Consider the following 138,547-nt stretch of genomic DNA (forward strand, 5'->3'; position numbering starts at 1 on the left):
AGTTCGATACTCTGACATCATTCGAAAGATATTGACAAAATAAGAGGTTCGTGTCAATCTCATTGAACTCTTTCGTTATTTTTTGCTATATATGTTGCGTTACAATCAATTAAATTTGATTTTACGTGATGCTTACTATGTATAGATTATGCGTACGGTGTATATTACGATGTCTTGTGAAAAATTGATGAGGGAAAACTGATGAACCAAACCAACTTCCAATATGCACAGTTAAAATTTCTTATTATCCGAAAAAATTAGAACTGGATTCTGTAATACGAAAATGACTTAAACATTCTGAAGTCTTTATGTACGCATAAAGCATAAATAATTATAAAAAAAAATTATTATACACGACGATAAAGCTGAATGGCTTCAATAACGACCGTTGGTTGCTGAATGACGTCACAAACGGATCTAGATTCATTCTATAAGAGACTAGCAATTTTTTTCCATTTTTTTATTCTTTCTTTTGAGCATACCTACAAAAATCTACCTATAAAATTGTTTGTCTTTCTATATTCGCTGGAGCTATTATGGTTGTTATTCTGTTTTTTTAATATTATGATGACAATAAATTATGTGTGTGTCTAAAGCATGTATATATAGCTCTGTTATTCTTGCTACACAAGTTGAAATTCAAAAGATCAGTTCATGGTTATTCATAAAAAAAGGTGCGTAGCGCATGAGTAGATTTAGTTGTTCATGTAGAAATATGCAAGAAATTGTGATTTGAGAATATTTTTTTTCGTTCATTTAATTCGTAGAATAGACGAATGACCTTCATTATAGTGGAATAAAATTGAAATGGATTTGATCAATACATTTCCTTGATGAAACGCTTTGAACTCATAGTACTGAACTTGTGGAACAATAGAGTTTAAATTCCGAGACGTATGTATTAGACGGCCCCTGCTTCTGTGGAATGTTCAAAGCAACATTAAACAAAAAATGAAAATCATCTCGGTCGGCGCCCTTGTTATCGTCTAAGGCACGCTGAATTGTAAACTTTTTTAGCCAATGCCCAAATGTCTAAACTATTCTTTTGTGAAAACCTTATCTGTACACATACTCGCGAATTTTCCAACGTTTCGTTTCCGATAAACTCGGGACATATTTCTGATTTAGGAGTTTTTGTGGTCTGACATTGTTTCCACATAAATTTGGTTTATCAAATGAAAATCTAGATTCACTCTTTTAGTATTTCCTTCGTTATATACCAGCTCGTACATAAAAAAAGTTTAGTCTGCAGATATAAATCTAAAATTAATCAATAATTTTAGATTTATATCTGCAGACTAAACTTTTGTGGAAACAGCTTCTGAATCAGAGATATGCTGTGAGTGTACCAAAAAATTGCCTCAACAGCTTCTACAGTGATTTAACTTTTATAAACGGCTAATCATCTTCTATTGCCAACGACGTCAATGATGAATGATGATCTGAAGCTAGGCTTCACATATAAAACAAAAATTTATCGTGAAACTAAAGAAGTAGTAGATTTAGATTCAAACAATGATTCATCGTTATTCCTGAAATAGTAGAAGTTCAAAAGTAACAGATTTAATCATTATGCTTCTGCAGTTTATGTAAGATTAAGCACAGATATTCCTTTGACGCAAAACAAACTTGTGCTCAATCACCGTTTTGTGATACAACGAAAATAACTATAATGAGAAATGTGGACGACAACAAAGGCCAAAAACTTTCAAGTTTAGCTGTAGTGCGACTTGTTAAGTGACCATCAAAAGATCTCATTTGTGTCATAGATATCTTTGTAAATCTGTTACTTCTGTTGTTTCAAGTATCACACTAAATGATTGGTACGAAATCTTTTACTTCCTTATTTTTAACCTACGTTTTGCCATATAAGAGTTCGCTGGGCAGACGCAATCGCTTATTTTAGTCTTAGTTCTCGATAACAGATGACTATCCGTTTCTATATAATTCATTGACTAGAATTTGCATATTAAACATAAAATTAAAATCAAAATTTTCAATCAATTAGCGATCACAAATAAATTTAAAGAAAGTTTCAATGTCTACGCTTACAACTAAAAATAAAATTTATTACAAAAAATTAAATTGAAATCACTGATGTACAATAAATAAATAAGGTAATACACACATAGTACCACCACACCACACGTATGTTTTTTTCTTCTTCTCCAAAGCTTTAAAACCTGGCGGCAATTAATTTTCAGAACAAAAAATCGATTCAATCATTGGTACATTAACAACAACAACAAAAAATGAGAAGTAAGAAAATCGTGATTTTGGAGGTCAATACTCTTTTAATAACAAATTATTCATAATTTCAGGGTTAAGTTTGATTTTAACAATAATTCTTTGAATAGCGAATAACACATTGGTTTAACATTGTGTAGAAACGCGCGATGAGTATCGTTTGTAGTCTTTCACTTGATGAACAAAAGTTTAACAAAAAGTTTTTCTCAGTAGGACAGAAAAAAATGCAACTTATCAATGTCAAAAGTTAGTTTAGCATGATGAGCAATGAAGTCACATTTAATTCCAAGTAGTGGGTCTTTTCACCCCATCTATATACTTTTGCAGGAAGCGATTTCTAGAGGAAATATGGGCTAAGACGTTCCAAGGATAATATACACAAATGCGACCTTTTAAAGTTTTGCGGGGGTTTCACGTAAATCTACAGCATCTACAGTAAACGGTCAATAAGCTGAAAAGAATCAAAGATACCTTCTACATAGTAACGACCCAATCTTCTCTATTTGCTGAAAGTCTTCGAATATCAAAATCAACCATATAAGTGCAATCATATCGAGTGGTGCAGCACTGTTTCGGCGGTAGCAAGGTATATTATTGGTAAATTAAAAACCGATCTTGCAAAACTAACGAAAAGTAAATTCGGTAAATTTGTTAGGAAGTCGGTAATTTAATCGGTATATTAGGTAAATTTGGTAATTAAAATTACCAATAATATCCCCGGGTGGAAGTGAACACTGTGATTCTATTCATCAAAGTTCAACAGGTATAGTCTGGACCATTAGTTACTTAAAAATTAAACTGTACGGGAGCTTTTTCAAGAATTTTTAAGGATCAAACATTGAAGAATTTTTACGAATTTTTAAGAAATTTTTTCGAATTCCTGTTGGGTGTATCAGATTCCTTGACAATCTGAAATTCTCAATAGTTTACGTATTAGCAATGATTTATTGATTAATTTCAATATAATCTATAATATTGATGGTCACAAAAACATTTGAAGGAACTTCAAGAGCGGTCTTAATCTCTCATTATTAACCTGTTACAGAGAGCAAGCATATGACCAGTCTTCCCAGTAATATTATCGGATCTATTACTTCCGCTGATGAAAGTATTTTTAATCTGTTGATTTCAAATCTTTTACTTCATTTTTTTAACATGTATTTTACTATATGAACGACCATATTATCCAGAGCTTGCCATTATATTTGTCGTCGTTATCTATAACAGATTAATGGACGTATATGTGCCAGGTTATATCAATTTTGTCTAGTTTGAAACGTTCTGAAAAGGAGGATTTCAATACTTCGTAGAATAAAAAAAAGTTTTTGGAAATCGGTTGAGTTTTACTCAAGTTATCGTGTTAACAAAGATCAGAAAAGTTTTACATTTAACGTTTTAATCACATTTCCATATATTTTCAATCATAGTGATCGTGTTACGTATGGTGTATTTTCGGTTGTAGAACCCATGATTTACAGTCAAGTGAATAAATATTCTGAATAGTGAGCCCTGTCGTTATAATAAGTCTGTAGATCAAAAAAGCATCCGGCACGCGTATTTTGAACAGATCTCTGAAATGCAGCATAAGCTCCGTCCAATCAAATATATAAAAGAAGAGGTTACGTCTGAAATGCTCACTTAGAGTTCACTTTTCATATTGAGAAAATTAGCGTCCAATTTTTAAGTAGTCCCATCCTCGTCGATAATCAGAGCTGTGGCGACAGTATAGTTTTTGGAAAAACAGCATCGAAATGTAAAATTGTTTTCAAGTTTTTCAACAGAGTTTTTTTTAGAAAATTGATTTAGTTTTAGGCCTTTACCAGTACGATTTGTAGTTATAATGATACATGATACACATCTATCATATGGGACCCCTGCTGCCTGTCGGCTTTAGTTGGAGACGAGGTACACGATTATTAATCTGCCATTTTCACAAATTCTTAAAATATCATGAAATGTTTGGTTTGAATTGGTATGAATTGGAGATTTTCATCGAAATTTTCATAGACATTCGCTGTTATGCGTCGGCTAGCATTGTATTGATTGGGGATTTTTACATTGGAGATCAAATTGATTGTTTCAACATCATTGTTTGAACACAAATCTCGGCAATGATGTTAAGATTTCCATTCGTACACTACACACTGCATATACACATAATACAATAATTGCCTTCGAAAAGATTACAATAACCCCCTTATACAACAATCAATGTTAAACAATATATATGTGGAACAGTCTCTCCATTCGCAAATTACCATTTATTTTTTTCGTTTATAAAATATTTCATTGAGATAACCTTTACCTCCCATAAGCATTAAAAGTGCAATATTAAATCATTGTTCAATTCAATTCCAGCGCATGTATGGAAATAAATTATGCATGCCTCTTATACACCACATATTATAAACCAACCATTAACCATGTAAAAATGTAAAAGTTTTCGTTTATATTTTATATGTAGAAATATTTACAACAATATATTTATATGTACGGTGATGTACACTGTACAAGTACACCATATAAAGGTATATCTATCTATATATCTCTTTACATATATCTATATGTTCTTAAGTCACCAATGATCTTGCCATGTAATCCTTACCGCCCTTAATACCATTAACATTATTCAACTTTTCTTTTATAATTTTTTTTTTCTTCTCTTCTCTGTGTCTTGTGATTCACCGGCGATAAAATAACTCGTTTGAATGAACAATATAACGATTTTATATATCGTGATGTGTTGTTGCTTCATTACATTATTCAATATATATATGAATGCATGAAACGCACAAGGAAAATGTATATATAAAACTGAGCAGAGTTACGAACAACAACAACAACAAAAATCTTCCAATCTTCATCCCATGTACCATGTACCTCACTACATTATTATAACGAAATATTTTATTATTTTTAACCAGAGAGGAAGAAACTACAAATTTTGAAGAAAAAAATGGTTTTCAACAAGAACAGAAATGTGTCGGTGCTTATTATTTTTCATCTTTCCTCTAGTTTCCAAATATTTCAAGAAGAGAGAGAGACAAACAAAAATGTTTAGTTTATACACCTCTGGACAGACGAATCACAGTAGGGTCAAACACGAATAAAAGAAACCCTAATGGAAGGTAATATGTCTACCTGTATTTTAATTCTGTTAGACAGGTAGAAAAGAATTGATTTTTTTATGAAGAATTCTCAGTGTGTATTCAGAATTGTTTTCTTTAGGTTTCCATAGGGTAAAGCTGATGGTAAAGCTGAACACCAACTTATATCCGTTTAGAAACGTCTAGTCATCTGTTATCGATAAAGATGACAAAAATGAGTGATGACTTCTGGCATCGGTTTTTATATAGCAGAATGTATGTTAAAACAGGTGAAGTAAAAGATTTTGCACAGCAGAGCCCGAGTCAGAAGAAGTAACAGATTCATTGCTTTTTACTGTGATGACTGTCAGAATCAAAAGTCGGTCTATTCCCAAATTGATGTTGTAGAGCGTTGTCTCTTTCTATTACGTTAGGTGGATTGACAAAAATGAAAAAAAAAATCAAGATGGATCAGACCGACTTTTGTTTCTGATAGTCGTCTTCGAAACTATCAAGACGCATTACAATTGCATGTACACATTGGCCTTTATCTCAATCCACATCATCATTAATCACTTTATTATTTGAAATGAAAGAAAACGTCGAGAAGAAAAATGATTTCATAAAAAAAACCTTAACCAGAATGGGCTTCTCGTTACTTTTTGTTACCCTACACTGATTTGATCCTAGCAAGAACGTCGAATATGCATTGTTGTTCGTGCGTATACGTTTTGCTGGTATTAATTGTAGACGTTTTCCATTTAAATGAGAAATATTAAATGGCTTTCGGTAATTCATCTTTTGAAATAAATAACTTACGCTAATGATGTTTGTGAAAGAAAATTTAGACATTCGCTTGCTAGTATCTCTTTTTTGATTCCAAATTTTCTTTAATATGAATGAATTTGTAGTCTTTAAAGCCTTTTTGCGCACTCGCTTCGCTCGTATTGGCCAACTCGCATCTAGTGCGCAAAAGAACCCCATTTACTAATTACTTAGCAAAATGGCTATAATTCCCACTTCATTGCAAGATACTAATTTTTTTGGTCAAAACGAAGACCGAAATACAACCAAAGATACCGTGACCAGAGTGATCTTCTATCTAGTACAAGAAGTTCTATCTAGAAATTACGAAATCTTGTTATTCTGTTATAGGAGGTTGGTTTTTAGGTCGATGCTCCGAGTGTCAAACGATTCTTATGTCAAAATCAAAACCTACCACGTTGACACAAACTAGCAAACTCTTCTGTTTTACAGCCGTATGCAGTATCTGTTACCAACAACGACTAAAAAAATAAACGGCAAGCTCTGAGTAACGTGGTCTTATATAGCAATACGCATGTTATAACAAATGAAGTAAAAGATTTCGAAACAATGTCTTCGAAGTTGTTTGATCGATGGGAGTTGTAGACCCGATGATTGTATTGTCGATGTGTTCGTCGTCTGTGAACGGTTAATGTTGGTGTGAGCGTCTGGCTGTCGTTTTTTTTTTTGAAGTTAATTTGAAATTATAAGCAAAAATATCAAAATGGAAATTGCAAAATCGTTTTACCATTCTGAAAGGAACGTTATTGATGGTATCAAAATTCTATGGATACATCTCACGTACGTTTTGTTGTATACGATCACGTAAAAATACGAAATGGACAAGATGAAATTACAACATTTGAGAATATAAACTTTACTTTTTGTATCGAACACATGTAAAATGATATTTATGATGGTTAGTTCGTTCGCTTTTTTTTGTTCTTCTCCTTTCGTGTGTATACTCTATGGACGTATGTTAAAATTTGTGTTTAGCAAATTCATTTTTAATTTCATGATGTAATTAATGGCTCGGTATGAAGAGAAAATTTGTATATTTGTGTAGCGAAATACATTATACGACTTTAATGGTTAACAATAAATTTATGACATCAGAGATTGAAGATAATGTTGAACGTGTTATGTGGGGGATTGTATCAAGGATTGATGATGGACTTTTGAACCTTTGAACACTTAGAATTGACATGAAATCAAATGAATTTTGTGCTGATCTTGACTTTGAGAATGAGGAAAGGTGATAGTGATAAGCATTCATGAGAACTGTTTAGTAAATGCAACCTTTCTACTTACTCTAACAAAGATAGTAATATGGACCCTTGAATTAAGTTCTTTAATAGTAAGCGGCCGAACCTTTTTTAAATCAAAATCTATTACTTCATGAACTACATTTCAAATTTCCAAAATTATTTTTTTTAGATTTATTGACATCCACTACGTGTTTGAATGTTAATTAGAAACTGTTTCATGCACTTGGCAAGATTTCAACCCTTGACCTGCGGCACACCAGCAGAGAATCTTCACACTGATACTTTGAGTTTTTAAAATTTATTCCCTAAAAGTCACTCAATCGAAAGTAATTCAATTCCACACGGACCTAAAACTTTAATCTCAAATTTTTATCTGTGAAATTTCCCAGAATTTCTCTAACTTTGCCCTTATTTCAACCTTCAGTTACATTAGCAAAATTTACAGAGACCCAGTTAGATGCAGTGAAGTTTCAGCATGAATTTGCTTCAGATGATTTTCAGCTGATCCACAGCTGATTGTATGAGGAATTCAAATCAATTTATTGAATTATCATTTGATAACTAAAGCGAGAACCAATGTAAATCTAAATAATTTCTTCTGATCCTTCTCAGCGGTAAAAATAAACATTTTCCCCTTCGAAGTTAAAATTGTGGTGTTTTTACATCGAAACAATGCACCCCAAACGAAAGGTATGAAAGGAAACTCAGCGCCCCCTTAAAGCCTAATATTTTTACTGTTTTTTTTATCCACAAAATTAATTCGAAGAAGAAATATGGTGAGTCTGAAGTAGGGTAAGACTTGGAAATGAACGGGGTCCATGACTGTTGTGCTGTACCTCTGGCTGGTCGGCTTTATTACAAAAGCAATGATAAAACATCGAAATCCTTTGAATTCAAACAGAAACAACCAGCAGTCAATCAGTGTCAAGTACACGAAGACACTACGAAGATTTTCAGAACTGGTTTTTAATGACGTTAATGGCTGTTGGTCTTGAAACATTATTTATATTTCAATTGAATCCACCCACGCCAATATTATACGTTTATAAGCATAGCTAAGATGATTAAAATACCTTTCCGTTCACATACTAACTTCAGCCCTGTAAAATTGACTTTACACACAACGTCGAGCATTTTATATACATTCTACTACCTACCTACCTCCTTATACTGTACAAAAAAAGAACAACCAAAACCGAACCATAAAAAATGTTCATCACGATGATCGCAAACTAACAACATATAACATTAAATCGTTGGAGGAGATACACAAAAACCATGAGATGAAAAATTTAAGAAAAAAAAGAAGAAAAAAAAAACGAAAAGAACGTTACAGCGAAGAGTTAAAAATTCTTTTTTTTTATTTTTCATTTTATATATTTGACTTTTTATGCCCAGCAGAGAGTCTGAATACCTTAAACAAAAAACCAGTTTATCGAATTCATTTTAAATCTTCACGAAATAATAAAAAAAAAATTCATAACATCATCCACTCGAAAATATATTTTTAAATAATTCTGGTTGAAGTTCAAATATCAAATAATGAATATATTTCTCTCCATCTCCATCTCGAACGGAAAAAAAAATCTCCGGTCGTTTTTTTCCTTCTTCTTCTTCTCTAGCAATTTACTATTTTATTGAGAATCATTTCCAGCGCGCAATTTTTCTTCTTTCTACCCGTAATGATTGTGATAGGAAATCTCTTATGTTTTACGAGGTTCTAAGTCAAGCGCACATTAAAAACTAAACGATTTTAAACCGGCCGAACAATAGATCAATGTTTTATAGAGTGTTCCTTCGTTGCTATACAGAAAATAAATTAATAAATTTCTTTCTTCATGAGCCCGAACAAGCGTTCATATAAATTTTTGAAACACAACACAGAGATGTATTATATAGGCATAGACACACAACATACATCACATGATTGAAGTGTTCTACCCACTCTTGTTCATAATATATTAAAATGAATCGAGATTATGATTCTTAATGATCTAAAATAGATATGACAAGCTCTTAAGTCATTGAATCTTGTATGTTCATTCGGTTTAACCGTGAAAAGTCCATCGTTCATCGACTAGGATGACATATTACAACAGACGAGATTGAAGAATGATTTTTTTTTCCTCTTCATAATTAATGGTCTGGAACAATTGTTGCTAATGGATTTTTTTTTTCGTTTGAAAGAGAACTTTCAAATGGGAGTTTAGTTAATTTTTCTGATGTTTCAGGTATTAGATGGATTATGTAGGTATCAGTCAAATTATGAACTAACAGGTTCCGTAGCCGAATTTTAATGTTGTATTGTACGTTAAGCATAATTATGTTTCCATTTGAAATTATTTATGCAACAACGACTCAAAAGCGCTTCAACGGTTATTACTTCAAAAATAAAAAATCTCGGCCAAAACATAAATTTAGCCGAATGTCGAATAAAAAGATGAAAAAAGATTGTAAAAGGTAAAGGGAAATGCAACAAATTGACATAAATGAATTGAGTTTCGCAGAAATAAAAACAGCACTCGACCCTATTTCGTAGAATTCAGCTTTTTTATGAACTCTGTTAGTTTTGGTTTCTAGGTACACAAAACACACATCGATCGATGTTTGTAAATTTGGTTTTTTTTTAGGCTACGTTAAGTATTGATTGATAAAATTGATTGTGATCCGTTGAATCTGTTACTTCTTTTGTTTAAAAGCATCGTTTAGCGTAGAAATCTTGTACGGCGTTAGTTTTGCTAGACATTTCACTAAATAAGAAGACACTTAAACTGAGCTCATCGTTTGTTTTTGTCGTTATTGTCAATAACAAATGAGTCGTTTTCGAAGTGACAATTTTTACGAACAAGTGCGTTCATATTGCTAGAACGGTTAGTAGGTGACAGACGAAATTCCATAAAAAAATTAAAGAAAGTTATGCAATTCAGAGATGATGTTTGCCACATGAAATGTTATGTGTGCGTATTTTATCGCACTAGTGTGAAAAAAGCTATATGTTGCTGACGTCTCACTACGAATATCTCCGATATTTGATCGATTTTCTTCATTGCACAAAACGTTGTATGCAACAAGAATCGTAAGCTGGTATATTATTGCACTAGATGTCAGATTGCCAATCCGATGCGATGCCGAGGTTGGCAAGACATTGTGGTAATCTGACTGCCCTGATAAAGGGTCGTCGGCTTAGAATTTGTTAACCGGCGATTCGGGAGACGAGCAAAAGTTTACTCAATTTCAATTTTTTTGTTAAAGACAAAGTTCTTCGACCTCAAGGTGTGTCGAGTACCTCTAAAGCTTTGTTTACATTGGAATCTCCAATAAAAAGGAAACAGCCAGACCTCATTTAATGAATTTATTTCCAAAATTTTTGCATTCTAATGTAATGTCGTCGATTACTTTTTCGATGTGTTTACCATTTGTCTTAACTATGCTATAAATACATACTGTCCTCCATCGATCGTTCATTTCATGTAATAAAAGTTCCTCTTATTTGTAGAAATAATCTTACAGACGACCAAGAATCTCGTACACAAAGTCTTCCTATTAATTCTAAGAAATCTATATAAAATGGAGCAAACGATCATGAAAAAAGGCAACCTTACTGTGGAACAACAACATCATTATAGACTATAGTTCCAATTGAGCGGCATAATTAAAACAAATAACTAAATCGTACAGTGTCAAGAAAAAATTCTATTCAATTGATTGAGAGGATGACTGGAAAGAATCAATAGAATGCGCTTCAATTTTACTGAAAAACTTCTTTTGTGTTTTGTGTTTTTTTAATATACCCGATGGTAATGTGTCTGCATTTAATCCGGTTCATTTGATCGTCCTTTACGAATGGGGCACTCATCAATGCATTCACAATCATTCTGGTATCCTTACAGCTTTTCGAAAATAGTTCAGAATTTCATGAAAAATGTGTGCCTTATGTTTGGCTGAGACATTCTTTACATAGACTTTTCACAGTGAAGTCTCAATGGCTCCTTTTTCGGCCAAATGAAGAAAAAATGTAGTTCATCTTGTCCACCGCATTTTTCTTCGTTTGGTCAAAAACATGCCATCATGGATTCATGGTGAAAACTCGATTTAAAGATGTCTTGGCCAAAATTTAGTCAACAAGTTTTATTGACCCGACTAACAAACTCTGCTACAGTCAATGAAGTCTTACAACATGTTAAGACTAGTGAAGTAAAAGATTTTGTATCAGTCTGTTGAAAGATGTTCAATCCGCAGAAGTAATAGATTCAGTAATTTATACGGTGTACTGGCATATCAGTTATGAATAAGGCCTTCATCCTTTTTCTTCATATTTTGTTACGCTTCAATTTCAATAGGCGATAGTGCACATGACTACATACTACATAGGCAAGGTAGATGCAGATTTCTTTTTCATTTTTTTTATTAAGAATTTAGTCTTCATCTTAATAGAATCAAGTTTGAATGTTTTTCTTTGATTCCATCTCAACTGATGTGTATATAAATACACTGTATAACTCGTATGGACGGCAATTTTATAGCCGGGTTCGTTCTTAATCAAGAATTGACTGAATGATGAATAAAAAATTCCATGGAATGACTATTACAACTTGTTATTGATGATGTGAGATGTATGTAAAAGGAACGATAAATATATTTACTGATTGTACGCGTACGTTACATGTATGATGAGAAATATTTTACAATCACAATTACGTCATGACGTTGTACATTTTTGGTTGTTATTTCGTAGAGTACAGTTGCTGAAAAAAATACCTCCACCATAAAAGAGTGGAATGCTTTTGGTGTTTCAATTGAAATTAACCGAACAAAGCATGGCGAAGATTTGTGCGGTTATGTCTTTTCAATAGAGCAGTCTTACTAAGTGTCGGCTGTTAATAATCTTAGCTTTTTAATGATAAACATTTCAGTGGATTTTCAATGTAAACGTTCCACAGAACTACCCATCATTGTCACTCTACAATAGTTGTGACTCTACAAGAGCTGAAACTCTACAAGAGCTGAAACTTTGCAAGAGCTGTAACTCTACAAGAGCTGTAACTCTACAAGAGCTGTAACTCTACAAGAGCTGAAACTCTACAAGAACTGAAACTCTACAAGAACTGAACCTCTACAAGAACTGAACCTCTACAAGAGCTGGAACTCTACAAGAGCTGAAACTCTACAAGAGCTGAAACTCTACAAGAGCTGAAACTCTACAAGAGCTGAAACTCTACAAGAGCTGAAACTCTACAAGAGCTGAAACTCTACAAGAGCTGAAACTCTACAAGAGCTGAAACTCTACAAGAGCTGAAACTCTGCAGAGCTGAAACTCTCCAAGAGCTGAAACTCTACAAGAGCTGAAACTCTACAAGAGCTGAAACTCTCCAAGAGCTGAAACTCTACAAGAGCTGAAACTCTACAAGAGCTGAAACTCTCCAAGAGCTGAAACTCTACAAGAGCTGAAACTCTACAAGAGCTGAAACTCTACAAGAGCTGAAACTTTGCAAGAGCTGTAACTCTACAAGAGATGTAACTCTACAAGAGCTGTAACTCTACAAGAGCTGTAACTCTACAAGAGCTGTAACTCTACAAGAGCTGTAACTCTACAAGAGCTGAAACTCTACAAGAGCTGAAACTCTACAAGAGCAGAAACTCTACAAGAGCAGAAACTCTACAATAGCTGAAACTCTACAATAGCTGAAACTCTACAAGAGCTGAAACTATACATGAGAATCCATTGTACGATTTTCTGACACGAGCTTCAATTCATTTAAATTGAGACGCTTAAACTACCATTTCAAACGAATCAGAAGTCAGCGCGTAGTACTAACCTTACATTAAAATTTATGTCGTAGTCTTGATTCTTTCTAATGTGAATCAGGCCGGTGCTAGTTGCTCAAAGAAACGACATTTTTTAAGGAAAACATTTCTAAAGTTGGCTTGTCAAGTGTAAAATGCAGATCAGTTCTTATTTATATAATATGTTAAAACTTAGTCAATGCTTGCAACCGTTCAATTTATCGACACATCGACAACATATCTTCACATTTTCTACATCTCTGTGATTCTATTTGCATTAAAGTGATAGCGATTGCCGGTTTTATTTTAAAATATTCAATTAAAATTTTAATTGCCATATTTTTCTGGTTTATTGAATCGTACAATAAAAAAAGAAGCGAAAAGACGAAAACGTTGGCGTCGCTTCCATGTTCCTTCTCAACACAATCAAGCGATTCGCATTTTCGTTATATATAACGCTGAAATTACACACAGAGCGCTGAAAAGTGATTTCGGTTTTTAAAATAAGACTAAAAACGTTCACCAAAGAAAGATACTATAAAAATCTGTAAAATATATTCTCTAAAAACCAGTTCTTCAATTCTGATTGTATACCTAATCTTACAGACAACATATTTCGTGCCGCGAATAAATTGTTGTTGCCTCAAAGAATTATCCAGACTCCAGGCCGTACCGGTAATAAAAATAAAGACTAAAATAAAATACGAAAAAAAAGAGCTAAATGCAAAAAATCAACAACAAGAACATAAAAATGTGGCCATCCGCGCCAAAGCAGCAAACTAAATTGTTCCCTTTGAATCGTCTTATATCTCACATAAAAATTTCTCATCTCAACTCTTTTATTTTTTGAATTTACTTTTTTTTTGTTTTTACTTTGTCCGCAGGATACGCAAAGGCTTAGGAGGTTTTTTAGTTTCATTCAAACATTTGTTAAAAAAACGATTTTCTGTTATGGTAAAACTGTTGGTGTAGATAAAAATGGATTGACCATTGACAGGAAGATCGTAAAGTATTCAGATATCTAAGTTAATAGAGAAATACTACGACAAATAAACAAGGATCGACACAATAGATAAATAGTCTCACAAAAAAGGAAAATGTATGAGACTATCAAAACCTAAACTATTCTTGTCATATCGACAACGACTTCAGTAATGAATGACAATAAATCACTGGTCGAATCGACGATCTAATATAGCAAAACTCATGTTAACAAAAGTGAAGTACAAGATCTGAAATCAATCTATTGTCAATACTTAAGTCAAATGAAGTAGTAGATCTGATTGTAGAAATGTTGGTATGCTTGTCGTTTGTGAAAGGTTAAAAAAGATATAAATTTCAGTTGCAAAATAGTCTTAGTGAATACTCAGCCTCAAGCTTCGCACTTTAGGGTATTAGATAATCCACGAAGTGGGTCTTTACCATGGTTAGGAGGAAAGTGTGTGACCACTGACCGATTATGCTAAGGTCAGCTAAAGAAGAATCGAGTATATGCGCTTCTATCTTAAGCCATAGGTTGAAGTACCAGCATCAGCTTAAAAACAGGCTTTAAATCAGATATAAAGACGATCCGCTTTAAGCAAAAATCTAAAAAATTTACATACAGTTCCTGAGTCCCAAATGGTGTTCCTTTCGAATTAGGAAACATATTTCCGTAATAAATTAAATGTCAAAAGCAGGAAGGCGATTTAATTGTTAGTTTAATGATTCCAATTGTTTACAGTGTCCGCTTGTAAATTTCATTATCTTAGAAGTGTATAAATACAGTGTAATGAAATTTACAAGAGGACACTGTACGATTTTTGGCCTCCTAATTTTGTAAACAATTGGTGTGATATTGCCTTGTTTCAATACATTTATTCAATTGACATTGTCAGATATACTTTTCCCTGCTGCCTTTTTTTCCTTCATTTTAATGTTCAATATATGCAGACAACCAATTTTATGTTTGGTTTCGTGTGTTATAAAATGCTTCGCAGGAACTTCTACATCTTATAGGTAACACGAGATGAAAACCAGTTTCACCTTCGCGTTTTTTGGCTTTATCCGTATAACAAAAACATCGTTTTGCTTTTGCAATGCGAAAAATATTTATTTGATTTCACATAAGTATTTTATCATCCGGGCTTAATTGAAATTTCGGTTAAGCCGATACATATTCAATTAATTTGGAAAAAAAAAAGAAAATTTACACCTTGAGATGCATGACTAATGACTGTACCGTTTAGCCGACGAAAGTAAACTACAAGAATAACTGCAAAGTTCAATAAGACAAAAATATTATGATCCCTGCTTTGAAACCTTTCACTGACTGACAAGTATAAATTTATTCATTGAGTCTGTTGCTTATTTCAATCTCTCAGTTTTCACAAAATCTTTTACTTCGTTTGGTTCAACATAAAATTGTTTTCTTCAAATACGAAAAATTTTATTCAGACCCTTTGTCGAAAATAGCTTTTTTTGAGTTGTCCTGATTGTCCTAAAAGTCCATATTGCAAGTTTTCGATACGAAACTGTGCGGTCCACTAAAAAAACCGCGCCAATCTTTAACAGGCTGCATTTATATTGTGAACATAATAATTTCACTTCAAAGCTGAAGAACTCACAAAATTTAAAGAAAAACGCGGAGCTGACATAATAGCAAATTACTATCATCGATGCTAGTGGATTTGAGACTGCCAATAAGATTTGCAGGTGACATATTATGTTCAAAAAACATGCCATTTCCCATACTCCCAAATAGCCTTGAAAATGGAACACGAAACATATTGTCGTCGTAACTAAGCCACAAATGAATTAGAAATATTGATAGAAGACCAGAACTGTTTATAGATGGACTTTTTCAAACGCGTTTACGTTTTCACGGTTTCAAACTGGGCAAATTTCTTTGACCTGTGAAGATAACTCTTAAAACTTTGACATAAACTAAGTTATGATTGTTCTAGTATTTCTGGAACTACAGAACGAATTTGTGTCGCTTAGCGGATGTAGTTATTCCATATCTAATAAGTTACGACTTGGTAGTATTGTGTTATAATCTAGCCGTAGAGATAAAGGATAGAGGGACTGTGAGGGCTCTAGCATATCTGAAGAATATTTTTAATTTTCAACTGATCAACAATTTTGAGCTAGTTTATTCCTAAAATTTGGAACCAGTCATGTATTTAGGTTAGCAATCCATCAAAAACTAAGAGAGGTGGTTTACTCTGAAAGTAATACTCTCATATTAAAAGATCCATAAAAATGTTGCATTAAGCGATAGGGGTAGAGGCTTGTTTATCGCTACAAATCAGATAAAGTTATTGAATCTCTTATTGAGTATGATTGTTCTAACAATGCTAAAATGCACTTAAGACTAGAGAATAGCACTGCCTTTGGTCTTCGTTTTCGAGAGGAGAAACTGTTCAAATAAAATAAATACCGTAGTTGCTCTTGAAATAATGTTGAAAAATACCTCAGAGACAACGATGTATTCACGTCATAGACTTGAAATCTGATCATCAGATATCTTGAAAATTTCCAATGGAACAGTTGATGGGTGATAACTCGAATAACTTTGCTCGTTCAAGATCCCTAGACTTGAGGTCGGATTCAATTGTCAGCCCTAAATGAGCCCTAAACGTGAAGCTATGATTTAATTAAGTAACACATTTATATCAACAAAACGCCCATTATGACATGCTTTTTTTCTTAATCATCGAATAACTTTGGTCACTGAGCGGCTCCAAACTCTGGACCGGTTTCAATCATCAGCCCTAAATGAGCCCTAAACGATAGACTATAATTTTAGTCAGACGCTTTTTGAATATCGTTGAAAGAGCTAATATGACATGTTAGTGTTTAGAGAAAGCTGAATATCATTGGCGGGATAGCAGCCCTAAACTCAGGATTGGCTTCAATTGTCAGCCCTAAACTAGCCCCAAACGTTAATATATACTTTCAACTAGGAACACTATGAATAACATCCAAAACTGCCAATATGACATGTTTTTTCGAGAAAAAATTGAATAACTATGGTATTTGAGCAGCCCTAAACTCGGGACCGGTTTCAATCGTCAGCCCTAAACTAGCCCCAAATCATAGATTGAGTGAAATGTCAAAAACCTATTCAGTTTATGACAAAACACTTAAGTGACATGCTTGAAAACTTCAAAACGGTATAACTCACGTAAATCGACAGCCCTAAACTCGGGACCGGTTTTATTCGTCAGCCCTAAACGAGCCCTTTAAAATGAGCCATAACTCGACACAGCCCTAAATGGTGGCGGTGCCAGCGACATGTACCTGAAAAACATTGAAAAAAATTAATTTTTTTATAGAATTTATTGAAAAATATTGTTGCCATCCCGATTAATAAAATTTTAGTAAGAATCCAATTAGCATGAATCAGAATGGTTCGGATATCCTTTTAGTCTCATTCAAATTACAGCTTTTGAAATCAAGCAGACATTTTTCAGATATTCTGTTTACACTTTTGTTCTACAGAATAATAATCTACATCAATTAAAAATAAATCATGCCCGCACGTTAGTAAGGCATGACGCAAGTCCACTACCAAAAATGTTTTAACAATATTTTTTTGAGGACGGCGGAGCATATTTACAGCAACTTTTTGACTTCTCCCCCTTAACTCCAACGACCCCCAAGGATGTCTGGAATCTAGGAATTCATACGAGTTCAACGAGCTATCACATGTTACTGCAGCTTCAAAATTGGCCGAGATATTAATGTTTGTATGAAAATAAGCAAAATTTCGTTTTTCCAGATAACTGCCTACGTTAGTTAGTTAGTTAGTTCCTATGGAAAAGTGGATCCAGAAACTCCTAAACGTTTCTATAGATTTTCCTGAAATTTTAGTTATAGGCTAATATTGGCCCAAAAATAAGAATGGAATTTTCAAAAGTTGGAAAAAACTCATATCTTGGTAGCTGGAGCTTCCCAAAGTCTCCATACAAATGCCATATAAAAGCCAATTTGTATGTGTGTGCGTGAGTTGTATATTTTGTTGCATGATATTGATGGTAATGTGGTGAATGGTGTGTGTTGTTTTGGGATGTATTTCTTGTTGGGAACTGTTGGGATCACTAAGTATTAACTTCCACTAGGTCGGTTCCTAAATTTTGGGATGACAGATGATTCCTCTGGTACTTCCTAACTTCCATCGGATTTTTTGATGGATTTTTGGGTCCTAGGTATGAAATCGAATTTTTCTAATTCGGAACTGTCATTTTGTTTATGTTCATAGCATAGCGAATCGATGTTTTTGTTTCGTGAAGAAAGACGACAGAACACAACATGCATGCATTAAAAACAACTCGAAGAAAATTGCAGCTCTCGCTTCGCTCTGGCCGTAAACACCACTCTTATTAGAATAACTTATTTCCTCCCCTCGGTAAACAAATTACTTTTAAGGCTCCACACAACACTCAATCGCATTTTGATGCGGTGACCCATACTTTGCTTCAGGTCGATTCTGAGAAATTTTCCGGATGTCATATTTTTGGCCGTTTATCATCAAAGTTTTTGAAAATAATATTTGCCCCGGGAGTGCTATACTTCAGCTTTCCAACGAACCCATACACTCCTGTGTTATCACCAGCTTTCGGAAATGAAATCCGGACTGCAAAACCACATTTTTCGACTTTTGGTCATTTACCACCAGCCAGGTATGGAAGTTCAAAAATATCTGAGGCTGGTTTTGGGGCCCGTCACCAAGGGTTTCAAAAGAATCCTTCATAAAAAAAACCTCACCCATGCGATTTTACTGTTAAATGAAATATCGAAAAATTAATATTTTCAAAAATCTCTGTGGATCTACCCTATTGAATTATAACGCCATCTACATTGCACTGGTTGAAATGAAAGTCCAAATAAATGAAATGTCAAAACTGTCAAAACATAACCAAACAAAAGCGAACGTCACGGATCCAAACATTATACAATTTTCAATACCAAAGGTGAGATGAATGTTATTCCGTTTCAGGACCCACAGCCTGTTGCAGTGTTTTACATTTCGAGTCCTCATTTCGTTTAATATTTTAATTTCAGTTGCACGTAACGATTAGTCGACTGTAGCTGTGATGTCTCTCGTCCGGAACGTAAGGAACGTACTGCGTATCAGTTCAGCGTACAAGTCACCGTTATTATGGACTCGCTCAATGTCCTCCACACCAGTGCCCTCGCAGCCAGGAGCACCGAAACCTAAGCCAGTTAGTGGTGATCCGGCAATGGGTGATCGAGCTACGCACAAACCAGATAATTTAGAGAGAAGATTCCTTGTTTGGACAGGTAGATACAAGACAATTGATGATGTGCCCGAGTATGTGAAGTGAGTCATTTTCAATCATTGACTTGGAATGCAGATGTCATTTTGGGGAGTTATATCAACAAATCCATTCTTTTAGCCAACAAACAATGGAAAGAACCCGCAACCAAGTCCGCATTAAAGGTGCCAATATAATGATTCTGTTGACGATAATGGGATGCATCTATGCGGTGTACAGCGGCAAAAAGGCAGCTGAGCAGGGCGAATCGGTGGAAAAGATGAATCTCGATTGGCACAAAAAATACAATGAGAGCAAGACCAAGTCAACATAGTGGCAGCGTTGGAACCGAACGAATCTGTAGAGGAACGGGACCGACGACACTGTTGTTATAATTCTCAAGTTTAATTTGCAAAAATATAAATTCAGTCCGATGGTGGATGCAGTCGTAGTGTGTAACATTAGATTTTTTTGATGAATGAGAAAAAAGAGCAAGAAAAGTCATAGGAAACGGTGAGTCCACAATATCCTCCGAATGAAACAATGCGCTGAACGGTCTTTTCACATTTATTTACGACATTTCAACAATCCCAGCTCGACATTGCTCAGTACAATTTAACCTTCTCCACCGAGTACCATTTCGAGCTCGTGTTGTCGTTCTGTTTCAGTTTCCCACTCACTATATTCACCAATTTGGCCGTTAACGGCTTCAAATCACGAATGTCCCTAACAAATGACTCGATCAACTCTTTCCATTTCAAAATAAAATCGTTTAGCGTCGAGTCGCGAGACAACAGAAACTGTTGGTAGTGTGCCTCCAATATAACAACGAACCAATTTATCAGCGCCACGTCACTGTCGAAATTGTGTTCGTACTGCGGTGCCTCTTCCAGTGACAATTCATCGTCGACAAGATCCCGATGGATGATGTCCAACAGGTAGATAGCGCCGTCCAAATTCAACTCCGTACGGAGATGTTCCTTGATCAATTCGGCGTCGAATGAACATGCGAACACCTGATTGATGTACGCCAGTTTTTCGTCCGAGTCGGGCATGCTGAGGAAGTATTTCAAGCATTTGGCCAACATCCGTTCGGATACATTTGTGTATTTGCGTAAGCATTTAACCAATTCGCTTGGCTGCTTCGCTTTGATGAGAATGGGTATCACATGCTCCGTGATTTCTGTTTCACTCGAACCTTTGTCCTCCAACAGATCCGACAAAATTCGAGTTAGCTCGGTGGAATACAGATCATCTTTCGGATGGACAACGCTCCGTACCTTTACATCATCTGCAGAGCCCCCTTGAATAAAATCAAGCGCAGTGTCGTACCGATACATCCGTGACAGGAAATCTTCGAAATAGTCGAATACTTCGGCTTGATTGCCTGCACTGTAGATCTCTTTATATTGTTTAGGATGTGGTGGTACCTCAAATGGCGTTCCTACTTTGACAAATGATGTCATCTCTTCCAAATAATGCTCCTCGTTGACGCACTCTTTGTTCACCTGTCGATCCCATTCAATCGATCGTTTCGATCCGATTGCTTCGGACAGTTTGCCCTGCGATATGCGGAACCGTGCGCACAACAATCGTTGACCGTCAGCCATCAATATGTACTGTTTGCCGATGGCCCACAAACGGCAGTTATTCAAGTGAACTTTGAACTGTTGCACATCCACGACCGTAAAGTGGACGGTGTTGTACAGAACCAGTAAGGCGCCATCCTCTTTCACATTGCCGCCGTAAATCGCGATGCAGTCTGTGCTCACATTGACAATGGTTAGTGGTCGGTCGACTCTGAGACAGTTGAATGTGGCACTATGTGCACCGAAATCGGATGGTGTGTTCTCTTCAAAATTTAGTGGCCGCATGTAGATCCGTTTATCCGACTCTGTGAATAGATGAAACGGACCATTTGAAACGCAAGGTCAATGGAGTCGATTTTATTGTGTCTTCAGTTTAGGTGCGGTGTGATCGAATCGTGCAACTGATTCATCGAAAGATTGAGACTAATTTTGGTGATAAATCGGTCACCAGTTGTGGACCATAATAAGCACCTCACCGACACCTTCAACGGAAGAACAACTTTCCTTCACAAATAGCTTACCGATCTTCATAACGCTGGGAAACGGGTCTCCCTCCACAACAAAGAATGCCGACAATTTGGACACATCTTTAGTGACTTCGATTCGTTTGACTTTGGCATGGTCACCGATTGATCTGACTGGCGTCAGATCGTCATCATTCAACAGGAAATACACCAACTCCACTATGCCACCGCCGTTTTTGTTCCCTACGAAATAGGTCAGCATCACACGATTGTCCCGTGTATTGAAACATTCGATTCGGCTGATTTGATGTGTTTCTGCGTTTAAGATGTGGTTGCAATAAAATGGACGACCGTTCACACGATTTTCGAGCGATTCGCACGTTCCATCTTCGTACACTAAGATCGTGTGTCTGTCGTCGAACGAAATGATTTCTTGTAATTGTCGTGGCAACTGAAAGAGAACCGATTTTATTCCAACTGGTCTAACAAAACCACAGCCGACAGGGTCCTCACCTTGATTTTTCCTTTTTCAATTTTTCTCGTTTCTTCTCCCCAACAGCCCAGCTTTCGATTGTCGAAGACGCCGACATATTTCTCCGATTTGAAATCGTAGACGACTTTATGCGATAGCTTTTGCTCGGAGGTCCAGCTTTGGATTTGCTTCTGATTGCTCAGCTGGAATTTATGTAAACAAGATTACAATACTGACACTGTCCGGCATAGGTTATGTTTATTCGTTCAGTGGGTACCTCTATGCGAAACACAATGTTTTGATCGAGTGTACTTATGACTCTTCCTTTGACCGAATCCGGTGATAGGCCGAGATAAGCATTGTCGCCACTCATGGAACCAATCGAGTAAAATGTGAGGAATTTAGCCATGGTATGCAGGTATTAAAGAGCCAGTGTTATATGCGAGAATCCAGCATGTCCAGCACGCGTTTACAAAACACAGATGACATTTGAGCTGTCAGTCGAGGGAATGAGTTCCATTTTAATATTTTCTGGACCTTGTTCAGTTTTTACACATTTCTCGATTTCTTTTTCTTGAGTTTTTTCAAGGTAAATATATTGAGGAGGTAATGCCATATATAACCGAATCAGATGTGCAGTGGCACGAAAGTTCGATACAAACGCCATCTCATACCTTCGTTGAAATCAAAAAATGGAATAGAAAGTCGGACCATCTCGACCAGCGAAAATATTTTTGTGAAATACAAGTAAATCGTAGTCAACCATTTTAAAAAAAGATGTCATTGGCATCGAACTTATGTGCTAGGCCGCGCGTCTGAATGGCATTACCTGCTCACTATATTTACCTTGAGATTTTCGATGAAGTATATTTCAACATACCCCAATACACAGAAGATGTGTGATCGAGTGTGTATTGCGGTATTTTGAAAGATATTTTTGTATGCTTGCTAAGAGGACCGAAAGTAAAGCTGTCAATTCATTTCTTTACTTTCGGTCCTCTTAGCAAGCATACAAAACTTAATACGTACCTCTTTCGGCCTACTCAATCGATACGTAAATAACTATTCTGTAATAGTGAGAGTGTGTTGGTGCATTCCTTCCCAACCGTTACTTTCCTTCTCGACCGTTTCCTTTCCCTACCGACTGATTCATATCATAGCTCACCAATACACTCTCACGCATACAGAAAAATGATTTTTCATGTGTCGGGGCCGAAAATGAGGGCAATTTTTGATTTTTTTTCTCGAGTTCTCGGCCCTTTGCATGAAAACTCACATATGTACCTGCTTTAGACGATTGATTTTTGGCACTTTCGCTCTCGCCGCTTGAATTGACATTTGCTTTACTTTCGGTCCTCTTAGTAAGTATACAATAGTTATTTGTGTATCTGTTTTGGACGTTTGATTTTAGGCAATTTAGCGAGTTGTAGCCCGAACGAAGTGAGATACTCTAAACAGATACTCTAAAAAATGTTCATGTAAGGTCTCGAAACTCCCTCATTTTAACTAAAATATATTAAAGAATAGATAAATTCTATCAAAAAACATCAAATATTGACGTATATAAGCACTAAAGATCAGCTCGATCAACCTATAGATGTTAATTATTTCGTTCAAGACAATCAATGGTCACCAATTATGCTGTTACTGTATTGTATATAAATAACTTGGATGGAGAAACAAGGCTGGTATATACTTGGCACAGGAACAGGTGGTGCTATTTGCTATTGGCGGAAATAGCTAAATATTTATCTTCATTTTGATCTTACCTTCTTGTAAAAAAAATACGAAAAAGCTCGAATTTTAAGTTTATTTAACTACTATTTCCTTTTGGGAGAAACAGAAGGAGATGGAAATATTTGCTTGTGTCGTTTCCCCTTCGAATTAACTATATCTTTACGCATGACGTCGCGACGTCGCCGTAAATGGTATGAGATGTCTTTATGCTGACCATGATTAGTAGATTACAGCAGAGCCTATGTAAATGAGTAATACATGTGTGCGATGTTTGCGGCGTGTGAGCCGAAGGCGAACCGCCTAATTTCGCACACATGTATTACTCATTCACATAGGCTCTTCTGTACTGTTATTTAATGTGTAGGCATCCAGCGCGTTGTATTTACATTGTCTAAGATGAAAACTACGAAACAATTTAGCATAAAACAGCATTTTGGAACCTTTCCACTTCTAACCATTTTGAACTAAAATTTCATTTTTATTTAGTAGGCATCGGTTGTGCACGCCATTTCGGCTATATTTAATTGACTTCTTTGTTGTTGTCATTTTCAGTTTCAGTTGCAAAATTTTTGATTTTGTTGTTTTAAACTATAAATTCAGTGTGATTTTAGTGTTTTCTTAATGTTATCGATGGCAGGTGTACCAAAAAATAGTTCTGCCTGTGTAGATTCTAATTTATATCGTGGTTTGTGTGAAGTGAAAACATAAACAAAATCATCGAAAAATTTCCGACCAGCGCATAGCATGTAAATCATCGAAAAACCTAACATGTAAGTTTCGTTTACATTCTCATCGCAGACAATGTAAATACAACGTACAGGATGCCTACACATTAAACGCCGCAAACATCGCATACATGTATTACTCATTTACATAGGCTCTGCTGTAATCTACTATTAAAGACATCGTAAGTAAATACTAGCCTTTATTCGTTCGATACGTGTATTTCAAATTGAATTGTAAATGTTAAGATTCTACCGACTTTGAACAGTTTCAATGGAAACTGTGACTATATATCGCTAGTAATTAATGTTACACGCAAATTTATAAACATTTACTTAAAAAATATTGGAACCAATAGAAATCGGATGATCGACAATTTGTAGGTCTTTTTTCTTTTAAAAAATATCTTATTGTGTACACTTTTAATGTTCGACCGTCCGTTCATCGATATATCGATAGATATGGAATACAACATGCTTTCCGACAGCTTTAGGTAGCTTTGCTTAACTACTTATATTGCTGTGGTCCCTAATTTTATTGTCAACGAAATTCATAACATAGCCCTGATTAAATTATGACAACAATCAACAACATTCGCATACGTTCATTGTTGTATTTATTTACCAATTCAATTTGTGCCAGTATTTTCAAATTTTTGTCGGTAATTTGTCTTTAATAGGTTTAGACCAGGTCTCGAAGGGCATGTGGTCACTGGAAGAAGAGTAAGTTCAATTTATTTCCACCAATAATAAGGTGCGGGACTGAAAAAATGTTTTTTGAAAGGTTCGTTGGGTTTCCTCACCCATCGGAAAATTACTTCAGCTTTCACCTCAAAACATTACTCCCACGAAACATTTACCACAGAACGGTGTAGATTGTTTACTATTTTCAAAATTATATAAAAACGTCGGCAGATTTTGCTACCGTTAAATTTCTAAGGAAACTTAATGTTTACGAATGTTTCGAAACTTTTTTCAGTCCCACCGTAGTAAGGACTAACATTTAACCAACTAACTCTTAGCTTAAAACGTGTGTTATGGCAACTAACACCGGTGAGTGGTGCGTTATATAACAAGGAAATTTGAAATTATTCTTATTCTCATCAAAATTATTCACATTTCTTGCAGCCTTATGAGAGCAAGTGGCCATGGACTTTGCACTTAGGCGGAGTGGGTATATGTTTAGTGTACAGCATAATATTAATGTCGAATTTTGGTACACCATCCAGCGTCGACCTACTAGTTTCAATTCAATTCAATTTATTCAATAATTAAGAACAAAAAGGAGGATCCTTATACAAATGTTCTGCGCGAAAAACAAAAAATAGCAAATTTACAAATTAATTAAACGACATATATAAAAAGAGAAAAAGTCGTGTCAAAAACGAACTATATAGACGGAAAGTAGACGTTAGAGTTTGGTTACAGTAGAAGAAAATAAACAAAAAAAAGAACAAAAATTAAATAAAAACTAAATTGACTCACATTAACACGCACCGGATAGTCACACCAACTCGCTTGCAAAATCCTAGAAATAAAACAGTAAAAAGGAAACGTAAAGACTCAGATCACGTGGGTGGCAGCACGCCCAAGCAACACCCAATCGAAATCTACAACGACGTAAAATATGCCATACTAGCGTCATTAAACTTCGCCACCGATGGTAGCCCCCTAATATGGACCGGAATAGAGTTATAATCGGCCACTGACCGAACGAAAAAAGAGCGGTTGTACTGAACCGAAGAATGTCTGGGTAGCACGTAATTCCGACTGCGCACCGAGCTACCGACACAAAGCCTCTCGTAAAGAAAACCAGGCTCCCGCCGTTTCGCCACATTATAGATGACGGCACAACACCGCAGCCTGAGGTTTGTTTGATAGTAAACGTTTGTGAATTTACCCTTACGCTCGTAACTCCAACTAGGGATCGTGTAAGTTAGAAGCGATATTTTTTGGTCACTAGACAACAATCAACTTAATCGTCAATTCTTATTTGTTCGTAGGTCTTGAACAATGCTAACGTTTTGGTATTCGCCTTAAATTTAATTTTATTGGTGATCTGTCTACTTGCTGCTGCCGTGGTTGGCTCGACAGCCAGAAAAATATTTTTTTTTTTTAATAACATTTTGTGTTGAGGCAGTAACTGGTGGTCCATACATTCATTACTTGCACTGTCCTATAAACACAGTGGAGACAGAAGTGTAAAAAATAAAATCGAATCGTGCCACTTAAACTTTTTACTCCACATTTAGTGCTCTAGATAAGAGAAAAAGATTTTTTTCGATGAAAGGGAACTCTCTTTCAAATGTCAAGCGTCAAATGTATTTATTTACGACGTTTGAACAATTAGTTCGATAATCACCAATATTTCTAAAAATATAAACTATCACAACAATCGTTGACCGTCAGCCATCAATAGGAATTGTTCGCCAATGGTCCATACTGTTGTACATCGACGACCGTAGTGGACGGTGTTGTACATAACAAATCAGGCGCCATCACCTTTAGCATTGCCGCCATAAATCGCGATGTAGTCTGTGCTCACATTGGCAATGGTTAGTGGTCGGTCGACTCTATTCTCTTCAAAATTTAGTGGCCGCATGTAGATCCGTTTATCCGACTCTGTAAATAGATTAACCGGGCCATTTGAAACGTAAGGTCAGGGGAGTCAATTTTTTTTCTTCAATTTAGGTGCGCGTGGCAATGTATCTCCACTGAACCGAAACGTTTTACGGTTGCAAAAAGAGAATAGAGCGCTTATTGAAGCAGGGGAAGGGAAAACGCTCTGATGAAGTTTAAGGACAAAGCGATATAAATTGAACTGGGGAAACCATTCTAAAAAATCTGTGAAATAACCGGAAATCACGAAAACACATAAATTAGGGAAGTGCGTTCAAATTGGAACTGGTCCGGTGGTCTAAACTAGTTTGGAAGAATCGTTCCGATGAATCGTGCGATTCATCGAAAGACAAACTAATATTGGTGAAAAATCGGACAGCGGATAATTAGCACACCGCCTTCACCTTCAACGGAAGAACAACTTTCCTTAACAAATAACTTACCAATCTTCATAACGCCGGGAAACGGGTCTCCTTCCACAACAAAGAATGCCGACAATTTTGACACATCTTTAGTGACTTCGATTCGTTTGAATTTAGCATGGTCACCGATTGAAAACCACAGCCGACAGGGTCCTCACCTTGATTTTTCCTTTTCCAATTTTTCTCGTTTCTACTCCCCAACAGTCCAGTTTTCGATTGTCGAAGACGCCGACATATTTTTTCGATTTGAAATCGTAGACGACTTTGTGCGATAGCTTTTGCTCGAAGGTCCAGCTTTGGATTTGCTTAGGTAAAATATGTAAACAAGATTATAATAGAACCATTGCGGCTTTGGGAAAAAAATGCGAGATGACATTTGAGATGTCACTATAAGTTTGTTAATATTCAGTCTTCAGCATCAATCTAGTTAGCAAATTCAGTCGATTTACACACGAAAATTTTCGCGAACAAATTTTTGTATCCACTACGAGCCCTCGCTTAGTTACGAGCACTCTATTCTCTTTTCTTTTGTTTGTTCGAAAAATTTTGAACGAACAAAAAAAAACACAATAGAGTGCTCGTAACTAAGCGGGGGCTCGTAACTGGAAGAAATACCCTATTTGTGCTCGCATTTGAAGTGGTTTTGCATGAAAATTATGAATATTTTCACTAACAGTAGATAAAATCTTGTTGTTAACACGTTAGCAACATTCTAAGCACACGATGTATATGTATTTTAACGAGACACAATGGTATGATATTCATTAGAGCGCGTAGGACGAGTCGATCGTTCAACTCCCCATTCAACAACGCCTGTCGTATGTTCAACGCCGTTTCGAACATTATCGATCCCACATTGCCACACAACCTCTTCCGCAATGCCTTGTATCGACTACCAGACTCCAACCTGACTAATTTCTTACGAATGTGATATGCTGACTGACACTTGCAATTACTTTTATGTGACGATCTGTGATATTCAACTCTATTCTGTTCTATTCTATTAATTTAATTAATTTATTTGTTAGGTAAACGTACTCTATCGACGATCATTTGTGATTCCTTAAACTTAACTCTAAACGCTCTAAATGTTTGATACGTTACGCTTCTTACAATTTTATATTTTACACTATAATAGTCCGCTTGTATTAAGACGACTGAAAATGAATAATAAATAATAATAGTGCGAAAAACAACCTCATTTACTAAATTGTTAGCAAAATAGCTATTATTGCTTGCCACATGCGAAAATTGATTCATACATATCAATTTGGGCCCCACGAAAATGGTCGATTCCCTTAGGGATATTTGCGTGACACTTTCGTCAGGGAATCTATCATGTCATTCATGTAAAATCAGTTTTCGTGGGGTGCAGCCATATGAAAGTGAATGCGTCATCTGAAATATTTTATGCTTTTTGACATGAAAACGAGAATAATTATTGATGTTTTGTGTTTTTGGACAATTATTTTGCAGTGGCGAGAGTTCAGTGTGGCAAAAGAATTTCAATTCTTAAAAAGAAAAATCACAAAACTGAAAGCGTCAGCCATATTTGTTCTAGCAATAATTTCAATGTTTGTTATGAACACACATAGCGAGCACTTTTAGTTGCGTATTTTTCACTTAAATTCGAAAACACTTCACACATTGATTAATTTTAGACACAATTCATTTCACTTCACTGCAAAATTTTTCGTCTAAATAACAAAAACAACAAAATCATTGCTTAGAATGTATTATCACGGTACGGAATAACAATTCAATGACAACATGGCACATGCTATAGTGTGATAACTTCGATCACTTTCGGTACGGTTGGTACTGCTGTACCAATACCAATATTTTCGGGATATTTCATGAAGAAGTATGAGCCGATTTCGGCTGTGTACTGGTTTTATAGTGTTTTGTTTTGTTTATTCGCCGATAAAAAAATCCAACCATACTGGTTTTATAGTGCCGAAAAAATTTCTATTTGTTTTGTTGATTTTGTCTACGGAGATAGTTGTATTTAAATCAGCTTTTGTTGCTATTTATAGAAATTGATATGTAAGAATCAATTTTCGCATGGGCAAGCAATAAAATAGAATACAGTGCATCCTGCTGCAATGATTCATTACATGGTGGAACAATTTTGAAACTTGCAACTCACGCGTGTGTGTTTAAGCGCCTCGGTTTGAAAACTGTTATTTTGACGCGGGTAGTTACATACCTCGCCTTCGGCTCGGATATGCAAACTCTACCCTTGTCAAAATAACAGTTTTCAAACCTTGGCGCTTAAACACACACTTATGAGTTGCTCGTATCTCAAAATTGTTCAACCATGTAATGAATCATTTTCGCAGGGTGCACTGTAACCTACTATTATTGCTTTCCCCATGCGAAAATTGATTCTTACATATCAATTTGGCCCCTGCGAAAATGGTCGATTACATGAGGGATATTTGCGTGACACTTTCGTCAGGAAATCTCTATTTTCGCGGGGTGCTCGAGTCATTCATGTAAAATCAGTTTTCGTGGGGTGCAGCCATATGAAGGTGAATGCGTCATCTGAAATATTTTATGCTCTCTAACATGAAAACGGGAATAATTATTGATGTTTTGTGCCTTTGGACAATTATTTTGCAGTGGCGAGAGTTCAGTGTGGCAAAAGAATTTCAATTCTTAAAAAGAAAAATCACAAAACTGAAAGCGTCAGCCATATTTGTTCTAGCAATAATTTCAATGTTTGTTATGAACAAACATGGCGAGCACTTTTAGTTGCGTATTTTTCACTTCAATTCGAAAACACTTCACACATTGATTAATTTTAGATACAATTCATTTCACTTCACTGCAAAATTTTTCGTCTAAATAACAAAAACAACAAAATCATTGCTTAGAATGTATTATCATGGAACGGAATAACACTTCAATGACAATATGGCACCTGCTATGGTGTGATCACTTCGATCACTTTCGGTGCGGAAAATATTGGTATTGGTACAGCAGTACCAATACTGCTGTACCAATACCAATATTTTCGGGATATTTTTATGAAGAAGTATGAGCCGATTTCGGCTGTGTACTGGTTTTATAGTGCCGAAAAAATTTCTATTTGTTTTGTTGATTTTGTCTACGGAGATAGTTGTATTTAAATCAGCTTTTGTTGCTATTTATAGAAATTGATATGTAAGAATCAATTTTCGCATGGGCAAGCAATAAAATAGAATACAGTGCACCCTGCTGCAATGATTCATTGCATGGTGGAACAATTTTGAAACTCGCAACTCACGCGTGTGTGTTTAAGCGCCTCGGTTTGAAAACTGTTATTTTGACGCGGGTAGTTACATACCTCGCCTTCGGCTCGGATATGCAAACTCTGCCCTTGTCAAAATAACAGTTTTCAAACCTTGGCGCTTAAACACACACTTGTGAGTTGCTCGTATCTCAAAATTGTTCCCCCATGTAATGAATCATTTTCGCAGGGTGCACTGTAACCTACTATTGAGTTTATCCGTCCTCTTTTTAAACGTTTTCTGTTGTAGAGCATTTGCGTTGTCTAACGATATGAAAAATGTCATCTTTAGCAGCAATGTTTCTAGCATGAACCATAGAAAATATTTGCCAGCTCAATTCAGGGTTCATGCACATATATCACATATATCCTGCGAAATATTCAATTTATCGTTTTGTCAACGCACTTCAAGCAAAAGTGGTACTCTAAATAGGGTACTGAAACATGACAGTGTTCCATACAAAATTTTACACTGTAAAAAGAGTGGGTATAAAATTTCATACAAAAAGTACTCTATTTGGCAGCTGTCATTAATAGCAGTTTTGCTTGAAGTGCGTTGGTTTTGTGTGTGAAAATGCATCGAAAATACCACACCATTCAGTGCACCAATTCGAATTTATAACATCGAGTGCGAAGTACTTTATTAGGCTCTAGATGATCATGAGTTTGATCAAGTACTTCGCACAGTGATTCATACAACATATTATGCAACAGAGGGATCTAAAGTTCGCAGTTTTCGAACATTATGATCTCGAGTTTACCTCTATGATCTCGAGTTGCATAAATGTTTTTAATAAACAAATTTCAAATACAGTAATGGCCAATCAAATTTCAGCCGAAATTTGCTTCAGCTGTTTTTCAGCTCATACAAACACAACTGGATAAGCATGTTTATACGGCCCTACCACGCGTATATGTGGATTGCTAAACACTAATAACACTCATTATGGATGATGATTTTTCATTTTAATTTGTGATTCTAATCCAAAAATGAAAACTCAATTGTAATTGACCCACCTCCTGTGCGTATATAAAACATTTATTTCAAATTTATTTACATTTTTTGTTGTTGTTGGTTGTTCATTCTTCAGTTTTGTTGTTGGTTCAATAAAGCGTCATCTTTTTTGTCATCTGTTTACCTCCTTACATTCTAAATACTTTTTTTTAAATTTAATTTTTAAATTCTCCCGTCAATCGCACTAGATATAATTTTCTTTTTATTTATAATACTTCGGTAAATTTAATTTTTTTTTTGTTTAAATTAGCTCACTAAATTTTTTTAGGTTATGTTTTTTTGGTTTATTAATTTAAATTTTACTTTTGGTTTGTTAATTATTTTTATCAATGAAGTATTTTAAGCAACATTTATATAATTTTAATTTTGCCTTACTTTTTTGTATGTTTTTTTCATTTAAATTCATCATGCCTTTTCTTGTAGATTAAATAGCATTTTTAGAAGATAAAAACGTTTTGTTAAAAAAAGAGGTTAAATGGATTTTCGATGTTTGAGGAGTAGTAGCTCTCGTATTTCTGTTTCATTTCCTTCTTTTTAAATTTTATTAAAATCTATCGGTTTGAGAAAATTTATGTGGCTTTCTGTGATATGAACTTTTTTGTTGTTTTTTTTTCCTTCAATTTATTATATAATGTTCCTTAAATACTCTGTTCTCTGTATCAATTCAAATCAATTAAATGTATCAATTCTAAAAAAAATCCCACACTTAACAAGAGCATCTGTTACTATCCGGACTATTGCCTAATGTAAATGGTCCTAAACCTGTTCCTGATCCCGTTCCCGATTTCTTTTCTTGTGTACCGTCATTATCAAAATTTTCGCCACGATGTTCTCGCTGTTCCCGGATTTGTCGAGCTAACGTCAGAAAAGACTCTTCAATATTGATATTGTTCTTGCACGATACTTCAAAGAAAGGCATGTCAAAGTTTTCAGCAATCTTGAATCGGAGGAAAACAAACAATCACAACGGAACTGTAATTTCGAACATTCACAGTAATTTACCCTGTCTCCCCGTTCCTTTTCCACCATTCTCTGCGCTGGCAGACATTCGCATTTATTGCCAGCTAGCACCTTCACCACGTCGGGAGCTGCATTTTCTTGGATGTTTCTCAGCCAATAGGAAAGATTGTTGAATGATTCCAAGCTTGTTACGTCATACATTAAAAGTATTCCCATTGCACCACGATAGTAGGCAGTGGTCAGCGTTCTGGAATTATATTAGAATGATGAGATGTTCAAAAGATTTTTTACATTTTCTTTATCACAAACCTAAAACGTTCCTGACCGGCTGTTTGAAGGAGAAATGAAAGCAACAAAAATTGATTAAAAAAGTCAAATTTAAAAATTTGTATTTGATTATTATATTTTGGGCACAGTAACACAGAATCGCAGTGTAGGGGTTGACATTTTCACAGCCCAAAAATTGATAAGAGAGAAAATATTTCTCAAGATTTCATGAAACAGAAAATTTCAAATAGTGTCAAAAATAAGCTATCACCAGCGGCTCATGTGGTTGTATAAATAAATTGTAAAATAAATGTTGAAACAAATGAAGTAAAAGATTTTATGTATCAGTTTCTGGACGATACATTGAACAAATGAAGTTACAGATTCAATTACTACACATTACACCGTGATTAGGCGATATTATGTCCTAAGACTGTTCATCTGTTAACGACAAAGACGACAATGATAATGTCTTATATAAGCAAATAATGTTAAAAATAAACGAAGTAAAAGATTTTTTTTTGAAGAAAGAAGTAATAGATTCGAATTATTATATTGGTAATATACTTGTCGTCTGTAAAAAAATTGTTCTGCCCATGAACAGATCAATTTTAGAAGTTTATCATACACCAATGCTACTACAGTGATTCCAGGTGACTTCTTGCAACGAATAAGAAATTAGCAAGAAAACAAATTTACCCGTATCCCAAATTTGAAGTTTGATTGGTACACCGTCCAAGTTGATGAGTTTCTGTTTGAAATCGATTCCTAAAAAAGAACAAAGAGATATTGTTGTGTCTGTTGCTTTTGAATTAGACGAGGAAACTACAGTCGGCATCTTTCAAATGAGTGGCGTATTTTTTTTCAGCTGATCAACTCATACAAACAAATGTGCCAATACTTGTTTATACGGGTAAACGACCGTTTAAAGACATAAAACCGTATTTGTTTGTATGAGTGGATCAGCTGAAACGAAATACGTCACTTATTTCAAACTCACCGACCGTGTTTACAACATGATATAAAAAAATGTAAGGAAAGGTTTCCACAAAAATCACCTCTAAAAATATCAAAGTTTCCCACAAATATGCAGATCTGTCCCTCGGTTCATATTTTCAACATAAATCTTAATCCGAATCACTTAATAATCGCAGATGACACCGTATACACTTCCGATTGTATTCCCTTACAATTTTGTCTATATCGCGGAAATAACCCCCCATTAACACAAGCTAATTCCACCTGATTTGACCCAGGTCATTGAAATAACTTTGAACGAAACACCCATAATCCATTATTCAAATGATTTATGTTACTATATTTACTGCTCAAAGTAATAGTATCACGTAAACTGAACTTTTTATGACCCAGTGCTGCCTATACACAACCTCCATACACACAATTATATATACCAGATCTGAATAAACACCAACGACACGGTTGAATCTAGCCATATAAAATTTTATGTCTAGCCAAAAGTATGCCTATGATGCCAGTGATGTGTATATAGCGATGTACCATATAAAGTATAAAAATATTCAACATACATCACCATGGAATCATATGGTAGCATAATAAAAATATCAATGAATTATGTAATTTGTAAAATTGTAGTGGTGGCAGAGGTATCAGCTTTTATACGGTTCGTGTGCTTTTCCTGTGTGTGATTATCGCCCAGGATTATATTGTGTATGGTGACAGAGTGGTTACTTCGATATGGGGGTGGTGGTTCCGCGTGGTCTTTGAAAAATGTAACATTAAGTTTACCACATTTTTGCTGTTACCTGACCAGACTTATTAATGTAAATGAATTACATTTTGGAGACACATCCGTTTGTTGAGAAAATGGTTGGAAATTATGTCGTTTACTATCGTATTACTAACGGTTAATTTTAGCCGTCACGTTACAAAACAATTAAATCCAAAGGGTGGAAATACTTGGCTTTATGATACGGTTTCATAACAATGTACGCAGCATTGTAGTCTTGATTACCTAGACCGTTGTTACCGGTACACGAGAACATATATGAAAATATCGTTTGAAAACAATTGACCTAATTTTGTGTTTTTAATGTTTCAATATGAGATTTCATCTAAAATTGAATTTGAACCATCACCAAAAAATGTTTTTAACAAGGTATGCGGTATGGGCGAGATGACAGCCAATTTTTAGGAAAATTATTTTCTCTAAATTAAAAAAAAATCTTCTTTCTTGTCAAATTACGGTTAGCCATCAGTTCGAGGGACAAATATTCATAGGAGATCCTTTGATCCTCACTCAACAGAAACTCCGTCAAATCCTTCAAAATTTGACGGAAGAAAATCCTCAAATTCATAAATTGTCCGTATAAAAACCCATCCAGAATCAGTAAAAAATCCTTGGAAAACGATAGGAATTCAGGGGATTGTCTTTTTGAAAATCCTTTGTCAACGAAATTTCCCCTCACATCAGTTGTTGCCAACGACGCTCGAAATAACCAATATGAGCGCTAGGTAATGTTACTTTATAAAGTAAAATGTATGTTAAAGCTAATGAAGTAGCAGATTTTGCATATGCACCACTTTAAACAAATGAAGTAATAGATGAAATAAATCCGTTTGTCGTTTTGTAAAAGGTCAAATAGCAATTGAGGTGATTGAGGTCATCCTAACGTTTACGGTTTACCCAAGAAATGCATGTCAACCGTTTTCCCGATTTTTTTTAATTTACAGAAAGTCACTTGTGTTAGTCGATCAAAAAATCAGATTTCTTTCATATTTCAATTTAGTTCATTTCCCTTCTATTTTCTAGTTCTAATATTGACCAATTACTGAATTAATAACAGTTACAAAATAGATCCAGTGGAAAAAACAAAAAATCAATCCGTTCAATTTCCATGATCCTTACCGATTGTTGAAATATATGTGTCGTAATATCTTTCATCACAGTATCGATGTACAATGCAAGTTTTTCCTACGTTTGAATCGCCGAGCACTAGCACTTTATATGTAGCCGCGAAGTCTAGAGCCATTTCACTGGTGTGTTAATCCTTAGAAACAAAAAAATATTTTAATTGGCTGTTTGGTTCTGTGGCACCGATGTATATAATAATAAATCATAAAATTTTCTGGTTGAAATAATTTTTTCTTCTTCATTACATTGTCGTATGTTATATACTGTGGACCGTATAACCAACCAAACGAATACGTACGTATATACATACACCGTGCACAACAAAATATAAAAGACAAACGTCGGGAATGAGATACAATATCAATATTGTATATATATATATGGGGATGACTCATTCTCTGTTTTTCTTTCTTTCTTCCTCAATGGAAAGCAGTAAGTGAAAATAAAATTCGCTTCGTAATTTTAACAATCAAATTTGTCACCACATCATGTACGAATAATTACCATCCTTGAATTGAATTTATCAACACACATCGATAATAATCAAATGTTTTCAAAATAAAAACCAAAAAAATATTTTCATTCGAAATTCAACAAAGAAAATTTTGCTCGTCCCTCCGAATTATGAAGAAAAATATTTGTAAAAAAATAATATCAAAGCAAAGTCCGTCCATCGTACCCGAATTTATAGCACTAAATGATGAAAAGCCAGCACAATGTGATGGCACAACAATAAATTTTTTTTGGTAAACAACCTTTAAATCACTTTGGTATAATTGTTATTTTTCAATGGCGAGCTAGTTTTCTTTGAACGGTAACAACGAACTCGATGAACATAATGAAGGACTTGCAGGCAATGATTCAACAACAACAAGGAAAAATCGATAGTTTTTCATGACGCATGCGCTTTTTTGAGGGGTGAACTACGGACACCTGTTAAAGGTGGAAACATATGGTACGAATTCAATGTTCGTTGCTATAATTATGGATATGGTTTAAGGAATCATACATTTGATTGCGGCGACTCAATTATATTATATACCGTAACGGTACTATTTCGATTGTCCTTGTTCGTTTTGTTTTGGAAAATCGAAATTAGGGATATACAAATTGAGTTCATAAGCAGAGGACGTAACGATATTCCTTTTTTAGAGGATTCAACATGACAAATTAAGGATGTGACTTGGTTCAGCATACCTTAATGTTCTATGTAACACAAAAGGAAATGAGAGCCGTATAAGAAGGCATTCATTGCTGCTGTTTGTAATGAAATTCAATTTTAAAATTTTTATGCGTCTGCTGTGACCAACTACGGGTTGGACATAAACTGATTAAATAAGTAGTAACATCGACCAGCATGAACCCTACCCTGTAGTTCAAGGGAATATTTCCAGGAGCTGAGCAAGTGACGATTTTTCTAATCGATTCTCGGTAAGGATGAAGGGTCATAACAGAATCTTAAGAAGTGTTTTGAAGTAATTGCTTCCAGTTTTCGCCAGCGACACTAATTTGTTTCTTTTCTTTGCAAAGGCTGGGTATTTTGTTAAAATATATTAGTAACATAATAAAAATAGAGACAAGCTCTGGGTAATATGGTCGTTTATATAGTACAAAATGCATGTTAAAAAAATTGAAGTACAAGATTTGAAATCAACCGATTAAAAATACTTTGATCGATGGCAGTAAATGGACCCGATAATAATTCTGGTCATTATGCTTGTCATCTGTAACTGGTTAATTAATCGAATCTACTGCTTCATTTGATCAAATTGATTTTGACTTATGTTGATCGTTGATAAAATCAATGCAAATACCTAATTCGCCACATTGAAAGTAAGAAATCAACTTGCAAAATCCACTTTGACAATGTTAATCAAGCTGAAAAATACTCTCTAGTTCTTACTAAAAATTCTTAGAGAAATTCCCATATAGACGAAACATGATTAGATGGGCGGTCGGGTATTTAACAACATCGCATAAATTTGTTTACGATGATTAATTGACCCTGACCACAAATTCTGTCAATAAGGTTGTTTTTCTTTCTCTTAATCCTTAACTCAAATTTATGCACACTATACTGCGTTAGGGGGAAAAGGTATGTCTAAATTATTGCCTACATTTGTCAAATTATGGGTATTGTGTTCTTACCGTTTTGTATCATTTCTAGAGACGTGAAACTTACTTTGAGAATAGTTTTTATACTTAACCGTGAACTCAATGCTAAAATTGGTGTGAATTTTCTAACAAAAATTCAACTGCACGAATTTCTACGCATTTCCGCATGTAAAAATCGCATCGATCTTAAGAGTTGGTAGTTGCAACCCGGTCATTTTTCTCTATTCCTAATTTGTTAGGCGTTTAAAGTGTGATCATTTTGGGGAAAAGTGTGTGTCTTACGAAAATAACTTTCTTCGCACATTGAAACCATTCCGAACCCGAATGCGTAAAATAAAAAGCCGAAAATAGTTTTGAGGCAATTTTATATATTTTTCAACGATTTGGTGTGGTGTAGACTCTACAACAGTGAGTTGGGAATGTATTACGACAACAACATTAAATCCAATACAAAAATGTGAAATATGACACCCCTCTGGTAGGAATATCCTTTTGTATTTTAAACGAGAAATATTATTTGTTTGAAGTGTTTCTCGTAAATAAATTTTTCAGACTTTTATGACATGTTGTAAAAGGGAGGGCACTGATTCGTTCTCAACGACGTAATTAATTACTGGAATGTGTTAAATGGAATTAAGAAATCATCACTGCAATTAGGTAATATGAATCGATGACACGTGACGACACAGTCGAAACCAGACCATCATTAATAATCTCCCATAATTCGTTTATTTTCCGGATCGAATGGACTCTTCAAATGACACGTTGCCTTGTATTTACGTCCTAACACCTCCACTTCATATTCTCCCGATTTCAAAAAGGCTGCATCAACGGTCCCATTTTCAGGATGTCTTACGAAAACTTTGCCGACCATTTTATCTAAATAATATGCGTATTCAGCACGTCGTACATGACCGACTGGTACACCATTGCGATACACTCCTTCTAAACCGAATAATGGAACTTTCTCGTCCAGTGTGAGGAAAACTAATCGTTTATTGATGCCACTCAGTCTTTGTTTTTCGATTGCCTCCTTTCCTTTATAATTTCCTAACTTTCTGCATGTGAATCCGAGATTGGCTTCGATCGGTGAATCGTCCATTCTGAGATCGAATCCCCAAAGGTGATAGCCTTCATGGATAAATGATGTAATTAAGTGAATCGTGAAGGTATCGCGACACAATTTACCTTTTTCACAACTCATTGAATAAAACGAACGATAGCCGACATTTCCGAGACCAAATGGTTGGCCAACTTCCCATAATTTGTTGTAAACATCAACACATTTGTCAGCTGGAATATGTAGTTCGAATCCTAGCTCTCCGATAAAGCTGAGACGTAACGCCCGGACATCAATTTTTTCTGAAATTCAAATTTTGTTGCAGTAAATCAGATCATTTTCCCTGATAAATTCGTTGAGACGTACCTTTGCCATTGATCGATAGCATTTGTGAAGTGTACGGAGGAAATGAATCATTTGATAATTCGAGGTCGGTGACCTTTTGCAAAATATCTCGGCTGAAATTCATCAACAGTTTCATAAGGTAAATTCACTTGCAAATATTTCATTCATACCACACCTTCTTGGACCTTGTATTGAAATCACACCAATTTTATCGGTAACGTCCTCAATCGATGCATTGAATCCCTTTTCTTTGATACCACTTTGAATGTGTGCAAATGTGTAATAGCCCGATGCACCTTTTAACAAAATTAAATTTAGTTATTTGTTGACGGATGCATCTTTCACAGGCGGCAAGCATAACAACAATTTACTATCAGATCTATCACTTCATTTGATCAGCGTATTTTCAAGAGATTGACTTCAAATCTTTTACTTCCTTTTTTTTGAACATACGTTTTTTGCTATATAAGACCGTTTTACTTAAAGAGTTTCGTTTATTTCTGCACTCTGCGGTCATTATCAATAACCGATGATCGCGGTCTGTAACAAGATGAGTCGTACATACGGACTAAAACCAATTGTTTGATAGATTCTGAAGAAGAAGGTGAGTTGTTGGTTTTGTCTGTGCAAAACTGTTGTCGAAAACATAAAGTGGAGACAAAAATTCATGAAATTCAGTTGAGATTCAGCGGAGAATGCTGCTCACGACCGCAGCTGATATTTAGACCCGTACGAAGTACTGGGGTCTTATAGGTTTACGCATACGTTTGTAACACGTCTCCCTGAGTAAGGGGAAACCTATTGTGGTTGTCCAGAGATGCCAAATCAGCAAGAAAAAAAATGTCCGTCCGTCCGTCCGTCCGTCCGTCCGTCCGTCTGTCTGTCTGCACGATAACTTGAGTAAAACGCATCCGATTTTGAAAATTCTTTTTTTCCCCGTTTGGTAATGTCAAAAGACAGGCTAAGTTCGAAGATGAGTGATTTTGGATCGACCCCTCCCGAGCTGTGGCCCAATAAGTGCTTTACGGTTTTTCGAAGATATCTCCGGACATTTAAACGTTAAACTTGTAAGTGATACATCAAATAAAAGGTATTTACAATACCGATCGACAAAAAAAAAGTTTATGGAAATCGGATGTCCAACTCGTGAGTTAGACCCCTTGGTGTGAAACAGGCACAGGGCGGGAAGCAGTTTTTGCTTGTAGGTCGGCCAAATTTGAACATATTTCGTTCGTTTTAGCTTTATTAGATAGGTATTGACCGTACCAATCAGGGAAAAAAAGTTTATGAAATTATTTTCTCCGGAGCGTGAGCTAGGTCTCTTGGAGTGAGCTCTTAGCTGGCTACTCGGCCGTACAGTGAACGTGGAGTATTTTGTCAATATCTCGAGTAAATTTTGACCGAATTTCATGAATTTTTTTTTGTTTGAAAGGTATTAACGAATGTTAAGCGTCGGTACTATTTTCGGTTTCCTAACAAAATGGCTGCCGGCGGCCATATTGGATTTTATTAAAAGTGATATAAAGTGGGAAAAATGATGCTTAGAGAGTTTCTGTTAACATGGAAATAATGTGTTAAGTGTGAGGGGTTTCAGGGATTCCATATATGGACATCTATATATACCTATATACAGCTATATTGAGCTATATACAGACATATAGAGCTATATAATAGCATATTCCTCTGTGAAATGTTTATTTACAGTGAAATATAGGTAAATATAGCGGTATATAGCTGTTTAAATAGGAATTTATGAAATTTGACTTCGTACGGGGCTGTCTATATTGCCTCCGGCAATTTATTTGTATATGATAACAAGGCAAAGAGTGGATAATGTAAGTGATTTAAAAGGAAGAATAGTTTTTCAGCAGAGAAGAAAATGAAGTAAGAGAAATGAAGAGTTTCACATTAAAGGCTCTTGATACGAATAGGTGTTTCGTACGGGTCGGCGTTAGCTATGTTTTTGTTGGAAAATAAGGTCGAATAAGACTCTCGGTTAAGGCTATCTTCCAGGTCTCTAATTCAAACAAATTATTTAAAATTAATCACAACGTACCACCAGCAACAATGTAGTACCCTTTTCCATCAAATGACGGGGTGTGCACTTCGCCATTTCCTGAATCGATTACTGTTACTGTTAGATCACTTTCAACTCCACCATTATTATTCAGTGCACACGTGTAGATAAGTCTATATCGAAAGTTAAAAACAAATATGAAAAAACATGTTGAGGACGTTCACTCAGTTATTGCAATGAACATTTGGATTTGGTGAATCAGTCAGACAAGCAAAGGTCTCTGAAAGTCTTGATCTTTTCGTGAATTATTTTTAGGCAGGCATATGACCACTGTAATTATCGGGTCTATTACTTCCGTCGATCGAAGTATTTTTAATTGGTTGATTTAAAATCTTGTACTTCATTTTTTTAGCATGCATTTTACTACATAAAGGACCATATTACTCAGAGCTTGTCATTATTTTTGTCGTCGTTATCGATAACAGATCGCCGTATGTGACAAATTGAACAAATAACAAAATTTTTGCTATCCCTGATAAGAATTTGTGTCCCATGACTCTTGTTTGTACGCACGACTTATAGTGATAAAAGCAACTTGTTTATGTCTGCTGTTCGTATTGTTTTCATTCAAAACGGCAAACAATAAAAACAGGAAACGATTTGTTGTCATCAATTGGTCGTGTGACATAAACAAAAGAAAGAGTCAGTGGACAAAGCATTGACATTGATAGGGTTCCATCAAGTCCCATATAGACAAAAAATAATTCCTTCGAGAATAAATAAGAAAACTTTCTCACTTGTTCGGTTCCTTGTTTGTGTCAGCCGTGAAAATCCAATCGGCAGCATCCTGAGCCTGTGGTCCAGTCAAAAACAGTTTACAGAAATACGAAATGTTTATCAGCGATGCATTCGTTCGGCAATTCATTGACTCTTGTCCGATCTTTTTTAAGAAAAATATAAAACGGAACAATGAGAACTGAAAACTTCCCCAGTTTTTTGTTGGGATTTTATTCTCACCAATTCGTGATTGTCGGAAAACTCGTATTTGTGTTCGCCCAGCAATTTATCGAAATAGACATTTGTCTCGTGTTTCACGTGTCCATAATTTCCGTACCAATCATAATTAGGAACTGTAACAATTTCATCCTTGAGGAAGTAACCCGGTCGTTCCCAACCTTGTTTCTCCTCCATCACAGCACCTTTGCTAATCATCACCTGAAACAAGGGTTTTTTTTAACTTCATTTACCTTCCAGACATTAAATTCAACTCTCACATCATGTAGAGGATCTTTCTTAAAGTTTCTACCGGCTAACGGTTGGTCATGCAGAAATACTTTCGAATAATTTTTAGCGTACGCCTCATGACTTCGTTCCACAGCCCAATTATGGTTCGATGTCTGTTTCGGTGTATACCGTCTGATATCAAAACCGAACATATTAAATTCAGGCCTGCCGTGAACAATCCAATGAGCTATTTGTTCACCACAACCACCGCCAAACATCATACCAGCTGAATTGAAACCACAATTGTGGAACAGTCCATCTAGTCGTGGATCAGGTCCCATCAGTGGCTTATGGTCTGGCGTAAATGATTCAGGACCGCAAATGGTAGTTTTAACGCCAGCTGTACCAAATACTGGACAGAGTGCTTCCGATCCTTTGATATGGTCTTCGAACGTGTTCCAGTCCAGTTCGTACAGTCCGAAATGAAAATCATCAGGAACTCGATCCAAAAGTATCGGATTACTTTCGTAGCCACCCATGCAGATTGACGACCCTTGAATTCTCAAATAAATCGAATTGTCATGATCGCGTACATTTGGCATTCCCATGATGCCTTTAATCGGTTCGGAAACAATGTATGCGTGACGCATTGGAACTAAAGGCAAATGAACGTTATGCTTTTCAAACAAATCTCTACCCCAAACACCAGTTGCATTAACGACACAGTTGGTTCGTATGGTACCGAATGGTGTCTGCACGCCTTGAATATTCTTCGAACCAACAATACTTTCGCCGGTCAAAATCTCCAAAATTGGACAGTCTTCAAAGACCCGCACTCCGTTGTTTTTTGAAGCGGCTCTGGTTAGGGCTGTACACAACATAGCTGGATCAACTACACCGTCGCCGGGTGAATAGAGAGCTCCAATAAACGAGTTTGGATCCAAAAGTGGGAATATTTCTTGTGTCTCATTTGATGTTAGTATTCGATTCTCGATTCCTACGGCCCGTCCGAATGTCGATAGTCTCTTATATTCGTTTAGTCGATTCTGAACGTATGAGATATGAACGTTACAGATTGCAAAGTAAACAATATTAACAACCGACCTCATTATGAGCAATAAAAATGCCCCCATTGTTAATGAACCCTGGGTCGAAGCCAGTTTCAGATTCAATTCTGTTCATCAGGTCAATCGAGCGATTCAGCAATCTATCACAAATGAATCGGTTAAAATTTGTGTTCAAGTCAATCATCAATTCCAAGTTATATTACTGGACGTCCACATCGTTCGGTCGAAGTCTCCAAATTAGACCAGCAGTGTGCCAGGTCGTTCCGGAAGTTAATTTATTTCGTTCCAATAGAACGGCTTTAATCCCTTTCTTTGCCAAGAAATATAACGTGTGACATCCTGCGGAGCCTCCACCTTTTAAAAAAGAATTTCCTCTTTAAAACGTATTACTCTTACGGCAGTAATGCGAAGTTAAACGGCATGGCAGTCGAGTAAGAAACTATTGTCTTAGATTTTTCGATGGTCTGGTCATTAGGCAAGCTTTTTTTGGGGTAGGGAGGGGCAGTCACCTCGAAAGGGGCTTACGTGGTCCGGAGGGCTAAAATATTGGACACGTATTTTTTCTTAGAATTTAAAAAAATATTTTAGGCACCTAGAAAAAGGCATTCATTCATATATACGAACACGTTGGTTAGAGCAGTAAAAAAGATATGCACAATATATCTGTACTGCTCTAACCAACGTGTTCGTATATATGAATGAATGCCTTTTTCTAGGTGCCTAAAATATTTTTTAAAATTCTAAAAAAAAATACGTGTCCAATATTTTAGCCCTCCGGACCACGTAAGCCCTTTTCGAGGTGACTGCCCCTCCCTACCACAAAAAAAGCTTGCCTACTGGTCATTCACATGATAAATAATTTTTACCAATTATAACAACATCCGCGCTATCTGGGAGCTTAGGAGTCGATGTGACTGAACTCCTGCACCTTAAACTGTTACGATAACCACAATATTCTTTTGAAATTTTTGCAATACTTTTGAACATTTTCAACTCTATCACAATGAACCGTATTCGACTACGTACCTTCCGTTACTGAGACATGAGCTAGCAAAATTGCTAATTTAAAACAAAAGGTTATCCACCAGTTTGAACTTGTGGAGTGATAGCTGGACCAAAAACTAGATTTCGTGCTCGTGCGGAGTTGTTTAATCTTGTTGGTTGATTTAATTTTATTATCATCGTGTGCTTGTTTATTACGGTCTCTCATTTTTGATTGTTGGGGTGAATGAGAAAATTCATATCAATGGATTCACGTGGCAGTAACAATGCGTGAGTCTATGCTTATCAGTAGAATGGCGCTGCCATGCCCACATTTTGGTTATCAATTTTTTGCTTCAAATAATTTGTTTTTTTGGCGTCGAACCATTTTTTGTAGGTAAATGACTGCGTATTTCAGTTTGGTTTGATTCTAGTTAATCGGATAAAACCGGAAAGAACTCCTTCAAGAGCATTTTGCGTGCGCGTTGGTCTTCGTCGTAGTTCAGAAAAGAAAATAAAAACAAACTCTTAGCGAGATAACTAAAGCTAGAATGTAAGTGTTAAATATAGTTGTTTTGATTGTGCAGTCTATTTTTGGCTATCACACGCGAGATCATAAAAACACACCTGACTTAACTTTACAGACGGTAAGCATATCAGTTGCCTTACTATCAGATCTACTACTTCCATCGATTTAAGTATTTCAAATCTTTTACTTCATTTTTTGAACATTGTTTTTTGCTATATCAGATCAAATTAGGCAGAGCTTGTCGTTGTATTCTTGTAGTCGTTAACAATAACATATGACAGTAGGTAGAACCTTACTTCATCTTCACATTTGTGGGTACATACCACGAAACAGCAAAGCAAATACTTTCTTTAGCTTGTGCTTTGATTCTTTGCCATACAAAGAGTATATTTTTGTGCGGAATTTTTCGAATGGAGAAGTCCCTATGTGAATATCTAAATGCTGAAAGAGATCAATATCTTTTCGAATCTGACGAGTCAGGCGGTCAGGCCACGGCAGAGTAACTCCAGACAGGAGTGATTCATTTGTCGGATGTCAAATTAAGGAACAACAGACTATGTGAAAATGAACTATAAATGAAATTCTATGCCCCTATGACGCTAACACTGGTTCACGAAGCGCTCATAGCCTGTCCTGTGAAGAGGTGAGTTTTGGAATCAGCTGAAGAGCACCGTCTTCAACGATCAGTAGCCGCCATTGCTCAATGTTTCGAGGCCGAAACAGATGTTATGATAAGGCCCGTCGTAATGTTTCACGCATTAACTAGTCTTCCATTACGTGGATTTCTCTGTTGTGCTGCCTGCTTCCTGTTTTTTTGTTTTTGGTTCGATTTAGAGCTTCAATTTGATTGTGGGAAGAAGTGTGAGCCAGGAAGGTGTGGACTGAACGAGTGGTACGGGATATGATAGCGTCAAGCTGTTTGCGTAGTACACTTTCTATGCTCTTCCAGAATAGAAAGTGATTGATTGATATTTTTTTATGAGAAAATGAACTCAAATGAACAGACATAATTGATTTAATTTTACTTCTCAAAATGTAAGGCTAATAGATAACTCAGGTCCCCTGTCAAACAAGCACTCCTGCCTGTATTTACTCCGTCATAGTATGACTATGTTAACAGAAGATACTTCAAAAGAAACAACATCGTCAGCCTTGGACATGAAGCTAAATCAATGAAATTTTATTTCTCTTATAATTCGTTAATTGGACACATTTATTCTGCATTTAGATATCCATGTAATATCAAATGAAATTTAAGTCAAAATTTCGAAGCGTCTAGAGGATTGCTTGGGCTAAACTACTAATTGAATAATAAGGTAGAAAGGAATAAGGAGTAGAAAAGGGAGAAGTCTTGGCCTATTGACTTCTCCCTTTTTCTACTCAACAGCATTTGCTCGTGCATCGTAAAATTTTACGAGATTTTAAATTTACAAAATGAGTACCGTTCTTGTTAGTTTTAACCGTCGATGGTAATAACTGTAAAAATCTACTTGAAATCTAAATATTTTGAATAACACAGCTGTAGAGCACGCCTCTTCGTTAACCAATGAAAAGTATCCTTAAATACTCATTCCTAAGTAAATGTTTTGTCTCCGCCTATTTTACTTCTATTTTAAAATTCGAAGATGATCTTTAAGATAATTATACCGTCTGTTGTGTGCAAATGAGTCGCACAGTTTCTGTTGTCGTATGAACATATTGACTATACTACTAAAGTCTTGTGGCAAATAATTTTCTGTTAGAGTGGAAAAAAGTGTCTCAGCTGCTTGATAGTTGAGGTTGAAGAGTAAATTAAGTGATCACTGCTAGTGTCGAAAGGTCATAATGAATTAATTAAATAATCTTTCAAGAGATTACCAGACCAGTGAAAGTGTGAACTTTAATCCTTTTGTAAACAAAACAAAATAACAAAAATGCCAAGACGGAAAAGATGTGCATCACCGTCATTTGATGATTATGATGAAGAATACGATGACGAGCTCAGCTCGAACGGTTAGTTAGATCAAAATTAATTCCGGATGATAGGGAATGGTAGATTAAACGATCCGGATCTTGTTTAGGTTCAAGGAATCAACAGCCACCGATTCAACGGAATGCGGCTAATGCAAGGGAACGAGCCCGAATGCGTGTACTGTCGAGTGCATTTTGTCGATTGAAAACGAAATTGCCATGGGTGCCGGCCGACACGAAATTATCGAAATTGGATACGTTGCGATTAGCCACAATATACATTCAGCAATTACGGGCGAGTTTGTCGAAGGAAGAGACGGATGACGAAATTTTCTGCCAAGCCAATGCTCAGAGTTTGGTGAGTTTACAGAAAATTTGTTTTTGTTTGCTGGAAAATGAGATTGTGTCGTAAATCGTTTCGACTCCGACTAATAATCCTAGATAATAGTTGTAACACATTGCCAATAAAGGTTACAAGGATAGAAAAGTGAAATTCGACATGTTTTCTGATTTGTGAGTTGTTGTGGTTTATAATTGATTTCACAAGAATTTCGTTAAAAAAATGAAATCTAGATTTTCATTTGTTAAACGAATTTTGCGTTCAATCATTTTACTTCGAATCTCACTTTTCTCTCCTACTAAGCCAATGACGACGTTCCTGGGTGTTTAAAGATCCAAGAGTGTCTTTTATACAATTAGGGAAGAAAACGGCTGAGATTGAATTTGACCAGAAGTAACATACCAACCTGAAAATCTTAATGCGAAATTTTCTCAAACGATAAGCATAGCACCAGCACAATTATCGAATCTGTTTTTCTTTTACTTGAAATATGTGCTTGTCATTACGTTTTGCGTTAAAAAAAGGGGTGAACTATCTCATTGGTTAGTTTGTCATCGATGATGATACATAGATGATTGACTGACAATAAAATGTACAAATTAGACAGGATAAAAAATAAAATATCTTTGTGATTCAAGCATCAAGCTTGGTAGCAGATTACTTTTGCTTTGACTATTGGATATTTTGTAGCTCGAACCGCTAGCACGTTAATTCACTGAGGTGGAAAACAGCCTCATAGAAACGGTTAATCATCTGCTATAGACAATAACGACTGAAATAGCCTTGAACTCTACTTCATTCGGTTTTATTATAGCAAAATATTTGTTACAATGAATGAAGTAATAGATTTTTCGTATCAAAAACTACATGATAGTCTAAATAAATGAAGTAGCAGATTATCATTTATGATTATAATTGTTGCTTACCGTTTTTAATCGATATATTGAGTAAACAAGGGTGTTTTTACACACTAACACTGTCTTACTACAATTCTCTGTATATCCAAAAGATCCATTTAAAATTAGTATAGCTTTGGTCAATACAAACATCTGAATGAACTGTTGCGTATTGTCTGATCTGAACTGTTTGAGTCTATAATTCAGGTACCGACATGGCCATGTTGAGGAGAAGTTTTCTATATTAGAATAATGTGAAACATACATTTCTTTGGCATTATAATAAAGATTTCCAACACCCAACGTCTCTACGTATTCAAAGTCACATTTCATTCAAGTAAATCTTGAACTCAATATTCCGATAATTGCAAACCGTATTAATTGCACTGAGTTCTTTACGCCGATGCCGGTGAATACAAACAAAATTTTGTGTTTTTTCAAAATTAATTTTCGAAAAATCGATCGAACACAAAGACAGAAACGAAGAAAAATTATTTTTCTATTTCAAAATTCATTTAACTACATCCGCTAAAATAATATTAGTGTTAAATGTCAGCACAGTATTTCACGTCCAAATTGTCTATTAGTACACTTAAAAATTTCTTTGACAACATCCACCTGGAGTGTCTTTCTCGTTTTTCATTTTGTCGGAATGGAAAATTAATATGAAAATAGCTGGTGAATGGTTGCGTATATACGACATCGATTTTCGTTGTATTTTTTGTATTTACGATGAGATTATATTTTTGGAGTCTCCGAAGTGTAGATATAATAACAGATTGCAGAATTTGTAAACTTTCAGAATCGAATTGTGTAGATTAGTGGCGCCAAAATTAATTTTCATCCGAATAAGCTTATTTTCTCCACTTAAATGCGGTGAGAAGATGGCGTTTTGTTGACGCTCTCTCAGGGGAGAAAATTTGTATTTTCTTCCAGCTTCGTGTACATACCGTAAAAAGGAACTCTTAATGTTAAAAGTAAAGCGATTCATAACGTCGAAAGAAGCAAAGTTGACATTTCCGTGTTAGTAGTGTGTGTGACATAATTTTTCAATGAATTTCGGGTCATAATTCCTCTGGGTTTTCTCTATGATTTTCTCAACTCTTTTTTTTCCATGGGGCGAACAACTATCGATTTGCAACTACTACTTTGTTTCGGCCAGAGCGAAGCGAGTAATAACCATTCTTTTAAGAAATCATAGGAATTAGAGTCGGTTGTTGAAATTGGTTTTCTTAACCTGTTACAGCCGGCAAGCATTATGGGTGGGTCTATTACTTCCATCTGTCAAAGTATTTTTAATCAAATTTCAAATCTTGTACTTCAATTTTTTTTAACATGTATTTTACTATACAAAGGACCATGTTACCCAGAGCTTGTCTCTATTTTTGTCGTCGTTATCAATACCACATGAAGAGTCGTATGTGACAGGTTAAATGGAAATTCAAATTCTCAGCACAGTGAAACACTTTTCCTGAACATTTTCTTTGTGTAATCCAACTAATTACAATTTTCATTGCACTTTGGAAACAATGCTAATATCAAATGGAACAGCTGCACGCATACACGATTTTTGTACAATATAGTATATACAACGTCAACCGTGTATATAGCCCAGAACAACCATATTATTAAAATAATAATGCAATGATGGGTTGTTATTGTTAACTGACATTATGTTTATTTTACTAACCGCTTTCCGGGGCCGATTCTCTGACAAAGAGATTCATTTCAGATTTTTTTTTGTTTAAGGATTTTCGTTTTTTTAAGTGATCACTTAAAAAGCGCAACTCCACTAAAATATACAAATTATACGATGTATTTCCGGATCTGATTGTTATTTATGTACACACATCCACAACCATTAAGACAAAAAAAAATATAAAAAGAAATCGACATCCACACAATAGAAGATGTTGGTGAGATGTGTTATAAAAGCAGAGAAAATCGAGTGATTAAGACAGTGAATTTTCAATTAAATTTTCATTGATTTTCAGGTTTGGCCTTTCAGTTTTCAACAGCACATCGACAACAAACAATTGGCAACGGTCAGTTTGAATCAGTGGCTCAACCGTGGTGACACCAACGATATTTATTTGCATACACAAACATCATCGACGAAAAACTTAAATAATTTTATGAGCAACAATGCGTCAACACATTTATAGCGAAACGTGAGCTCGTTCCTGTTTAAAAGAATTAAATTATCGAGCGTCACAACTATCTGGAAGATAATATATTTCGTTAATTAATCATGTTAGGCTAGGCGTAAGGACATTGTGACCAAATCGAATTAAATGTAAGAGAATTTTCACTACACCACTGGCAAAATAACAAATCGCAAGAAGTCATGGCAGAGTGAAATAAACCAGGCATGAGCGGTCCATTTTCGAAACGTCAAATAAGGGACCTAATACACTGTATGAAAACGATCTCAAATGAACACTGACATAAATTGAAAAATTTTAATCGCAAAAAATATAGGGCTTCTAGATTATTCAGGTTCCTAGTCAAATCAGCGCTCCTGCCCGGTTAACTTTACTATGTCGTGAAGAATTGCATTCGTTCTCTAAATTTTTCCATACACGAGTCTACTACTTCATTTGAACGAGGTATTTATATCAAAATCTCTTACTTCATTAGTTCTAACACACATTTTGGTATATAACTTCACCTCAATACCTCATTTCTTATTTTTGTCATCTCCGTAGATAACAGATAGCATGGCATAATATCGCCAACTCTTTTAGATTTTGGATGGTAAAAGTCGATTTTTTTAAAAACTTAGATTGTATCGAATGTTTGCAAAGGGGTCGTCTCTAAATCCCGTCTCATCTTTTCCCCCATTGTCCTCAAGTTTCCTATACATACCTTATAACACGCATGACCCACTTTCGTCATACCCCCAAAGAGGACAGGATTTATGGACGAACCCAAATTCCTATGATAAAAATCAATCTTTCGAAGCCGCAAAGTAAAAACCGCTGCAAATGATTGTATGTCAACCATTATTTATTGTATTGTGAGGTCATTTACTTCTAACTGAATTATTCCAACAACGACAAAGAGCCAGTCGAGCAAATTTTCTTTCCAACGACACATCACTAAATTCTTGTTTGTGCAAGACTTTCTTTTTCTCACACTTTCTTCCATCATTCAAGTGCCGTAAACCCAAACACTGAAAGTGTCAGGCATTTAAGTGGGATGTGTTTTTTGACATATTATTTTGACAATAACTGGCAATAACTGAAATTTAATATTATTTGTGAAGGATCTTTATCTTACGAAAGCATATTTAGGACATGTGATGCTTCTGTTAAGTAATTTTGTTGTTTTCAGATTATTTCGGTCAACGAGAGCGACATTGTAGGTGAGTGCAAGGAGAGGCGCCGATATAATAAATCAGAATTAAGTAATGAATAAGTGAGTGATATTGGTGAGTGGGCGCTAAATGTACTCCGTACATCCACAGTCGGAACTAGGTCAATTTCGTTGCTGTTATATTAGTAGATCATCATATCAGTGAAGTAATGACATATGTAGTAGTATCCAGATGAGTAAAAGGATCCGAAGGTTTCAGCCCGAGCGAGATAAGGAGTTTTCACACTTGAGAAAAAAGCCGCATTACTTCACTAGTAAAGTAATAGTACATTACTTAATAATGTGACAAATGATGGAAATGGTACTTCTTGTGTGAAATTTACCGATCGAGGCGTAGCCGAGTTTTTATTCAAAAACTTGAGCTAAAATTTTGGCTTCGTGAAGTAAAGTAAAGTTAACTTTACCTCGTTTTTGAATAAAAAAAATTGATTCCGGTTCTCTATTCAAGTAAATAAAGTAAAGCCTTGGGGAAGATATCGTCAACTTTAAAAATTTCTTGAATTCTTTACTTGTCAGTTGAGGGGACAAGTCATTGGAATGGATTTTTCCAAAAAGATAATTTACTTCAAAAAATGAAGCGAAAATTTGCCGCAATCAACGCACTTCAAGCAAAAGTGGTACTCTAAATAGGGTACTGAAACTTGACAGTGCTCCATACAAAATTTTACACTGTACAAAGAGTGGTGATAAAATTTCATACAAAATAGTACTCTATTTGACAGGCGTCATAAATAGCACTTTTGCTTGAAGTGCGTTGCCGCAATAATCTTTTGTCCATCAAACGGGAATACAATTTCCATGGGTTTTTAGTAAACATTTTCCTTCCAGTGGGGAGTGCAGTTAGAGACAGAGTAATTGCAGCATGAATTTGCCTCAGCTGTTTTTCAGCTGATCTGATCCACAAGAACAATAAATATGTTCATACGTCGTTATCACTACCACGAAGGTATGTGCAGCACCTTCAACCGCATAAACAGTTTTGATTTTGTGGATCAGCTGAAAAACAGCTGAATCAAAGTCATGCCGAAATTTCACTGCCCCTGACTGTAAGAGACTTAGTCAAAGTTTTTACCACAATCGTTCAATTATCGAGCCAACTGTAGTTCATTGCTCATTTTAAAAGGATAAAACTTTAAACGCTTAGGAGGGATTCTTTTGAAAAACAGCCTACCGAAATTGGACGAATTTTCTATTGGAATTTTTTATATATACCTAGAAAGGGCTTCGACCCCAGAAGCCAAAACCACTTTCAAAAAAATTCTGTGGGCCAACGCACTACTCATGCTAAATAGAATACTAAAACGGGACAGTGTACCAAACAAATTTTGGCACTGTTAAAAAATCTGTAAACATTTTTTATACAAAATAGTACTCTATTTGGCAGCTGTCACTCGAAGCACTTTTGCTTGAAGTGCGTTGTGTGGGCACTTAAATATGGGAAATATGGGCACTTAAACATTTCAACTTCTATTTCATCGCATATGCATCCAAACCACATAAAAACCTATTTGGCCCAAAAGCACATACAATTACCTTTCAAATGATACCCCACACGATACATGGTCGTTTTGTGTACCTCGAGAAATTTCTGTAAGAACAGTGTAAGTCTTCGGTTGAAAACTTCAACTACACATATTTCAGTGTGGATGAATTTTAAAACCATCAAGTCCCTATTCGGCTCAATAGTACATGTGATTACCTTTCTAATGACACCCCACACGACCCTGTACGGCACGTGTAATTGGAGAAATTTTCGTAAGAAAATTGCAATTTTCCCTAATAATCCTAAGTTTAAGTCGGTGACCCCTAATTGGAACGTTAAAAAGCACTTCGCATATGTCAGAGTCACGGATGTTTGCAAAATTTATGCAATCAACCTTAATATGGTGAATCTGTTCATGTTGTGTGTGAACAGATTCACCATATTAAGGTTGATTGCATAAATTTTGCAAACATCCGTGACTCTGACATATGCGAAGTGCTTTTTAACGTTACAATTGCGCAACGGACTATTTCTAACATTAGCACTATCCCACAGCGCGAAGCTATTATACTAATCGCGAGCCATTCGTCTGACGTATTTCGACAAATCAGAAAACAACGCAAAAAGGCCAAATCTCTGTCGTCGTTAAGTCAAAATTACGTTAAACCGATCAAAATCAAATTGTCTAAGTCGCGTTATCCCTAAAGTACCTAGAGACACCGTTTCGTCCAGCTAATCTCAAAACTCACTAGTTCACTTCCATAAAATTCCCGTGAATTTTATGTGGAAACAGAACACTGGGGGACTCGTCAGGAACGACAGTGTCGAGAGTTTTGTTATTGTATGCGCTCTACGGTAGGGAGGGTAAACTTTTTGTAAAAAATCAAGCAAACAAATGAAACCAAAAAGAAGAAGAAAAATCAACATTTTAATGAAGTAACAGATTCAAACCTCAACCAATCGGCTCACGCACAGATCCATTCACCCATTCATTCACTTTTGCACAAAAACTCACAACAGTAAACTTCACAAACATGTTCACTAAAACTGAAAATTAAACAAACGGAAAATACTGACACTAACACTAACAAAAGCCATGGCCACTAATCTGAAAAAACAAAAGGGGGATATCGACCTAATTCTCGACGTTTTCAGAGCGTTCGTGTAACAACGAGGTATATCAGGAATATTGTCAAGAATGCATTGTCTTGAAATTTCGTTAACTTTCGTTATGTTCCTCTTCGCGTAAATCTATAAACTCCACGAAAATGTTTTCTCGAAAATAGGCTGGGTATATGGATGGAATCGAACTGATCTTAGCTGTGTATGTGTTGGAAATAGTTTGAGACAGAGGATAATGTCTGTGCTTACCAACCAATTATATTGCCATATTACCTTTAAAACGACTTGATTGCTCAACAATATCTCTTGCATCGAATTTTTACCGATCGATGTAGTAGTCTCACAATAACGAGATTTCTGTCTTTTAGTGATTGACATTTTAATATCAAAATGATTCACTCATTTTCACATGTACTCGGTGCATTAAGTGATGTCTTAATCACAGATGATGCTGCGAATGCCATATGGCCCTACGCCGGTTCCTTTGAACACGTCCCATATAATATTTTGGACTGACTTAGTGCTCTTCACAACATTTCATTTTTACGCTGAAAATTTGTTCCGTTTCTCATTACCACTATGTGATTGACGTTGAAACGTTGACATGCATTAATGCGCTTCAGATATGGGTTTTTGCGGAAAATATCATTAGTCATCTGGACACAAATTAAAATTCGTCTTGCTTTAATCGAATTCATTTCGTTCGAAATGTTTGCATAACAGAAGTGTTCTTTGGAAAATTGTACCAACCAATTAAAGCAGCAAACATGAGTCAGAATAAAAATCGTCCAATTCTTCTATGTGTGTAGCACTCGGTTCGATCTTACACATTTATTTGCATATTATTTACAAATGAGATTACATTTTACACAAAACCGTTCATTACAAGTCACCGCTGCTGTTGTAACGTTTGTTTTTATTTTTTCGTTTCGACTTAATTTTACTCAGCACTTCGTAGGCATGCGAAATTTCCATGAATTTCTCCTGAGCGATTTTCTTCTCATCTTCGCCCTTCACCTTATCCGGATGATTTTCTTTGGACAGTCGACGGAACGCAGACGTTATCTCCGACTGGGATGCTGTTGGAGACAGTCCCAGTGTCTGTGGGGGGAAATTGCAGTGAAATTAGTATAAATCGATCGAGACACCGCTGCTGTACGTACCTTATAAGCATTCTGCTCCCCGTCCGCATCCATCATATCAATCATTTGTTTCCAAGTTTCGTAAAATCTGAAAGGTCGATAAGGGTCATTGTAGAATCGGTTGATATTTGACGACAAAATATACTGAGACTCACCCGTGATGCTTAGCAAACTTCCATAATTCGTTCAACGAATTCTTCAGATCCGTCCACCAGGGAGATTTAAAGAAGTTGGTAATCGCTTCGTGAACTGGTACTTCATCCCCTTCGCTGTCCGTAATTTTCGCATTGAAATAGAAATAACATCCCAGGAGTCCCAGATACAGGCAGCAAGCAACCGACAAAGTTATGAATCTACGTTTCTTGCTCCGTTTTTTCGGCGGAGTCAGACGCCATTGCTTGGAGTAATTGTCAAAGACAATGGTCGACGCAACAATCGTAGCTGTTAACCAATACGCTTCTTCATACACCACAAATCGCAGCAGGTAAACGACGTACGCTGTGAATAGACATTTCCAAATTGTTCCTCGTTCGCGGCCCACATTACCAACACTCCAAACACCTAAAAAAGGATTGGTGATCAAATCAAATGATTATTGAGTTAACTCGGTGACTAGGAGGTAGAGTGTTACCTAATGCTACAACGAATGGAGTGAGCCAATGCAAGAATGTAAAACTCATGCCATGATAATCGTCCTCTGGAATGGCCATCAAAAACACCTGGCACCAGAGATAGGAAATCATAATTTGTGCCAGAAATTTGTTGGTTGAAAACGGCGGTCGTTGATGCTTTCGAATGTTTTCTTTGAATTTTTCGATGAACTTCGGATCGTCATTTGCATCACGCACCAATTCCGGCATACGGAAGAAGTCATGAAACCAACCGACTAGGAAATATCCACCTGGATAGCAATTTTGAAGGAGTTAGATTCAAACTAGTTTTGTGATGATTCGCATACTTACCAACAGTTGACCACCAAATGAAAGCTTGTCTGTCTCTTCCAAGATACAAATGGTGCAGACCAAATATGCCACCGAATAACCAGCATAGATATGCTCGGAAAAGCGACTTTTTCGGAGTTCTGCAAATTACGAAAAGAAAGTTTCAATTAACAGAGGTAAAACTTATGATGACGTGAGACGAGGAGCTTGGGAGTTCAGTCGAAGTTATTTATATCGGAAAAACAAACTGAAATTATTTAATTCGTTCATTGCACCTTGCATGGACTGATTTAACATGCATTTTGCTATAGATAAGATAGTGTTAGCTAGAGCCACAGCGCTGCTACTGGCATGATGTAACAATAAATATTCGCTGCAAGTGGAATGAGTTTCAGTGAAATTAATGCACAAAAATCATAAAATAACTTCCAAAGAGACTAGATTTATTGAACAAAACATTCGCTCGTCTTAATTACAAATTTTTATCTTTTTTTAATGTGTGCAACAGAACTTCACGGACAGCGAGCAGTCGTTGCAATTTTAGCATCTTCTCGCATTGATTGTTTATCGTTGCAGTTTTTGATTGCACTTCATTTTTCAAGGCTTTTATCTCCACATTTTTCGCACTAACGACTTCTTCGTGGGATTTCATTAGTTCCGTAACTCGATTCGATTTTTGACTCAGAAGCATTTCCATGTCCAACAACTTTTGTTTAGTATCAGTCACGGTGCGTTGAAGGACTTCTTTTTCTTGTTTAAAATTGTTTTCAGCTGAGATGGGAAGAATATTTCAAGTTTTGTAGAATGGATGGGGTGGATTTGGACTAAAAAAAATAAAGGATGGAACGGTGCCTGTATCTCCTCTGAATTCATGATTTGAACCTCGAAAGCCCTTCTGAACTCTCCCCTCTTGAGAACATTATTTGTCAACAAAATTCGCTGCGCCAAATACTAGGCAACGAAGTATAGGATCCAACAACATCAATCCGAACAATTTTATTCATTTCACATGAGTACGACATTACGATACGTACGTTTGTGTATGGTAATATCAATATCGCATGTGGAATGGTCAAGTTTCTAATTCGTATCAATTTTCCTAAAAACTAGTTCGTACATCGCGCCTCTTCGAAATTAGCTTTTGCTAAGAATCACCCGAGCAAACGACAGACCTTTTCGGACCTAGTTTTTGGCATCAAAGGATTTAAGAGTAGAAATCAGGGACTGTTTTAGAAAAAAATATTTTCTCGTATTTTCCTACGTTTCCCTACTTTCCCCCGTATTTTTCTACATCCTTGAGAAAAGCTATGAAAATATGGAAAAATTTCTTCCCAAAAAGTCCCAGGTGGACACACTAGTCCCAATACACCCGACGCGCCAGGAATATACTCGAAACCTATTAGCCTAACTGGAGATTTCCACACGTTTTACCTTTCGTGTGTGCAGCGCTGTATTCATTGTTTCTATTCCTTGCGTCTACTAATTCATTTTCCATTCGATCGATTGTGGTGTGTAATGCAACCAATTGTTCTTCGTACGTCCTTACTATTTTCTCATTTTCTTGACAATGGAACGAAACTTTTTCTTTCAGCGATTCATTCAACTTCTGACAGTCTTGCCTTTCGTCCGAACAGTTCGTTAATGCCTCGCTGAGTTTATTGTTTTCTATCTCTAATGCGAAATAATCGGATCGTAAAACTGCAAGTTCTCGTTCAGTTTTCGCCTGCAGTAACTTTTGACTCCTGAATTGACACTGCAATTTCTCAATGATACCGCGAAGTTTTTCTTCGATTTTCTTGAACGATTCGGTTCGGCTTTCTTGAATCGACGTATTTTCAGCGGCTTGAGTAACAAGTTGCTGCTCTGCCAATTTTATCTTAGCTGTGAGTTCTTCAATGGTACCGTTGAGTTGGCCAATTTTGTGCTCGTATTCGGTGATCTTTTTATTTCCTTCGGTTGTGGCTTCGATCAACTTAGTTTTTAAGTTCAGAATGTTTGCGAAGAATTTAACATTTTCATTTTCATTTAGATTCTTCAGAGTTTGATGGTAGTACAGTTGAATAGCGTTTTCGCCCAGACCTTTAAGTAGTGAAAAAGTGTCATTATTTGAAGCGAATAAATTGATGATGAACTGAACTTAGTTCCTCGATTTTACGGTCGTTGATGTTAAATCTCACTCCGTTCAATTGACACCCACTTTGATCATTCGTACTATCACCACTCGCGTTAATTTGCATTTTGTCAAGCAGTACCCTCATTTCTTCACACTCCTTTTCATAGCTTAACTGCTGCTTGATTAACTTTGACTTTTCCCGATTTTCTTTCCGACACTTGAATGAAATTGGTGACTCCAAAGCAGTTTTACCGAACCTTTTTCCAAAGCTTGATGTCAGTCGCGTCCTATCTCTGCCGTACGGTTTTTCCGGAACGGATGTCAGTGACTTCTTATGGTGAATGCAGCTGTTTTTCGGTGATGTATCTGTCTCTGCAACTTTGGCGTTTAGTGGTACGCGAATTGGGATGCGTGAAGTAATAACATTTTTCGTAATTTTTTTGTTAGGTTGGATGTCTCGTATGTTATCCTTGAAACATTTATCGCGGTTAATCAATTGTTTCATACTTGCAATTTGTATTGTGTAATGAGCCGGCGCATTAATTTTCCGTAGGATTGTTGATTGAAATGTGCAGAGATTATTGATTCGGTTACTGCGATACTAAGAAAGTTATAAGTGCCTCGGTGCAAACATACTATTTACGAACTCTGTGCTATACGAGCATTGACAACCATAAGAATTAATAGGAAAGAACAGTTCCAACGTACCATCTTCTCTCTTATACTCAACCCAACCTTTTTTGTAATGAACACGACAGAAGGTATTTGGAAGGGAACGCTCGAAATAAAAGTTTTTGAGTTTTATGACGTTCGATAGCTGATTGAGTTCTAGAACCAGACCAATCCACATAGTGAATCTGACATATTCAGTTTTTGAAAACCACAATAAAGTAAAGTTCCGACTTTTCTTAACATAAAATTTTGGGGGACACGCTTATTGTACAGTTCTGAAAGCTAAGATAGGATACAATGAGTAGAGTGACCGAGATTGAAGAACATATTTGAGGAGGAAGTATACAACGATCAGCAACTTCAACTTCAAGAATTTTATTTTCAAAAAATTTTAAAATTCGCAAAGCTTCACCGGTTATTCATTCCGCATGCTCGCTAGCAAATTGTCGCGTATCACTAGCAATTTTTGAATCGAACTGAACGTTTCCTCCTGATTTGTCAGTTCCAGACATCTATAATTGAGCGGGTCTTTCAGGAAATCAAGTTTGTATGAATCGAAGCTACTTCCTCTCAATTGCTTTATTCCATCCATTGCATCGTTGAACTCTTTCGTCACATTTTCTGCGTCTTGTGCTTTGAACATGTGCTGTAGACTGGTGACTTTGTTATCTCGTTGTTTCAAATTACTTTGCAATTCCTCAATTTGTCTGCAGAGACGCTGATTTTCATGCATTGTTTCGGTACTTGCTAATTCCAGTCGGTCCTCAAGATTCACACATTTGCTTTCGTAAAATCGGAGCCTTTCGGTTAGATCGAAACATTTCCGTTCCGAGATCGTAAGTTGATTTTTGCAGGAATTTATTTCTGCCCTAACGTTGACGATTTCAGACTCGTATGAAGTCACGTCAGAACGGAGATTGTCAGCTTCCTTTTTCAGTTTTTCTTCAACCAATTTTGCTGTCTTCAATTTAGTTTTCATTTTCTCTATTTCGGCTAGATGTTCCTCCATTTGCTTCTGTGTCATTTCTTTGTTTAGTTCCATGTCGCGTTTGACAGCCTCTTGAGTCTTAACATGCTGTTCAGATTGTTTCAACTTCTTTCCGAGATCTTCCACCTGCTTTTTCAGTTGACTGTTGTCGATTTGATACTCAAGAATCTTGCTCCGCTGATCGTTTAACATTTTCGATACAGACGATTCGGTAGCGGCGTCAATGAAGTCCTTCTTTAGACGAATCAAATTCTGCGAGAGAAGTTCTTTCGTTTCAGTCTCGATGCTCTTGAACTTGTCATTGTGATCCTCGAAATATTTGAAGGTTTGTAAACACTTTTGTTTGATGTCCTCGTCCTGGATCCGGTTCAAATTCTCCAAAATATCAGAACTGGCTTTTAGGAATTTGTTTCGTAGCGACAGGTCACCTTCACGCATTTGGTATATTTGAGCTTCGATGTCATTCATTAGTGAGATGTCGATGTCCTTTTTCGCTAATTCAATAGCAGTTCCTTCACATTTCAACGGCAGTTTAGACTCGCCACTACCACCTCCATCTAAATCAACGAAATGAATCTCATCCAACCTAAGCTCCTTTCCACCCAAATTTATCAGCTTCTGTTTCAGTCGCTTTAAGTCATTGTATTCCCTTTTGAAATTGGCTTGTTGCTCGTGCAGCTTCTTCTTTTCTGACTTGAACTTACGAAATTTGGCGAAAAATTCTGATTCTATCGAAGATTTACTGTCACCTTTCAAGTAACTCGGAATGGTCCCAGGTTTGTGCAGGAACGACGGAGTCGAGCATAACGACAGACCTGAGTTACATTTTGATAACGAATTCGTCAGTAGCTTGCGCTCAGGATATTGTTTCGACGTCAGCGATTTGTCGTTGATGAATTTATCGTTGATGGTGGAAATGGTTTTCGGACGCCGTGTACTCGCTTTTAGTGCTTGTTGGTTTATACTAGAGACCGATCTAACAGCTTTTGCTTGATTGTTGAATATTCCACCGGCTTTGCGATTGAGTTTAATTGATGTCGACTTTTTCACCGGCAATTGGGAAACGACCGTAAGTTCGGCATGTTTTGGAAATGGAATGCTCAGCTGACATGAATTTTCCGGTACTGATTTAACGTCGTTATTGGGCTCAGTAAATTCCGACATGTTTGTTTCAAAATGAGTTAAAATAATAAATGAAATTAGGACTGAGAATTACGACGACAAATCGCAAAACGACCGACTGCTTAGCTGTGTATTCCTATTCTTTCTGTTCTATGCAATGCTTTCTGACTCTTAATATGAGTCGAAATAATTTTTTAAATAATTTAAAATGACGAATCGTCCTTGACGATGAATATCAGTGAAAACTCCGAGACGCAATCATTTTGGTGCGGGTAGAAAAATCAATTGTCTTCCCGCAAGCACAATAGAAAAGAACCTTCCTATGAAAAAACACCTTGCAAATAGATAGGTGGCCTGAAACGGATAATCATCTGCTATCAACATTGATGAGAAAAATAAACGATATTCTCGAGCAAATGCTGCAAAATGTACGTTTAAACAAATGAAGTAATAGATTTTTTATGTAATCGTGCAAATCATTTTCATGGCCTTTTGCATAGTAATTTGAAAAAATTATCATCACTTTCAATTATCATTATCATTCAGGGTTGATCCTTTAAATACACTCAAAATAAAACAATTTCAAACCAATTCATGTTATCATTGTTCATGTTATCGTCACTATGACCAAAACGGCGTATTTCTGACTCAGCACTCCCTTGCAACAACAGTGTTCCGTATGGGACAGGCATTATAGCATACATCAATTCATTGACTCGAAATCAATTTGTGAACTAGCGAATTCGTGTGTGTTTGAGAGCAACTCGGTTTGGAGACTTTTATTTTGACTCATGTAGTTGCATACCTCGCTTTCGGCTCGTAATAAGCAAACTCTGCACTTGTCGAAATAGCCGTCTCCAAACCTTGTTGCTTAAAACGTACTCGAGAGTTCGGTTCGTATCACAAATTGATCCCTCGTGTAATGAATTACATCCACCGCATCCAATGTAATCTAATATTTCTAGAACTTATAATATTCATTCGACCTTAACATGTTAAAGTAATAATACCTACGACATACGACATACATCTGGCTATGAAATAGATCACGAAAAACCTATACCTTTGTACAGTTTGCTAATTTATGATCGATAGTTCCACACATAAGGTTGAAAATCTATTCTACAAATTCTGAAACGATTTTTTGTTCAGTTTCTCCAACATACCTAAACATAGGTGAATATCAGAACAAGTGCGGAAGCATGGCGACGAAAAGAATGACGGTAGAATAATTGAATTTCAATTACAATTCCGCTTAAATTAACACATATTCAATCCGATAATGTACGTAGAACAAAAACGATTGATAAAACATCATTGACATCGTACAGAAATTTGTCTTAAATCGGAGTAATTGAGTAAATGGGAATATATCGCGTAAAACAGTGCACTTTTGAATTACGATAAGAGCGTTTATTGCATATCGGTGTGTCTATGGGACAAATGATGAAAATTGTGCTAAGTTAAGACAAACGAGTCATTATTCTCATAATACACTTAAAGAAACAGAAAACAAAACTTTTCTCATCTATAAAGTAAATTGAGTCACAACGCACTCGTCCCCAAGTTGCCTGCTTTAAAGCGAACAGTTTTTACAATTTGTTAAGACAGCAGCAGTTGCTGTACCTTTATTTCGTTCAGATATTTGATTTTACTAGAAAAATATCTTTCCTCAACATTTCGTCATTTGCTAGAACGTCTACAACTTTTCCAACTCCAGATGGTTTGGTTAGTTAATACACACAAAAAACTGAAAAATTGTTCAACAATTTACTTTGGCTTTAGTGTCTCGCTCAAGTGTTTTAAGTTATTTATCGTGTTCAGTGAGTCTCTCAGCAATGCCATTTTGTCCGACAAATTTTGTAATTCATTTCTGACTGAAACCTCTGAATTCTGTGTAAAATCGTCCTTTTGACTGACGATGTTATTGTCTCTTACGGCCACTATTCCTTCGTGGAGAAGGGCATCCTCTTCGGTGTTGACGTCATTCTCTTTTTCGGCCAAAATTCCTTCGTGCTTATCGCCCCTGTTGTCAATCACATTTTCTTCCATTTTTTGTGTGTGGAAAATTTACTTATTAAACACTATTGAATCGCACGCTAGTAATTGTAGCACATCAATTTATTATTAACTCAACGAGTTGTATGTTCGAACTAACAATTGACAAAATTTCGGTCTGTTGAAACAGATGTGAAAAAAACTTGTTTAACATTTTTGTTCGAGAATAAATATTCAAATTAAAGAATCGACGTGTTGTCTTGTTACACGTCATTTAATTGTTACACTTGAATATGCAAGAATGAATGGTTGGAATTGCTACTGATAACCAGACGAATTTCTAAAGAAAACCTAGTTTTACCCAATCATATTTCATCTATCTACAACAAACAATGCTACCACAAAGTCCTTAAGGGTTGTTCGTGTTCGAAACGATGACTTTTTTCAGTTTTTAAACTCTTTAGAAGAAGTACGTAGTGCATGGCTCAGAGGTCAAGATACGGTGAAATGAATTATTTCAAAACATTACGAAAATGTGCTGCTTATTACATCATGGTGACAGTAACAATGATTCTGTGAAATCAAACCGTTTCTTCTAGTGGCGTTTTGTTTCTTAAAAATCGAAACTTTGATCATTGATTTTGAGGAATGGAACGGACCAAACAGTGCTACATCACTAAAAAACGAATTCATTCACTGACACAAAAAAATGAGTTACAGGTAAAAATTGTAATAAGCTATATTTTCAACTCTGTCTATGTACCAGCAGCCGGTAATGAATCCGGAAATTACCTGCAGAAAATAACTGAATTCATTGCCATAATACGACATGACACCACGATATGATATGACTTTTCGTCTCATCCTAATAAACTTATCAATAGTTATTTATACAACGGACTGATAAATGCCTTTTTAGGCACTAGATGTGTAGATTGTCACTAGAGGCCGCAGGCCGAGTGTGACAATACACATCGTGTGCCAAAAAACCCTTTATCATCGAGTTGTATACACCGTTTTTTGCAATAAAGGCAAAAGAAAGTCCTACTTTTCATCACTTGTTGCGAAAATAGCTATTTACAACCCTTTGGATGAGCAATTGATTTTAAGCTCAAAAACATGCAATTCGTTATTTATGCAATCGAGGTGCAAAGTACTTTATTAGGCAACGCTTACTGTGATACAAAAAATCTGAAGTACTAATGACCTCAGCTAGGTACACCTTACAAGTAAAAGTAATTTTGCCAAATAATTTTCAGTGCCTGGTAGTTTTCGAAGAAGAATGCCTGCTGCAGGTCACTTCATTCTAATCTACATTCTCGAATCAGAGGCCAAAGTGCTGAGATTTGGGTCTCACCAACTTCTCTTAATCCTATTATTCTCGACGCTGTATTGTATGTCCAGTTGAGAATAAAGTAAAACAGAAAAATGTTATAATTCCAAAACCATTTCTACTGCTATTACGATTTGAACGGGCACTAACATCAACGAAAATTAGGTCAATTATTTCTGAATTCTCTCTTTGCTTCTTTATTTACAAATCTTAAAGAGATGTGCCGCTAAAGTATTAGCATTATACACATAGAGTGGAAGTTCATCAACACATGCACAAATGGTATACGTTAATATATTAAGCTGGCGATATGACTAAAGTTATAACGGCATAGTAAGAAACTGAGAGTATTTAAGTATATGAGACTTATACCACCAATTACTCGAAATTTGCTAATAAGATTGAACATGGAAACAAGTGAATTTGTGAGAGTGGAAATAGGTTTCATTTTGCATCTTGTATGATTAATCCTACAAAACAGTTCAGAGTCAGAGATCTGTTCCTCCCTTTGAGGAACATCATTTTCATTTTAATTTGTAGACGGCAGAGCCTTCAGAACTTTTTCATGCCTTGAGGCGAAAATAGCTACTTTCACACCGCTGAAGAATGTAAATCAACCATCGCCAACCTCTACATGAAAAGCTTTGCACATAGCTGGATAATTTCGGGAAAGTGTTCAGCACAGCTCGCGTTTAAACACTGCATACACGTCAAAAAATAACTTTTCCCTTGTTAAGTAAATAACTATTTCGCATCGAATTCAATAATATAGCAGCTTTACGACATGACGAAAAGCTTACTATACACTTTAATGTCGTGCTACCATAAACAGTGATCGTTAATTTGTGTTGATAACAAACAAACACATTTCTAATCTACGCGGTTCATGTCTAAACTTAATCGATGATTGTTTAAACGAAAAGTTACCGCCTGTTATCATCCATCGCATTGGTAAGTTGTGTATACAAAAGTGTTTATTTCACAGTTTGTTCGTTGAAAGAATCGTTTAAAAGTCTTGTGTTCCATCAGTGCATACCTTTCGTAACGTCTTTAAGGTAAAGAAGGGTTTTTATCTGCCTAGAACGATAATCTTGCATTTATCCCTCTGGTGCAAAACGGTTTATCTCGATATATTTGTTCTCGGCTGATAATAGTAGATTATTGACTTATGATATGTCAATACGCTATTTTATTGCATAAGCAATACCCTCTCTAGCAAACAAACTTCGTTTTGACGCTGTCAAAATACAACCTTATTCCTTTGTATGATCACACACTGTTGACTGATTACTAAATTTTCATTTAAAATGCAAGGCCAATTTTGTAAGCAATGAGTGTGCAGTGACTTGAGAGCTGCCTTGACATAAGCGAAAAATAGAAAACAGACATAGGAAACGATAATATAATTTTTGGGGGAAACCTTGCACAATGCACATATGCAATAAAACACGGCAGAGTAAAATAAACCAGGCAGGAGCGGTTCATTTTTGAAACGTCAAATAAGCGACCTGATACCCTGAATGAAAATGAACTCAAATAAACACTGACATAAATTGAACCAACGCACGGATAGTGCGTGGATTGAGTTAATTTTATTCGCATAATAATAAGGCTACTTTTTGAAGTTAATATTTGCCCCAGGAATACTCGACCACAGCTTTCCAACGAACCCATACACGCTCGTGTCCTCTTTACCTTACGGAAATGAGATCCGGACTACTAAACCCAATTTTTCAACTTTCGACCACTTACAACCAGCCATGTATGGAAGATCAAAAATATCTAAGACTGGTTTTGGGGCCTAGGCACCAAGGCCTAACTAGGCACATATAAAAAAGTCCCGGAATAAATAGCGCCGATTTCGGTCAGTCGAAATTCAAAAGAATCCCTCAACATTTTGGACAGAGGTGCATAATCTACTATTTTACTCTGGAAAAGTCTCTCCTACACCGAAACTTATTAACGTCCAATTAAATGTGCCGCTCTGCTCTGTGAAGAAAAGGCATTCATTTTGATCTGCAGAACAGAAACGTTTCTCTAAAAAAAAACCCAGAAGCTCTGAAGCACATACGATCTAACATTTAAAATTCTCCACAATGTGCTGTTATCTCAAAAAGTTTACGAAACATCAAATTTTTGTGTAAAACTAAAAATTCTTTATCTCGAATTCTTAGAGAGTTGATAAATTCATGTTTTTAGCCTGTCGAAGTTTTCACCGTTGCAGTTCAAGCAAACATAATTCCGATGTCACAGTAGATTAATAACAATTCGGAGCAGAGACAGGTGAACAATGTTCACTGAACAAAGATGAAAAGATTGCTACTTCACTCGCTACAGATCATGGAAGTAAATCGTGATATAAAGTGATTCACAAAAGGTGCTTCCGTACTAATTTTTGTTGCAGCCAAGATACATTGATGGATTGATTTTATTCAAGAGTGTTCTCTTACAAATTACATTTGAATTTACAAGAAAACGGACACCGAGGCCATCCTTGTTGGGCCCATTGTGTCGTGCTCTTCGAGTGTGGTTGTTGGTTTGTGTATGATGTGGTTGTACCCACATTACTGCAGCCAAGATACATAAAATGAGATGCAGGCCTCCCACGCTTTAAAAATCCTCCCATTTTAGGAGGTTTGTTCATCATTCATCATTGTAGAAATGCCGATAAGCCCTTCTTTCTTGTTAAAAACTCATATTTTTTTCATTTACAATGGCTATTTCTAAGAAGTCTCTATTACTTGTAACATCCTTCGATTTCCCACGTGCAAAGTATCTATCTCATCATACAGGATCGGAAATGGATCTATCACGAAAAATTCTAGTCTCACCCAAAGTTACCAAAAAGCGCTCAATTTTGGACATAGGTTGTAAAAGAGACGAAAAAGTTGGATTGTCTGATTTGAGATGTTTGTCTCGGCCATACAAAAGTTTAAACTTTGACAAATTGTGACTAAGTGGGTATTATATATTACAATTTGATCGAGCTATCGTCACTGTGCTCGCCGAAAATTTTTAGAACTAAATAAAACCAATGAAACTACAAACATACGTAGAGTATACTTTCATTGAATAAAACGAATTCTTAATTTAAAAACGAGTGAGACTCTTCCAAATTGTTTTTTTTGTAAAGAAAATTATGGCACAAAAATCATGTGTATCTGAATCCAGGATAAACCAACACTAACATTTACTGAATTTCCAAAAACGATTGCTTGTGATCTAAAGAGGAGATTCTTTTGAAAAACAGGCAGCCGAAAGCGGATGCCTTTTCTTGTGTGCCTTTCCTTTCCTACAAGCTCGTGTGGGGTGTCATTAGAAAGGCAATTGCATGTTCTTTCGGGACAGTGAGTTATGAGCAGTTGAACGTATGGGTAAAAAAAGAGTAATTTCGGCGAACTTCTAACGGTTCCCGTGCATCCGAAAAGCAACAGAAACACAAAACAAGAATAGACCGGCTATAAGCCTAGTGAGGTCTTTTTTCTTTCTCTCAATTTTCTCACTTCTCGAGATACCAACTACCAAATACGTGAGTTACAAATAGGCAAGCAGGAAGAATAGTTTCTTCAGTCGATATCCAGCTGTTGAACAGTAAACATCGCCACCATCGTTCTATCAGTTTCGTAGTCAACTACCAATTTTGTATTCAACTACCAAACTCAACTATTCAACAACCATTTTGGTATTCAACTACCAGTTTGGTAGTCAACTACCAAATTATCGAATTATAAATAGGCAAGCAGCCTAAGTAATCTCATCAGTTGGTGTGCAGCTCTCAAACAGTTAACATCTCTACCACCTCTCTATCAGTATGGTAGTCAACTACCAGTTTGGTAGTCAACTACCAAAAATTCAAGCTTTAAATAGGCAAGCAGGCAGAATAATTTTGTCAGTCGGTGCGCAGCTCTCGAATAGTAAACATCTCTGCCGAAAATTACGTTTGGTAGTCAATTATAGCCTTGGTAGTCCAACTACCAACTACCAAATTTTCGAATTGCAATGTTAACTGTGAGCTATCGGTGATCAGATAACAAATAATTATTATTTGCCTGGTGTTGATATGCTCATGGTGGCTTTGCAGTTTTGAATGTCAATCCAGCTCGCAACTACCAACTACCGAAGCTACCAACTACCAAATTTTCGATTTATAAATAGGCGAGCATGTAGAATAATTTCGTCAGTCGGTGCGTAGTTCTCGAATAGTAAACATCTCTTCCCCAAAAATTACGTTTGGTAGTCAATTATAGCCTTGGTAGTCCAACTACCAACTACCAAATTTTAGAATTGCAATGTTAACTGTGAGCAATGGGTGATCAGATAACAAATAATTATTATTTGCCTGGTGTTGGTATGCTCATGGTGGCTTTGCAATTTTGAATGTCAATCCAGCTCACAACTACCAACTACCAAAGCTGCCAACTACCAAATTTTCGATTTATAAATAGGCGAGCATGTAGAATAATTTCGTCAGTTGGTGCGTAGTTCTCGAATAGTAAACATCTCTTCCCCAAAAATTATGTTTGGTAGTCAATTATAGCCTTGGTAGTCCAACTACCAACTACCAAATTTTCGAATTGCAATGTTAACTGTGAGCAATGGGTGATCAGATAACAAATAATTATTATTTGCCTGGTGTTGATATGCTCATGGTGGCTTTGCAATTTTGAATGTCAATCCAGCTCACAACTACCAACTACCAAAGCTGCCAACTACCAAATTTTCGATTTATAAATAGGCGAGCATGTAGAATAATTTCGTCAGTCGGTGCGTAGTTCTCGAATAGTAAACATCTCTTCCCCAAAAATTACGTTTGGTAGTCAATTATAGCCTTGGTAGTCCAACTACCAACTACCAAATTTTAGAATTGCAATGTTAACTGTGAGCAATGGGTGATCAGATAACAAATAATTATTATTTGCCTGGTGTTGATATGCTCATGGTGGCTTTGCAATTTTGAATGTCAATCCAGCTCACAACTACCAACTACCAAAGCTGCCAACTACCAAATTTTCGATTTATAAATAGGCGAGCATGTAGAATAATTTCGTCAGTCGGTGCGTAGTTCTCGAATAGTAAACATCTCTTCCCCAAAAATTACGTTTGGTAGTCAATTATAGCCTTGGTAGTCCAACTACCAACTACCAAATTTTAGAATTGCAATGTTAACTGTGAGCTATCGGTTATCAGATAACAAATAATTATTATTTGTCTGGTGTTGATTTTCTCATAGTGACTTTGCAATTTTGAATTTCAGCTGGCAACTACCAAAAATCTACCAAAACTATCAACTACCAAAACTACCACCTACCAAATTTTCGTTTTATAAATCGGCAAGCAGGTAGAATAATTTCGTCAGTCGGTGCGTAGTTCTCGAATAGTAAACATCTCTGCCAAAAATTACGTTCGGTTGTCAGATACCAACTACCAAATTTTCTAATTGCAATGCTAACTATGAACGATCGGTTATCAGATAACAAATAATTATTATTTGCCTGGTGTTGATTTGTTCATAGTAGAATTGCAATTTTGAATCAAGGCTGTTATCGTCTCATTTTTGAATAGTGACACAGACACATGGACAGACAGACAGACGGACGGACAGATGAAGTGTCCACAATAGGGTTTTTTTTCTAAAAGAAAAAAGACCTAAAAAAGGATTTCTTCAACTGATACTGATCTTAGCTTTCAAATAATAGCAAACATGCACGGGTACCGTTTCGATGAATGTGGTTTTGGAATGAAAATTTGAGGCTCAGTATCTCTACTCAAAAAATTTTGTGAACGTGAAATGTTTGATGAAAAAATATTTTTTTGCAGCAACTTTTAGCTGCTGGTTCACTTTTTCGAAATAATTCTATCTTGACCAAAGATTTCTAGGACACATATTAAAAAATTCACTAGAAAATGCGTCCAATTTCGGCAGGTCGTATTTTAAAAGAATCCCTCAGAAGTGAAAAGCGCCGCAGGCGAAACTTTTAAGTTATTTTACTCATCCATTGATTGGATTGATCTTGATCCTGATTTATGGAAGTTTATTGAAATTTTCGAAGTCTTATTTTAGGAGTTTTAGGAGATTTATGAGGATTTTTGAAATTTTAGGAATTTTAGGAGGTCTCCCTGGAGATGTTTACGATAAAGACTTTCGGGCTCAGTAGACATCCAATCAAAACATTCCTAATCCTATAACATGTGGAATTGTCTACGCAGAAGAATATCAGAAAAACAACTTAGCAACTGAATAACTCAATAGGTCAAATGATTGAACTAAATATTAAAGTTTCAGTTACTCGGGCACCGACTTCAAATTTTTTAACGAATAAATTCTTACTCCATTTTCTCATTAAATTCTCTAAGATTTTAACTTAAATTGTGTCGTGTCACAGTTTTACAACGATACTCAATTGAACCAACCATGTTATATTGTCAACATATGCACTGAATGACCAATTTTATTTACTTACATTGTAATGTTTTTGGTATCCATTTCTCTCTTTTGAATGATTCTCTTGTTATTCTATTTGATTTATGTTAATATCCACGTTCTATGTTGCGTAAAACTTTTTTAAGAAGTACCGTAACCAAATCACTGACGTGTTACAAAGTGTGTTCCACTAATGACACATAAAGAACAAAATTGTTATTTTTTTTTTTATTTCAATTTCACGTTGACGACGATTCAATCACAAAAGTCCACAATTCAATTTATTTCATTTAACTTAAACAATTCATGTTAATCGAACAAAGATTTTTAATTATGAAATGGTTTAGAAACCGGTAGTGACTCGTCTGCATTTTATATCGGACACACATTGAATAACACTGAACCGAAATGAAATATTATTCATAAGGTGTTCTGATTGTATATACCTTGTTCACGTGAAGCAATTCTATCACAGACTGGTGTGTTCGTTCTTAACATTACGTTGTATCACCGCAACAATAATTTTGTTTTACTTCTTCTGTGGAAGAAATTTCTTTTTAACGGTAAAAAGAACTTGTTTCTCTTGTGCGTTGGTGATAGATTATAACCGCTGGACTTCGTTTGTATCCAACATTTATGGGTATGTATTACAAGTTCAATGTTTTTACGGAATCTCGTCTCGACATTTTAATAAAACTGTGGACCGTATGAGTCTGTTTACAACAAAATTCCGAAAATGAAGTTGATAAAATTGCAATATTGTTACAAGCGATCGGCTAATGTTAGGATTTGTTATCACGCACGGTGTGTGTGTGTGTTCTGAGTCGCATAATAATAAAGTAAACGTGATAAAAGCAGGACCGTACTGGGCGTTCAATATATTTTTTTTCGAATGGTTCTTTAGTCATGCGAAAAAAGTGTATTAGACCATGAGACTTTGCTTGATACCCGCTTTAGATAGTCCTGCCCCGGTTTTCCTGTTGAAATAAGAGTGACATTATAACTACAATGAATTTTATTGAATGAAGTTCCTACTAGAGACGTGTATGTTACACGTGTTAGATACGTTAATCCAAATTGGAAGTGTACATATTCCTAATGATCGAACACAACATGCCAGAGCCTATTTTTATAAATTAAATTTCTGAAAAATCGGAAGAAAATAAGAATTTTTTCGAAACTTTTTTGGTATTTTTGGATTTTTAAGAAATAAATTTCCCGAAAATAATCCCTGCAGCGTACTTCAATCAAACAGTATCTAAATAATCAAAAATGATCCATCTATAGATGTGGCTGACTCTCTAACCTTTTAGAAGCGAAACGTATCGCCATATCTCTGTTAAATCTTCTACATCATTTGTTCAAACAAAGTCGTTTACTTCATTAGTCTCACGCACTTCACTATAAAAACCTTGTAAACAGTACCACATCACTTATTCTGGTCGTTGCTGTCGATAACAAATGAGTTCATTATATGTTTAGAATTTCTGCCTTTGACCGGGGTTCCCTAGGTTCTCGATTTTAATTGAGCCAATCTCTTCTATCATTAAAATAAGAAAGGACACAGATAATGAGTGTGGTGTGACTAAAAAGCACTATTTGTGTACACATGAAAAAATTTGTAAATTAGAGACGGAGGCATCTGTAGTAGTTGTTTAACTGAAATTCATAACTGATAAGGAGCCGTACATAATTGACGTTATGCAAAAAGTAACCCAAATTTGTTAAAACCCAAACGTTTTTTATAGCCCAATATCCCCTAATGGTGTCATTTGTGAACGACCGCCAACATAGCACTTTGAAGACAGTGCCCCTAACAACGATTCTCAACCGTTGACGAAAGTTGAATATAACGACACGCAACCTGCCCTCCATACGAAATGCTTTATTAATGAAACAACCTTTCATATACGACCTTAGGTAATTAAGCGATAGATTGATGGAAAATCTTTTACTTCATTAGTTTTGACAGACATTTTGCTACATAAAGACAGAAAAAATCATTCACACGCTATTTGTAGCCAATGGTGTTGTTGTATCAACCAGAACCAAAATACTGTGATGCAATGGATAAACATTAGCTATGTTGATGTAATATCCCAGCGAAATTTGCTCTTCAGAAGAGTAGACTCTGTAAGGGGGTGGTGATTCGTTGACAATATTGATCTCTTTCCGTAATTCAAAAAAAAATCTTACGCCAAGACATCAATCGGATCCAAAATTAATTCTGATTTGTAGACTGATGCCAGAAAATTCGTGAAGGCTGCTGTGCTATTACCAAGTTCAAAGTTATTCGGCTTCTCCGACTTGTCCAAGTTCTTTTTATTGTCGCTTCTGCTAACATCCTCATTTTTATCGGGTATGCCTAGTTTTCGAAAGATTATGCCTCAGGCCGGGTACGCAAAGCCATACCGGCTATTTTCAATGTTTCAGTATCACTTTACCTGATCGAGTGCCCCACAGAGTGATTACATTGTCATCGGAAAAAACGACCGAATATGTGGGACTGCACTGAACTCTCTTGATGTACTTGTCTTTGATACCCGTGACCAGTGTTGGTATATCAGTTGAGTTACAGTGACCAAGTCCTCTTTGTCCATTTGCGTTTTTACCGATTGTTACAACATATCCACCTTCTATAAGAAATACTGAATGACTGGTTGAGACTGCAACGTCAAGCACTTTTTTGGTGATGTCAGTAACCTTTCTCTAAAACAATATGACCGTTGGCAGAAGTACGGGTATTGAAATTTTCCGAATTATCTTACGAAAACTATCGATTTCAGAGCACTTTCCCCAATTCCTAATTTATTGTCACTATTCCGCCCGGCAGCTAACACCTCGCCATTTTCCAGTAACAGTAAAGTGCAATTTTGAGCGCATGCAATTTTCAGAATTTTCGTTCCAAACAATGCAGACTGTACTTTAGTGGGAACAGAACTGCATATCTGATTACCAAGACCTAGTGCTCCATACTTGCATGTTCCCCATGAATAGACTGAATTGTCATTGCTAACCGCTATGACGTGATGAGATCCGCATGCAATTAAAACTATGTTGACTTCGTTCAAACAATCTGCGAATAAGAGACGTCGGTAGGTTTATCCTTAAAGAAAAATATTTTTTTCTTCGTACCAAGCGGTCTGCAATGAAGATAGTTTTTCATGTCAGTGTGACCCAAACATCCTTTACTGTTGTCGCCCACAGTGAAAACTACTCCAAGATCAGACAGAAAAATTGAGAATCCATCACCAGCGCATGCATTCACAATTTTGTATTTCTTCAACGAATCCACACACGATGGATAGTGCTTCCAAATTCCAACATTCCCGTAGCCCAGTTGACCTGCATTTCCTTCGCCTTCATAAAATATATTTTTCAATTGAACAATTGGCTCTTTTAAATTCCAAAGAATTAAGCAGACAAACCCCATGAGTAAACCAATCCACCCGTCGTGACAACCAAAAAGTGTGACCCATTAGTTGCGACACAGGTAATTTTTATGTTTGACGGTAATTGGAGCGGATTCAGAATCGTGTTGGTACCGAACGAGCTCAGTTGGTATAAAACGGATCGTTCCATGCGCGATTCGGTAACACTTGCCGTTGATGCTTCCATATATTGTTTGTTCAAGAAGTCCTTACCGGATGCTACAGCAGTGAGAACAGATCGATATGAATCCGATAACATTTCACTTGATTGGAATTCATGTCTATTGAAGACAGAAATGAACCACAAGGCGAACAATTAGATATTTGTCCGTGTACCATACCCTCTGTTCTTTCCAATGTTTCTGTAGACCAATGGTATCCAATACTGAAGCACTTCAGACGCGGATGGCCTTTGACTTGGTTCAACTTTTAACAGTTGACTTAGCATTGATTTCAGACCTTCGGAATAACCACTCGGTAGGGGACTATATTGGGCCTAGGTTGATGAAACTTTATGCAAATAAAATGCCGTTAATTTACAGCATAGTGTACGTACCGACATGATTTTAGCTACTAATTCCGAGAGGTTGGTCGCAGCGAAGGCTGTAAGAAATTTCAATGAAAATCTATTGTCTGGTAACTTTTACTAGAAATTCACCCTTTTGAAGACAACACATTTCACCTAATATGCATCCTAGCGCCCAAATATCGCTCTTGTTGTCATAGTCTTTTCCTTCACACTACGAAATAAGGCTTGTCCTTCATGACTTTATGTTTTAAGAAAAGCAGAATTTACCATTTCTGGACTAAAATAGTAGGGGGTGCCCAGGACAGTCTGGGCATGAATTTTTGTGGTCATTATTTTGCTGATGCCAAAATCTCCAATTTTAACAGTTCCCCGTGAATTTAGAAAGACGTTAGCTGTTTTGAGATCTCTGAAAACGATTCAACCACCAATTCAGTCAACGAATTTTTGCACAACAATACAAACATGTACCGACCGATGCATAATGTTTTCCAGATGCATGTAGTTGATTGCACTGGTGATCTGTTCAAATACGGTTAGAATGTATCGTTCCGGCATGTAATCTTTTTCGGCTTCCTTTTGAGATAAAATTTGGGCCAATGTCCCACCATTCGCGTATTCCATTTCAATCAACAAGACATTTCCTCGAATAAAACTGCCTAGATAACTGTAAAATGGCAACATCATTCACATCATCTGTTATCGACAAGGACGACCATAAATAAATAACTCTAGCTAACGTCGTCTTATATATCAAAATGAATGTTAAAACAAATGAAGTAAAAGATTACATTTACATCCATTCAAAATAATGAGATCAAATAAAGTAATAGATTCGATAACTGTCCTAATGATATGATTGTCGTCTGTGAAAGTTTAAAGTGATTTTCTCCCACAAACCTACCAAATAATGTTGGGATGATGAAGTTTCGAAAACACTTCGACCTCGTTCATAGCCAGCTCTTTTTCCATTTTGGTCAGATTAATCAAATTGATTTGCTTTAGAACCACCTGAGTATTGTTCGACTTTCTGATGTACAAAATTGCAACACCAAACGAACCTTTTTCGATTAAATTAATTTAGTATTATCCTAGTCAGTTTACTTGAAACAAGAAATGCACCTCGACCAACCACTTTCACTTTTTCATATTCGGGCAATTCAATCTCCTCTTCGTCGACGGTTATAATTTCCTTTTTCTCGTCTATCACATCGACTGCCACTTGGGTCTTTGATATTGCTAACGATGAACTCACAGTCGTGGTATTATTTAAGAAACCATTGGTCGTCCCATTTCTACTTGCCGTTGTTTGTTTCAATTTATTTAACAATTCCGTCATTTTCGATTTACTTTCTTGTTTCAAAGAAACGTTGAAACTGTATTGTTGTGGTCATCATATCCAGGACAACGGACAATATGAATGGAAGAGATGATTTAGTGCTAATGTGACCTTTTGTGTCAGTCTGTTGAAATTTTTAGATCAACAAACTCGATAGGACTTAATCATCAACATGAGTCTGTTGATTTATTGCCATTTTATCGACTGATTCAATCTCATATTACTACCGCTGTGTTGAATTGTAATATAATGCAAAATAATGCTTTAAATACCGATATGCCATCCTTTACGACAACATATACAACCATTTGTTGGTCTTAACAATTTTGAAAATTTGCCGGCCATTATTTAACCATTTTTGTTTTCAGATGTCCGGTGTGAAAACTTTATTTTCTCCCCATGAGCTGTCACTTTGTTTTTCTTTTTAAAGATTCTATCTCGGATTGTTGTTTTCTTTTCGTTAAGAAATAGTAGATTACGTCTTTGTTTGGAACTTTCTATTTTACCAGGTGTTACGTTTGGCAACCACCACCACACAAGGCAAAATACATAACTCCAAACAATTACGTAAGCTATTTTACTCACTAATGCATGTGACCTCGGGAAAAAAGTGGAAAATTTCTCCTCCAAACTGCACGGTCTGGTTGAACAAAATTTAAATTGTGTCACGACACCACCTCTGATTTTTCTTCATGTTCTGGTTGAGAGACTCGGAATTTAGTTTCCGGATCCGCCCGGCCGCTTCGGAGAACCGGCATACCTGGCCGTCCGGAACCCACGAGTCAATTTGAATACAGATTGTTATCGCAACGGATAGATGGACTAATTCTAAGCTCATCTGTGTTAAAATGGCTTCACTCGACAACCTGGCCACGTAGCCAGCTAAAGTCGAAAATTCTACATTTTTGGATGGTGATAATGTCCTAGACGAAAAGAGTTTGAAACTCTTTGAATTGCGATATTGGTACATGATTGTGTGCTCTATTAGACACCGTGAATGGTCTTTACAAAGGTCATCTGAATTGTACAATATTTACAAAAGTTTATTTTCACCATCCTCGGCGAAACTTGGACTCAACTGTAATACACAGGTTGACCCTGTCTGCAACAGTTATGTCTGATCAGCCTGTCGTCTCAGCTTTAAAAAGGTACCAAACTTGCCATACAAGACTCACAACAAGTGTCTGCTACGGCATTTTGTTTGCAGCAAGGTCACTCTACGACGAAATTTTAAATTTATTATCTATTTTTCCGTTCCTTTAGGGTGAGTGGTATTGTTCTAGGAGTAATTATACCTAGGTATCAACTCTTAATAAATCAGTGGTTTAAGTTATTTGAAGCATTTCTTACAATGATTTCGTGTATCTGGAGTCGGATCAAGCTGATTTCCACATTTCCCTAAAACTACCCTCATGTTGGAATTTCATATTTTTTCCACTCGATAAAGAAATAACTATTGAACATCTAGACATCTGCTGCTGCTATATTAGTAAACAGCTATATTAGGCCTGTTCATTTTAGAGAAATAGTCTCAAATTCATCTGGCATGGTGTCTATCTGGTCCGGAAGGCTAAAATATTGGACCCGTATTTTTTTTTAGAATTTAAAAAAATAGTTTAGATCTGGGGAGCGAAGCATTTGTTCATATGTACGAATGCGTTGGTTAGAAGAGTAAAAAAGATGTACACCATCATTCTCCTCTCTTCTAACCAACGCTTTCGTACATTTCAACAAATGCTTCGCTCCCCAGATCTAAACTATTTTTTAAAATTCTAAAAAAAACATAGCTAACGCCGACCCGTACGAAACACCTATTCGTATCAAAAGCCTTTAATGTGAAACTCTTCATTTCTCTTACTTCATTTTCTTCTCTGCTGAAAAACTATTCTCCCTTTAAAATCACTTACATTATCCACTCTTTGCCTTGTTATCATATACAACTAAATTGCCGGAGGCAATATAGACAGCCCCGTACGAAGACAAATTTCATAAATTCCTATTTAAACAGCTATATACCGCTATATTTAACTATATTTCACTATAAATAAACATTTCACAGATAAATATATGCTATTATATAGCTCTATATGCCTGTATATAGCTCAATATAGCTGTATATAGGTTTTTGTAGATGTCCGTATATGGAATTCCTGAAACCCCACACACATAACAAATTATTTCCATGTTAACAGAAACTATCTAAGTACAAATTTTCCCACTTTATATCGTTTTACTAAAATCCAATATGGCCGCCGGCAGCCATTTTGTTAGGAGACCGGAAATAGTACCGACGCTTTACATTCGTTAATACCTTTCAAACAAAAAAAAATGCATGAAATTCGGTCAAAATTTACTCGAGATATTGTCAAAATACACCACGTTCACTGTACTTCCGAGTAGCCAGATAAGAGCTCACTCCAAGAGACCTAGCTCACGCTCCGGAGAACATAATTTCATAATTTCCCTGATTGGTACGGTCAATACCTATCTAATAAAGCTAAAACAGACGAAATATGTTCAAATGTGGCCGACCTACAAGCAAAAACTGCTTGCCGCCCTGTGCCTGTTCCACACCAAGGGGTCTAACTCACGAGTCGGTCATCCGATTTCCATAAACTTTTTTTTTTGTCGATCGGTATTGTAAATACCTTTTATTTGACGTATCACTTACAAGTTAAACGTTTAAATGTCCGGAGATATCTTCGAAAAACCGTAAAGCACTTATTGGGCCACAGCTCGGGAGGGGTCGATCCAAAATCACTCATCTTCGAACTTAGCCTGTCTTTTGACATTACCAAACGGGAAAAAAAAGAATTTTCAAAATCGGATGCGTTTTACTCAAGTTATCGTGCAGACAGACAGACGGACAGACGGACATTTTTTTTTCGCGGATTTGGCATCTCTAGACAACCACAATAGGTTTCCCCTTACTCAGGGAGTCCAATTCGACGTGTTACAAACGTATGCGTAAACCTATAAGACCCCAGTACTTCGTACGGGTCTAAAAATACGGGTCCAATATTTTAGCCTTCCGGACCAGATAGACACCATGCCAGATGAATTTGAGACTATTTCTCTAAAATGAACAGGCCTAATGCTATATTGATCTGCTAATAAAAAGTGTTGTTGTCTCGTTTTCGCTTATGTGATAATAGTAGATTACATTGGATGCTGCGGAGGTAGTTCATTACATGAGGGAACAATTTTGTGATACGAGCCGAACTCACAAGTGTGGTTTTAAGCAACAAGCTTTGGAAACGGTTATTTTGACAAGTGTAGAGTTTGCATATCAGAGCCAAAGGCGAGGTATGCAACCACACATTATTGAGATAGTAGCAAACTCAACTTTCATAGCCAAAATGTTTCGATTCAAACATGATCCTTGCCGATCCTGCAATACTGAAACATACCATTTGTTGTGCAATTTTGTTTACATTACTTAGTAACGAAGGATTGTGAACGTTTACGCCCATTCAAGCCCTTGTACGTATCTGACCCTGTTCAGTTCTCCTATGCGATGATTTTTGATTTTTACTAAGTGCGTCCTATAACCTTGTGTTGTTGCGTTATCTTCTGCTGCTATCTTAGAATTATTACTTTTCAAATTGCAACAATCCATGGATACATTACACCCAATAATTGAATAAAAATTCTTTATTTCCAGTAATAAAATTAAGAATTACATTCGATTTCAGCAACAATAAGATTACGTTCATTGCTTTCTTTATTTTATCATTTCAGACACACTGACTAATTCGTTTCACAACGACAACAAAACGAATATTTGAGCCGCTCATTACTCGTTACCAGAAGCCTACCGACATTCATCATGAAAACAGTCGAAATAATTTTCAAATTGTTGTTGAGCATCATCTTTCTGATACATTTCTCAAGCGGTGAATGGTTACCAAAAGTTGTGCTACCGGAAAAAATCATTGTGGGCTATGCGACTTGGGATCAGTGTGACGATAAAATAATTCGAGCAGCGGAAGAGGGCGTAAATACAATAATTTGGTTTTCAATCGATTTGCTTCATAATTACACCACGGCCAGACCGTACATTAACCGAGGTCCCGATCCAGATTGTGTGGCTCAAATTGCGAAAAAGCTGAGGGATATGAATCTGGAAACCGTTCATCTAATATCCATTGGCGGTTGGAATGCTCTGCATCCTGACACGACCAATACTGCTGAGCAAATTTTTATTGAGTGGAAACGATGGAACAGCGAAGTGATAGCAAAATCGGACCTAGAATTTTCCGGATACGACGGAATCGATTGGGATATTGAAGGTACCGATGATGTTGCGAACGAACGAAATCATTTTAAAGTTGAGACGCTAGATTTGATGGGAAAACTTTCCCTGCTAATGAAACAAGATGGCTATATTGTGGCTATGGCACCAGCTGAATCGTATCTGGATCCCTCTACATCAACTTTCGACAGAAGCTTGAGGCACACCTATTCTGAATGGGACCCAATCGTACCGAATTTCAGCTATCGCGGCAGAAATACGTACGGGTATCTGCTGTCTCGATATGGCTCGACTGTGGTCGGAACCGCTGAGAACGGTCTAGAGATAACAGAAGAAACATTCGACTTCGTCACTATACAACTTTACGAAGGCTACAGTCACTGCTTGTACAACACTTCCATACTGAACCAACCTGCTTCCGAATACATCCAAAATATTGTTCAACGTTTTCATCGGGGATGGAATGTTGAATTTTCTTCGGATCCGGAGCTACTTTGGAACACAACACGTGTACAAGTTCCATCCGCGAGACTCGTTATCGGATTGGCAAATGGCTGGGCGGATAACACCAAGTTTTTGTTGTTGAACAGCACTGAAGTTGGGCTGGGATACAAATATTTGGAGGAAATAGGCCTGGCTCCGAAAGGGTTTGGATTTTGGGATATTTTTGATGAGGGCCGTGCAACGTATAGAGGAGATGTGGTATGGCTGGCTAAGGAGTTGAACGAAATTATGAACATCAGAAATTCAGGTGGAAAGTATGGAATCGGTTCTTTGTGCTTGATATTATGTGGTCTGATCATATTTTTTTTTTTTTTTTTTTTTTTTTATTTATTTCGTCAATGGCATCCGCCCCCTGACTACTTGCATTTTTAATTTTACAATAAAAGAACAGAAAAAGATTATACATGTCAAGTTGAATGATAAAAAATAGGACAAAAACATAAATAAAAACATTCACCAACGTCACATAGGAGTGAGTCACGTCTCGTTTGACCAATAACCAGAAAGTCGTCAATAGATCGTTTTCTGAGCCACCTGGAAATGAACGGTTAGTGGTTAGCGGGAGCCAGTCGACTAGACTGGCTCGATTCGGCACAAGTCGATAAGACTCGGAGTTAAGTCGTGAGACCACTTTTTAAAGTCGTGAGACCTAAATAACCTAATCGATACCGATTAGAAAAAGAACCATAGGTCCAGCATATTTGCAAGTGAAATGAAATCAGTCATGACATTTTGATCTTACCATTCAATTTGATTGGAATCTTCAACATTCTAACAGTCGTTTTGAATGAGTTCCGCGGCATACCCTGAAACCAAAGCTGTGAGAAACGGTTAAATTCCAAGCACATGTTATTTATTGGTTCATGGTAACCATACTTAGTCCTGTGTTCATCGACAATGAGTAAATCGTCAGCTCGAGTGGGACGAGGATTTAGAGTAATTCTTCTTGTTATTTCAAATGAATCAAGACCACCACTTAAAAGGTCAAAAGTAAACAATGCACAGGCATTTATCCTGCGTCTAGCAAGCGGTTCAATGTCGATGGAGCAACATCTGTCAATGTAAGGTGGAAGTTTATAGTTCTCGTCACGTCTCACTGATCGTCTGAGTGCAAACATCAAAAACTTCTTCTGAATCGATTCAATCCTATCAATGAAAGTTTCTTGATACGGGTGCCAAACGACCGAAGCATATTCCAGATATGAACGCACATGTGCGAAATATAAACTCTTCAAGGTTTTGACATTCTTAAACTCCTTACAAGTCCTGATGACAAAACCGAGCATCGAATAAGACTTAGCGATTACGTATTCGACGTGTTTACCAAAGGTCAGTTTTTCATCCATGAGAACTCCTAAGTCTTTCACCAGTTTCAAGCGAGTCACCACAGTATCGTTGATAGAGTAATTGAATTCAATCTTTGACCTTTTGCGAGTGAAAGACATCACATTGCATTTTCTTACGTTTAAATAAAGCTGGTTGACTTCGCACCACCGTAAGAACCTGTTCAAATCTCTCTGAAGAGCAGTAGCATCAAGTACAGTTTTGATCACTTTGAAGATCTTCAAATCGTCTGCATACAACAGATGAGTAGAGGAAGAAAAAACTTTCGTGACATCGTTCATGAACAATATGAACAGAAGAGGGCCAAGATGGCTACCTTGAGGAACGCCAGACGTCACATTAAAAGTCATAGATGACCACCCAGACAACTTTACGAACTGTGTACGTCCGCTTAGATAAGACGCAATCCACGCCAACACCTCAGAATGAACTCCAAACTTCTTCAATTTGAATAAAAGAATTGAATGCTTTACTCGGTCAAAAGCTTTTTGGAAATCAGTGTAAATGACATCTAGCTGATGTTTAGACTCCATGACTTTAGTCGCATGACTTACAAACTCCACTAAATTCGTCGCTGTAGACCTTCGTTTCATAAAGCCATGCTGAGATTTCGAAATCACGTTATTAAATTTCTCGGTTAAGATTTTAGTTACGACGGCTTCGAACAGTTTTCCAATAGTTGGCAGAATAGCAACACCTCTGTAATTTTCTACGTCACTCCTAGATCCACTCTTGTAAATCGGTGTAATATACGACGATTTCCATCTCGTAGGAAACTTACCAGTTGAGAGTGATGAGTTAAAAATGCGGAGAAGTGGATAAGACAGACTATCAGCGCAGTTCTTCAAAAGAACGGGTGAGATTTTGTCAGGCCCTTCGCCCTTACTGGTGTCAATACCACGTAAATGGCTCACAACATTTTCAATAGTAAAAGAAATCGATCCAACATCAACAAGTTGATCAATGTGGTAAAACTTACGGGACAGGTCTGATTCACTCTCGTTATCAGTAACATAGACACTTTGAAAGAACTCGGCGAATAAACTACAGGATTCAATAGGACTGGAAGATTTTTTATCTCTTTTACGCATCGTTGAAGGATAGCCTACAGTTTTCTTGCGCGACTTCACAAACGACCAAAACCTTGACGGATCCGATGTCAGCATTTTCTCAGTCTTTGTCAGATACCTGCTAAAAGCCAAATCACGCACAGTGCGAAATTCTTTACTTAACGACAAAAAAACCATCTCTAATCTAGATCTCTCAGTGGGGTCAGTCTCAGAATTAAGGCGCTTACTAGCTTTGCTCGTCCTATTTTTAAGGTTCCTTAGACGTTGGTTGTACCAAGGCGGGTCATCAATCGTCACTTTTTTCTTGAGAGGGACAAACCTTTCGAAACCGGCTAAAAGCGTTTCATAAAGCAAATCAACAGCGACATCCACGTCAGAAACGTTCAACATCAGTTGATTCCAATCAACAGAGTCAAAATAACGGTTCAGACCGGAGAAGTCACCTTTCTTGAAGTTAAATTCAGTAGAAGACTCATCACATTCAACGCAATCGACTACGTCCGCGGAAAAGATAACCTCAATGGGATAATGGTACAGGTCAACACGACTCAAAGGCTCAAGACACCTAGAAACGTTTGCCCCATTGGGGTTGCTGAAAAAAACAAGGTCCAGAATATCTCCATAAAAGTTGCGCTCGCCGTTGACTTGGTGAAGACCACTGCTCAACATGAGATAGATTATATCAGCTTTCGTTCCTTCACCAATCCCAGATGGTAGAAACACATTAGGCTCACAAGACTCGTCATCGCCATTCATCAGGTCGTCAACACTGTTGGCGTGGCTGTTGAGGGTGTCGGGCACCCAATCTACAAGACTGAGATTGAAATCACCTAGGACGCACATTTCGTCATTCAGATCCAAATCGACAAAGTTCAATACTTTCTCCAGTGCATCACGATATTCGTTATAGACCAGTACTGAGGAGCCAGAAGGAATATAGATACAACAGATAAAGAGCGAATGATCCTGAAGTTGAACTTTTACCAACACCATTTCGACATTGTCTGTGCCAGGAACTAGGATACGATCACTGGGGTAAGAGGTACGAACAGCAATCAACACGCCACCATACATCTGATGAACACTGTTCAAATGAGAACGATCAGTTCTGTAGACAGAGAATCGTTTAAGATCGAAAAGTTCACCATCGAAAAAAGAATCATTGAGAGAAGTCTCTGTCAAAGCAACAGCATCGTGGTCGCAAGACAAAACATTATTCGAGAAGTCAAACGTCTTAGTCCTTAATCCGCGAACGTTCTGATAATTCAACTTAAAACCACTTCTTGAAGTGGAAAAATTACATCTAGGGGAGTTCATTGAATCAGAAACGGGACGTTGCGGATGAGATACAGCTGACTGAGACGGCTGAAAGTAGTCAGATATCAGAGGCTGCGACTCGCGGTCACGGAAAGAGCGAGTCAGTTGACCGGATCTAATTGAATAAGCGGATCGTCTTGGGCAATAGGATCCGTATCCATCTGGCGAGGAGGCGACAAATGAGTCGGAGCTTCCGGTGGAAGATTGCCAGCAGTTGAGGACGTCTGCTTGGACGTCCAAGTTTGAGGTTTCGATAAAAAATCTCCAAAAGTGTTAGATTTAGGCTTCTTCAGAATTTTTCAGATATTTTAAAATTTGTTGAGAATCGTCTGGGAGAATGGTCAATAAAGTACGTTCAATATTTGGTTGTTTAAATTGTAGGCGAAATAACAAAAGGAAAATGGTTCTTGTGCAGCTAATTTTTCATTTTTTTTTTTAAGTGGTGACATTGAGGTCTGTCCATAAAAGGAATAATATCCTTGCTTGAGCCTTAGGACAATAATCGTGTAAATAGTGATCTCCCTTCCTACAACTGTCGTCCAGTCCTGTCGTCCTGTCGTCCCAACACGAGCGGGAAGAGGTTCAACAAATGAGGTTTCAAATGGAACATTGAACTTTGTCGTTATTTGCGTCATCTTTAGATTGTAATAGAAGTTCGAGTATTTAGTGGATAAAGGTAAGGCTAATCGATCGACGAAAAGACGACAAATGACGAACATTATAACCTACACCCCTGAAAACACCAATGGCCAACATGAAAATTTCGAGAAGAGAGTTTGAAGTGTTCCACCTTATTCTACATTCCAAAAATTCTCATTAATTTGTGAATGACCCCTTGAAACACTCTGAACATCTTATGTTTGATTAAAAATTTAAGAAAATAAACAAATCTTCTCTAATTGCAGTGTTATCGCTATACTACGCTCTTTCAAATTAACTTGTGAATGAGAGATATATCAATTGAGAACATAACGCAGAAGCAACTGAACTGCAGTGTTATGTCTATTTGTAACTTTTTATTTAACTGTTATCAACAACTATGACACAAATAAACGATGAGCTAGTCAGAGCTTCTTCTATGGCAAAAATGTATGTTTGAACAAAAGAAGTAACAGACTTGCCTAATGTATCGTGGTGCGTGTGCTTGTTCTTGAAAAGGTTTCGATTAAAGTTTTATGCAATGATTAAACTTTACGTCGCAACCGCTTAGTATGACATGCATTTCAATCAGAAATAATTTGGAGCCATTGTCTTATACACCCTGCTTGGGTGGAAAATTTTCATAATCATAACACATTGGGAGAACGAGTACGATTTACGAATGAGACGCAAATACTACATCTAGTACGTCGAATGTTCATATGAATCGTAACATTTTTCCTATTTATCCTAAAATTTACGCTCAACTAACGACGACAAGTCCAATCGTTCACTCATTCGTACTTTATACGAGTAGGACGTAAAATTTTACGATATTGTATACGTACTAGATGTAGTATCTACGTCTCACACGTAAGCCGTATACGTCCTGTACGTATGAATGGTAATTTTATAGCAAAATCATAAGTGGCGCCCTGGAATAGTACATTTGTTGCAATCAGCAATATTTACGCACACAAGACAATCACGACTGTGACTCAGCATGTGTTATATAGCAAAATTTACTACAACATTTTTCTCCGTCCCGATCATATCGTTTGAACTTTAACATGGAAGTGATAAGGCTTCGAAGAAATCATGTAAATTCTTGAAAACAGACAAATTTGTGCGATTTTATGAGATTTTTCAGCTCGTTTTTCAGTCGCATTTTGTTATTAACTGTGAAACGAAGAAAATTATTTTTGCTGAACAAAAACCCACAAAAAATTGCATTCGAATCCAACTTTTTAAAATGAATTTAATTCTGCACTTGATCTTCTGTGGATTATTTGCTAGTAGCGCATTAAGTGTTAGTATTTCCCCACGCCTTTTATTGGTGCTACGACCTGATTGAATAAAACTCGTAAATTCGCAGATTTTAGATGTAAAGACGCCAGTCAAACGGCATATTTGGAGAGGTAATTACGTTTCGCAAGCAGTAGAAGAGCCCCGATACGTACAAACGAAAGGAGGTCGAAGCGAACCGGCCATATTAAATCGCCACATATCGAAACCGCAATGTGTACCCTATGAAAACGGGATTAAGTCCCATCCAAACAGTTGCCAAATGTACGTTAACTGTGTGGACGGTCAAGTGTTTGTGGATACCTGTTCGGAGGGATTTCTGTTTAACGATGCTACCAAAGAATGTGATTTCGCTTCCGAAGTCACATGCTCATCTCTCAGACAAAATGCGCGGTTATACAGTGCGCAACAGACTTCGTACGACGATACTACTCATTACACGGACACCGATAGACAAGTGATAAGCCAATTCAAATGTCCTCACGAAGGTATTTTCGAGCATCCACATGACTGCACGAAATTCATTCAGTGCGCCCATTCGGGATTATTTGTACAATCTTGTGGACCGGGCACTATGTTCAATTCTGCGTTGCTGGTGTGTGATTGGCCCAAAAATGTCAATTGCAATAAGAACGTAAACGCAAACATTCAGTCGGAAAAACCTAGTCATAAAAGTGAATTTCCCAGTAATCAGGAGGGTCAAGACAAACGACCTGCTGGCGATGATTACGATTTTGACTTTGATGTACGAATGTCTGATACGGATTCTCGGTAATACGTCGCATTTCCATACACGTAATAGAATTTGAAATTGTTTATTTTTCGCGTAGCACTATCAACAACAACAACAACAACAACGATCAACACCATCGTGTTTATTCCACATCTGCAGTTCAAAATGAACATTCGCAATCATTTAATCAGCACCACAATATTCCGTCACAAACACACTCTACGAACTCACGATCAGGGCATAGAGTAAATGATCAGTATCCACAACAGAGTTATCCTCAAACGTCATCTCACACCAATGTTCAGCATTCACAACATATACCCGAAAGGGATCTGCTTCCACCTTTACGAACCATTCCTCATCACACTTCTGATACAGCTTTCACCCAACAACAAGAAACTTATCCAGCCACTTCACAAAGCCGAGCCTTTCCTCAGACACCTGTTCAATATCCACCGCAAACAAGCCCACAATATACGCCTTCGAGACGTCTTCAGCCACCACTTCCGCAGGAGCAATCTGATTTAATTTCCACTCAACAACAAGGAGCGTATGCACCAGCTCCACAAAGTAGATCTTTTCATTCTGAACAAAGTGGACAAGTAAATTTTGATATATTGACGTCCGTTCAACCACTTGCCAATCCGAGAACACAACAGCACGCAGGATATGTGCATTCGTCGCCTTCCTACTCGAAAACGAAAATTTATTCTTCTCAACAGAACAATCACTACAATAACCTTTATCCCAGCCTCTCAACGAATCAAGACACCGTAGACACTGATCAAACACAATCGCTCAACCGACATATTCCTACCAACAGACAACTTAATAGTTTCGGCCAGACCATGGACTTACTGGACACATATGCCAACTTTGAAACTACACGAAGAATTCAAGAACAAAATGATAGGGCCAATGTGATGACCGTCGAACGAACTACCCCGAATAGAGACCACGAGGTCCCAATATATAATCGTCCTCCACGTCCAATAACGTCGAGATTTGCGCCAGATGATCTTCAAACACAGGGAACGGAACATGATTTACATTTGAACGATGCACTGAAGCTCATGCTTTCGCCATATACGAAAAATGCCCAGTTGGGGAATGATAAGGTTGACGAGATGAAGACGAAAATTTTGAGTACTGTCACAGATGAAACAGAACATTTGTCAAGTTTTGTTGATGTAACAACTGAAGCAGAAGAGGCAGACCAAGAAATTGTAAATGAAGAACGAATTCAGGGTGAGTTTTATTTAGACATCAATGGTACACCTTCTACGGACGGCAATATCATCTGTTGTCGACGGCGACAACAAAAATAAGCGATGCACTCTGTTTGATGCGGTCTTACATAGAAACATTTGTGTTAAAACAAATGAAGTAAAAAACTTTTTATTGATCCGCTGAAAAAAATTAGATCAAAAGAAGTAATAGATTCGATAATTCTGTTGGAGATATGCTAGCCGTCTGTAGAAGGTTTTTAATAAAAGTTTCAGTCAGTAACTTTAGATAAAGGTCTATTCTACTTATACTAACTTACTAACTACCAAGTAACAAAAATCTCTTTTAGAAGACGACTCAAACGATCCTCAGCTTGATGAAACTTATGATGAAAATCAACGCAACGTGTTCGATGCTGCACCTACACCAGACACTGAAACTCTTTCTGATTTTAACAGCCACGCTCAAACAAAAACTGGTCGTTTTCTACCCCGAACTAACATCCTACTGAATGGTGATCAAAACCAGATGTACAAGAATCGAAATGCCCTTTCTTCCGACAGAGCTGAAACCGAAGCATTTTGCTCGTCCGGTTTCGATTGCGGAAACGGAGTATGTCTGTCCAGCGCAAAGGTATAATGATACTCGGATCATGTCGAACAATTTTCTATTACAAAAATGAATTCTTAGATCTGTGATGGAAGAGATGACTGTGGCAATCGCTTGGATGAAAAAAATTGCAAAGACATTAGCTACGACGTTCGATTGTCGGGGGATGGTGATCGACCGAATGTGGGACGATTGGAAGTGAAAGTTTTTGATAAATGGGGTCATATTTGTGGCGATGGCTTTGGCATCAATGAAGCTAATGTTTTTTGTCGTGAAGCCGGATATCCATTGGGTGCTGTCGAAGTAAAAATCAATTACAACCCTCAATCGCAAGTCACTGTTGGCGACAGTTCAAATTATATTTTGGATGAATTGCACTGCGGTGGAAACGAGACGTCCATAAAAGAGTGTGAATTTAATGGTTGGGATGTGCGTGACTGCAATTCGGAGCAAACTGTTGGATTAGTGTGCAAGTTACCGGATATGAAGTGTCAGTTAAATTATTGGCTCTGTGATCAATCGGAAGAGTGCATACCAACTGCGTTCTTATGGTAAGTTCTTAATTCAGTTACACAGAAGATATGCAGTCTGCCATATGACCAGTATCTGTTCTGTTACTTCTTTTGATCTATTAAGTTTTCAGACATTGATGCTAAATCTATTACTTCATATCTTTTATCACGAGCTTTAAGAGAACATTATTCAGATCTTGTCTCGGTCGTCGTTATCGATAACAGATGAATAGTCATCTGATTTTGAAAATTATCAGTTGAAGAAGGTTGACCTGCTTTTTTCAAACTCAATAACAATATCTTTTTTGCCTTCGTGATTATTAAATTTTGCTTATCGGCTCTTACAGCGATGCAGTGAAAGATTGCACAGATGGATCAGATGAGAGTGCTTATCATTGTAATTCGTCGATTCAATATCGGCTGGGTCATCAAAAATCTGATCGCAAAGAAGGACGTGTGGAGGTCCGATACAAAGGCATTTGGGGAACAGTATGTGACGACGGTGAGTCGACTCTATATATAAAATGAGTTCAAATGTTTTTTAATATTTCGAATCAAAAGATTTCGGTGAAAATGAGGCAAAGGTTTTCTGCCGTTCGTTGGGATACGATGGAGCAGCGGTAAGATAATGAATTTATTGATTAAGAAAAACCTTTGAGAGAATTCTTCAAATTCAGGCTGTCATAAAAGAATTCACGCAACCTGGTGAAGGTCTTATCTGGTTAGATCAAGTATCTTGCACTGGAAACGAGACCAGTTTGGACAAATGTACTCATTTCGAATGGGGTGAGAACAATTGCAACCACACGGAAGACGTGAACGTTCGATGTTTTGAACGAGAAGGTTGGTACATTCAGATTTAAATAGATAAACAGCTACTGACGACAGTTACCCGTAAACAGTTGAAACGAATCAAAAACTAACTCTGAGAGATCCAAAGAGTAGCTTCGCGCATCTAAATGAAATCACTCACAGTAGCAGATCCGATCAAGATCATTGTGGACAAATTCGAGTCGCCGACGAACCAGATGATTACGACGATCAGCCGGTATTCAAAGTTATTGAAGGCAGAGTAGCGAAACGTGGACATCATCCCTGGCAGGCAACACTCAGAGTACGAGGACGCAATGGAAAGTCATCGCATTGGTGTGGAGCCGTACTGATATCGAAGACTCACGTGTTGACAGCAGCACATTGCCTGATTGGATTCACGAAAAACGCATACTTCATTCGGCTAGGAGATCATCATTCTGAAACGCCCGAAGACACCGAAGTCGAAATATTTATTGAGGACTGGCACATTCATGAGAGATTCCGGAAGGGGCATTTGATGAACAATGACATTGCGTTGATAAAGTTAAAATCGGCTGTGAAATTCACGGACTACATTCAACCGATTTGCCTGCCGACAGAGGATACAGACTATACGATCGGAAAGAATTGCTCAATTTCTGGATGGGGATCGACTCAGTACGGAAAATCAAGTAAGTTGGAAACATCTTTTTCTTAACGGAAAATTACTCACCCTAAACGATGATATTAAAGCTCCATCATTGCATTTACGATCTGCCTACATCCCAATTATGTCAGAAGAAATTTGCAAACAGCCGCACAACTACGGCAATTCCATACAAAGTGGAATGTTTTGTGCTGGAATAGAAGGTAACATGATCGATGCTTGTGATGGGGATTCTGGTGGTCCATTCGTATGTCAAGACAACGATGAAAATGGTAAGAAAATTTGGGAAATTGATATCTGAGCAAAATTTTCTGATCTGAAATTTCGAACAGGATATCATTCACTCTATGGCATAATAAGCTGGGGTCAAAGGTGCGGAGATAAAAATAAGCCAGGCGTGTACACGAAAGTTGCTGAATATTTGCCTTGGATTCAAGAAAAGCTGTTGTTGTAGAGTGTAATTCAGGGCCTACTTTTTGGAAACTAATTTCTTGAATTTCTCGAAGTTTCTTGAATTTCTCAAAGTTTCTTGAATTTCTCGATTTTCTCTAAAAGTTTCTAAAAAGTAGGCCCTGGTGTAATTAGAGTAATATAATTTGTAGTTTCCAATGATGGTGCTTTAAGTGTAGCTCAAGAGAAAAAGAGATTGTAAAAAATTTACTGCGACTCGCAGTCTGCGAGGTCACTGAAGAGTAATAAAGAAATGCATATTCTGCGCAGAACTCTGACTTAAGTTTCAACGATGTGCTCCTCTTATAATGAGAGTTCAAACTTCAAAGTGCTTGCGTTTCAACACTGTTTCACTAAACAACTGGACTTTAACATTATGAACATCAAAAACGACAGATTAGCGTGATAAACTGGTTGTAGACATAGCCATCAGCATAAAGGATTGAGCTTTTCAATGTACCAGTCGGATGAGAGAATTGACACAGCTTAAGAGTTCGGTGTTGAATTTAACAATAACTTTAGCCCTTCAACGCTCAGAATCAGTCGTTGGCACGCGCTTATCTGTACCGGTTAAAACGCATATCAAGCATCTCTTATCATCGATTTGTAGTAGGAGATTTTGTTAGCCTGATTACGTCTAGGCTTCCAATTCAAAAGATGCAGAAGCTTTTCAATTTAAAGACTGAATTTCAATAGGCCCACTAAAGTCGTCCATAGTTTTTTACGTCATTTGTGATCCTAATTGGATGCTTTCCGGCGTAAAGAACCAAAGTATCGAAAGTATAGGAGGAGGCGAAGCATCCATGGATGTTGAACAATGATGAACTAAGAACGCTGCCTGCTGTCGACTGACACTAAAAATTATCCTTTGGAGATAATAACGCTTGAGCTGAAACTCTTTATAGCAGAATAAATGCAATAAAATTGAATTTCACGCGGAAACGATAGTGGACTCTTACAGTAAGCGAATATCGGAATACTCGCCGTATTCTATTCTAAGATTACAAGTAATCTGTTTGTTTTTTTGCGTAAATATTACCGCAATTTCTATGCATAAAATTAATATTTTTCTATAACTCTTTCAATTTGCATCTGTTTGCCGAAGTTGTTTGTCATTCGTCACGGTAGTAGACAGCTTGTCTAATGACTTGTAGATTCATTTTGATTCAAAAGCTTGATAGAATTTAACTTAGCATTGGCGACGGGGTAGAACATTCATTAATAGTGCATCTAAAACAACTTTATACAAAACTTTAAAAAATATCCAAATCCAATCGTATCCTTAGAACTCACTAGCCTCAAGTATATTATAAGCTCAGAAAAACACGAGCAAAGCACCTAGCAGGGTAATAGAGGTTTTGCCACGTCAAATAGAGTAGTTTTTTGATACCAATAATACCATCAGCAGCTTAGAAAAAAAGGTATGGAAATATTCGCATACTTCAATTAAAGTACTACTTTATTGTTTTCTATTACCCCGCTAGGTGCTTCGACACAAGATTTTTTTATTTCAAAATTTTTAAATTGGGTTTTCTATCAGTTTTCTTTTAAATAGAACCGACCTAGCTATCACTAGATAGAAAATTGGTAGTTGAAGTACTAAGGAGAAATTTGGTTTTCAACAGACGACAAAATATTCGTTCGGATGACGTACCAACACAACATAGGTTTTTAAAAAAATTGTGAAGATTCCATTTCGTTGAACTTTAGAAGACACACTTTGAAGTTGATGATTGTTTTCCCATGTCTAACACGAAGGCCAATATTATTTTGGGGAAATACCTACTACTATATTTCCTGCGCACAACGCTAAACTAATACGCGTTACACCTTGACTTTGCACGCGCGTTTCTTATTTGTAGGAAATGCTATTTTTATACTCAACTACCTATAAAAGGAGATGAGTTACTAAGCAAATGTATCAATTGATAACATTTTGAGCCCGAAAACGGAATCGCAGACGCATTTTAAATGACATCGTTGGTTAACGTTCTTCATTTTTGGTTTATTTGTTGGTGCCTGATGGGTAAGGTAAAAAAAATACAAATGCATTTTTCAGTCGAAATTTCAGTCAAAGTTTTTCATGTTCGTTATTTTCAAGTGGATCAACGCTACACCAGCACAAACAGCCAATTCTTACTTGGAAGATGTTGCAAATAAGGTTAAGGGAATGCCAGGTGGAAGTAACATCAAAATTCCAACTGCACCAGGAGGCGGGACTGTAGTCATCAAGAATCCACCCGCTATTCCGACGGTTGCATCAACAACAACGAAGGCACCGACTACAACAACAACAACAAAGGCACCGATGACAACAACAAAGGCACCGATGACAACAACAAAGGCACCGACGACAACAACAACAAAGGCGCCGACGGCAACGAACGTGGCTACCACAATGCAAGTATCAATTACAACAACGACGCAAGCACCGACTTCAACGCAAGCACTGACTTCAACTCAAGCACAGACTTCAACGCAAGCACCGACTTCAACGCAATTTCATAGTACCACACAAGTACAGAGTACCACACAAGTACAGAGTACCACACAAGTACAGATTACCACACAAGTACAGAGTACCACACAAGTACCGACTACAATGCAAGTATCGACTACAACGCAAGTACCGAGTACAACGCAAATACCGAGTACAACGCAAGTACCGAGTACAACGCAAGTACCGAGTACAACGCAAGTACCGAGTACAACGCAAGTACCAACTATAACCCAAGTACCGACCACAACGCATGTATCGACTTCAACGCAAGTACTTACTACACCAACGACCCAAGTTTGGAGTACAACATCATCGTCCACTACAATCATGTCAACTTCAACCACTAAAGTACCAATAACAATAGCAATCACGACAACAACCATACCACGTACCACAATTACTGGAAACGAACTCAGTACTCAAATTGTCGATAGAAGTTTGATCGTAATTCAACTCGTTTCTCAACTAATAAAAGTATATACTTCAAAACTTGAGACAGGGTGCGGGTGGTGTGATTGTTGTAATATTTACGTGACATAAAAGTTAATCAAATTAAAATCAAAATGGGAACTGCATTTGATCGAGATTTTTATATAACTATAAAATGACAAAAACGCATTTTCACTTTTCTGTTTTCTTTTGTTCAAAAAGAAAAATTCTTCTTTTAATTAGTTTCGTCGCACTGAGGCTTTTGGTGGGTGGGTATTGAAATAAAAAAAGTTTTGTTTTTCAATCAGAAAGTTTAGTATTCAGAATGTAATCTGAAACTCACTTAAAAGAAACTGGATATCTACTCGTTCATGAAATTTGTCTTCGTTTGTCCAAGTTAGGATTTTTCGTATTAGTTCGCTATTTATTTATCGCTTCAGCGGTTTTCTTTACATTTTTCGCAGTTCTGTTGTCATCTGGCGTCTCACAATTCTGAATATTGTTCCAAGTTTGTGTGTATCCACTGTAACGTGTAACGATTATAAATGTCAAGCACGTATATGGTTGATCGCTGACAAAAGTTATACAAATGAGGAAGCATCCCAGAATAAAATGTGCTGTTTTGTGAAGACTTAAACGGTTAGGTTCCTAAGACAATTTTTGGATTACTTACAACAAATGGAAAATATTTTAAGACCCGTACGAAGTACTGGGGTCTTATAGGTTTACGCATACGTTTGTAACACGTCGAATTGGACTCCCTGAGTAAGGGGAAACCTATTGTGGTTGTCTAGAGATGCCAAATCCGCGAAAAAAAAATGTCCGTCTGTCCGTCTGTCTGCACGATAACTTGAGTAAAACGCATCCGATTTTGAAAATTCTTTTTTTTCCCGTTTGGTAATGTCAAAAGACAGGCTAAGTTCGAAGATGAGTGATTTTGGATAGACCCCTCCCGAGCTGTGGCCCAATAAGTGCTTTACGGTTTTTCGAAGATATCTCCGGACATTTAAACGTTAAACTTGTAAGTGATACGACAAATAAAAGGTATTTACAATACCGATCGACAAAAAAAAAGTTTATGGAAATCGGATGACCGACTCGTGAGTTAGACCCCTTGGTGTGGAACAGGCACAGGGCGGCAAGCAGTTTTTGCTTGTAGGTCGGCCAAATTTGAACATATTTCGTTCGTTTTAGCTTTATTAGATAGGTATTGACCGTACCAATCAGGGAAAAAAAAGTTTATGAAATTATGTTCTCCGGAGCATGAGCTAGGTCTCTTGGAGTGAGCTCTTATCTGGCTACTCGGCCGTACAGTGAACGTGGAGTATTTTGTCAATATCTCGAGTAAATTTTGACCGAATTTCATGATTTTTTTTGTTTGAAAGGTATTAACAAATGTAAAGCGTCGGTACTATTTTCGGTTTCCTAACAAAATGGCTGCCGGCGGCCATATTGGATTTTATTAAAAGTGATATAAAGTGGGAAAAATGATGCTTAGAGAGTTTCTGTTAACATGGAAATAATGTGTTAAGTGTGAGGGGTTTCAGGGATTCCATATATGGTCATCTATATATACCTATATACAGCTACATTGAGCTATATACAGGCATATAGAGCTATATAATAGCATATTACTCTGTGAAATGTTTATTTATATGTAAATATAGCGGTATATAGCTGTTTAAATAGGAATTTATTAAAGTTCGTACGGGGCTGTCTATATTGCCTCCGGCAATTTATTTGTGTATGATAACAAGGCAAAGAGTGGATAATGTAAGTAAAAGAAATGAAGAGTTTCACATTAAAGGCTTTTGATACGAATAGGTGTTTCGTACGGGTCGGCGTTAGCTATGTTCCAGATAGCATTTGTGCTGATAGTCTTCCGTTTCACCAGCAAATCACCAACATAACCGAACATTATTGCACGAGGTACCCTTGTTAGATACGGGACACTTGCAAACAAACCAGTCGCAGTTATGCTAAATGAATGGACCTAGAAGTTTTAAGGGCTGGTAAAAGAAAATTTTCGAATGTTGTTTTCACATATGTTCCGTCGAACAGTAAGAATCAGAATTGAATTTTGAGTGAATTCGCGGATAGGCAGTTGAACCGAAATTATCTATTTTCCTGACTATAGCAGCGTGAAAGTCGCACTCCTATATGAGAATGAAGACTCTGCGTTAGTTCATCACTTCTCACATTTGTATTTTGAAACCCTACGGAACGGCGTGAATTACAAATTTACCTCGCTCAAATACCTCGGCACTGATGTTAAAAGAAAGTAGTAGCCGCACATATCACCAAAATAGAAGCATAGCAAAGCCCAAAATGGTGTCGATCGGATCCAAAAGACGGCCATGGCTACAAAAATGATAAAGCTAAAGACGAAACTGTTGAATTTTGATTTGCTCTTGCTTGATCACCTTCTTTTCGACGCCTGTTCTGCTCCGGCTCAATTTGCTTATTATGTACTCTCGCTCTTCATCTGTAATTGTAGGATGCTGGCTTGGAGAATCTTTTTTTTATCCGTTTCTATTTACTTTACAGTACGAGGTACTAGTAATGTTTAGAGATTACATGCAAGCAACGATAATTGCTGCTATAATTTTGTGTCGATAAGCACTAATCATTGCAAATTGACACGTCTGTAGGCAACGAGTGGTAGTTGAATGGTAGATAACAACTTCATTATTCCGTGGCCTTCGAAGACACGCGCGACAGATAAATAAACCCAATGAACCAGGGCCTATATTTGCGAGATTTTTTCTCAAATATCTAGAAATTTTTCGAACTTTCTTCAAATTCCTTGATTTTAAAAAATTGAAGAAATCAAAGAAATTACAAGAAATATTTCTAAAATTTCCTAAATTTTATTAAATTTCCTCAAATTTCTTGAATTTTTTGATATCATGGCTGCACGTTACAATGCCGCAACTCCTAAACGTTTCCATAGATTTTCCTGAAATTTTGGCTATAGGACAATAATAGCCCAAAAATAAGAATGCAACTTCCAAACGTTGGATACAGACCATGCCCATACCTCCCTAAAGTCTCCGTACAAATAACTAGTGTTGAAATATCGCATATTTCTGACGTCGCGTCATTCAGGAAAAACGTGGTTCCTAAATTATGCTGAAAGACTTTTTTTTAGCGAATTCGATTAGAATTGGACATGGGAGGAGCGGTTACAAGTGGAACTTTAGGCAAACTCCAAATTGTGACTGTGGAAGGTCTGAAGGTGGTCTATCAAAGATACATGAACTGCAACCTGAAGCCGTCAGGTGAATAAAATCTGTGGACATCCACGTGTAATCGACAAAATGATTTTTTTAATGAGTTCAAGTAATTTTTCTAATTTGTGTTTTTCCTTTGTCTGGTTTTAGTGGTTACATTTCTTATCGTTCAATTTATTTGTTCTTCCTTGTTTTAATTGATGAGATCTTACAGTTAATTAACGAATTGACCAGATAAGCTTTGTAACTTGTGTTTGTTTAAATTATCATACGATAGAATAGAACAATAGTTATTTATGCAACAAGTTTCATACTACGTTTTCTGCAACCAGCTGCGAAAAGTGAACTTTTGAAATGCAACTTACCACAAATTTAACTTTAATAGTTACCAGTCCAGTACCTTTAGGGTTCCCATTCGTCCTCTTTTTAGAGGACATGTCCTCTTTTTTCATCTCGTTCTTTTTTTTTCTACAAAAATTCTAGGAACATCACTTTTTTGAAGACGACGTCGACTTTGTCCTCTTTTTTTCAGCTCTGTCGGAGAATCTCTGAACGGTAATACAACGAAATCTTCATCACAAAAAAAAAAAATCGCTCGCTCCGCTCGCATTCTTTGCCACCTCATTATTTCATACATTAAAATAAAAGTTAGTCATTTTACAAGAACAGCGTAGCGTTGTGTGAGATACCAAAGATCACGCAAGGATAAGATAAAACGAAGTCTGTATTCAGGTAGTATGGAGTGCATCTTATCACTGAGAAGGAATCCAAAGAATATCAGGAAGATTTCAATACATATTGTACACATAATTTTTTTTAGCATGAACTGGTGTAAATTACACAATAGTTGCACAAAGAGCATATACAGCTGCTGTAATTCCGTGTCAGAAATTCACTTTTCGTCCTCTTTTTTGATGCCGAAATGTCCTCTTTTTCTAAATTGAAAAGTGGGAACCCTAAGTGTCAATCCGCTCGCTGAGCTTTTCCGATATCATCCATGATTGGGAATGAAAAGTTAATTTTCTTTTTCGAAAATCGACTTTTTAAGTACATTTTTAGCAAACAGAGCTATTTTTCTGACACAAGGCATTGCATTAAAAAAGCTAACGAAAGTTTTACTTTTCGTCACTGAGTTGAGAAATAGTCATTTACGTATGTATCTTCGGCGATTGATTTTAGACAATTTCGCGAACAAGCCCACAGGCCTTAAATCAATCAAGTCCAAGACAGGTACGTACGTAATTTTTCATGAAAAGAGGTGAAAATTGAACAAAAAATTCCAAAATGGCTCACAGCGTCGCGCCGTTAAATCTATTAAGTAAACAGTAATTGAAAGCATTCGAAGAAGAATGAAGAATGAGTGATCATAGCTGTGCCACTACTCTATTTTATATGAAGATGTTTTTACAGTGTTTTACGTTTGTATGATACACTCTCCTGATTCAATATTATATTTAGAGTACCACTCATGCTTGAAGTGCGTTGGTAACGTCCAATACCTGACCACATGAAATCAAACAGCCGACTTTGTTGTTGCTTTGTTTACGTTTTCAATGAATCTTCAATTTACAATAAGATAAAAACGAGAGCCAAGTGGGAGCTCATTAATGTACTTAATCTTCACTCAATTCATTGCGTTTTAATAGAAGTTGATAACGACGTCGAGTAGCGTTGAACAACGAATTAGTTTGGCAGTTTGGAGAAAGACGTTGAGTCGGAGCATTAGCAGCAGCAAGACTATAGTACATAATGGAAGAAGAGAAGAAACAGAAAGACACTGAGCTTGGAACTACGGAGAAACCAATCCCTAATGCAACATACTGGTTTCAGTATGTAGTTGCTGTTTCCGGTAGGATCGACCATATTCATGTTTAAAATTATTTTAAATAATTATTTCGTACTAAGCAGTGACTATACCTAAGTACCAGTACCATATAGTTTGACCAACAATTTATGGATTTTATTTGTGTTGTTTGTAGCTTCATTGATTCTATTATCGTCTGCTGTCGCCTTCGGATGGAATTCTCCAGCCATACCAAAATTACGTCTCGAAGATTCGCCCATTCCGCCCATTACTGGCGGGCAAAGTTCATGGATCGTGGCACTAATGAAAGTCGGCTCAATATCAGCTTCATTTTGTGCTATTTGGTTGATGAACATGTAAAATTGTGAAAAGTTACATGATACCAACGAACGTTAACAACGGCCAAATCTTTGGTTTCAGACTCGGTAGAAAGACGCTGATGTTGATGGCTGCTGTTCCACTAATAGCTAGTTGGATTTTAATTGGTGTAGCTACGTCAATTGATGTCGTTTATGTATCGAGAGTATTGAGTGGTCTTGCATATGGCATAGCGTATTCGGTTTTGCCCATGTACCTTGGTGAAATTGCATCGGATCGTATAAGAGGTTCAATTAGTACACTCCTCACAGTCATGGCTAAATCGGGCATTCTATATGCTTATGCGATTGGACCGTACGTATCTGTCCGCTTGATGGCATGGCTAGCAATAATTCCAGCTGCGATATTTGTCACCACATTCATTTGGTTGCCTGAGTCACCGTATTATTTGATTGGAAAAAATGAGCAAGAAAATGCACGGAAGAGTCTGGCTCGGCTACGACGACGTAGTGATGTTGACGAAGAATTGGATAAAATGACCGTGGCAGTGAAAAAATCACAAGAAAATAAGGGCACCTTCCACGAACTCTTTTTCAATAAAGGCAACCGGATGAGCTTGATCATCATTCTAGGATTAGCTGTGGCTCAACAGTTGTGTGGAAGTCAGGCGGTGATAGCCTATTCAGAAACAATTTTCAAGCGTGTGGGAAGTACGCTCGGAGCCAGTGAATCAACAATTATTCTCGGTGTAGTTCAATTAGTAAGCTCAGCAGTTTCATCGTCGATTGTGGACATTGTCGGACGACGACCACTGCTGTTGGTGTCAGTAATCGGAGCAGGTATTTGCAACACAATCGTAGGATTGTATTTCTTCCTAGAGCGTTTTGAAATCGACGTGACTGGCATTGCATGGTTACCAATGACAGCCCTAATGATCTTTATTGTCACATACACTATTGGCATGGCCACAGTAACGTTCGCAATTCTTGGTGAGATTTTTCCGAAAAATTTAAAATCGGTCGCCGGTCCTGCGTTTACAATTACTGGCGGTGCGTTCTCGTTTATTGTGGCTAAATTGTTTCAAATTGTCTCCGACGATCTGGGCAGCGATTATACGTTTTGGGGCTTCGCATTGTTCACCTATATGTTCGTTCCGTTCGTTTGGTTTTTAATACCGGAAACTAAAGGCAAATCGTTGGACGTAATTTTGGAGGAAATTAATTTGAGAAATCACAAAAAGAAAACGATCAAATGAAATAAATTGTATCGATGAGAGTTTGGACTAATTTATTTAATACTTGCCGCTTGTATAGGAGTGTGGGGGCCAGTGTTTGGAAAATTAGGATTCGGGAAAACTACGTTCAAAGATGAAAAAAATGGGTCGACTAACGCAACTAATTGTTTTTATCAATTTCTGTCTCGTTTTGAAGAAAAATGAACAGTGGGTAGTGGAATCTGTAAATTAAATTGTGGCTACGAACGGGTCGCCTTCCATCCACATTGCATATGTTTTTACTTTAATCCGATTTTATAATTAACAACCACTTAATGAGATAGCTCAATAATTCGACAACCAATCAGCTGTTCTTATCTTCTTTAATTGGCGCTAAAAAAGAGCGATTATATTGTTGGTCGTAAGGCGAAAAGCTTTTCTTTCCTTCAAGTCATGACACAGATAAAAAAAAAGATTTTTCTCTGAAATTGGCAGAGTGGTGTTGGACTCGTTAGAAATGGTTTGTCAATCAACGCAGTGTTCACATACCACAATTCGTAGAGCTATAGTGCATTACCGTCGTCTCACTGGGACATTTTTTGTTGAGGAGTGTGGGGAGATTGTATATCGAGCCGGAGGCGAGGAATATATCCCACACATCGAAACAAAATGATTTCACAGCGAAACAGTACACGGTATTTTGTTGACTTGCGGCAGAAAACGCGAAAAACTGGTTTTTGTAACGAGTCGTTTTCTGGCCGCAAGACAAAATAGTAATATAGCAACTGCGCTGCGAAAACTGAACTTTTTCATGCGTGATTTGGGTGGCGATCGAGGGGTCTTTTTTTCTCTGGTTTTTTATATTTTTCATGTGTCGGGGCCGAAAATGAGAGAGTTTCGAGATTTTTCTCGGGTTTTCGACCCCTTACATGAAAAATTTTTTGAGTATCTGTTTTGGACGATTGATTTTAGGCACTTTCGCATGTAGCCCGAACGAAGTGAAATTGCCAAAAAACAATCGTCCAAAACAGACACACAAATAACTATTATCACATACGGGCGGTGTTCGGATGTCAAAATTACTTAACTAGAAGTTTAATTCAAAAATTACACTTCAGGTCTATGTGTTGTTGTCTCGTTTTATGTCTGTATTATGTGATAAAATAGAGTACTCACTTGTCACTATCAGTCTCGGCAAGCCTAATATATATTACTTTTCACCACTAGTGATGAATAAATAAAAATTCTGCTCCGACCAAATTTGGAACCACCGACACCAAAACCCAATGCTTATCGAGCAACACCTCTGCCCATTCGGCTATTGAGATATAAAATCGCAGTGAACCAATTTTTGAAGCGTACACATAAATGCAGTCTACTTGATCGTTAATACCATATTTCGTTCATACAGTAGAACGTTGCCGGTTATTGCGACTTCTCAACTTTAGGCACACCGGAAAGTGCTAAGAGAGTCAAGGAATACCTCCAAATAAATTTCTAAAAATCAAAAATTTGATATTCTTCGACTCCCTTAGAACTTTCCGGTGTGCCTAAAGTGCTTGCTCGAGCATTATCCTTTACGTGTTAAAGGAAGAGTTATGTTTTGCTTTCAAAAGCTCATTTTTCGCAGTTAGTTGCAGAAAACGTTGTATGCAACACGTTGCGAAAGTGGTAGTTTTTGTCACACGATGTGATTATCTCGCTTCGCTCGTTTGATAACATCACATCTAGTGATAAAAACTACCACTTTTCGCAACTAGCTGCGAAGAATGAACTTTGACATGCAAAACATAACTCTACCTTTAACGTACATTAAGTTGATAAGTAGAGTTTTCGTCTGAGTTTTGTTGATCAGATGCATAGCCGAGGTCAATAAAATATTATGGCACTGTAACAAAGCCACTGTTTAGCCGACCCTGTTAAAAGTGACGGATTCGACTGGACCACATTCTTAATGTGAACGAGGTTTATAAACACACCGAAATGATACTTTCAATTTTTTATGGATTTTCGGTCGAAAGCAATGAATGTACAAACCAGGTGTGGTCTGTTCATACAAACCGGAGGACATGGCGATTTCATATAGACAAACTCACCTCTCATGAGAGGTGAGTTTGTTTATATGAAATCGCCATGTCCTCCGCTTCATACAAATTTTGACATTCGACCATACCTTGTGTTGACGTTCATTGGTCGAAAGTGGTTTTCTCTGCTCCGCTAAGAATGCGATGTTAAAAACTTTGTTTGCCTCGGGGAAAAAACTTCAAAATTGTATTTGCTCGGGTGACTTGTGAAGCAACATCGAAGTGCAATTTCTGACTTTTTTTCCCATCGGTGAACAAATAACTATTTTTGATGTTTCGCGATTCGTTACGATTTTGTCGAAAAAGAATTTAAGAAAAATTCAGGAAAATTCACCAAAATATTTTTTCCAACAACAGGTCCTGTCCTGTATGCATTCAATATAATACTTATCCAAGACGTTGGACTTTCGTCTCATACGTTAATAACTCGCTTAAGTGGTCTATTTAATTAGAAGACATTCCTTGCAAGCATTGCTGTCGATGCGATAAAGAATTGTTGGAAAGAAATCGTGGACACGGAATTGATGCTACATTTTTATGAATGAACGGACGCGTTGTCTATTTTCGGTCAATCGCATCGAATTGGGATGAGCTAAACAAACCGATTTCTAGCCGAACTTAGGTCGTAAAATTTAATCTCAAGATGCGTCAATAAACCAACGTGTTGGCAGATAACGAATTTCTCTTTTAAATGAATGTCAGGTGATAACAGACTTAAATGTAAAGATATAAAATCTTGGACAATAGCACCATCACTGTTTTGATTGGATCTTTGTTGTGATGCGTACGATTGTTCTTTGAACTTTCACATCTGTATGGATAGAAAATGCAAATACATTTTCTGCCCACAATCATGAAAACCCATTTCCAAAATAGTATCCCTGTCAGGGATTCCCTGAAGTGTAGTCCTTCATAGCAATACACCATAGACTCGAAGCTTAAAAAACAAATTTTATTTAAGAAAAATAGACCTTTTCCCAGTCGAAACCATTAGATTTCCACTCAACAAACAGCCAATTTATCTGGCGCATAAATTTATAGGCGGCGGCGTAGCTCATCAAAGTAGGTTAAAATTCAAAGAACATGGAACGTAAACAGAAAACCGAAACATTTACGTCGAACAATCCAGAGCGACAGTCAGGAAATCCTCGAAATTAATGGTAATGGTGCCGTTCTGTTGCTGGTCACGCGCACGGAATGCTTCAGTGAATCGTTGAATTTGAATGCACAGCACGATGAACTGATCGACAGACACTTCTTTGTGCAATTTCGGATCACTCTTGCCAACCAGAAATTTGATGAAATTCTGCGAAAAACGGAAACCCATTTGGCCGAGAGCTGAAACGGAAATTTTGATTTGATTTCGATTCCGAGCTGTTGAAATGGTTTTCCTTTTTTTACCTTGCGCCAATTCGGTTTCATCAATGTGACCAGACGCATCACGATCATAGGTTTTGAACACAGACAGCCATTGATTGATGTAGGCGTACAATTTCTCGAATTCATGGATGTCCACAGTGCCACTTTTGTCTCGGTTAAACATACCTATACACAAAGGAGCATAACGATAACGGGACACTATTCAATAGATGGCAATGAACCAATTACCAATCATCAATTTGCACGCTACATCCGAGAAATTCTCTCCTTTTCCATTGACCAAGGCCGTCTTTAACTCATCTGCACTGATTTTCCCAGAACGATCCCTATCTACCATACCGAAGAGTCGTTGCGTGTCCGACGATACACCAGGAACATTTGTCGGTGGATATCCTCCGGCTGTTGGTGGAGCATATCCTCCAGCTGGTTGTGGAGCATATCCGCCTGCGGACGGTTGTTGATAGCCTCCTGGTGCACCATAGCCAGGCTACATAATGAATCAAAGTTGTCAGAGGAATTCGATTTCTCAGTAACAGATGTTGTTTACCTGTGGCTGTTGTCCCGGATATCCACCACCTTGTCCCGGATAGCCTTGTTGTGGTTGTTGTCCTGGATATCCACCCTGTCCCGGATAGCCGCCTGGATAACCGCCCTGTAATAGTCAGTTGTGAAAATCATTCTCGATACGAAGGGCGGAACTTCGTCTAAAAAGGTCATAAAAATGGAAAAGGCAAATGACGTGGAGTCAGAGTAGAGTAGAGCTAAGAACAATTTGATTTGGGAATTTTGAAAGATTTTTCATCAGAAAAATCGTTTATGGAAGTCACTTTACGGCGCCGTCGTCCCAGCAACATTTTCAACAACGGTGGAGAGACACAAACCAACCACACTGGTTCTATGTAAATGATCAGACATTCAATATGCATTACATTCATGAGATGATGATGAATTACTGCAACACTGTTGTTAGATTGGAATGACGTCATTGTTGTGTGGAACGACATTCGTAATTGCCGTTTTCATTATCGAAATTAAGAAATTGAAATTCCTTAAATTGTAAACGCCTGCACTAATTACCGGCAAGACAACATAATTTCCAATGAATCATGCTGCAATTTGAGTACAACACATTTTAGCAAACAATTGCGGGTAGAGTACGGTTGCGTATGTTAAAGACTGTGTTTTCGGTGATCGTAATACTTTTCCGGTTTTCGTTTTTGTGTTCAAGTTGCACTAGCACTCAGGACCTTTCCACTAAATTAATCGTTCAAACGATATGCTCACCTGATAAGACATTTTGGTTGAGGAATAAATAATAAATCAAAAGTTGCTGTCTCTTCGACTCCCCTAGTATGTCCTGTCAAAGTCGAACTAATCATTCACGACATTCACACAAATTCACAATGGAACGAATGGAACCGATGAAAACTCTGAAATTGTTGTGGAAAGCATTGTCCGCGTTCACTTTCACGGAATTATACGACTGTGGCTGCTTGCCCACCAGGATTCAAAAAGTAAAATTTCTCTCGACTCTAAAACATGTTTCGTTTCTACGACATGACACGAAATGGGCGAACAATGGCCTTATTTTAAAAGGTCAGCAATGCACAGACACTGTCTGTCAGACAGTGAAAAATGCAATAATCAGCTGAATTTAAAATAATTTCGGCTGCATGGCATTCCCTTTTAACCAATAGAATCAGATGCAGACTCAGAAATCTTTGCAGATGAATATGTGCCAGGTATTATCGAACGAGACAACAAACATAAGGTCCGGCTAATCTAGCAATATGCAAAATGGTTGTTAAGATCCAATGAAGTAAAAGATTCGCTAATGGTGGTGGTGGTATACTTACAGTCTATCTGGTTAATTTCCATAGCAACCGGGAAATGCATGACTGGGAAGTAAATTTTAGATTTTTGATAACCAAGACGTTTTCGTTACTGTGAAGAAAATTCCCAAGGCCGCCATTTATTCAAACAAGATTTATGAAATCACAGACGCACCCAGAATAGATTTTACAGCCGCTTCCAGTTCGCTTACAGCTATCTCAACATCAGATTCTTCACTTTCTCTACCTAAACTTAATCTAATAGTACACGAAGCTAGACTCCGATCAACGCCTGATGCAATCAACACAGCTGATGGTTTCAACTGACCGGAATGGCAAGCGGCACCAACACAGGCGCGAAGTGTTTTACATTTACTGAGAATCTCTGATCCCTTCAATTTCGAATCGGTAAACGTGAGGCTTATAGTGTTCGGTAAGCGTCCGTATGTGCTACAGTGCTGACCGTTGATCGTCACTAGTGATCCGAATCTGTCAATTAATTTCGTTTCCATGCCTTGCCGAAGGGATGTCATATGGTTCTCGTATCGATCAATGTTATCATAGACGAGTTCTGCAGCAACTCCCAGACCAATGATCATTGGAGTATTTTCGGTTCCTATTAACGAGTCAAGGCATCCGAGTTTAATTTACAAATTGTCTTTTGAGAATTCCATTCAATTACCTGGCCGTAATCCGTCTTCCTGCCCACCGCCGAAAAATATTGGATGCAGTGGAGCATGACTTTTTCGGTAAAGAGCTCCTATCCTCGGAGCATAGAACTTGTGGCCAACAATCGTAAGATAATCGACGCCCAATTTTCCAACATCGACCTTGATCTTACCAATAACTTGAGCCGCATCTGTATGCAAATATATTTCCTTTCCCAAGCGTCGCTCGTTGACTGTTGTCAATAATTCGGATATTCTAGCAACGGGCTGAAATATTCCTGTTTCGTTATTCGCCAGCATCACAGTAATCAACACGGTATTCGATCGAATCGCATCAATGACATCCTGGGCGGAAACAAAACCAGTTGCTTTCGATACTTCGACGAATGTCACTTCTAGCTTCCCATCCGATAAAAGTTTTTCCAAGATTAGTCTCACTGAATCGTGTTCAATGTTCGTTGTTATGATATGAGGAACGCAGTGACTGTCCTGTTTAAGTCTTGCAAATATGTTGAAGGATTCGATAACTGAGTAGATTACCCAATTGTTTGTTTCAGTGCCACCGGATGTAAAGATAATATTATCACCATAATCGGTACAATTGATCATTTTGGCTACTCGATGTCGACTCTCCTCGATCATTTTCTTTGCATGACAACCAGTTGCATAGCCACTACTGGGATTCGTCCACAAATTAATGCAGGCTTCATGCACAGCTTTTATAACTGCAGGATCCATGGGTGTGGTGGAATTAAAATCCATGTTAACAATTGGTGGCGGGGATTCCATTGTTACAGCGAGATTTATTTTGAAAACGGTTTGATATTTTGAAATTTCAAGCAAAAGTCGTCAACATCGAAACATGAACTGTCCGAACTGTCTTCTTAAATGTCAACGCCATTGTTAAACTCTCTTTAACAAGATGTCGCTGTTTTTCAAAGAGAAAATATTCCATATTTTCAAAGGGTTTAACGGTTTACATCAATTAGTCGCAGAGTTTCCACGGCTCTTAAAATTAGGAATTTTAGGAGATTTTAAAGGTAATTTTAGGAAAATTTTAGGAGGATTTTTTTTTTAATTTGGGAAAGGTTGTATAAGTAATTTCCGGAGGAATTTTTGCAGCCTTAAGATCTCTCTGTTTATCATACATTTACGTAAAATACTAAAAAGGTTTCAGAAAATTAATATGTTTAATCAATACATTCTCTAGCAACCAAACTCTCAGCTCCCTGTGTCAAATTCACACCTTATTTATTTGTGTTCTACAAACACTATTCCACATTTTGACTGACTACACTGTAATCTACATGTAAATTTCAAAAGCTACTTGATTCTTTTAGTTTGTTTGCTAGAGAGGGTATTGGTTTAATTCATGGAAATTTTGACAATTTTTTTTTGTCAAAACATCTTTTGACTTGTGTAGATCAATAATTGAAACTTTTATGGTTTCCACTTTTTTGACGGCAGCAGTTGTTTATCAGTTGTTACTTGTCGACTGGACCTTTCGAGTTAACATGATTCACCATTTACGTATAGATTGAGGAGGCCGAAAGAGTTACGTATTAAGTTTTATATTTATTGCATTTAAGCCTACTGGGGACGAAAGTTGAAAACAGTAAGCCCAAGGCCCGAAAGTGGCAGAAAAATGTAAGCCAAGGTAGCGGAAGCGAAGATTTCGCCGCGTGGGCTTACATGTCTGTCACTTTCGGCCCGTGGGTTCACATTTTCTTCTTTCGTCCCGCAGTAGGAAGCATATATAATAACTTTGTATGCTTGCTAAGAGGACCGAAAGTAAAGCTGTCAATTCGCGGGGCGAAAGCTTTCGCTTTCGCCCCTTGAATTGACATTTCTTTACTTTCGGTCCTCTTAGCAAGCATACAAAACTTAATACGTAACTCTTTCGGCCTACTTAATCGATACGTAAATAACTAATTGTTTCCATCATTTATTTATAAATTAGTAAAAATTACACGTTTTGCAAAGGTTCTACAAGTGGGTAAAGTTATGTATCACAAACCAATTTTTCCTTTAAAAGTAACACATTTTTGCAAGCTTTAATGGTTTTACCTTTTCAAAAAAAGATTTTGGTTCAGAGAAATCATCAAAAAACAAATATTTTTGCGCACAAATTAATGTAGGCTAGAAATTTGCCAAGGGGTGAGAGCTCTTAACCCTTCGATATGTGCGACGCATCACGACAGAGTAAAGTTAACCAGGCAGGAGCGCTGATTTGACAAGGGACCTGATTGATCTAGTAGCCCTATATTTTTTGCGAACAAAATTTTCCAATTTATGTCAGTGTTCATTTGCGTTCATTTTCATCCAGTGTATCAGGTCCCTTATTTGACGTTTCTAAAATGAACCGCTCCTGCCTGGTTTATTTTACTCTGCCGTGGTCGCATCTTATAACAAGCTGCGATCCTCTAGAATGTATTTGTATGACCACTGTTTGTATGACTCAAAGAAAGGACTGTTTCCGCAAGCTGACTCAGTTTTTAGCGTTTTTAGTTTTTCAGTTTTCTAAAAAAAATTCTTGGATAGTGTGAGTGTGATAGTGTCATTTTAGGAGTTTTAGAAGATTTTAGGAGGATTTGGTCCATTTTAGGAATCTTAAGAATTTTAGGAGGAGGGGGAACTCTGTAGTCATTTGAGTGTTTTGGCTACATTCCTTTGACAACGTGAGCTAGAAAGCTTTATTACAATAAATGGTGTGTAACATACGATAACAAATATAAATTGCAATCAGCAGATGGTGGTGGAGATAAAAATTTGTTGTGCAGCCACTCATCATCAGCTGAAATAAAGAACTGTTCGAAAATAGAAAACGTAGAAATTGTCCACTTCATTTTTCACCCCACAAAAATTTAACTCAACAAAATCAAAGCCCGCAAAATACAAAATACAAAATACTTTGAGTTCATTCCCTACTTCCTTTATCTAGAAATTAATTGCAGTCGTAACTTGTTCCAAATTATTTCACAAATAAAAGCCATCAAACTAGCAATCCATCCACACCAAACCATCGTTGGTATCGTGGATAAATCGGTGTCGTCAACTATTCTCTTTTGAAAATTGACATAAAATTTGAGCATAAAGGCCACCGATTGTCGATCGAATTCATCGTACCATTTATCGATCAGTCCACCACTTTGCAAATGGTGAACCATATCATTCAGGTAGTCGTTAAAAACGAAAAATTTCTGTGTGGAAAATGTGAGGAGACGCTTTTTAAGGTAAGGTTCGGCAAGCACATGGAACACTTCCACATCCAATCGTTTCTGCACCTCTAACATTACTTTCGAGTTGTCTTGTTCATTCGTACATGACATGTTGTTGTTCAGTGATCGTATTTGCTGCTTTACTTCCTGTAGCTTTTTCGCCTGTACTCTGTCCGTCCATCCACCATGTCCTGATAAATTTGTTAATATTTCAATGACCATGTCCGAAACGTGTTCATCAACGAACAATGGAACTGAAGATGACTTGTAAAGTTGGTCGATGGATTTGATTTGATTCAGATAAGTTGGCAATGTAATGTAACTTAGAAGGGTTGACAAAATCCCATTCACTGACACTAATCCCACAAATGTCAGTGGCACAATGATCCACACATCTGCCGAACGCAACTGGCGATAATTGATTTTCTCGTTGTCATTCATTAGAATATTTAGAACATCGACAATCGACTTAAAAACGCAAATTTCATGTCTTTGCAAATGACGAGATATGATTAGGACAAGCGAAATCAGAAGAATCATAAAAAATGCGTAGCCAAAGATCCTTCTGGTTATTAGATTCTTCAACAATGTTATGAAGCTGGTTAGTGGCTTGGCGTGAGGAACCATCACTACCAAATTACTTATACGGTGCGGGTACAAATAGTTATCACCTTCATCTGCCGACACTATGTACGGCAGTACATCTTCCTCTGCTTCCGATAAATCCTTTACACTCCTTTTAGTGAGAGTAAATGTGGCATTGAACTTCTGGATCACAGTTTCCCAAAAAGTTACTTCGTGCAAGGAAGTGTTTGCCTCCTTCAGAATTGTTAGTTGAAGTGGATGCTTGCGAAAATTGGGAACATTGTCCGGAAAGTAATTCCGTGGGGACATGCTTCCTGTCACATTAATCATGTCAAATGTTCTGAACGGATTGTAATTGAAAATGTTTAACAGTGACAGTGGCTTCACATTCGATGTCCCAGAATTAAAGTGGAATGCACCGAAAATGTTATAAATTTTAAGTTCCCAGCACCACCGGAAGAAAAATTTGATATTATTCATAGATCTGATGTTGTGTGTGGAAAATACTCCAACTTTTAAATTGATTTTGAGGTCACGAATCCTTACGATCTCGTGTAGAAGTTTAGAATCGTCTGCGAAGTTAAAATTATCCACCACAACGATCAAGAATGTACGTTTGCTGGTTATTTCTTTCAACATTGTCTGCTGGTTCATTTCTGTGACCGAATCGAAATACAAAATCGTCTGTGGGACGAACATGGTCCGATTATTGACTTTGTCGTTTGATAAATGATGAACATAGCGATGATAGTAAGTTGATAGTGATGACTCAAACAAGAAAATGTTTTGATCGAAGCCGAAAAATCCATTTAGTTCATCGATGAGCGCCAGTTCTTGATGATCAGTATGTAGCGTCGATATTAAGTTTAAAATGATGGTCGCGATATCGTGGCTCATATTAGGAAAATGTCTGGAAAGCTGTCAGAAGACTCGGTGTGTAATGCAATACCGACACGATGAACACGGGTTTCCAATTTACTAAAATTTATATTTTCGTTTCAATATCAACGGAATGCTCCGTAGACAGGGAGTTTTTTTTTATTATTTTTTTAAATAACTGATGACTCAATATTTAAGGTCAGTTATTCGTAATTAAAATATGTTTTTTTAATTGCTTTGTATGCTCGAAATATGATTATTGTTTGCACATCAATTAAGTGCACAAATTAAATATATATTGAGAATGAGAATGTCGTTCACAATCCAATTGAAAACAATTCAAAATATACAGAAATTAGAATTTCGATCTGCCAAAAACCACTTACAGTGGAAGTGTGGCGCAAGTCCTGTTTTCAACTTACAAAAGAACTGATATCGATGAGGAAAAAACAACGAATTTGTTATTAAAAATCACAAACGTTACACTAGCTATGTGATTATGGAATCTTATTTTTATAATATAACAAACGAATAGTAACAACCTTCAATACAGTGTTTAAGGAGAGCGAAAACCAGTTAAATTTAATTGGTCTCGGGGTCAGCTGTCAAATATTCATCAATGAAAAAAGAAATTGAGAATTGAGCAGGCCCGGACTGGCCATATGGTGAATTCGGGGAATTCCCGATGGGCCTTTTGGATTTTTGTATGAGAATTTTTAATTTGTGGGCCTTTTTAAATTGAGTTGCATGGAGCCCCCGATGGGTTTTTTCGAGCCAGTCCGGTACTGGAATTGAGCCCAGTTTAAATTTGTATTCTCTCATTTTGACGTGTGACCCCGAGACCAGTTTAAACAAAGTGGTCAAAAATCGCTCTCCTGAAACACTGTATATAACTACGAAATGAAAAATCCGGGGGTATTAAATGTAACTTATTATTTCATTCATTACAAACTTTGTTAGCTTAACAAATTATTGTCAAAAGATATGAAGCCGAAATCATCTGCCATTTGTGATGCATTTCTTTTTGCGCGTTGAATCCCGCGTTACCCCAACCGATATCAGTTCTTTTGTAAGTTGAAAACAGGACTTGCGTCACACTTACACTGTAAGTGGCTTTTGGCGGATATTCCTTCTCCAGTTAATCGTCCAATGGACTAACGTTGGTGCAGAGAGAAGTATGAGGTCCAGAGATCCATTATTTCATCAAAATATACTTGAAAGATACATTTGAACTGTTTCTTTGCAGAATGGTGGATGCGACCGACTATCTGCTGCTGGGTCATTGGTATGATAGCCTGTCAAAATTCGTTCTTACCGTACGAAGGAAGAAACCTATATGTGATTAGTGTTGTTGTTGTTTGCTTTTTTAACTTGTCATGCAACACAATTTCTTCGAAAAATTCAACATATTTTACAGGTAGAAAGCTCCAAATTCCAAATTTTGTTTTTTGTAATTCGGTGATGAAAACAGTTATCGCATTTGGGTTTCTAGTGAGGAAAAGAAGCATTTTTTGACACTAATTTTGAAATGAAATTAAGTTCGGCTTCAGCGCACTAGTGCTCAAATGTAAAAATTGCTTCGTATGGAACTTGACTTTTAGTTGGTTGAGCGTTAACTGTAAAATATCTAGGAAGGAGTAAGGAGACCCTTTGGATGCATCTTTCGATTTGTTGCAGAGTAGTTTGGCCACAGAGAAAATACATGTAAATGCGTGACTACAGACGAGTCTATAAATGCGATATCGTTTTTTCTTCAATTTAGTTTTTAATATACTGCAGAATGCATTAAATCGCACAATACTTATCAAAATCTTGTCTCTATCACTGACCTTACCCGAAGCTATTGCCGAGAGAGCTGTTGTCTTGATGAACACAAAATTTTGAAAGTACCAATCTATAAACCTGATATTTACATATGAACGACATGAAATGAGAACGACATATTGTCTGGTTACGAATATAAACCTAGGTAAAGAAGTTATATAACTCAACCGTCTATCTAATAGTACATTTTCTACCTTGGTGTATATTTCGAGAATAACTTCGTATGTACAATTGTATATAACGAGCGCCAGCGAGTGTATATACAATTGTACATAAGAAGTGATTCGAGAAATATACACCAAGGTAGAACAATGTTTTATCTCCTGCAAGCTGATATTTCATACATTAGCGAAATAACCACAAAAATTTGGATTTAAAATTAATTAATTAAGCATGTTGTTTTAAAACGCATTCACAACAAAAAAAAAACATCATACAGAGAATCCTTTATTTACTTACTCACACACATATTCTATCCACCTCAACATTTCGTTCAAATCACATCATTCCGACTACTCTGATTATTTGATCGATGTAGAAGTGACTAACGAACCACTACCGACACCAATTGTATCGCATTATCGTATTGGTTGATATGCTGCTGGTCCCGTGTTCGCTTCCGCCGTTCGGCGATTTTTTTTTTTTCAAATATGTAGATGGAAAGTAAATTTACCCTAGGTGGGTTATGTGTGAATTATCCAATCGTATAGGCTGTGGTTATGTATGTGTTTGTGTTTATATGCAGAAACGCGTAATGTATGAAATATCAGCTTGCAGGAGATAAATTAAATTGCGTCTGTTGATATATAAATGGATGGTAGAGAATCAAAGAAACCAAAGAATTTTTTAAGTGAGATTTTTCTCGTTAGTAAGCGGGCGTGACGCAGATCCTATACTACAAAAAATTTTAAAAAAATTTAGGGACCAAGGAACAAATTTACAGCAACTTTTTGACTTCCCCCCATAACAGTTATTTTGTATGTTAAGACACAAGGACCTACGTCACCTTCACCCTTTAAGGGTTTTGACTGATTTTTTATACGTTACGTAATATGTGAACAACATCAAAGAAGTTTGGATTTCTTTTCATTTTCGTTACTTAGTGTGTATGAAACTGTGCAAGAAATATAACTTTCTATAGTAAAACGGGAAATGATAAAATGGCTTCGCCTCTGGGTCGACAAGTTCTAAAAATCTTTACACAACACTTGGTGCATAAATAACTATTTCAATTATTCGCTGTTCTTCGTTTTATTGTTTCAAACACTTGGTTTTGTACGCCTAACATCCAAAGAAGGAACCGTCCAAGCTCGTTTGGAAGCCATTTGAACTGCAGCCTCCGTTGGGGTTGAAAAAGCAACAGTAATAGCTTTCCTATAAATAAACATTTCACAGAGGAATATGCTATTATATAGCTCTATATGCCCGTATATAGCTCAATATAGGTGAATATAGATATATATATATATATATAGATGTCCATATATGGAATGCCTGAAACACCCCACACACATAACAAATTATTTCCATGTTAACAGAAACTCTCTAAGTACCATTTTTCCCAAGATATCACTTGATATCACTTTTATTTAAATCCAATATGGCCACCGGCACCCATTTTGTTAGGAGACCGGAAATTTTACCGACGCTTTACATTCGTTAATACCTTTCAAACAAAAAAAATTCATGAAATTCGGTCAAAATTTACTCGAGAAAATACAAACAAAAACAAAATACTCCACGTTCACTGTACGGCCGAGTAGCCAGATAAGAGCTCACTCCAAGAGACCTAGCTCACGCTCCGGTGAACATAATTTCATAAACTTTTTTTTCCCTGATTGGTACGGTCAATACCTATCTAATAAAGCGAAAACAGACGAAATATGTTCACAATATGACCTACAAGCAAAAACTGCTTGCCGCCCTGTGCCTGGTTCACACCAAGGTCTAAAAATCGAATACCTTAAAGCGAGCGAGCCGACTTTTTCTGACACAAGGGGCTGGACTAACAAGCCAACCAAGGTTTTCTATAACCAGGCATATCCTTGTTCAAAAATAAAAGTGCCAGAACAAACATTTCTCGTGTTTGGTTTCAGTGCTACGACTATTTGATTATTTTCACCGTCGATAACACGGGATAAAAATTGAAACGTCTCGTTGTTGTGTGATTAATGATCTCGGGTTCGCCTCGGATCAACAAAATTCACACTTTTTACCCACAGTTTACGCAAATAACTTATAATAGATTCTTCACTGTCTCGTTGTTGACGACAGTGTCGTCACGACACTCAACTCTAATTTTCAAGTTTAAATTTCTTGGAAATATGAAGTATATGGACGACACTTGTTCAAATGTTTTCCAATCGTGTTTCAATTCATTTTTATTTCAATGGAAATAACTTGGAACTTGGAAAAACGTAAATAATTGGCTTTGACATAATTTCCCAAAATAACCTCACACGCCTTAGGTATGTACCTAACAAACTATCTATAAAGACGATCGTTTTTCCGTCTTGACTATCATTTTACTTTACATTGTCCGGATGATGTTAAAGATGACACCAGGAAGTTGTTTTAAGTTTATTTTCAATATTTTATTGTTAATATCAACGTATTCAGTGTTAGTTTTCGCAGGCAGTGAGTATAAAATTGGTAAATTCGTAGACGTGACGTTGTGTTAAAAATTGTTTTTATTTACATTCAGAGCCTATAAAGAAAATCACCTGCGAAGGTAACACATTAAATATTAGTTGTGGTGCTGGAGTGATCCACGTGATTAGGGAAAACTATGGTAGACTGTCCAAAAATGTTTGCACCAATGGGATTGTCGTCAATCCTCATTTGCATTGCATGGCAATTGAGACCCCGAACATCGTTCGCAGCAGATGTTCGAATATGCACAGCTGCAGTATACCAGCCACCAACAGTGTCTTCGGAGACCCGTGTGACGGCACCAGCAAATATTTGGAAGTGGAATATAAATGTATAGCGTGTAAGTTGATTGGGACACTGAATGACATTCTAAATCGTTTTGATTGATTCGGTCAATCCTTAAAACTAAATTAGCTCCGGCAGCAGCCAAACAAACGATAGCTTGTGAGTGGACAACCTTAAATATTGGTTGTCCAGCAGGGTATATAATTGACGTATTACGCGTAACCTATGGTCGAATGTCTGGAACGATCTGTGCTGATAGTGGTAGAGTGCGGAATCAGTTTTGTCAAGCAAGAAATGGCTACGAGATAGTCGACCTTTACTGTTCCTATCAGCAACAATGTTCTATACCAGCTCTAAATAGCGTTTTCGGAGATCCATGTCCTGATACCAGCAAATATTTGGACGTTCAGTACCAATGCCTGCCAATGAGTAAGAAAAACGAACACTAAAACCGGTCTCTTCGATAACTCAGCAAATATATTTTCAGCAACTCCAATCAAACATGCCGTTGCTTGTGAGTGGACCCATTTGTATATCGGATGTGATCCAGGCAAAGTCATTTCCGTTTTGCGCGCAAACTTTGGCCGGTTGTCGTCAAGTGTTTGTAACTATGATGGCAAGGCGGCAATTCGTCGTGATTTTTGCTCGTCGGATCGAAGTCTAACAGTTGTCAACGGCGCTTGCTCGGGTCAACAGTTTTGCAGTGTTCCAGCAACGATTCAAACCTTTGGAGATCCGTGTGGGGATACTAACAAATATTTGGAGGTCGATTACATTTGCAGTTGAATGTAAAGAAAAAATATTAAAATGACCTCGAAAGCTTGTCTAGCCTTATTAATCCGTTTCTGTGTACCGATTGCACCGGATTCACATTTACACATCAAAGCAGAGGTAAGGCCTTTTCTAACGTACAACGGCATCGAGGAATCTGGCACACCATCAATTTGTATAGTGTGCCAGACTACCCCACGACCGTAGAGAGACGAATTTGTGAGAGAATTTCATATATTTTCTCTCACAAATTTTTATGCGTTGTACGGTAGTTTTCAGAATGCTGTTTTCTAAGCGTGCATATGCAATTCATTCGTGTAGGTGTATTAAAGTCAGTGTTGATTTGATTGAGTTCAATACCATAAACCTACCTTAACTTGCTGAAAATTCTGGCTACGTACGGAAGAGGATCGTGGAACGAACGACAATTTTATACATTCTTGAAAAGATCTTCGCAAAAACGTTGCTCTGCTAATAAATCGACTGAACGTTCAATCTTAAACTGCTTCCAAATTTATGAATCGAGGTGTGGGAATATTGTTGCTCTAAGTCGAATTCAGGAGCAGTTTTTTTATCAGTTCGGCTGTGAAGATATTATAGATCACTTTACAGCACGGCAACTACTTCCAACAAGTTTGCTAAACTAGAACTGAAACAGGGTCCTCCTAGACTCGGTTGCACAAAACCTCTAATGTAATTTGAGTTTTAAACGATGATATCATGCGAATTGGGAGCGATGTCGTTTTTTTTTCGTTATAAAATCCTATTTGGTTGAAGATGTTCGGTTGCTGTATGTAAAAGAACTCAGTTTCAGATTTCAGATTGTCGTTATTGACAAGAGCTGACATTGATACATTGAAAGTAAGTCGCATTCACCAAACTTGTTTTTTATTACCCACTAAAGTCATTAATACATTATCTGCAACCTACACCATGCCAGAATGTCGAAAAAAGTTCCTGCTCCATTAGCGGCAAAAATTTCTTTGGCGACTGAAGGGAGGAAAGAGAACTTTTTCGACAGAAGAGAAATGTATATTGCGGCTTTAATAGGTATTAATTTAGGTTAATGAATTCAAAAAATTTGTATGAACTTTACCGTTAAATGTAACGTTTGCCGGTAAATGTAATGCTTACCGGTAAATGTAATGCTTACCGGTAAATGTAATGCTTACCGGTAAATGTAATGCTTACCGGTAAATGTAATGCTTACCGGTAAATGTAATGCTTACCGGTAAATGTAATGCTTACCGGTAAATGTAACATCTACAAGTAAATGTAATGCTTACCGATAAATGTAATTCTTACCGGTTAATGTAACATCTACCAGTAAATTTCATACAAATTATTGACCGAATGAATTCACACTATCTTGGGCCTTGTCGCTATGGTTATAAAATATGAAATTTCGCTATACCTCCCCAGTTCTTTATCGTCTTATTAAAAGAATATTTCGAATACAAAACGTTTACAAATTTGAGCGAACTCCACGCACGAGAGTGTTTTTCAATCGCCATATATCGTTGTACTCGATTCCGCTCAGCGAATATCGTTTGCATGCAACTTCGACTATTTCCTTGGCGATTGGTTCGTGAACAGTGCCTTTTATCTGAAACATTCTAGAATAAAATTGCGATCTTAACATATCATTGTTTGACGACGTCACTTACATCGATGTAGTGACAGTCGCCAGCGGCGTAATGGCAGGATATAGCTTTTCTTGTACGATTCGATTTGTTTACCCCAGATCCATGAATTAACAAAGGATGGAAGAAAACGGTATCACCTGGTTCCATTTCTAGATCTATCCATTGCGTCGTATTCGGAAGGTTCTTTGCATAAATTGGTCAGATCGCTTGCCACAAACACACAAAATGCGCAAAAGACTTACTTGTATCCCGTGGTATAATTTATTATTTGCACCCGGCGGATACTCGTGAGGGTACAACTTCTGTTCTAAATGCGATCCTGGCGATACAAAAAGGCATCCGTTGAGAGAATCACACGGTTCAATAGCAGTCCAAGTAGCTACTATCCGTTCCGCTGGACGGAACGCAAAGTAGTACAAATCTTGATGAGGTGGATGCCTGCAACGCAGATCAATAATGCAATTAAAATAACAAGCAATGCAGTGCAGATACACCCTTCAGATCGCTACCTGCTAGTATTTGCACCGGAATCCGGCGGCTTCGCAATCAACATACTATGAACAGCCATAACATTCGGTCCGGTAACCGCTTCAACAATATCGATCATTGGATCGTAATTGATGTACAGTCGAAGGATTTCGTCTTGTGTTATGTCTTGAATTTTGTTCACGGATGTTCGGTCGGATACGTCTCGCATCACAGTCATTATGTCTTTGCTGACAGCACCCGAAGCTATGTCGTCGAATCGTTGACTGCACTTTTGCAGCAAGTCCAAAGGAACCAATTTCCGAATGACAAGGTAACCATTCTTTTCGTAGAAGCATCGCTGGTCAAATGTTAAACGACAGTTGTCTCTTGTGTACACCAGTTTCTTGGAATTTGCAGACATTTTGCTGGAATTTTCATTTTTTACAAATTTTACAAATGTTTAATGAAAGCAGTGCTATCTGGACGTATGCGTTCGTTATCTATTTTGCTCCAATTCACATAAATTCTTATCGTAACTAATTGATGTGATTGATTTTAGTACTTGATGTGAAATTTATCGCTTGAAAGAGCATAATACCACATGTAATACAATCTATTTCTTTTATTTTATCTCTACTCTACCATCGGGTAAACGGATCCACTGCATTTTGCTTCTCACCGAAGATAAAGTGGAAAAACACTCGAGAGAGATTCTTTTGAAAAACAGCCTACCGAAATCGGACCGATTTTTTAGTGGAATCATTTTTATGTACCTAGACAGAAATTGGACCCTAAAATCCAAAATCACTATTTCCGTCCCCTATGTAAGGTGACCGAAATCTGAAAAGTGCAATTTTATTCCCTAATTTTCTCCTACAGGTGACGAGGGACATGGCCGATCATGGAATCGATGGATATCTGAGGTCATGTAGTTACAGGCCAACATAGGTTATGTGGGTTGTCGATCTTATCTACAGTGAGAAACACCCCTTTTAGACTAAAATAGGTGAACTTTGAAGGGTGCTGTAGGTCTGCTAAAACAAATTTTGATTTGAAAAAAATGTCGGCCTGTCTCAGCTGACAGAATAATGCCTGACAAGACAAGCGAAAATACAGATCCTATGACTCGATGACTCGCCTTATAATGGTATACCCCTATTGTATGTGAGTATACGTATTTACCATTTCATGAACGGAATTTTTCTAGTTTGTCCAGCTTTGATATAGTGTCGCGCCAATACAATCTTTAAAGTTCGCAACGAATGTGGTTATGCATGGAACTATATTAACTCTATTTGTAATATCCTAGACTAGACTAGGACGGACGTTACAAGTTGACGAACTTAAGTCAAAACGATGTTTAAGAAAATCAATCATGGTAATACTTCAACGAAGTATTTTAGTCTATCTGCCCCTTCTACCGCTTTCAGGCACGCAATTACTCTTATTCACGAATAAAAAATCGACTGATAAGACACGCACAACTTAGCCCTACCGAGTATAATGATAGTACTACGCATATATGCAAAACTCGTTTGTTTTAATTCATTCTCGAAACAAACAAACAACAAATAAAAAAACTGGAAACTTTACTCACCGATGTTATTTGCAGTGAATTATTATGACCTCACAAGAAAATTGTTGAGAAAACCAGCAATGCAACTAATATATATTTGCAGCTCCACACAAAACAAGTTGTAGGTTTAAGACGGGTGTACCACCTAACTTAATAATTAGTGGCTCGTTTTACTTTATTAACAATGACCAACAACGTTGTATTTATGTAGATAAGTGATAAGAATCAAGTATGAAAATCATCTGTCTCCGTGTACACTGTACAAACAAACACTTGACAAGGCAACACTAGACTCTCTCTCTCTCTCTTTTTGTTGAGTGTTTCGAGGAAAGGTCGAAAAACTTGATAAAATACAAGTGAAAATAGGTTGACTTGCATTTGTTCACACCAAAACACCAAATTATGAGCTTGTTTAAAAGAAAATAGAGAAGAAAACAATGCGATCGCGGTTTGTCTACTGACTTAAACTGTATGACTTTTCTAAATTTACTTTTTTTAGCCAAAGACAAAACGAACGAAACATATGAACACCAACACGAGCACTGGAAAATAAATAATTTGAAAAGTTGAAATGCGATATAGCGGGTAATATAATATACGTCTTGCGAGCAATGCGAATAGACCCATGAGTACTGGTCTCTCGGTTGATTTAAGCGAAAGAGACCTAATAGAGTGTTTAAGAATGAATTTGCCAAGGTATCGAACAACTGAGATTCAAGCCACATCCGATCCGAATGATCGATGGCTCTATAGAATCGCTAGTCTCCCTTGACAATTTTGTGGAACAACTTTTTTCTGGTTGTCTTTTTATTTTTGGCAGTAAAGTTGTTCCACAAAATTGTCAAGGGAGACTAGCGATTCTATAGAGCCATCGATCAGTCGAATCGGATGAGGCTTGAATTTCATTTTCACATAAGCTGGATGAAGTTTTCGCAGATTCATTCTTAAGATCGGAGCGAGACGACCGAATACCAGTTAATCATAACTTGCCTTGGGGTACTTGTCAAAGTCTTTGCTTCTCTTTCAACATCTTACGATGCGAGCGAGAGGACTTGTCAAAGTATTTGCTTCTCTTTCAACATCTTACGATGCGAGCGAGAGGACCGAAGACCAGTTTATTATAACACTTGTCTTGCGGTACTTGTCAAAATATTTCTTTCTCTTTCATCCTAACACTCTATATGAATATCTAAAATGCAGAACGGGCACATGTCCAATTAGCGAATTATAAGAAAAATGAGATGTCATTGATTTACCATCGTTTTGAATAGGCTGACGATGTCTTTTCTTCTAAGTCATCGAAAAAATTTATCGACATCTTCAGACGATTCGAAACGAAGTTAAATCAATGAAATTTCATTTTTCTTATAATTCGCTAATTGGACATGTACCCGTTCTGCATTTAGATATTCATATCTCTTCTGCACGATTTATGTTTTTCCGTAATTTTGAAGAGGTTGCGAAGGGTAATAAAAGATGGCACATTCTTCCTTACTAAGTGGTTCTTGGTCAACTGATTTTTCACTTTTGTTTTCAATAGGTAAGAATAAGATGATGTGTGTAGACTGATTTTCCTACCAATTCTCACATCAAATACGAAGTAATGGTAGAAAAATTGTTACATTTAGTTGGACCTCTAAAGTGCTTGATTGCCTGAGAAAGTTTTATTGTTACAATTTTACAAAATTAAAAGAGAAACCCCGAACAGCTTAGGTGCTATCTCCATTTTACCATCCCCCAATCTTTATTGCCAGTCAAATTGAAATGGTTTTCACAAATTGGATCGTATTCCACGCACTAGAGAAGATTTCAAACGCCAGATGTCGTTGTATTCGACATCATCTGTTGATAGTCGACGACACGCTATTTCAGTAATCTCTTTAGCAATTGCATCCTGAACAGTACCTCTCACCTAAAAAGCAAACAGAACGCATTACTGTCTAAGGGAGCTCAACATTAGGCGGTTGTCCATAAATCCCGTCCTCGTCGAATGAGGTATGACGAAAGACGGAAATGCGTGTTATCAGGTATTTCAAAAGGTGGGAGGGAGAGTCTAAAGTCTGTGAAAAGAGGGAACCGGATATATGGAACATAGGCGTAGTCGCACATACATTGATGTAGTTACAGTCGCCAGCGGCATAATGGCAGGATATTGCTTTTCTCGTTCGATTCGCCCTGTTCACGCCAGATCCGTGAACGACAAGTGGATGGAGAAAGACTGTATCACCAGGCTGCATCTCCAGATTTATCCATGGCATCGCATTGGGAAGGTCCTAACATTTAAAACGGAAACGGTAAGCCGACAATATTGCGACACAATTTAGTAGCATACTTGTATTCCGTGGTATAACTTGTTATTTGCACCGGCTGGGTACTCGTGAGGATATAATGTATCAACCAAGTGTGATCCTGGCGATATAAAGAGACAGCCATTGACAATATCGCACGGCTCGATTGCAGTCCAAGCTCCAATTATTTTATTCACTGGACGAAATGGAAAATAGTACAGGTCTTGATGTGGTGGGTGTCTACAAAGTTGGGGTAACTAAAAACAGTTAGCAGAAATACCGTTTTCGGAACAAACCTGCTGCTGTTTGATCCCGAATCTGGAGGCTTTGCAATCAGCATACTGTGAACGGCCATTATATTGGGTCCAGTGACAGCTTCGATTATGTCCAACATTGGACTGTACTCAACGTACTTACGAAGGACATCGTCGTGACTTATATCCTGAATTTTGTTCACCACCTTTCGGTCGGACACATCTCGCATCACGGTCATTTCGCCTTTATGAATACGACCGGACGCAATTTCTTCAAATCGTTGACTGCATTCTTCAAGTATATCTAAAGGAACCAATTTCCGAATGACAAGGTAACCATTTTTTTCGTAGAAGCATCGCTGGTCAAATGTTAAACGGCCGTTGTCCCTAGTGTATGCCAAGGTCTTTGCAATCGCAGACATTTTGCTGGAATGTTTTTAGACTTTGCTTTATTTACTCAATCGTTTCAAATGGTTAATGGCCTATCACTGTTAGCAATTTAACACTAGTTATCATTTATCATCAGCAATCAACCCTCACTTAAGTACAAGATCATCTTCTGAGTTTGATAAACCATAAGTTTGTTATTAAGAAGCGGAATTGGAACGAAGTAATCATCTTTGATGACAATATTTGCAAAACATTAGAATGGACTCTATCTACACTCTTCAGCCACTCTTGACCAAAAGTCACATAGAGTAGATAATCCTTTGCGATAAGTTATCGCAATTAATAGTAAGAGAATCCATGTTGATTGCTATCAACAGTGACGATAAAAAAGTGACGATCTGTGACTAATGAAGTAATGTGCTTTCAATCTGTAATGAAAATGTTCAGAGCAAAGGAAGTGTCTGCCAGATGCTACGCTACATGCATAGTCACAGCACCGCTCCTAGCATGAACACTGAATTGACTATGCTTTGCTTTAGTGATAAGAGCTACCGTTTACAATTGTTTGTATGGATTGCAACGCACTGCTTATTGTGATTTCATCAACCTCCGAATATTTTATATGTTAATGCTAGTAGCAGTGCTATGGCATAGTTCAACGAGAATTGCTAGCACTATAGCTTTCTGTGAAGGCACTAACTTACGACAGACTGACACCGTTTCCATTCCATGATTCGCATTGTCACTACTTGTCATTTTAAGTTCCTTTAAAGAATTTATACTTCAGGCTAAATATTCTCGAAAGATCCTACGACACTCAGGCAGCCATAGCTCAGTAATTTCAGAATTTCATATTGACAATTCTGTCAGATTTACTCTAGGTATGCTCTTAATAAACATTGGAAACTGAACGTTATACTCACAATTATTGATGTGCACAGGAAGGTTTAGGCACCTAAGTACCAACGGAATAAAAACGACTCGATAACTAACTTGATAACTTGACCATACGATTCTTTTGTATCAGTTGAAAGACGAGTTAAAGCCGCAGTTAACCAATCACAAATAGACGAGATAACTTATCACTATAAGAAGTGTAACCGTGCACTTCAGCGGTCAATAATTACTCCCCTTTCCTAATTCAGACGTTGTAAATGTTAAACAATTCAGCAGACGAGCTCAAATGCAACATGCAACCAGTGCCGCCTTTTCCATATGGGCCAAATGGGCAAATGCCCGTGGCGCCCCAAGTGGAGCAGAAGAAAATGGCGCCCGAGGTCCCTAAAAAAAATAGCTTTACTAAATTGGCGTCTATTTTTCCAATTGCCCTATGGCGCCCAAAAGCTAAAAGCGGCACTGCATGCAACTAAATTGTGTTACAGCCCAATAAATTTATTATGACCTTCGCCGATTGACGCAGTACGTTTACACACGGACACAAACATGTTTACGATGGCCGATAATTTTGACCATCGTCATGAAATTATATCAAGATATAGTATGAATCAAGATTGTGTGTGAAGCATGTTTGGTTAAACTTATTCATTACAGATTGTGTGTAAAATGTCAACTTGATAAAAATATTTTTTTTTTCAATCTTTAATGAGTGAGTTTAACAAAATATGCCTAAATTGGTCAAGATTTGTGTTTCACCCGCCTTTGTAAGTGTCTTTCAGAACCTTGAAACAAATAATGTTTTGAAACTGCCGCGCAAAATTCCCATTTACTTGAAAAAGTGAACGGATTCATTCTGGTGGAATGTGGAATGCTTTTTCAAAAAACGTATCAGCCAACTTCATGTTGTTTGAAATGTCATAAATAAATTTTATTCTACAAAGGTTGTCACTGTGGTCAGTTCTCGTAAAACTTTTTATTTTTTTGTGAACAAAAAACCAGAATTATTTGTCGATAACGATGGCAGATGATTTACAGAGTTACAAGCTTCAATTGCAACAGGTACGTTGATTTGAATAAATGAAAAATCTTGCTCGTAAAACGTTTACAGCAACCTGTTTTCCGTAATAGCCTCCAAACCAATATAAACAACAGACGAAAACAACAACACTGATCGGAATTTCTATATCTCTTCCAGGTTGAAGCAGCTCTCCTAACTGATCCCGAAAATTCCGAATTACTCAAACTGAAAAAGGATCTAGATGAAGTGATCGAACTGACCAGAGACCTGATCAAAACTCAATTGGAAGAACAAAAGAAGTCTTCGTATGTAGAGCCTGCCACCTCGGCGTCGTATTACGACGAAATCGAAGCTGCTTTGTTGGCCGCTGAAAAATTGGTGCAAACGACACGAAACTGGAAAATTGGCGACAAATGCCAAGCCAAATGGACCGAAGACGGTGTATATTACGACGCTACGATTGAAGGAATCACCGATGGCGGTGAAGTGATGGTTGTTTTCGACGCTTATCAGAATCGTAGTACGACCACACTGAAAGAGCTGAAAGATCGGGTCGCCCGGAACGAAGTATTTCCATCAACAAAACGCCATCGTCCCAACAACAAAGAATATTTGAAAAAGAAGAAACAGAAGAAGCTGCAACGTTTCAAGGAATTGGAGGAAGTGCGAGAACAGGACAAAAACAAATGGCTGAATTTCAAAACGAAAAGCGGCAAAAAGGCAGGATCAATTAAAATCAAAAGTATTTTTGCGTCGCCGGAAAATGTCAACGGACGTGTTGGTATCGGTACTTGTGGCGTCTCCGGCAAGCCGATGACGGAGTATTCGTATGGCGAAAAGTATCGGAAAGGCGTCTAAGTTCTCACTTTGTTGTCTCTAAACGTAATTTAAATAAATTTCAATAGGAAATCGACACGGCAAGCGTTTTTGTTGTAATTGAGGTTTGGCTGCACGAGGCATTGCATCGAATTTTGGGACATAATTTTGGTTCGTCACCTTGATCATGGTCAAAAATATTTATGTGGCAGTGGTAGGCATCGGAACTAAATGTTTCCGTATTGTTATAGCTGCTAAAGGCTACGCGAAGGGGATTCATTTCAGCCGTTCCATCACACATCGTAGAGGACCCCAAATTAGCAAATTACTTGTACGAAGGTGCCGCCTGATGAATGAAATTTAGGAATGCAAATATTCGAATTTTCAACTTGAGGAGCGTCAAGCCTTGCAGTTAAAATTTTACTTTATACGTTCGTCTTGTACCCGATCGGTCAGAAAGTATTCTACTTTGGGCCCCACAGTGGTATACCAATATAAAAAACTAAAATAAAAAAAATTCTCACTGCCTGGAGTAGGCTACTTATTTCAAATCTGTTGTGGTGCCTATTTTTAGTGCGAAGATAGGCCCCCGAAGTTTCGCCTGCATTGTGAAATAGTTATTTTCCTAATGCATGCTAAAAAAGCCTTTAGGAAGTTAGGAAGAACGTTTTTCGTAAACCACGTCGGAAATAAGCGACGAAGTCGCGATAGTTCAACACTAGTTAGAAAATAAAATTTCGTGTTAGGTACTGTAAGAATGTCTGATATGTGAAAGACCGTGGCTTTTTTGGGTAAAATGAAATCCTTAATTTGACGTTCATTTTCGAAACGTCAAATAAGAGACCTAATACACTGCATGAAAATGAGCTCAAATGAACACTGACACAAATTGAAAAATTTTATTCGCAAAAAATATTGGGATTATTCAGGTCCCTAGTCAAATCAGCGCTCATGCCTGGTTAACTTTACTCTGTCGTGGTTTCAAGCACTAGTTTCAACGGCGTCAGCATCCGCAATTAACAACATTATTCACGGTAAAAATGAAAAGTCAGGTGTTTACTGACCTCTACTACGACTCCAATCCAGCTCAGGAAGAAGGGCTCTTTCATCATTCAACGGCTTTTTAATAAGCTAACTTGGCCCTGCTCGACAAAAATCACACGAAAACTCTACTGTAAAATACCATTGCCTTGAAAAACTTTGTTACTAACCTGTTACAGACGGCAAGCATATGACCAGAATTACTATCGGGTCTGATCTATTACTTCCATCAATCAAAGTATTTTTAATTGGTTGATTTCAAATCTTGTTCAGTCGGAGAAAAATAGATTTCGGTTTTTTTCATTTCCCTAAATCTCTCAATAGAGTGTTATGATGAAAGAGAAAGAAATATTTTGACAATGACCCCAAGGCAAGTTATAATAAACTAGTCTTCGGTTCTCTCGCTCTGATCATAACAGTCTATTCACGCCGTAATTGTGTCTAAAATTTGAATTTTAAGTGAACGATGCGATGTGAACCGAAAAATACATTTCCAAGGTTCTGAAAGAACAGGTTAAGACACCCACGAGGGCGGCTGACACACAAATTTTGACAAATAGATGCTATTTATTGAACATACTCATTACAGATTGTTTGAAATATCAACTTGAAGAAAAAAAAAAGTTTTTATCAGGTTGACATTTCAAACAATCTGTAATGAGTATGTTCAATAAATAGCATCTATTTGTCAAAATTTGTGTGTCAGTCACCGCCTTCGTGATCAACTCAGATGTGTCTTAACCGTCTTAACCTATTCTTTCAGAACCTTGTACATTTCAATGTTTCATTGTATGAAATGACGCTACGTTAGAAAGATCTCCGCACTTTCCATTTTGAATTTCGACCGAATACAGAAAAACGATGAAAACGGTGATGTCTCTTAAAATCTCAAAATCTATACTTCTCCGAGTGTACCCCAATTTTTTTTATATACATTTTACTATAGGCTTGTTCTAAGGCTGTATGTATTGTCAAATTTGATCCATAGAACCATAACCTCAATAATATTTGTATTTGTACGTGATCTAGGCGCCGTTGCCATATTTGTATGAAACATCTCGTAGGCGACGTTGCTATGGATCAAATCATCGTGGTTCGGGTTGCTGAAGTTCGTGTTTGCCGTGTTTGCTGCTATTTGGAACATACCTATAGGGCGTTCCATTTCGGATATAGTTCACTTTTATGCCGTGGGACATCATACAAAAAATGAGTTACGTGTTCACTTTCGGTATTTTTAATATGAAGATGCCGTGGGACAAACTTCAACCATCTCCGAAATGGAACACTCTATATAAAGGACCGTACTACCCAGAGCGTGTCATCAATTTTGTTTTTGATGTTATCGCTAACAGGTGAATAACCGTATATGTGACACGTTAAGTCAACGAATGTAGACCTTTTCGTTCATCTTTTCACGTCCGTCAAGTGAATTTTTATCCCTCTAATTGTTAAATTTTAGCAACTTAATCCCCCATTTACGCCGTAAGTACGCAGACAATTCTAAAATGGACGTGAGAAGGTATTTTTAACGCAGCATTCAATCGCCCCATTCTCATATAAGGAAGCGTTGATTTATTCGTTCATTTTTCGGTCACTCGTTCATTTTAAATTTAAATTTTAAAGCACACTTATGGCCCTGCGTGAATATCACACCTTTTCCATAATGTACGATCGACTTCTCTAAATGCGCTTGTTTTCAAAAAACGCGGAAGTTCACAATATACGTCAATAAAATCTCAAATAAAGTGACGTGAATGACGTGTGGTGAATGACGTAAGAAAATGACAAAAAATCAACATCTGAATGAATCCATTTTGAAAATGAAATTGTGAATGGTGTCTAGTCCCATACATAAGTGCGTGGTGTGTATATGTTCTCTGTTGCGGTCGTCGGCAATTTTTCTTTCGTACTATCGTCTGTTGGACGGATAAATTATGCGAAATTACGTGGATAATTGGTGTTAAAATCAATTTAATGAATAGCCAAAATATTATCGACCCAATTTGTGATTGTATCAGCGCTATATTCGAATTTAAACTCAAATGATACACAGCAGTTACACCTACACCTGTCAAAAGGTGCTCCACAATTTGACATGATTTTTTTATCCGAATCAAAATAATTATTTTTGCTTCCGCTTCAATTCAGGAGAAATTAGAAAATTTTATTCAAAGCTTCGTTATTGTACACGACAATTAAAGTGAAGAGTTTGAGATAAAGTTTGTGTCGAAATTTTTTTTTTTTTGCTTTAAATTCTTTCGCAAAATAAACAAAAGCCTAAAATGATGGAATCAACAGACCGTTCAAATTACCGACGAGCCAATGTCGATTGGGACAGGTAAATTGATAAAAATTCAATTACGTTGATAGTGAATCACTACAACAATTCCATCGATTTCACACTGAAAACACCAACGTCGTACATCATTTCTGTAGGTACGGCCTAGGCAATGAAGATACGCATCAATACAGTCGAACCAGACCCCGAGGCAATTCCGGCGGTTTTGTCGATTTGGGAAATGAATATCAGTATGGTGCTGGTGGCCATCAGGCGTCTGGAGCTAACGAAATATTTGCCGAAGATCAAGGCGAGAAGCCGTGGTGGCGAACCAATTTCTTTATATCGCAACGGGTGCTGTTTGGTACATGGGATGGTGTCTTTACATCGTGTCTGATCAACATATTCGGTGTCATTGTGTTCTTGAGATCGGGTTGGATTGTCGCCCAAGCCGGTGTGGTCAATGCGGTGCTTATTGTTTTTGCAACGGGTGAGTGGAGAAAATCCGTTTCTTTGTCATGTCTTAGTCATTTTATACGGTGCTGTTCTGATAATGGCCTGTGTGTCACCTGCGATCGATGTTTGCTATCGACAAGCTTGATCTAAGACGTCTTATCATAATTACGTTTCTGATTATTATGTTGACTTAACGTACTACTTAAGGCGCACACAGAGTCGAAATATTTGTGTTGAAGATTAACGAGACCATGCGATGGTAGTTAGTTGATGAGGTAAAGTGTGGGGAGATAAGAATCTCAGCAGTTTTTTTTATGTTTTTATTGTTGTGTATCAACAGAGTATTCTGAGCAAATACGTTTGCTTGTGTGTCCGTAGTCCAGTCCTCAAAGTATTGGGTAGTTGTAACTCACGAGTAGTTTTACCTTTCGGTACACGGGTACACCTCCTCTTGAGAGTTGTACAAGAATTTTTTACGACCCACGAGAACCTCTAACTGTTTAGGATTTTCCAGAATCTGTAACCATCAAATCGTCCTAACGCTGAAGGGTTATTGCAACTACCGGGAGTTACAGTCAGTCTTAGAAGATGACTAACCATTGCCACGTTATGCCTGTACTTGTAAACGACGACGAAATTGTTGTTATCTCGCAAAATAAATTAAGATTTTCCCGTTGATTACAAAACTTACAGTCACATGCACACAAAACGTTATCTCAATCCTCGATTGTCGTGTGGGAAATCGAAGAAATTTTAAATTTTCTTTGTTACAGTCAGCATTGCCTTGGTGTCAGTTCTCTCAGCTGTTGGCATTTGTGAACGATGTCGGGTCGAAAGTGGTGGAGTTTACTTCCTAATTGCCCATACTCTGGGCTCCCGTTTCGGTGGATCACTCGGACTGTTATACTGTTTCGGGCAAGCAGTCGGATGCGCACTGAATGTTTTAGGTAAGGAAATGACAATCATCGATGATCGGACACCGAAAACAATACTTTCCTGCAACAGGTTTTGGCGAGTCAATGGCTGGATTGGTGGGACTCCAAGATAATACGTGGGCGATTCGAGGCTTTGCAGCCGGAGCTGTGCTGTTACTTAGTGTAATCAATATAGCCGGCGTTAAATGGGTGATCAAACTGCAATTCGTTTTGTTGGTCGTCCTATTACTGTCGGCCTTGGATTTCATGGTTGGAAGTTTCGTTGGCTACGATCCGGAGAATGGTTTTGACGGTTGGATGAGTGACAACATGGCGAAAAATCTGTGGCCAGACTACCAGAATGGTTACACGTGGTTCCGAGTATTCGGAGTTTTCTTTCCCACCGTAACAGGCGTGTTGTCCGGCATAAATATGAGCGGTGATCTACGGGCTCCATCAACAGATATTCCGAACGGAACTCTGGCGGCATTTAGTACATCGTAAGGCCATCTAATACGCTGATGTGTTGGATCAGATTGAATGTTCCGTATTTTCCAGAACGTTTTTGTATTTGGTGTTCATTCTGTTTCTCGGAGCGACGTGCAGACGTCCACACCTGTTCAGTGATTTTATGATAACTGCCAGGGTTTCTGCTGTGGAGTTCCTTCTGTTGGCTGGTATCTACGTCTCAAGTATGTCATCATGTCTGGGCGCAATGTACGGAACACCGAGAGTGTTGCAGAGTATCGCATTGGAGAATGTTATTCCAGGAATCGGTGTGTTAGGGAAAGGAGTAGGTTCTTTGCGGTAATTTTGTTGTGATCGTCAAATGCTCAAACGAAATGTTTTTCTAGCGAGGTCCGAACAAAGTTCCCCTGTACTCAATGGTTGTTGTGGCCACAGTCACAATCACCTTCATAATTGTCGGTGACATCAACACCTTGGCCCCAATCGTAACGATGCCATTTCTATTGACGTATGCGTGCATCGATTACTCCTACTTCGCATTGGCTCAAACATTCGATATTCAAAACAAAAGGGAAGAACGATTCCGCATACAGGCTCAAAGTCCGTCGTACGAGTCGCGTCGATATGGTTCGACCAACGACCAAGACAGTGATTTGGATCATCTGTTCCCCGACCGTACCCGTCACAAAAGTCTTTCGGTTAGTCCAAATGGACAGTAGCGAAATTCGAATCGATTTTTACCGGCGAAAAAACCAATTTATTTCCAGGCTCCGTTACATTCCAACACACCACAGCCTTTAACAAACAATCTTCCCACTTCCGACACCAATAATTCAATTGACAGCACCGATCCGGATCGTGTTATATTCCGTGGCGGAGCCACAACAAACAGTACGAATGTGACTGATAATGGAATCGGTGCCGGCGACAATAATGATCAAACAAATGCTGCCGAGGACGAACCGATCGCTCCCATTCGGCCGCCAATTCATTCGAAAACGAAGAACTGGTATTCGAGCTATTGCAATCGATGGGCGTCGCTGATAGGGGTAATTGAAACTGGTTGTCATTCGAATAGTGCGTACGGTAAGGGAGGGAGTATTAGAGGCTCCTTCACTGAAAATATAGGACCAAAATGCAAGATGAAATGAGAGCCACCGCACGATCTCCTCAAAGATCGTACGCACCATTCGATTCAACAGTTATATGGACAAAAATTAACTTTTTTTTCATCCGACATGATCAGGCGGTTCTCAAGATCCTCATTATGTTCCTGGTCAATTGGTACTACTCTATCTCCTGTCTAGCTGTCGTCTTCATCGTATGGTTCTACGTAGGCACGGCAAATCCGGCTGTGAAACCAGGACTGGCAGCCGAATTCCGATTATTCGTTTGGGTCAAAGGAGTGATATTCCGATGTTTCGGGTAATATTTTGAGTCTGTCACCGAAATCCTTCCGCTCACTACTAACCGTCACCCAACCATTTTCACAGAAAACGTGTTCATGAATACGAACAAATTGTTGTAACGCCATCGTGTCCCGGCGTTGACGTGCAATCGGCTCAACTGAACGATGAGAATGAGGATTTTTCGTCCAGGCGACGATACCATCAGTCATCATACGTCCAGGGTCGGTACGTCGACGATGTTTAATATTACCAAAAGTAAAAGTGTCCTGTCCCTCAACCTCTTAATATGTACCGTGATTGATTAAAATTTAATTAATTTATTTAACTGATTCTATTTGGAGAAGAAGAAGAAGAAGCTAACTTATTTGTTTTAAGAAGAGAGAGAGAGAAAGAGAAGCGTGTCTTCTTTGCCTGTGTACGTACAGTTGACCTAAGTCGTTTTTTAATGAAAATTTTATTTTTTAAACTGTGAAAATTGTGGTATTGTTTTCGTCGACAACACTTCTTGTAGAGTCACTGGCTCAGAGGTCCAGTATGTACATGTCATCTTGTAAAAATGATAATAAGATTAAGGCTTTTATATGTTTTTAATAAAAAAGAAATCTTTATAATAATTTAAACTTGAAACTGTGTTTGGTCTTATCGAACTTATCGAATTTCAGCGAATCGCATTTAACCAACAACGCGATAACATTTCCTTTGTGGGCACTAGTACTAGTACTAGTGTTACACTAGTAGTGTAAATTCGCTAAAAACAAAAACAAGCGAAACCCAAGTTTAGATGAATTCGAGTGCATCGCAAGTTCACTTCATTGTAACATCTAGCACCTACGATTTCAATAGAATTTTCGCAGTGTTGGAATACTTTTCCAACATTCATGCTACCACATTCCATCAATCCTATGGAAATCGTTGGTGTCGGGGAATCTCGCACACGCGATCATAGTATGCGTCCTTTTACGACATGTAACGAAAAGTCATGACTGTGCGAGATTCACCACTTAGAGGTGAATCTCGCACGCCATGAATTTGTGTGGTGTGCGAGATTACCCTACCCCAAATCGTTAGCGCTACACCAAACGAAATTTAATGTTGCACTTAAGAGTTTCCATTCCTTTAGTTTTTTCACCCACCAAAATATTCAAATTCACTCTGCCACCTGGCGTTGCGTAGCGGAAATCGTGAAAAATTCCATAGAAATCTCAAAATGAACTGACAAAAATGGCTGCCGCCATTTTGAATATTCGCTTCAATAAAAATGGATTTTATTAGTTTGTGCAAATTACAAAACGAAATTTAAAAAAGTGGAACCATTACTTTGTCAGTTTCGACGGCAGAAATGTTTTGTGTGAACATTTATTATAGTGAAAATTATTGTGTGACGAGATAAACGTGCAGTTTGTGGAAAAATTCAGTCAAAAAGACGCACTTTTAAATATCAAAAAAATAACAAATATAATTGTTTTTTCAAAAATGTGGAACCATTATTTTGTCAGAAAAGGTGTGAATTAATAGTGTATATAGGCCATAAGCCGTGTAGTGCGTCCACCGAAGCGCTAGGGCTGCAGTTTTCAGGCCGTTTTTTCGGGTTTTGTGCTAGGAAAAAGGGGTGATTCCTCTTAAATTCACCTGAAACATGGGTTCCGTATTTTTGGTAATCCGTCGAAGACATTGCTACTTTCGGGTGAATTTAAGAAAATGAATCTTATGCCGAAAACACACGATGATTTTTGCGCCACTATACTCAGGGCCCTTCGGGTCGGGCTGTAACACCCCGCTTATCAAATACACAACTTGGAACCTCGGAAGTAATATACTAGAAAATGTAACATAATTACCGATCTCAGCACCGCAAAAGTGCTTGGAACTTTTTACCTTTAACGTGCTAATCGAAAAATATAGTCGTTGTGGCGATTCTTTCGCGTAAACAGGGAATAAAACAGGCTTGAACTGGTCAAAAGCATATCTCTAGAAACCGCATACACCTAATTTACAAAATTAGGAGGCCTAAAATCGGACAGTTGAGAGCTATTTTCATATTTTCCTATTTTCTATTTTTTACCATCCCTGTATTGGCGCATTAACATAGTGCGTCTTTGTTCTACGAACCCGATGCGCTTTTTGGTAGTCATCTGAAGATAAAAATCCTTAACCTGTCACATACGGCTACTCATCTGTTATCGATAACAATGACAAAAATAATGATAAGAACTGGGTAATATGGTCTTTAATGGGTAATTCCAGCTAATTTGAGACTTTTCGAAATATTTTCACCAAATGAAAACCGATTTCGGTAAACTTTTTTTCCCCCTTGAAAGCTGTTGACCAGACGCGTCGTTTAAGCCACATATTAGATCGGTGGCCGAAAATCTTGGGGAGATGCTACCATAAAAATATTTGAAAATTCCAGTTTATTTCACGATATCTGAACCGATTTCGTTGACTTTTTTGTTGCTGAAAGCTATTGACGAGGCGCGTAGTTTGATACCAATATGAGGTCATTGACATAACGTCTCGGGGAGATATGACCAAAAAGTGTTTTTTTGAATTCGACTTTCCAAGATATTCCTTAGAGTAATTATATAATTACTCTAAGAGATATTCTCAATAAATCACAAATGATTTCTGTAAACTTGTTTCCCTGTAGAAACGAACGCTATAATTCCACAATTGCACCAAATGACACGAAATTAAATTTTTAGAAGATTTTTGGTTCGTTCTTCGAAGTAAGGTGAAATCACCTCGACCCAAACGTTGCCAAAATTACATTTTTTTTTCAAATAAAAACTGAAGATCAGCGCCATTCGAAAGCTGCAGCATATGACTTCACGAGAAAAATAATTTTGGCTCGATCAGGTTAGTTGGGTGAGTGAAGTAGGTGAAATCAGCTTCCCAGTGGTGATAAGTGTCATCCTCGAATTTTGTCTCGTCGAGGTTATTTTGAAAAAGTTTGTAACCATTTTTAAACAATTTTGAGTTAAAGCAACATTTTCTTCAAAAAAAAAAATCGGGCTACCGAATGACCACCGAAAAATATCACTTTTATAGACATATCTTCCACAAATTTTGTGCTACTAACCTCATATTGGGCTTAAACTGCCCATAGCTTTCAGGGGAAAAAAAAGTTTGCAGAAATCAGTTTACTTGGTGAAAATATTTCAAAAAGTCACAAACGTGTAGCGCAACTAAGCGCCGACTTCTTCGATCACACAAGTCACACTTCGCAGGCAAGAATAAGAAATTCCATTGGTAAACCGAAAAATTCCGTCGCTGGAATATGTTTTCCCATTTTTATTTACTCAGAGGAAGAATTAAATCCTCAATTTATTCACTTCAAGAACCGTCAGATTTTTGCTTTGTCATACTAATCCTCAAACTTTCAAGGCAACAAAAGACAATACAAGTATTTCTACATTATCAAATCTTTTACTTCATTTGTTCTGCACAGTTTCAACATGTTAATGCGTAACATCTTTTACATCAGTAGTATGAACATTAATTTTGCTATAAGACGGCATTCTATGCTACAACTAGAATTAATTGCTTAAGTGTGTCACTGCAGTTAACAGATGAAATAGTAGTTAGCAAACTCAAAAACACGTCTGCATACTTCCACTTATTTGATTATCACTTTCAAAAACACTTCTAAGATCACATATTCAAACGGTCAGTTTAAATGATAAAAGTCTCTCACTAACCACTGACGGATGCAGTGAGCCGATTTTCATAATCTCTTTTCTCTCTTCAGTGTCAATTGTTTCATCTTCCAGTGTTATGTAACAGTCAGAAAAGAAAACCATCGCTGGGGTACGGGGTCAACAAAAAAACATTAATTTCGTGATTTACGTAAGCAAGTATATTTTTGAGATTATCGTAAATTAGCGAACAGAGAGGTAGATTATGTTAATGTTGATTATGATGAAGTCACATTATAGAAACAGTATTTCTTCAAAGCAAATCTACAAACTTTTCGCCTTCAACTTTCGCCACATTTTGAATGTTAGCAATCGCGTTCGCCAACTGTAAATCAGCTCCATTAACAATAATTTGGTTTCCAATCGGCAACGACTCCCACGTGATAGGAATTCGATTTTTCTCGGTCTCTAAAAGTCCAACAACCTGAGCCTGACTTTGTGCAGCATACGCAGTCAATTGATTGTGTTGTGTAGTCAATTGTTCTTCTCGAGTGGCAAAAGTCCTATCGCCGATGCTTTTTAGAATGTCCTCTGTTCCTTCGATCATTGAAATCTGTAATCTGGCTCGTTGTCCACCATTAAGGACAGCCAAGAGAGCGGAATCGATTTTTGATTGTGCCATGATGGTGGTAAGTAGTATCAAACAAAGCCCTAAGCGGAAAATGGTCGACATTCTAAGAAAATTTATTTAAGAGAAAGAACAACACATCAGCACATTGAAGGCAAAAAAAAAACTTTTTGTAGCGACGCTCTAAAGCTACCTGAATGTATATTTTAGTAACTGTTCGTTCGGCAGTGCGGTAGCGTACTAAATTTATTTTTCTTGTGTAAGTCTTTCATAGACCTTATGGTGAACTATACGACAAGATAAGATAATGGAAACTTTGTTCATTAGAGAAAACAGAAATATTTTTGAGTCACATCTAATTCGCAGAAGACTTATGCAAGTCTTTAGTGAATTTTGTTTTTTTAATTAGTTGACGCAATAATTTTATATAGAACCGAAATGACAGTAGACAGTGAAGCACAATCGTGTGGGGGCAGGAAGGATAATAGTGGAATGAACGGTCCATATTACAATCAGAGTATTAATTATTCATATTCACCGTACAGACTATGCTAATCACTCATACTCTCAACAATTACACGACAGAAAACAATGATCTCATTAATAAATGTAAAGCCGGCCGCACCTGCCTATATACAACTTGTATATAATATATACCTGACGCCTCATAAATAGTCTGATTATTTGTAAACAAACAATTTAATTACGATGTTCGTACATCGTCATAGCTAAACGTTTGAATAAGGAAAAAAGTTTCGAATTCAACAATCAAACTGAGTGTGATGAAAATATGAAGACTCCGAGATAATAGGAGTCTATATTTCACGAAAATCGATCCCAGTTCTAT

At 37.1% G+C, this 138,547-nt stretch overlaps 20 protein-coding genes and 2 long non-coding RNA genes across 31 annotated transcripts in view; 10 read left to right on the forward strand and 12 right to left on the reverse strand.

Moving 5' to 3' along the window:
* Window positions 1-19,070: 19,070 nt before the first annotated feature.
* LOC119079359 (UPF0389 protein CG9231) lies at window positions 19,071-19,905 on the forward strand. Of its 2 annotated transcripts, XM_037187206.1 has the most exons (3): window positions 19,071-19,146; window positions 19,238-19,517; window positions 19,594-19,905. In XM_037187206.1, exons 2-3 carry the CDS (start codon window positions 19,270-19,272, stop codon window positions 19,784-19,786), a joined length of 441 nt encoding a protein of 146 aa, XP_037043101.1. In that variant the 5' UTR covers window positions 19,071-19,146; window positions 19,238-19,269; the 3' UTR covers window positions 19,787-19,905. The 2 variants fall into 2 exon arrangements, with proteins under 2 accessions (XP_037043101.1, XP_037043102.1); XM_037187207.1 differs by lacking the exon at window positions 19,071-19,146 and having other exon boundaries at window positions 19,153-19,517.
* A 96-nt stretch (window positions 19,906-20,001) lies between these two features.
* On the reverse strand, window positions 20,002-22,465 carry LOC119079357. The gene is made up of 4 exons (XM_037187202.1): window positions 22,255-22,465; window positions 22,019-22,180; window positions 21,563-21,956; window positions 20,002-21,346 (listed from the first exon to the last, which is right to left on the reverse strand). Exons 1-4 carry the CDS (start codon window positions 22,384-22,386, stop codon window positions 20,058-20,060), a joined length of 1,977 nt encoding a protein of 658 aa, XP_037043097.1. The 5' UTR covers window positions 22,387-22,465; the 3' UTR covers window positions 20,002-20,057.
* A 3,840-nt stretch (window positions 22,466-26,305) lies between these two features.
* Window positions 26,306-26,660, forward strand: LOC119079360. Its single transcript, XR_005088157.1, has 2 exons — window positions 26,306-26,367; window positions 26,440-26,660. It is a non-coding gene; the product is annotated as an uncharacterized LOC119079360 (long non-coding RNA).
* A 5,093-nt stretch (window positions 26,661-31,753) lies between these two features.
* Window positions 31,754-36,742, reverse strand: LOC119079358 (ras-related protein Rab-10). 3 transcript variants are annotated; one of them, XM_037187204.1, is made up of 7 exons: window positions 36,566-36,735; window positions 35,881-36,022; window positions 33,693-33,761; window positions 33,036-33,054; window positions 32,769-32,973; window positions 32,438-32,703; window positions 32,368-32,403 (listed from the first exon to the last, which is right to left on the reverse strand). In XM_037187204.1, exons 2-6 carry the CDS (start codon window positions 36,002-36,004, stop codon window positions 32,473-32,475), a joined length of 648 nt encoding a protein of 215 aa, XP_037043099.1. In that variant the 5' UTR covers window positions 36,005-36,022; window positions 36,566-36,735; the 3' UTR covers window positions 32,368-32,403; window positions 32,438-32,472. The 3 variants fall into 3 exon arrangements, with proteins under 3 accessions (XP_037043100.1, XP_037043098.1, XP_037043099.1); XM_037187205.1 differs by having other exon boundaries at window positions 31,754-32,703; window positions 36,642-36,742; XM_037187203.1 differs by having other exon boundaries at window positions 31,754-32,703.
* A 1,607-nt stretch (window positions 36,743-38,349) lies between these two features.
* Window positions 38,350-44,745, reverse strand: LOC119079361 (sarcosine dehydrogenase, mitochondrial). The gene is made up of 11 exons (XM_037187209.1): window positions 44,581-44,745; window positions 43,918-44,068; window positions 43,752-43,854; window positions 42,698-43,693; window positions 42,441-42,638; window positions 42,221-42,363; window positions 41,463-41,596; window positions 39,582-39,702; window positions 39,428-39,519; window positions 39,190-39,363; window positions 38,350-39,132 (listed from the first exon to the last, which is right to left on the reverse strand). The coding sequence occupies exons 1-11, from the start codon at window positions 44,699-44,701 to the stop codon at window positions 38,708-38,710; spliced, it is 2,658 nt and encodes an 885-aa protein (XP_037043104.1). The 5' UTR covers window positions 44,702-44,745; the 3' UTR covers window positions 38,350-38,707.
* Window positions 44,746-46,889: 2,144 nt separating this feature from the next.
* LOC119079362 (transcription factor 21) lies at window positions 46,890-50,909 on the forward strand. Its single transcript, XM_037187210.1, has 3 exons — window positions 46,890-47,216; window positions 47,285-47,532; window positions 50,405-50,909. The coding sequence occupies exons 1-3, from the start codon at window positions 47,138-47,140 to the stop codon at window positions 50,573-50,575; spliced, it is 498 nt and encodes a 165-aa protein (XP_037043105.1). The 5' UTR covers window positions 46,890-47,137; the 3' UTR covers window positions 50,576-50,909.
* Window positions 50,910-55,185: 4,276 nt separating this feature from the next.
* On the reverse strand, window positions 55,186-71,932 carry LOC119079374 (dnaJ homolog subfamily C member 22). Of its 2 annotated transcripts, none has more exons than XM_037187246.1 (6): window positions 63,146-63,521; window positions 56,498-56,616; window positions 56,167-56,436; window positions 55,691-56,096; window positions 55,557-55,623; window positions 55,186-55,494 (listed from the first exon to the last, which is right to left on the reverse strand). In XM_037187246.1, exons 1-6 carry the CDS (start codon window positions 63,421-63,423, stop codon window positions 55,276-55,278), a joined length of 1,359 nt encoding a protein of 452 aa, XP_037043141.1. In that variant the 5' UTR covers window positions 63,424-63,521; the 3' UTR covers window positions 55,186-55,275. The 2 variants fall into 2 exon arrangements, with proteins under 2 accessions (XP_037043141.1, XP_037043142.1); XM_037187247.1 differs by lacking the exon at window positions 63,146-63,521 and adding an exon at window positions 71,164-71,932 and having other exon boundaries at window positions 55,194-55,494.
* On the reverse strand, window positions 56,908-59,206 carry LOC119079373 (uveal autoantigen with coiled-coil domains and ankyrin repeats protein-like). Its single transcript, XM_037187243.1, has 3 exons — window positions 58,614-59,206; window positions 57,908-58,555; window positions 56,908-57,247 (listed from the first exon to the last, which is right to left on the reverse strand). The coding sequence occupies exons 1-3, from the start codon at window positions 59,092-59,094 to the stop codon at window positions 56,949-56,951; spliced, it is 1,428 nt and encodes a 475-aa protein (XP_037043138.1). The 5' UTR covers window positions 59,095-59,206; the 3' UTR covers window positions 56,908-56,948.
* On the reverse strand, window positions 59,627-61,499 carry LOC119079370 (cytoskeletal protein Sojo-like). The gene has a single exon (XM_037187240.1). It carries the CDS (start codon window positions 61,411-61,413, stop codon window positions 59,677-59,679), a length of 1,737 nt encoding a protein of 578 aa, XP_037043135.1. The 5' UTR covers window positions 61,414-61,499; the 3' UTR covers window positions 59,627-59,676.
* Window positions 71,933-73,087: 1,155 nt separating the features above from the next.
* LOC119079368 (serine/threonine-protein kinase Nek8) lies at window positions 73,088-76,526 on the reverse strand. Its single transcript, XM_037187238.1, has 13 exons — window positions 76,203-76,526; window positions 75,985-76,141; window positions 75,556-75,747; window positions 75,351-75,489; window positions 75,213-75,294; window positions 75,111-75,157; window positions 74,896-75,050; window positions 74,552-74,835; window positions 74,259-74,483; window positions 73,892-74,199; window positions 73,568-73,832; window positions 73,320-73,488; window positions 73,088-73,254 (listed from the first exon to the last, which is right to left on the reverse strand). Exons 1-13 carry the CDS (start codon window positions 76,417-76,419, stop codon window positions 73,128-73,130), a joined length of 2,367 nt encoding a protein of 788 aa, XP_037043133.1. The 5' UTR covers window positions 76,420-76,526; the 3' UTR covers window positions 73,088-73,127.
* Window positions 76,527-80,176: 3,650 nt separating this feature from the next.
* On the forward strand, window positions 80,177-85,268 carry LOC119079378. Its single transcript, XM_037187258.1, has 2 exons — window positions 80,177-81,480; window positions 85,210-85,268. The coding sequence occupies exons 1-2, from the start codon at window positions 80,249-80,251 to the stop codon at window positions 85,229-85,231; spliced, it is 1,254 nt and encodes a 417-aa protein (XP_037043153.1). The 5' UTR covers window positions 80,177-80,248; the 3' UTR covers window positions 85,232-85,268.
* A 1,429-nt stretch (window positions 85,269-86,697) lies between these two features.
* Window positions 86,698-92,115, forward strand: LOC119079364. Of its 2 annotated transcripts, XM_037187216.1 has the most exons (12): window positions 86,698-86,857; window positions 86,924-87,624; window positions 87,684-88,834; window positions 89,163-89,446; window positions 89,504-89,973; window positions 90,282-90,436; window positions 90,496-90,554; window positions 90,612-90,777; window positions 90,837-91,418; window positions 91,480-91,665; window positions 91,726-91,848; window positions 91,969-92,115. In XM_037187216.1, the coding sequence occupies exons 1-11, from the start codon at window positions 86,801-86,803 to the stop codon at window positions 91,845-91,847; spliced, it is 3,933 nt and encodes a 1,310-aa protein (XP_037043111.1). In that variant the 5' UTR covers window positions 86,698-86,800; the 3' UTR covers window position 91,848; window positions 91,969-92,115. The 2 variants fall into 2 exon arrangements, with proteins under 2 accessions (XP_037043111.1, XP_037043110.1); XM_037187215.1 differs by lacking the exon at window positions 91,969-92,115 and having other exon boundaries at window positions 91,726-91,862.
* A 1,750-nt stretch (window positions 92,116-93,865) lies between these two features.
* Window positions 93,866-94,913, forward strand: LOC119079687 (mucin-2-like). Its single transcript, XM_037187745.1, has 2 exons — window positions 93,866-93,874; window positions 93,945-94,913. The coding sequence occupies exons 1-2, from the start codon at window positions 93,866-93,868 to the stop codon at window positions 94,881-94,883; spliced, it is 948 nt and encodes a 315-aa protein (XP_037043640.1). The 3' UTR covers window positions 94,884-94,913.
* Window positions 94,914-99,662: 4,749 nt separating this feature from the next.
* On the forward strand, window positions 99,663-101,409 carry LOC119079372 (facilitated trehalose transporter Tret1-like). The gene is made up of 3 exons (XM_037187242.1): window positions 99,663-99,854; window positions 99,985-100,165; window positions 100,230-101,409. Exons 1-3 carry the CDS (start codon window positions 99,755-99,757, stop codon window positions 101,380-101,382), a joined length of 1,434 nt encoding a protein of 477 aa, XP_037043137.1. The 5' UTR covers window positions 99,663-99,754; the 3' UTR covers window positions 101,383-101,409.
* A 2,955-nt stretch (window positions 101,410-104,364) lies between these two features.
* On the reverse strand, window positions 104,365-106,226 carry LOC119079390 (peflin). 2 transcript variants are annotated; one of them, XM_037187277.1, is made up of 6 exons: window positions 106,089-106,226; window positions 105,453-105,456; window positions 105,352-105,395; window positions 105,033-105,291; window positions 104,826-104,969; window positions 104,365-104,762 (listed from the first exon to the last, which is right to left on the reverse strand). In XM_037187277.1, the coding sequence occupies exons 1-6, from the start codon at window positions 106,098-106,100 to the stop codon at window positions 104,536-104,538; spliced, it is 690 nt and encodes a 229-aa protein (XP_037043172.1). In that variant the 5' UTR covers window positions 106,101-106,226; the 3' UTR covers window positions 104,365-104,535. The 2 variants fall into 2 exon arrangements, with proteins under 2 accessions (XP_037043172.1, XP_037043171.1); XM_037187276.1 differs by having other exon boundaries at window positions 105,352-105,456; window positions 106,089-106,197.
* A 537-nt stretch (window positions 106,227-106,763) lies between these two features.
* LOC119079379 (selenocysteine lyase-like) lies at window positions 106,764-108,205 on the reverse strand. Its single transcript, XM_037187259.1, has 2 exons — window positions 107,319-108,205; window positions 106,764-107,252 (listed from the first exon to the last, which is right to left on the reverse strand). Exons 1-2 carry the CDS (start codon window positions 108,091-108,093, stop codon window positions 106,792-106,794), a joined length of 1,236 nt encoding a protein of 411 aa, XP_037043154.1. The 5' UTR covers window positions 108,094-108,205; the 3' UTR covers window positions 106,764-106,791.
* An 8,014-nt stretch (window positions 108,206-116,219) lies between these two features.
* Window positions 116,220-117,594, forward strand: LOC119079384 (L-rhamnose-binding lectin CSL3-like). Its single transcript, XM_037187268.1, has 4 exons — window positions 116,220-116,447; window positions 116,515-116,802; window positions 116,877-117,176; window positions 117,235-117,594. Exons 1-4 carry the CDS (start codon window positions 116,354-116,356, stop codon window positions 117,531-117,533), a joined length of 981 nt encoding a protein of 326 aa, XP_037043163.1. The 5' UTR covers window positions 116,220-116,353; the 3' UTR covers window positions 117,534-117,594.
* Window positions 117,595-118,384: 790 nt separating this feature from the next.
* Window positions 118,385-121,694, reverse strand: LOC119079385 (phytanoyl-CoA dioxygenase, peroxisomal-like). Of its 2 annotated transcripts, none has more exons than XM_037187270.1 (5): window positions 121,230-121,694; window positions 119,674-120,057; window positions 119,407-119,602; window positions 119,186-119,347; window positions 118,385-119,124 (listed from the first exon to the last, which is right to left on the reverse strand). In XM_037187270.1, exons 2-5 carry the CDS (start codon window positions 120,051-120,053, stop codon window positions 118,984-118,986), a joined length of 879 nt encoding a protein of 292 aa, XP_037043165.1. In that variant the 5' UTR covers window positions 120,054-120,057; window positions 121,230-121,694; the 3' UTR covers window positions 118,385-118,983. The 2 variants fall into 2 exon arrangements, with proteins under 2 accessions (XP_037043165.1, XP_037043164.1); XM_037187269.1 differs by lacking the exon at window positions 121,230-121,694 and adding an exon at window positions 120,815-120,837.
* A 1,159-nt stretch (window positions 121,695-122,853) lies between these two features.
* LOC119079386 (probable phytanoyl-CoA dioxygenase) lies at window positions 122,854-125,214 on the reverse strand. Its single transcript, XM_037187271.1, has 5 exons — window positions 125,064-125,214; window positions 123,793-124,176; window positions 123,541-123,736; window positions 123,320-123,481; window positions 122,854-123,120 (listed from the first exon to the last, which is right to left on the reverse strand). Exons 2-5 carry the CDS (start codon window positions 124,170-124,172, stop codon window positions 122,980-122,982), a joined length of 879 nt encoding a protein of 292 aa, XP_037043166.1. The 5' UTR covers window positions 124,173-124,176; window positions 125,064-125,214; the 3' UTR covers window positions 122,854-122,979.
* Window positions 125,215-125,962: 748 nt separating this feature from the next.
* On the forward strand, window positions 125,963-126,968 carry LOC119079391 (survival of motor neuron-related-splicing factor 30). Its single transcript, XM_037187278.1, has 2 exons — window positions 125,963-126,096; window positions 126,233-126,968. Exons 1-2 carry the CDS (start codon window positions 126,055-126,057, stop codon window positions 126,911-126,913), a joined length of 723 nt encoding a protein of 240 aa, XP_037043173.1. The 5' UTR covers window positions 125,963-126,054; the 3' UTR covers window positions 126,914-126,968.
* A 2,783-nt stretch (window positions 126,969-129,751) lies between these two features.
* LOC119079369 (solute carrier family 12 member 8) lies at window positions 129,752-134,051 on the forward strand. Its single transcript, XM_037187239.1, has 9 exons — window positions 129,752-130,250; window positions 130,349-130,680; window positions 131,420-131,593; window positions 131,652-132,060; window positions 132,119-132,353; window positions 132,415-132,726; window positions 132,796-133,077; window positions 133,275-133,453; window positions 133,522-134,051. The coding sequence occupies exons 1-9, from the start codon at window positions 130,195-130,197 to the stop codon at window positions 133,679-133,681; spliced, it is 2,139 nt and encodes a 712-aa protein (XP_037043134.1). The 5' UTR covers window positions 129,752-130,194; the 3' UTR covers window positions 133,682-134,051.
* A 3,219-nt stretch (window positions 134,052-137,270) lies between these two features.
* Window positions 137,271-138,547, reverse strand: part of LOC119079395 — a 1,366-nt gene continuing 89 nt past the window's right edge. Inside the window, exons 1-3 of one of the 3 annotated variants that reach the window (XR_005088161.1) lie at window positions 138,358-138,376; window positions 137,894-137,987; window positions 137,271-137,806 (exon numbers count right to left, since the gene is read on the reverse strand). This is a non-coding gene — a long non-coding RNA (uncharacterized LOC119079395). Of the gene's footprint in view, window positions 137,807-137,893; window positions 138,007-138,357; window positions 138,377-138,547 lie in introns of those variants that run through there. The other 2 variants (XR_005088160.1, XR_005088159.1) reach the window with 2 other exon arrangements.

This window comes from Bradysia coprophila, unplaced genomic scaffold (genome assembly GCF_014529535.1).
Source record: "Bradysia coprophila strain Holo2 unplaced genomic scaffold, BU_Bcop_v1 contig_324, whole genome shotgun sequence".
In the NCBI taxonomy this organism is placed as follows: Eukaryota; Metazoa; Arthropoda; class Insecta; order Diptera; family Sciaridae; genus Bradysia; species Bradysia coprophila.

Coding starts and splice junctions, on each gene's coding strand:
- LOC119079359 (XM_037187206.1), top strand. CDS start 19,270: ATGTCTCTCGTCCGGAACGTAAGGAACGTACTGCGTATCAGTTCAGCG. Junction 19,518..19,593: donor GATGTGCCCGAGTATGTGAA/GTGAGTCATTTT, acceptor CCATTCTTTTAG/CCAACAAACAATGGAAAGAA.
- LOC119079357 (XM_037187202.1), bottom strand. CDS start 22,386: ATGGCTAAATTCCTCACATTTTACTCGATTGGTTCCATGAGTGGCGAC. Junction 22,181..22,254: donor ACATTGTGTTTCGCATAGAG/GTACCCACTGAA, acceptor CATAAATTCCAG/CTGAGCAATCAGAAGCAAAT. Junction 21,957..22,018: donor TTGAAAAAGGAAAAATCAAG/GTGAGGACCCTG, acceptor GTTCTCTTTCAG/TTGCCACGACAATTACAAGA.
- LOC119079358 (XM_037187205.1), bottom strand. CDS start 36,004: ATGGCTCTAGACTTCGCGGCTACATATAAAGTGCTAGTGCTCGGCGAT. Junction 33,762..35,880: donor CACATATATTTCAACAATCG/GTAAGGATCATG, acceptor GTTCTTTTTTAG/GAATCGATTTCAAACAGAAA. Junction 32,704..32,768: donor AAAAGGAACGGGGAGACAGG/GTAAATTACTGT, acceptor CTCCGATTCAAG/ATTGCTGAAAACTTTGACAT.
- LOC119079361 (XM_037187209.1), bottom strand. CDS start 44,701: ATGTTCAAAAGTATTGCAAAAATTTCAAAAGAATATTGTGGTTATCGT. Junction 43,694..43,751: donor TTTTTATTGCTCATAATGAG/GTCGGTTGTTAA, acceptor TCATACGTTCAG/AATCGACTAAACGAATATAA. Junction 42,639..42,697: donor AGAAAGATCCTCTACATGAT/GTGAGAGTTGAA, acceptor CCCTTGTTTCAG/GTGATGATTAGCAAAGGTGC.
- LOC119079362 (XM_037187210.1), top strand. CDS start 47,138: ATGCCAAGACGGAAAAGATGTGCATCACCGTCATTTGATGATTATGAT. Junction 47,217..47,284: donor TGACGAGCTCAGCTCGAACG/GTTAGTTAGATC, acceptor GATCTTGTTTAG/GTTCAAGGAATCAACAGCCA. Junction 47,533..50,404: donor AAGCCAATGCTCAGAGTTTG/GTGAGTTTACAG, acceptor ATTGATTTTCAG/GTTTGGCCTTTCAGTTTTCA.
- LOC119079373 (XM_037187243.1), bottom strand. CDS start 59,094: ATGAAACAATTGATTAACCGCGATAAATGTTTCAAGGATAACATACGA. Junction 58,556..58,613: donor CCGTAAAATCGAGGAACTAA/GTTCAGTTCATC, acceptor CACTACTTAAAG/GTCTGGGCGAAAACGCTATT. Junction 57,248..57,907: donor CAGCGCTGCACACACGAAAG/GTAAAACGTGTG, acceptor TTCCCATCTCAG/CTGAAAACAATTTTAAACAA.
- LOC119079370 (XM_037187240.1), bottom strand. CDS start 61,413: ATGTCGGAATTTACTGAGCCCAATAACGACGTTAAATCAGTACCGGAA.
- LOC119079374 (XM_037187246.1), bottom strand. CDS start 63,423: ATGGAAGAAAATGTGATTGACAACAGGGGCGATAAGCACGAAGGAATT. Junction 56,617..63,145: donor AGCGAGACACTAAAGCCAAA/GTAAATTGTTGA, acceptor CGTAATTTGCAG/AACTCCGAAAAAGTCGCTTT. Junction 55,495..55,556: donor GGGAGCAGAATGCTTATAAG/GTACGTACAGCA, acceptor TTCCCCCCACAG/ACACTGGGACTGTCTCCAAC.
- LOC119079368 (XM_037187238.1), bottom strand. CDS start 76,419: ATGACGGAATTGTTAAATAAATTGAAACAAACAACGGCAAGTAGAAAT. Junction 75,490..75,555: donor CTGGAAAACATTATGCATCG/GTCGGTACATGT, acceptor AATCGTTTTCAG/AGATCTCAAAACAGCTAACG. Junction 74,484..74,551: donor TGGATTGGTTTACTCATGGG/GTTTGTCTGCTT, acceptor TATTTTATGAAG/GCGAAGGAAATGCAGGTCAA.
- LOC119079378 (XM_037187258.1), top strand. CDS start 80,249: ATGAAAACAGTCGAAATAATTTTCAAATTGTTGTTGAGCATCATCTTT. Junction 81,481..85,209: donor TTATGTGGTCTGATCATATT/TTTTTTTTTTTT, acceptor TTCAGAATTTTT/CAGATATTTTAAAATTTGTT.
- LOC119079364 (XM_037187216.1), top strand. CDS start 86,801: ATGAATTTAATTCTGCACTTGATCTTCTGTGGATTATTTGCTAGTAGC. Junction 90,555..90,611: donor TGGGATACGATGGAGCAGCG/GTAAGATAATGA, acceptor CTTCAAATTCAG/GCTGTCATAAAAGAATTCAC. Junction 91,666..91,725: donor TCAAGACAACGATGAAAATG/GTAAGAAAATTT, acceptor AATTTCGAACAG/GATATCATTCACTCTATGGC.
- LOC119079372 (XM_037187242.1), top strand. CDS start 99,755: ATGGAAGAAGAGAAGAAACAGAAAGACACTGAGCTTGGAACTACGGAG. Junction 99,855..99,984: donor GTATGTAGTTGCTGTTTCCG/GTAGGATCGACC, acceptor TGTTGTTTGTAG/CTTCATTGATTCTATTATCG. Junction 100,166..100,229: donor GCTATTTGGTTGATGAACAT/GTAAAATTGTGA, acceptor CTTTGGTTTCAG/ACTCGGTAGAAAGACGCTGA.
- LOC119079390 (XM_037187276.1), bottom strand. Junction 105,292..105,351: donor ATCCGGGACAACAGCCACAG/GTAAACAACATC, acceptor TTCATTATGTAG/CCTGGCTATGGTGCACCAGG. Junction 104,970..105,032: donor AGCGTGCAAATTGATGATTG/GTAATTGGTTCA, acceptor CTTTGTGTATAG/GTATGTTTAACCGAGACAAA.
- LOC119079379 (XM_037187259.1), bottom strand. CDS start 108,093: ATGGAATCCCCGCCACCAATTGTTAACATGGATTTTAATTCCACCACA. Junction 107,253..107,318: donor GGAAGACGGATTACGGCCAG/GTAATTGAATGG, acceptor ACTCGTTAATAG/GAACCGAAAATACTCCAATG.
- LOC119079384 (XM_037187268.1), top strand. CDS start 116,354: ATGATGTTAAAGATGACACCAGGAAGTTGTTTTAAGTTTATTTTCAAT. Junction 116,803..116,876: donor GGAATATAAATGTATAGCGT/GTAAGTTGATTG, acceptor AAACTAAATTAG/CTCCGGCAGCAGCCAAACAA. Junction 117,177..117,234: donor GTACCAATGCCTGCCAATGA/GTAAGAAAAACG, acceptor ATATATTTTCAG/CAACTCCAATCAAACATGCC.
- LOC119079385 (XM_037187269.1), bottom strand. Junction 119,348..119,406: donor AATTATACCACGGGATACAA/GTAAGTCTTTTG, acceptor ATTTATGCAAAG/AACCTTCCGAATACGACGCA. Junction 119,125..119,185: donor GCGACTGTCACTACATCGAT/GTAAGTGACGTC, acceptor AGAATGTTTCAG/ATAAAAGGCACTGTTCACGA.
- LOC119079386 (XM_037187271.1), bottom strand. CDS start 124,172: ATGTCTGCGATTGCAAAGACCTTGGCATACACTAGGGACAACGGCCGT. Junction 123,482..123,540: donor AGTTATACCACGGAATACAA/GTATGCTACTAA, acceptor TTTAAATGTTAG/GACCTTCCCAATGCGATGCC. Junction 123,121..123,319: donor GCGACTGTAACTACATCAAT/GTATGTGCGACT, acceptor TTTGCTTTTTAG/GTGAGAGGTACTGTTCAGGA.
- LOC119079391 (XM_037187278.1), top strand. CDS start 126,055: ATGGCAGATGATTTACAGAGTTACAAGCTTCAATTGCAACAG. Junction 126,097..126,232: donor ACAAGCTTCAATTGCAACAG/GTACGTTGATTT, acceptor TATCTCTTCCAG/GTTGAAGCAGCTCTCCTAAC.
- LOC119079369 (XM_037187239.1), top strand. CDS start 130,195: ATGATGGAATCAACAGACCGTTCAAATTACCGACGAGCCAATGTCGAT. Junction 130,251..130,348: donor GCCAATGTCGATTGGGACAG/GTAAATTGATAA, acceptor TCATTTCTGTAG/GTACGGCCTAGGCAATGAAG. Junction 132,727..132,795: donor CCCGTCACAAAAGTCTTTCG/GTTAGTCCAAAT, acceptor ATTTATTTCCAG/GCTCCGTTACATTCCAACAC.